Source organism: Chionomys nivalis, chromosome 10 (genome assembly GCF_950005125.1).
Source record: "Chionomys nivalis chromosome 10, mChiNiv1.1, whole genome shotgun sequence".
Lineage (NCBI taxonomy): Eukaryota > Metazoa > Chordata > Mammalia > Rodentia > Cricetidae > Chionomys > Chionomys nivalis.
This window is the reverse complement of record NC_080095.1, coordinates 19,649,237-19,793,415: the sequence shown is the minus strand read 5'-3', so window position 1 is coordinate 19,793,415 and position 144,179 is coordinate 19,649,237. Positions and strand designations below refer to the sequence as shown.

General features: G+C 49.5%; 1 protein-coding gene across 7 annotated transcripts; it reads right to left on the bottom strand.

Annotated features, from left to right (window-relative positions):
- Window positions 1-40,608: 40,608 nt before the first annotated feature.
- On the bottom strand, window positions 40,609-131,930 carry Bcl11b (BCL11 transcription factor B). 7 transcript variants are annotated; one of them, XM_057782760.1, is made up of 4 exons: window positions 130,967-131,930; window positions 117,716-118,081; window positions 93,599-93,814; window positions 40,609-47,257 (listed from the first exon to the last, which is right to left on the bottom strand). In XM_057782760.1, the coding sequence occupies exons 1-4, from the start codon at window positions 131,022-131,024 to the stop codon at window positions 45,246-45,248; spliced, it is 2,652 nt and encodes an 883-aa protein (XP_057638743.1). In that variant the 5' UTR covers window positions 131,025-131,930; the 3' UTR covers window positions 40,609-45,245. The 7 variants fall into 7 exon arrangements, with proteins under 7 accessions (XP_057638743.1, XP_057638744.1, XP_057638745.1 ...); XM_057782761.1 differs by having other exon boundaries at window positions 117,716-118,078; XM_057782762.1 differs by lacking the exon at window positions 130,967-131,930 and adding an exon at window positions 129,537-129,589 and having other exon boundaries at window positions 117,716-118,078.
- Window positions 131,931-144,179: the final 12,249 nt, after the last annotated feature.

The following is a 144,179-nucleotide window of genomic DNA, read 5'->3' as shown; positions in this document are numbered from 1 at the left end:
CACTATTTAAGCATTGCTAAATGGATATTTTTAAAGGCGGCCCAAATACAACTTTTGTTCTGGGACATCATTCCCTTTTCTCTCCACTGAAGCAAGAATTCCACGAAGGCCAGGTCTGGGTGATGTGAGTTTATCTTAAGACCCGAGTTTTCAGAGGAGAGAGGAAGTAGCCACCCTGGCAGCCAAGGTAGGAGCCCTGGAATTAGGAGACCACATCTCACTCTACTGATGGGAGATCCTGCCTCAGAAAGGGTCAGATCTGCCAAAGTCAGTGAGGTCAAATATGAACCCACCTCCTCACCTTCACTTGGTTCGTGGTGTGTCACCTGATACACAGAGCTGGTTGGATTCATTAAATTGCAGGCCTTTCATCCTGTCTCTGTCATTTTAAAATGTACCCTCCAGGAAGAGCTAATATGGGCTATCTAATGCTATCTCGACGCATCCTACACTTCCTGACTCCCCCCCCCCCGCTCCTTTCCAGAGGGTCATCTCATGGGTGCTTATGGATTCCTCCATCTGTCTCCTCTACACCTGTCTAGAGGGCATGTCACCTGTGCTGTGGGACTTCTCCATCTCTCTCCTCAGCAAAGCAATGCCTCTTATTCTGCTGACTGACAAGCCAGTCAACCAGCCTGTCAACTAGTTAATGAGTGGGTGAACTAGTTAGTTTGGTGGACTTGTTATTGGTAAATTGATTAATTGGTTAGTTTAGTAATTGACAGGTAAGTGGGTAAGTTAACTGGCTGATGAGTTAGCAAGCTGGTTGGTTAACTGGGCAGTTTTGATTGTTGATAGTTGGTTATTGTGTTGGTTAATTGGTTTCTTGAATATTGGCTTGTTGACTGGTCGGTTGTTCACTGGAAGGATGGTTAGTAACCTATCCAATAGATGGTTGTTTGGTTGATTGGTTGGTCATTCTATTGGCTAACTTGTTGATTATTATGTTGATTAATCACTTAGTTGGTTGGTTTGCTGGGCCACTGGTTGTTTTACGTGAAATCACCATGATTTAGCACAGTGTCACATCCATAACAGGTGTATGACAAACATTTAAGGGTCACTCCCATATCATTTCTCTCCTCGACTTTTCAGCACTTCAGTGCGCTGACCAGGGAACAAGAAACCTTGGCTCAGAGAAGGCTGATACTCATGCATAATGCCATATTCAGTAAGGGACCAGGCATTCCCTAGGCCCCTGTAGCTAATTTAGTGTTTTGTATCTATCCCTCTGGGCTTCCCATCCTGCTGTTCCATGAGTAACAGATGGCCGTGGTCAGGAGAAGGTGGCCCAGCCTCATGGCAGGGGCTATGCACTTCCTGAGCAGCTCTAAATTCAGGACCTTTGGTTCAAGCAGGATGGCTGCCTTCTGAGCTGTGGCTCTAGCCAATGTCCCCAAGACTCCCTTGTAAGGACTTCTGGCAGGTGTACAAACCATGAGCTCCCAAGGCAGGGGAAAAACAAACAGGACATAGAAAACCTGAGCGGGAGGCAGGCACCCTCCACATGACAGACAGAGCCTACTCCAGAGCTCAAACATGTAGACGATAGTCAGGGAGAATGGGGCCAGGAGAAACCTTGGGACTCTTCACGGAAAGTCCTAGCCCTGCCAAGAACTCTTTACCCACCAGGCTACAGTGCCCGATCCCTTCTAGAACCCTCTAGGGTACAGTTAGAGGGACAGAGTGCTATAATTCCCTGTAAAGACAAGATTCAGCCTAAACAGCCAGAGTTCAAATCCAACAAGTCAGGCCCAGTGCCAGGCATGGAACTAGGGAGTCCCTGGGCCCCTGGCACCACCCCCAGCCCACCCCAGCCAGCCAGCCAAGCTCCTGGAGACTGTCAGCAGGCTCTCGCCTCTGATGAATGAGAGGAAACCCTCCATGGCAATGTCAAGAAAAAACATGAGGGAAAATAGCATGTTTGTTCTCTATTACTAATTGTGCGGCCTTTGGGTTTTCTTAGTCTGTATTTTTGGTCCACTGGTTTTACATAAGCACATTACTCTCACACCGCTTTACAAATTCAGTTAGCAGGCCCTGTCTCCCCCATGGCCTCACACGCAGCCGCCATGCTGCACAGGGCAAGCGTTGCTGGAGGATCATCTGTTTCAAATGCACATGGGGCTATTAATTGATTAGTGCCCACCGTAAGGATCTCCCTATCACATTACCACATAGGCAAGTGCCCTCTGCCCTACCTTCTGTTTATATAAAGCCCAGCGATCTTCAAAAGGCCACTGGACACTGCCCTGCCCCTGCTCCAACTGCAAGGCAATGGCAGTGAGTGAGTGACCTCAGGAAGTGACTCCCTGCCTATCAAGGAGTTCACCGGCTTCATCAAGTTCTGGCCCATGTTTATCCAGTACCTGGTCAATGGCCTTAACTAAGTCCCTTAACACAAATGGCCTCTGGAGAAATATGCAGAAGTCCCTTCATAGCATCTTGCAGGAAAAATATCTAGAGAGGGCTTAGCACAGAACTGAGTGTTGTGTTATGTTTTATTAAGAACAAAGATTTATTTAGGTTGAGCATAGAGCAGACTCTCCCCATACTTCCCATTTGGGACCCTGTAAGGCCCTAATGGCCTTTGTTTGTGACCAGCTTAAGCGTTAGCATCCTTGCTTACAAAGGAAGAAACAGCAGACACAAAGGACTGAGCAACTGGCACCGATTTCACAGTTGGTGGGTGGAGGGCCAGGAGCACCAACCCGGGCAACTGCTGGTGGGGTACCTATCCTTTGCCACCGTTCTACAAGTCCAGAGAGACAAGCTGTATGTGGTTGGTGTCATTGCTACCTCGAAGGTGGCAGCTGACACAGAGGTCAGTCCTGCTTGGGCATTTTAACCTGACTTTGATGGAGGAGCTGGGTTCTCCCTCCTGGACAATAGAGGGTCCCCCGCCTCTGGCATATTGCCTTAATAATGCCATCAATACATGAGGAAGCCTGGAGTTTGCAAAATCAACCCCAAAGCATATTTTCTCAGTATGGAAACCATCAACAAAGACCTCCAAAGATTAGCTGCAGCCACTGAAGGACCCTGCCAAACCCAGCCACCCAGCTTTCTGGATGGACACAGTCTTGCACACGCTCAGGACGCTGCCAAACCCAGCCACCCAGCTTTCTGGACACAGGCATGCACACACTCGCTCACTGCCATGACTTGTCTCCCCACTGTCCCATCAGGACAGGAAACTAATCCTTCACCCCTTTCCCCCAAGCACGCAGGCCAGAAATTCCCAGGCTGCTCCAAGGAGGGGTAATTCGCTAACTCCAGCCTGTTCCAAGATCAACAGAAAGCTCGTACTGCCAGGCTCCTCCTAGATCCTGTGAAACATGATGCGTGTTTTCTCTTTCACACTATGCGTACTTGTGCATGTGTGTGCTTAAATCGTGTTTGTGAGTATGTGGTACATGTGTGTGAGTTGGGGTAGAATCCACTAAACCACATAGCCTCCCTCATGAAACAGCACTGCCGAGAAGCGGATACACTGAAGAGATGCTTTCTGGTTGAATTACCACCAAAACTTCCTTCCACCCCGTCTATCCCTAAAACCTACAGGCAGAAAAGTACTGAACCTTTCATGGCTGTTTTGTGCCAAAGAAATAGAGCCACAATGGAGAAGCCTGCAGGAGGCGAAGTTCTCAGTATGGTGATGAAGATGGTGTCTGAGTCCCAGATAAATGCATCTTGCATCCTCCTTGAGGTTCATTACGCTGAACTGCACATGGGACTGAGCTGTAGGCCCATGATGCCGAGTCCAGCCTGTTACGTGGGAGGACGCCAACGGGGAGAGGGGTAGCCGACCCGGAGCATCTTGTCCGTGTGACCCTTCTGAATAGAGACTACTGCATGGCACTCCGGAAAGTAGCCACTGCTCCTCCACAGTCCTAAGAGCTAGGCAGGCGAAAGGACAATCAGAACCGCAGCCACTAGTGTAATGGCCTACCTCACTCTGCACGTCGTGCCCATCCATCTCCGTCTCTCACCCACCACACGGCTCCCAGCCTGGGGCTAGCTGCTCCTTGCGGCCCGCTGCCCACCGCTGCCACTTGGGGAACCTGCGGTGTTTTATTTTTACCAGAACAGCTAGCTCCAAGTCTGAGGCCCCGGGTAGATGGTGTGGCTTTCCCTTCAGTGTGTGGTAAGGTGTGTGGAGGAGCATCGAGGAAAGCAGGGCTTTTCGTGTGGTGGCTGCTGTGCTGGGCCAGCTCTTCCGTCTGGGTTAAGTCTGGACAGAGGACTACCTGGAAAAGGGTGCCACTGTCCCCTTCTTTACAAAGGATCCTGTGCCTGAGTCTCCTGTTCTGTTTGGATTGAGCAGCTGCCAGCGCCCAGGCCATCCGAGGCCTGTTGAGACTAGAAGGCCCCTGTGCAGGCCCTGGAACTTCAGCTCCTTCTAGACCTGAGTTTGGCTGACAACCTCACTGAAAGGCCACAACATATATAAGTTGGGGTCCTTTGAAGGGACAGAAACCCCCTGAAGAGGATAGAGGCAGCTGAAGTGAGAAACGTGGGGCCTTCTGTGGGGTCTGACCCTGCCTCTGACCTCCGCGCTCAGCACATCTTTTCACCCTTTCCCTCTGACCCTGTGAAATCCCCTTGTTCTGCCACCACCCCCACTCGTGCCTCTCAGTGGTCAAGGCAGCCTTTAGCTTCAGGCTCTTCTGATCACTTCTAGTTTCCCATCCCTGTCCCTCCAGGCTCTCTTCCCCAGAGCAGCTGCCCTCAAGTGCCTTTCCTCATCTGACCACACAAGGGCTGGAGGGCATCAGCCTCAGCTTCAGAGTTGGGTTCCACTTACCCAGGCTCAGTCTGCCAGTGTTCACTGATCTCTGACCTCTGAGAGAAAGCTTCCCATGCTGAAAAATGTCTCAGCAGACTCTAAGGAGAACCACTGAAGTCATGCATGGGGCAGGGGGGAAGGAGTCCACAAGGTAGCATTCAGGGATCAAAAGCTGCCGTGACATGAATGTGGGACAGGCGTGAGGACACTCCTGGGCCCCACCTTGCTCTCCTCTCCCAGCTCAGCCTCCCGGCTCCCAGCTACCCAGATCTCCTTATCACAGGGCTTCCTGTACCAAACTGTCCCGGAATTGTTCTTAGTCCCTCTTCTCCAGAAACAGCTAGGCTGGAGCCCATTTGGCAGAAGGACGAGCTGGTAGACAGTTCTAGAAATAAAGCCTTTGCCGTGAATCAGAGAGACCCTTCTTGGCCTACTTGCCTAAAAATGGACAAAATTAAATAGCCACAATCTATGAAAGAGCAGGTGACACATGAGCTTCTGGGTTGCGGGTGGGTGAGAAGGAAACAAGGTTCTGAGCACTGCTATATGCTAAGAAGAGAGGGTGATGCTGGCAACAGAGGACACTGTAACAATAGCTAGGAAGGCATCACAGGAGTGTGGTGGCACATGCCTGGAATCCAGCACTCAGCAGGCTAAAGGAAGGAGGATCATCACACACACAAACACACACACACACACACACACATCTCAGTAGAACAAAATGAAAAAGACTCACACACACATCTCATTAGTAGAAAAAAAATGAAAAAGACTAAATAAAGATTTTTGGCTTAAATTGAAATGAACATTATAAGAAGGTCTTTGTAGGTGATCATATTTAATTTATATAGTACATGTAAATTTATATGTGACAGCATAGAGTTTATAAAAGTACATAGCTTATTCCATGAATCTATAAAAACATTTAAAGCATATATAAATTTATGAAAGAGAATATTGTAACAATAGGAACTGTCTAGATATGTCACTGGCTACCTTGGAAAGTCGCACACTCCCCATCATGGGAAGGGTCTGGGCAGAGGTTGCAGTCTACTGTGGGAGCTACTGTGAAGAGTAAAGCACACAACTATGTTCATAGCAGCTGTGTTTGTCATAGCCAGAACCTGGAAACAACCTACATGCCCCTCACTGAAGAATGGATAAGGAAAATGTGGTACATTTACACAGTGAAGTACTATACAGCAGAAAAAAATAATGAAATTTGCAGGCAAATGGATGGATCTAGAAAACATTATACTGAGGTAACTCAGACCCAGAAAGACAAATATCATATATACTCACTTACAAGAGGCTTTTAGACATAAAGCAAAGAAAACCAGCCTACAATTCACAATCCCAGAGAACCTAGATAATAATGAGGACCCTAAGAGAGACATACATGGATCTAATCTACATGGGAAGTAGAAAAAGACAAGATCTCCTGAGTAAATTGGGAGCATGTGAACCATGGGAGAGGGTTGAAGTGGAGGGGGGAGGAAGGGAAGGAGCAGAGAAAAATGTAGAGCTCAATAAAATCAGTTTTTAAAAAAAAAAGTTGTTTTTGTTTTTGTTTTTAAAAGAGTAGAGCACACATACCAGGGGTCTGGGGTCTCATACTCTATGGCTCCTATTGAGATGCACTGGGAGAGAGCCAGCTCAGGCTCCGCATTGTAGGATGGGTGGACAGAGGTCAGAGGCAATGTCAAGAGCAGCCAGTTTCCCTCTCCAGCTTTAATATGGGGCTATCAGGTGGTCAAGGGAACACAGCCAGAAAGTATGTGGTGCTCCATGGGGATACGAGAGGGCTGAGTGGGAGTGGGGCTTGGGGGATATGGCCCTGGCAAGAGGATGATGGGACAGCTCCGCTGCAGCCTCAGCATGTAGGGAAGATGCTGCAGACTTTGGGTTCTCCCTCTGTACCACCAAGCCCCGGAATCTGAACCAGAGAGACATGGCTTTAAATCCCAGCACTGAGCCCTCATAGCCAGAGTAGACACTTGGCCTGTTCTTACTTTCTCCTCTATAAAATGGACTTACATTAAGTGCCCGGTGATGTGGTTGACAGTGAGAGGAATTACCATCTACAGAGGGGCTAGCTCTGAGCCCTGCCCACTTGCCTGGGAAGGCCAGCAGGATTGTGCGAACTCTGTTGATACCTGGGTCCTAATGGCAAGCTGAGTCAGGAGACACTCTGACCCTAGGTCTGCTTCTGCCTGCCTCACAAGGTCCCTTTGCTTCTCCTCTGAGAAATGGGGTCTCAGATCCAAGACTGACCAAAGACTACCACGTTGGAATAAGCCCGTGACAAAGGAGACGTGCCGGGCATTGGGTCCACCCTAGGCATTGCAAGGACCTATGACAGACAGAGACTAAGGAAACAAACCTCTGCTCAGATGGCTGTTCCAGAACGCATTCTCCTTCATTTAGACAGCAATCCTGAGAGCCTGGAGCCCTGTACTTCTTCCCAAGATGGAGAAACAGAGGCCATGCACGCCACTCAGGTTATCAGACTGCCTAGTTGTTTTGGCTTCACCTTCACTTATTCTTCCTGGAAAGAGATAAATGAAATAATCATAACAAGGCCATGGTTCAGAGAGCCCTCCCCACACTATAGGACCCCCCCATCCTGGCGGCAGCCCTCCCCACACTATAGGATCCCCCCATCCTGGCGGCAGCCCTCCCCACACTATAGGACCCCCCCCATCCTGGTGGCAGCCCTCCCCACACTATGGGACCTCCCCATCCTGGTGGCAGCCCTCCCCACACTATAGGACCCCCCCATCCTGGTGGCAGCCCTCCCCACACTATAGGATCCCCCCATCCTGGTGGCAGCCCTCCCCACACTATAGGATCCCCCCATCCTGGTGGCAGCCCTCCCCACACTATAGGACCTCCCCCATCCTGGCGGCAGCCTTCCCCACACTATAGGACCCCCCCATCCTGGCGGCAGCCCTCTACACACTAGAGGACCCCTCCCGATCCCTATGGTCTTGTGTTTACATTGCCCCCTTCTTTCTGAGAATGGCAGAGGAAGACAGAGCCTGAAGCATTCATGACTCTCTCCCTTGCCCCAGTCAGAGCTGGAAACATCTGGAATGAACAAAAGGAAGGAGCCACAATCAGAAAGGACTGGGAAGCAGGGGCTGCAGGTTTGATGAGAGGGGGGCGGTCAGACATCCAAGGATGAAGTGGCCTTCTGTTTCTTCCCAAAGCGGTTTCATGTCTAAAAGTCTCTGCCTGGATTTTGATTGGACCAGCATTAGGTGTCCTTGGGAGAGGAAAGGAACTTGTGGCATTCCTGCCATAAGAGCATGTTCACATGGAGAACAAGGTGAGCTTCCAGCCGCGTCTGGCCATCACCATAGATGGCAGCTGAGCCGAAGACTCTTCTCCCCTGGGCGCGTTTTTCTGGTCTCCTAGGAAGCGGCTTCTCTCTAGGGAAAGCAGATCTCCCTGTCAGCACCGCAGCCTTCCAGCCGGCCCTCTGCCCTGTGTCTGCTGCAGGATTACGAGGCCCTGTTTCAGGAACGACAGTCTCCTCTCTGAGTGAAGACAGGAGAGCCAGGGCCAACGTCTTACAGAACAGGAAGGAAGCCGGGGTGGGGTGGGGGGTGGCAAGGGAGGTCCACAGTCAAAGTAGGACAGCAGTCCCCAGGAGGAGCCCAGCAAGATTCCACATGATCTCAACGCAGATGTCAGGCCTCCGACTCCCAACCGGAGCCAGGCTTCATGTCTACAAAACATCCTGCCTTCCAGGTGTCCTTCATGCTCCCTCCCAGGAGCCTCTCCTTGCTCCCGGGAGCCCACCTGACATGTATTCCATCCCTGACCATTCTGTTTTCCAAGGCCAATTGTTGCCCAGAACATTCACACCTGGGTACAGTTTACAGCGTGTCTGGTAGGTCTCCCAGTGTTGAACACGGCGTACTAGAACAGCAGAGGCCCTAAGCTACTCCTGGGCTGCTGTTCCTGGGGGAACATTTCAAAGAGCTACACAGAAAATGACGTGGCCCTGTTTGTACTCAGTGGGATCATGTTTCCAACCAGAATCCCCAACAAGAAATCAAAGAAAGGAATCCTTCTATCAAGGGGAGAGTTTAGACACTTCTGACAAGAGACTGCAGAAAGCAAGCCTCCACACTTAGGGGCTGGAGACCGCAGGGGTAAGAGACGGGGTAATGGCTGCACTCAGTCCTGTAGCCTCCATCTCCTTGTGCACAGGACAAAGCTATGAGGACTTGGGGACTTTGGGGCACAAAGCTAAGGTGTAGGTGGCACAGACCCAGGTTAGTGGTTCAAGTCACAGCAGCAGGCCCTGCCACGGCAGGGCTGGAGCAGTCTCCCTAAGATAGTAGGGTTGGCCATCCAGATTTTCTATCCACATGTATCTGGAGCCAGTAGAGCCTCCATAACCCTGGTGTGATTCACATCACAATGAGTAAGGCCAGATGGACAGGCCACCTAGAGAGGCCCAGCTGAGCAAGTATCTATGTTGATATTTAATCAATACCTTACCACATGCTCGTCCACAAGCCCCTGAGTGTGGCTGCTCACAGAACGCCCTCCCACAGGTTCAGAGGAGGAAGTTTGGGCCATGCTCCTTCTCATCTTCAAGATCTGCCCTCCCAGGCCCCATCCCTTTGGTCCACCCATAGTCAAAAGCAGCTTGGCCAAATGCCATCAAAGGATGCGTTCCACTGTGAGGGCTGAGGGACTCTGCGCTCTAGATTTCAGCCCTCAGTGGGGTTCACATACACCAGGGAGGTGCAGGGTCAGAGTGGACCGTGAAGATGAAGAGGTGCCCCTGTACCATCGGGCAGAGGTGAGGCCTAGGTTTCCAAAAATGCCTGTTCGTGGCACTTCCCCTCTGCCACCTGAGGCTTCGACTCCGGATTCCTCAGATCCACTTGCCAGCCCCTGTCTGCTCCTTCCCATACTGGGGCCTCCCTCTGCAGGGCCACAGCACAGTAGGGTCCCTTCCTCTTTGAAATAAGCAGTGCCTGGAAGATCAAGAGATGTCAGCGGGGCCAAAGGGAGCCTGGACATTTAGATCAAGGCCCTTAATCTTAACCTCATACCTGGGGGTAGGGGGTTGTTAAAGGGGACAAAGGGCCACTTCCCTCGAGAGCATAGATCAAACTCTCAAACTGTTATGCCCACTGACACAGACTATAGAGGTGAGAGTAAGAGGGGAGGGGTGGAAGCGCTTGCTCTTTCGTTCTTTCGTTAGCTGACCCATTGTAGAGTGCTGGGGGGGGGGGGGCTTGCTTGTACAAGGCTCGGGACAGTGTGTTGGGTATACAGTGGAAACTAAAACCTGTCCTGTGGTGTTTACAGTCTCCAGGGATGTGGGACTGTCAACTATTAGACAGGTAAACATAAGCCAGCCGTTCTGCCTGTTAGGGTGAGATGGCTAAAGGTCCCAGGCCCCAAATACGAACACATGACAGGATAAAGTCACGTCCAAGAACCCGAGGTGGCACTTCGGCATGTGACGTGCTGATAGTTTGGTGTCAAGAGGGGTGTGTGGTCTATGGGAAAGCTAATAACCCACGGAGCCTGGCTGAGTCATCCCACTGAGGACATGAAAAGGACTGCTCAGGGTAGCTGCCTCTGTGGCACAGGAACCTCCAACGCCTGGTATCTCCTGGAGGAGTTTGGAAGGGAACTCACCATAAACCAGAAACCCCCACTACCCTGGAGACCTGCTTCCTCCAGCCACCACAGGAAAGCTGGGAGCTCTTGGGTGGGCTTTCATCACCACAAGACCAGATACTCGGTGGCCCATGGGTAGCTGCCAAGATAAAGAGGCCCATTGTTGAGGGAGGATGGCTACCGTAGCCCCATCAAAGTCCCCTCCTTACCTGGGGGCTGACAGGAACATAGGAGCCAAGGGGCCAGGCTCTGCTTTTAGCCCCAGACATTGTTCTAGGACCATAGCACATAAGCCCACCTGTCAACGGTCCACAGGTGGGAAACTGTGAACCACAGATGAGTTCCTGTGGCTGCTTCCAGCGGAGAGAGCCAGGCCACAGCTTTGGGTTCAGAAGCCGCCACTCTCATCAGTCACCTGAGTCTGCACCCGCCGGAGCAACATTCCACCAGTTCCCTGCTCTTGGCATGAGAAAATGAGCATCGAATGACACACTGGCCCAGAGCAGAGCAGGACCATGTGCGGGGACCGGCTGAGCTCCAGAGATCAGCTCAAGCTGGTGGGTGGTCCAGCCAGCTGGGATCAGGCCCTCCCACCCAAGCAGCTCTCTGTCCCCTCTGCCACTGTGCCCAAGGCTATAAAGGTCTGAGCTCTCACTCACACAGCATGGCCGGCCCACTGCCTGGAATTCCACAGACATGGCTATATCCGGGCCTTGGAGGAGAGAGGCCACACACAGTCTGTCTGGGGAGCATCAGGGATGCCACAAAGGAACAGGGACAGGGCTGGACTTGACCTACATAGCAAGCAAAGAGAATGCACAGCAAAGACAACCGACAAAGATACTGCTCAGGGAAGGCTGGGGATGAACAGAACACAGACAGGGGCAGCATGATGAGGAAGCTAGAGTAGGAAGACAGAGCTAGACACAGAGGAGGTGTCCACGGCCATGCTGAATCAGGAAGGTGCCCCTACAGTCAGTGACGGGGCTCTGACCAGAGCTAAGACATGGCCATACTAGACTTTGCAAAGGAAAGCAAGGCGGCATGCAGCTGGCCCCCACAGCTCCCAGCCTGCCTGGCGCCAATCAATTCCCAAGCCCCTCCCCCTCAGGAAGCAGGCCTAGGCTAGCTTGGAACAATCCCAAATCAATAATACATCTTAATCAAATAGTAGCAAATCTTTAATTGAAACCAATCACGAAATTGCCTTCTCCTCCCTTCCCCAGAGCGTGCTTTTGATTAGGCAGACAGAAAGTGGCATAATTTCCCTCCCAGGGACTTGGGGTCCTACTCAGGCCCCCTTCTCTGCTCACAGCTGGGAAAGATAAGCTCCACGGGGGTGGGGAAATGGCGGTTGTGGGATCCCAGATAGGCCTGGGTCTGGGTCTGGGCGGTAAGTGTGGGTTTCCCTGTGTGGTCCCTGGAGTGTAGGAAACACTTGGGGACACCTCCTGTGATACCAGAGAAGATTCTAGATGCTACAAGATAGGCTATTTTTACCGGGCTACTAAGAGCTCTGCTTAGTAGAGTCTAAAGAATGGCAAGATTCATGGGTAGCTGAGGACTAAGGGCCAAGAGTAATTTGCCTACCAGTGGAGGCTAAGGACTCAGACACAGTGCCAGTTTTCAGTTCCTGTCTCTGGGCCACTGTCTAAATACAACCAGTACAGTCACCTGTCACATACATGCAGCTTTGAATACCTACTAGACCCCAATTTGTCACCAGGTGAGTAGGCTAGACCTCAGTCCACTGCTCTTAGCCAGAGCACGTTGAGACCACCCATGCCTCTAACCCTGGCTCTGCAAGGTGACCCACACCTACAGTCCTGAGCCCTATCTAGCTGTGTGCTGTGTTTGCACACCCAACCATGCCTTTGGTCCCCAGGAACTCGTGCCTGGCCTTGTGCCTCCCCACACCACACCACTCTGCCCTGTGTCCTGACCCCGACTCTTGCCTCTAACCATCAGAGGGGTTCACCCAGGCCTCTAGAGTAGTCAGTGATAGTTGTAAGCTGGTGCCGTGTGAATATCACACTCCCTTTCTGCCCACTCCTCCAGTTCCTTGGAGGATGTTCCAGCTCCATATGGTCCTGTAAGATAGTCAGATCCTGTCTTCCACCCATGGCAGCAGCCAATCTGTCAGTCAGAGTACCCCACCCTAGCCACAGCGGCTTGTCCAGAAATGGACAGAGGAGCCATACAAGAACAGAGGCTCCTGCTGAGCCTGAGACACCAGAACCATTTTACCTGCCAGATGAAGCCAAGTGGAAGTCAATAGGACTATGAGTTTCAAGACGCAATTGTTGTTCCCTAACACTGTTCAAGGCTCCGAATCCAGCTCGACTCGAAGGCTTCTGGGAAACAGTGAAATCCCTTTCAGTCCAGACCCATTTGAGTTTAACTCTGTCACTGTCATCAAACAATCCCTAACCAGCTTGCTGTGGGGGGCAGGGACTCTTAACCTGGTGTTGATGGAAATGTCACAAGATCTGTGAGCGTCCCAGTCAGTGCGGAAACATCTGGCTACAGATGGACAGGCATCACCACACAGACAAGGAAGTCCAGGGTCAGTGGGTCTTAACCCTGATACCCTCAAATTTCAAAGTCCCAGCAAAATGATCCCTGACCCTCTGGTGTCCCTTGAAACTTTTTAAATGACATTATTGGCTTCCACCACAGCAGCATTGGTCAGATAAAGCAGAGCATCCTAGTTTGCTGTCTGTTTTCTGTGATAAACATCACGATCAAACCCAGCCTGGGGGGTGTCCTGGCTAGTTTCATGTCAGCTTAACACAAGCTAAAGTCATCTGAGAAGAGAGCGCCTCAATTGAAATATATATATATATATATATATCTTCATAAGATTGGGCTATAGGCAGGCAAGTTCATAGGGCACTTTCTTAAGTTGTGATTGATGGAGGAGGGTTCAGCCTACTGTGGGTAGTGCCAGTCCTGGGCAGGCAATCCTGAGTACAGCGAGAAAGCAGGCTGGGCAAGCAATAAGGAGCAAGCCAGTAGCCAGCACCCCTCCATACCCTATGCATCAGTTCCTACCTCCAGGTTCCTACCCTGTTTGAGTTTCTGCTCTGACTGCCTTTGATGGTGAACTGTGATGTGGAAATACAAGCAGAATAAACCTTTTGCTCCCCTAGCGTTTCATCACAGTAATACCCACCCTAAGACAGGGAGGGAAGGGTTAATTTGGCTTACCCATCCCAGTTACAGTCCGTCATTGAGGAAAAAGCCATAGCAGGAACCTAGAGGCAGGAACTGAAGCTGAGGTCATGGAGAATTTATGTTTCTACCTCATTGCCTTACTCAACTACCTTTCTTATACAGCCCAGAACCTCCCAGGTTCTAACCTTCTATGCCACAGTGGACCAGGCTCTTCCACATCAATCATTTACCATGAAAATGTCCTACAGATGTGCCCGTAGGCCAATCTGATAGAGACAATTCCTCAGTTGAGGTTCCCTCCTCCTAGGTGTGCCACGCTGTCAAGAAAAGCTAACCAAGACACAAAGAGCTCTCCAGACACACTGAAGAATTAATAATTCGGCCCTGACAATTGTGTTCTAGAGGGTGGACATTAGAGGCAACTCTGGGCAGCAATGGTCAAGGTATTAGCTTTCATCACTGTTACAGAGTACTTGAGAAAAGCATTTAAGGGAGAAGGGATTCTTTTGGCTAAGGGTTTTGGAGACTTTGGTCATGGTTACTAGGTTCTATGGCTTGGTGGCATCTGGGCCCATGTTGTCAGAGCCCTCTGGACCAATAGTGTCTCAATTCTCAATGGCTAGGAATCAAGCATTCAATACATGAGCTTGCGCCAGGGGTGGAGTTGTGGAGTCACTTTCTATACCTATAACAATATTCAACAAAGTAGAACCTTTGTCTCTAATCTTGGGGCAAGGAAGCCACTCTGAAACTCCAGGTCCTGCCCTCAGAAATTAGTAGTCACTCCAGCTGCCGAGCCAGGAGGCCATTTTACTCTCATCTTACCGCATTCTCTTTCCAAATCCTATTCACTTTTTCCAAGAGGTCTATGCAGCCCTTGAACCCTGGGTCTGACCCAACCACCACAGACTAGCCTTAGGGATGCTATCTCCAGATCCAGCAGGGACATGGGTCTGAGACACACCTTCATGATCCCGGTCTTCTGTTGGACTGAAGCATGGCTGCCTTCCTTCACTCAGTGCTGCTGGGACCAGCACATAAAAGAAAGTGCTACAACCATGATGCAAACCTGAGTCTTGGTCTAGCAAGCCAAAGCTTTCCCTCAACTGTGCTGGGAAATGGTGTTTATTGAAGTAGAATTTTGTAGTGGGCTTTTGGGCAACGGTCTGGCTCTAGATTTTCTTGCTGAAGACAGTATAAACTGGGTGAGTGGTTGTTGGGGCCTGTGGACCCCCAGACCCTGAATTTCCTATAAACAATTTGTTTTACTCTGCTCTGAGCAGTCTGCAGCTGCTCTGAGCATGAGACCCTGATGACAGGGAAGTGGTTTCTGGTGGCCCTGCAGCTAAAAGATGCCAAGAGCTGGGACATGGCCAGAGCTCTATATAAGCTGACAATAAAAGGGGCATTCTTGATTCAAGAATGACCCATGTCTCTGTCTCTGTCTGTCTGTCTGTCTGTCTGTCTCTCTCTCTCTCTGTGTGTGTGTGTGTGTGTGTGTTTCAATCTCCAGCCCCTTGCCCGGCTCCCAAACCGTATCATAAGTGCATAGAACAGGTGGGGGGGGGGGGCTTTGCAAGTGGAGGCCCTCAGCAAGATCAGGAACTAGGAACACACTGAGAGATCGCCCTTAGGAATGGTGAGGGTGGATTGAAGATGGGTATATAGTCTATATGTGTTTTTCTTTCCCAGACTCTTGCCCGATAGCAATTTCAGGTGGTGAAGGCGCCACAGCGGGAGGCACCACTGAGATCGGGAGCTAGAGGTTCTCTGAGGGATGCCCTCCAGAAGGCTGGCCAGCAGGAAAGTAATAAAGAAGAGGCGGGAGAATGAATTGAAGGTCTCAAAAAGAATAGAAGAAAAAGAGTGAGTCTTTAAAAGAGACAGAGTGTAGACGGTCAGATTGAAAGGAGTAAGAAAAAATACTAAACCGCGAAGAGATGGGATATGTACGGAGAATCTGGATTATGTGTCTATGTGTTTTTTCACCCCCAGAGCCGCTCTGAGGCACGCCCTCCAGAAGGCTGGCCAACAGGAAGGTAATAAAAGTAATAAAGAGGAGGGGGAGGGTGAATTGGAGGCCTCGGGAAGATGGAATGTGCATATTGTTGTGTTTTCTTTTGGTTTTTTTGACTAGATATTATTGTTTTCTTTTTTTGACTGGAGAGAGACATTTGATTCTGGGGACTGCTAAGGATGTGTTGCTTTGGAGGGGAAGTTCTGCTTTGTTTCCACAGAAGATGAGAGCAGACTCCCTGAAGGTTGTGGTGAAAAACCCCAAAGATACTTCACCCAATAAACAGCAGGAAGTAGTTAAGAAAATGACACCCAAATTCCCTATTGGAGGTTGTGGGGCCGAGGGTGGGACGCCCTAGGAGGCGGTGGTGACAGGAGCATCAGCAACCAGGAGCATCAGCAACTGTGGCAACAAGTGCTGGATCTGAGGCAAGTCAGAGCCCTCAGACCCCGCTGGGCTAGACCCCGCGCTACCCGTCCGTGCCCCGCGGCCTGTGGAGAAGGCTGTGGTCTCTGGCTCTGAGCACCCAAAAGTTTGCAGCACAAGTGGTGGACTTTCCTGCGGCAGCCACGGAAGGTCCTCAAGCCAGCCTGCTTCCCCAGCTCCCAGCGGCAGTGGCGGGAGGTGCATCGCCCTGGCCCAGTTGGTGCCCTGCCTGGTGGAGCCACCCAGGCCGAGAGAGACTTCGGGATCACTACGGCTTGTAGTGGCCGCTGCCTTTGCGCCTCTTCTTCAGCAGCCAGAATTGCCATCAGAAGACGGCTGCTCTGACTATCTTGTAGCCGGCACCAGCATTTGATATCATTCATGTTGAAAGTAGAATGAGCATGTTCGCTAGGGCATTTTCCAACTTATTGCTAGCATATTTGTGCTGCACCCATGCCAGTCCAGAACTTTGGTCTAATTACATACAAAAGAGGGAGATGTTGGGGACTGAGGACCACAGACCCCGAATTTTCGTAAACAGCTTGTTATACTTGCAGCTGCTCTGAGCAAAACAACTTGTTTCCCTGTGTTTGCAGCTGCTCTGAGTATGAGACAGGGAAGCAGTTTCTGGTGGCTTGCAGCTGAAGGATCCTGAGAGCTAGGGCGTGGACATTGGACACGGAAGGCACTTTTTAAGCTGCCCTGGAGCACAATAAAGTTGGCATTCTTGGCATTCTTGTTTCAAGAATGATCCTTGTCACTGTTTTTGTGTGTATGTGTGTTTGCCAGGCTTGTGAACGAGCTGTCTCGTAGTGCAGGCACCGCACTACAGGCGTAGTACCGTAGTACACGTAGAACAGGCAGACAGTACAAGTGGTGGTTATTTCTCTCCTTGCTTTGGTAGCTGGGAAGCTTAGGGCCAGAGTTCTAGCAAGAATAAGTGAATATGTTGTCATTTCATGCAAGTCTTTTGTTTCTTTTGTCTTGTCTTCTTCCCCTGATGACCTCCCCCCATAGTCTTTCCTTTTACACTGCTTACGGAATTCCTTTAGAGTTCAAAGATGAGGAAAAATACCTAAACAGTGGCATGAAAACTTCACTGGAACTGGGATTAGAGGCCGCTTCTGGCCCCCACCCCCACTTCAGTGCCCTTCCCAGACCCCCACAGCCCTCCTTCAAAGGTGCTAAAAGTCATAGGGATCTTGGTTGGTTGGTTAGTTGGTTGGTTGGTTGGTTTGAAACAAGTCTCATTCTGTATCCCAGCCTGGTCTTGAAAACATGGCAATCCCCTTGCCTCAGCCTCCCGAGTGCTAAGATTACAGACAGGAACCAATGTTCCCAGATGCAAAGTACTTTAGAAAACGATCTCACCACCTTCATTTTCCCCAAGCTTTTTTGTTTGTTTGTTTGTTTTGTTTTGTTTTGTTTTGTTTTTTCGAGACAAGGTTTCTCTGTAGCTTTGGAGCCTGTCCTGGAACTCCCTTTGTAGACCAGGCTGGCCTCGAACTCACAGAGATCCGCCTGCCTCTGCCTCCCGAGTGCTGGGATTAAAGGCGTGCGCCACCACCGCCCGGCTTCCCAAGCTTTTTAAACCTCTACAAGTACCTGATTACCTGTTTTCCCAGCATGCAACGAACGTAAATGCTCCAGTCCCCACATAGCTTCCCAGCTCAACAGGAAGCAGCACTAGTGTGTGTGTGAGAGTGGAAAGGAGAAGATGGAGGGGACAACCTGCAGAAGTCACCGCTTCTGACCTATTTGTGTCCATTGTAAACAGCAGCACCTCCTACAAATACCCAACTGTTACGGAGGGCAGAAGCGGCCCTCAGGGCTGCTCTCTGTCACTTTACAAGGCGGTGATTAATTCCGTGCACAGGACTTGTCCGTTCTTTGGTACCCTGTGTATTTTTTTTTTTTTAATTTCAGTCTTCCTGGTCCTCCCTCCACAGCAGCTTGGGGGAGTGGGGTCACAGGCTCCTCTCCTCACACTGTCCCACCCATCCTTTAGGAAGCCATGCTGCCCTCCACTCCCTGATGTGTCTCACTTGAACCGTCCCCAGCAGAAAGGAAAATTCTTTCTCTGACACCCACAAGCACCAGAGAAGCACCAAGCGTAGAGGTCCAGCCCAGGGCAACCAAGATCAGACCCAACCTCAGAACTGGGTAGGAGCCTCCTCTGCAGCCTTCTCGCACCAGCACCGCTAGTGCTAAATGACCTGGAAATGACACCAATGTGTACCCAGAAAGCAAAAGTCCAGGGATATGTTCTATTTTTGTACTAACTGTTCGGATTCCCTACCAGAGTTTATTTAACACACACGTGCACGCACGCATGCATGCATGCACACACACATGCACACACGCACACATTTGATATTAAGTCTCCTGAGTGGGTGGAGCTAAAACGACTTCCCAGGGGAAACATTGTGTAAGGCTGTTACACAGAGGTGACATTCCCAGCAGGGGATGAACCTATGGAAGGACCTCCCTGACCCATGGGTTCCTGCATTGTCATCGGCTGCTCTCCTGCAGCCCCTGACTCCGTCATATTCCCTCAATCATAGTAACCAGACATACATAAACAGGGCCACTCACCACCCCTGCCGAGGCACCTCCCAAGTCTCCTGTTTCCTTACCCTGTTCACCCCCTCATTTTGAGCTTGTCTTCCGTGCCCTGATCTCTATCAAGCCTATAACCTTGGTTCATCTACCAGGCCTGGGAGAGAAGATTTTGGGTTTGTGACGGCTATCTCCAAGCGAGGTAGTGTGGCAGCACACTGACCTTTCCTTCAGTGCAACATACATCCTTCTCTGCTTTGGGGTTTGCTGCTGTTCATTTCTCCATCAAGACTGCAGATTTACAGGTGAAATGATGGCTGTCACTGTTGCCACCCGTCCGTCCATGGAGCCCACACAGCATATTAAAGCAGGCCAGCGGGCTGAGAGCATTGTCTTCATCCCGCTCATAAAGCTTCAAAATAAACAATTATACGGTGTGAGAACGTGCTTGTATCCCAACCCGGGGTCACCCGTCTTCTGAGCCTAACAGCAGGAATTAAGAGGTTTTCATGTCTCGTGTCGAATCCCGAAGAGCCCTATGGCCTCCAAGTGGGAATCTTCTCTAGTCATGGGTATACTTGAGACCCACTGTGGGGCCAGAGGTCACAGATGAGCCTCCTGGGCAGGGTGAGGATTCTGCACGTTTGTTCCGTGGCAGAAGGGTCGCAGGTGACTCCGTCCATTCAGCAAAGTGGGTGTGGCTACAGAAATAAAGGGGGAAGAACTTTGAAGTGATGGCTGGCTAGGCGGGAGAAGGCAAATTCTGGAGAGGCTAAAATCACCCGGGCTGTTGTAGACGGCTGCTTCTCTGAGATGTGTACCCATCCTGCTTTCCTAGAAATGTGCCAAGTTCGTTTTAGGAGTTCTTTTTGGTAACCGCCTTCAGGGAAGTCTATTCAGTGAAATTCACCGATTGCAAGCACACACAGTTAGGGAATTCAGTGGTGTGTTCTCAGCCCTGTAACCACCATTATTATATATACATATTATATATATACACATATACATATATAATATTCACCACAGAAAACATTTCCATCACCTCCAGTGCCCTTCTGAAGTCAGCCCCACCCCATCTATCGATCTGCTTTCCAGAGCTCGGCTTTGCCCTCACCAAAGTTCTAAATGAATCCAATAATGTCGTCAGGATCTTTCGTGTAACGTCGGTGAATTTGAGAGCCCTCCGTGCTCCTGCACGGGTAAAGGGTCCCTTGCATTTCACACCCACTAGTATTCCACCCTGTTTATACATTTAACCATGGCCGCCATGGCTGAACAGTTGGGATGTTCTCGGGACTGAGGTTCTGTTCTGTGTGGTTGGCTAATTTTGAATAAAATGTTTTGCTTTTACTACCCTTCAGCAAATGCTAAGGAGTGCTATTGCTGCTTCCTATGGTAAGGGTATGCTCTTAACTTCCTAAGACTCTGCCAAGCCATTTTCTAGAACTCTACCGTCCTGCATTGGCCGGCAATCCCTGGGCATCCCTGTTGCTTCCTGTCCTCCTCAGAACCTGTTACTGCCAGTCTTTCAGGCTCAGCAGTCAGCGGCTCGCGACTTCACTTCCTTTTTGCAGGTTGCCTTTTGCTAATGCCCCATGGTTGGGAGCATCCTTTCATCCATATATTTAACATCCATGGAACGTCTTCACTGTCCTGATTTTTCACACCTTTTACCTGGTCTTTATGTTATTGTCTTTTTATCGTTGAGTAGTCAGGGTTCTTTTTCATAGACTGCATCTCCCAGCTTGTGCCAGCCTTCCTAGTACAACAGTACCCAGGTTCGTAGATGAAGTCGGGCTTGCGGAGGCAAGGATGGTTAAGGTTGAGAAGCCACACTCTGGCCACACTGCATCTCCAAGGAGCTTGGCTACTGGGGGACGGTTTGTGAATTCTACCGGAATGATTCTCGGGGTCTGGAGTCGCAACAAACACGACATTGTAATCTCGGTTATGTTTTATGTATGGGGAGTATCGCTGCAGCCAGGGTGTGTTAACAAACAAAGATGATTGCATCTGAGCCACTCTCCCCTCCTGAAGTAATTAACACAAAGTAACGCACCAGTTGTGGGGTGCAACGAGGAGGCAGCCTTTTTTTTCCATAAGAAAATGTGATCCTCGGAACCCAGGCCAAAAGGGTGGGGGCAAGGGAAGTGGGGACACGTTTTATCTTCGGGTAAAGGTGCGTCATTAAAAGGCACTGGCATAAATTATCCTCCCTCTTTTTAAAAAAAATCCATACAACATTAAGAAAACTACAGAGTATAAAATGTCAGGGGCAGAGATGTGTGGATTTGCAGCTGTTAGCAGAGTGGGCCCGGGGTCCCTGCGTATCTCGAACAGCATAAATTAAAAATATTGACGGCAACCCAAATAGCATTTGCAATCAGCTCGATGTTGCAATGTGTTATACACACCATTTGCTTTTAAAAAAATTAAAATATGAATCAAACCTAGATGACAAAGAAGTTCAGCTTCTGGGGGAAAATCAAATATATCATCCAAAGGCCACAATTCATGGACAAATTGCTGTTAAAATTTATTACTTGTTTGCAAAATGTACTCTTGATCATTGGTAACTGCTAAATGCTTGGGCGCCCCTGACTAAATAAATAAATAAATATCACACTCTGCATTTGTTATGGGGAAAACGTATGAAAAATACCTGGAATGTCTCAGCCCAGGTGGAAGAGGCAGAAGAGAAGGGCTGTCAGGCTGGGTGAGGAAGAGGCAGGGGCACGGGGTAACTCAGGATGAATAAGAAGGAAATAACCGTGGGTAGGGCAGGCTCCTTCCTGCTCATTTGGATAATCCAAGCTATCCAGGTATGTGAAAGGTGCCAGAGTTCAAGCAGTGCCCTCACGTTAACTAGCAATGCTGTAAGGCCCCTGGGACAGTCTTGTAGACTCCGTGCGAGTCAGTGGAGTGTTCTGTCTGTCTGTCTGTCTAGACCTCATGATGGATCAGGTACTCACATTTGTTTGCTTACAGGTGGGGTTGCATACAATCTCCAAATTCCCACCCTAAGGTCATGCACACTCATCTCATCCCTAGCAGAGAACCACACATGGGGCAAGGCACTACTGTGTACACTGTGGTCTGCAGAGTACCACACGTGGGGGATGGTACTCTGGTGTGCACTGGGTCTGCAGAGGACCACACGTGGGGGATGGTACTCTGGTATGCACTGGGTCTACAGAGGACCACACGTGGGGGATGGTACTCTGCTGTGCACTGGGTCTGCAGAGGACCACACGTGGGGGATGGTACTCTGGTGTGCACTGTGGTCTGCACCCAATACTCCTCCAATCCTTTGCACCAGGCTGGTTATGGCATGGGCAATTGGTTTGTGGGCGTCTTCTAGTCAAAGGACTGGTTTGGGAATGTCCAACGAGACATGAGAAGAAGTTGTCTGGGAGCTTCTGAAGGTCTCCCTGACTTCTGAGAGGTTTGAGGGGATTCCAGCAATGGGTGCCCGACAGTCAATGTGGAGAGGGGTGGAGTGTGGAGGATTGAAAGTGAGCCAAGCGGAGCTGTGGGATGGGACTGGGGACACTGAGGCCAGTAGGCAGATACAGTCCCAAGATGAAACCCTTCACAGCATCCCTGAAAGGAAGGCAGGGCTGTGCCACTGCCTCCCGGTCAACCAGACGGAGACAGAAGTCACAGTCGTGTTCCCAGGCCTGGCTCATGAGATCACCTGCAGAATAGCATGCTATCTTCCTTCCACTGTGAATGACTCAAGGCAAAGGACTGTCAGTCAGTGCTATCCAAGAGCTTTCCATGACATCAGAAGCAGGCCATGTCTGAGCTGCCCATTGACACTCAGCAGCCATACTGTGGAGCGCTTGACAAACAGTGAGAGCAAATGAGGAGCTGAAGGTTTAACTGTATTGACTTTGAACTAATTTAATTGTAAACTGTTGCTAATGCCTTCCATATTGGACAAGGTAGAAGGAGCCACTGACCCACATAAAGGGCTGTCCCCTAACCACTGCGTAGCAAGAAACCTATACTGGGCCAAGCTGTAAGGATGTGAAGATTGCTTCATCAGCTGGCGGATGTGTCCTGACCTCTCTACACTCAGACTCACTGAATGCTTGCTATGTACAACAGGCTGTGCCCTTCACCCACTGTGTCTTATATAGCTGTCTCGATAGCCAGAGCAGGTAGTTGTCATTGGTGGAACACTTGTTTGTTCCTGGCTGCCCAGAACTGAAATAATCACACAGAAACCATATTATTTGCAATAGTGTTTGATCAACAGCTTAAGCATATTTCTGGCTAATCTGACTAATACAGATGACTATCTATTAACCTATATTTCTTAATTAAACATTACATTTTAAATAAGCTTGACAAACACAATACCTTAATCAAGATCAGAAATACATATATGCAGTATAACAAAATTGACCTTAAATTTGTATCAATAAACCAAGATCCATACCAATGCAAATCTCTGTAGCATATCCCACTTTAAATGTAAACAAACATTTATAAACAACATTTGGGAATTTGGGCATAGTTCTCTCCAAACTACTTACTGCTGCATATGAGGCAAAGCATTTTGGGGGTTGTTCATGAAGACCTTTCGGGGAGTCTTGGTCCACCAAACCACATTAGTCTGGAAGAAATCCACAGGTTCTCAACTTCTGTGGAAACAAAGAAGAACCTCTTTTCCAAAGCATCATATCCTTAGACCCAAATTTTAAAGACAAGATATCTTTAGAGTATATATGCTGGTTTAGTTTAACAGTCTGTGCAATGAAATGTCTCTCTGAACTTAGCTCATTCACAGTGAAAACAATTCAAAGAAAACACAATAATGTACATAATCCAGACTGTGTATTTTCCATCTTTATGAGGCTTATTTTTCTTTATTTCTTTAATCTATGACCATCTGTACCCTGTCTCTTTAAAGACTTTGTCTTATTTTTTTTTTAACATTTTACTTCTTTACCAACTTTCTATACTCTTTTTCTTCTCTCTCCCAAGTCTACATACATTTGTCCCACACAGTGACTCACTTAGATGTCTTTTCCATCTGAATTTGTCTTTATTGTGCATCTGTAATCCTTTTCTGACCAGGACTACTTCTTAAAATGCAAAGCACTTCTTAAAAACCTAAGCAGCAGTATTGCTAAGGCAAATATGGCCCTGCCTGCTTGCTCTGCCTAGTCCAACATGGCGGAAGTCCATTCACTGCCTCTGAGAAGACTGCTGAGTGGAAGCTACAATCATCACCTCAACTCTGATAACCAGGTGGCCCATGCTGCCACCAAGTAACTTTCAGCATGCTGCCCACAAAACCCATTTAAATGTTCGGCCTCCTAAAAAAGCCAGAGTTCATGCTGGCAGCATGACCCAAAAAGCTGCTGTTTCAAAACAGCACGGCTTATTTTTTTTTTCTAGTAACACTGAATCAGGAAGACCTCTCTTAAAGGAGTTGCAGCAGGCCACTATCCAGGGGAAAATTGTGGCTAAACTTTGTATTTTAGTGTCTAGAATTCCTTTGCAAGCCTTCTCAGGTTTTATGTGGATTTAGCAAGCACACATTGGAATACAATTTGATGAAGGAGAGCCACTTGTTTGCTCCCAGCAGCCCAGAACCAAAATAATCACACAGAAACCATATTATTTGCAATACTGTTTGGCCAATAGCTTAAGCATATTTCTGGCTAACTCATATCTTAAATTAACCCATCTCCATTAGTCCATGTATCGCCACAAGGCTGTGAATTACAGGGTAAAGTTCCAGTGTCCATCTCTGGCATGGCTACATGGCTTCTCTCTGACTCCACCATCTTTCTCCCAGCATTCAGTTTAGTTTTCCCCACCTATCTCTATTCTGCCTTGCACAGGCCCAAGACATTCCTTTATTAACCAATGGTATTTGCAGTATACAGAGGGGACCCCACATCAGGTAGGTCCTATGATTCATCACAATTTGCAGATTATTAAATCGAGGCATAGAATGGTCACAGAGATTGGTAAGGGCTTAATGGGATTCTGAGATGGGTCGTTCTGCCTCCATAACCCAAGCTCTTGAAGACATCCAGAGTAGAAGCAGTGGGCATCAACTCCCAGAGAGTTATTACTTGAGGTCATCTAGGAAGTGGGTCCCACAGTAAGGAGCCAGGCACCCAGCATAGACTCAGGGGTGTTGTGTGATGTTTTATTCTTTTGACTTTTTTAGTTTTGAGGGGCCCACTACCCAGATCCCCCCCAAAAAAATCAAACATGGAGGCTTATTCTTAGTTAAGAATACCTGGCCTTAGCTTGACTTGTTTCTTACCAGCTTTTCTTAAGTTATCCCTACGACTTTTTACCTCTGGCTTTTCCCTTTTCTTCTGTGTATCTTACTTTCACTTTTACTCCATGGCTGGCTGAGTGGTTGGGTGGCTGGGTGGCTGGGTGGCTGGGTCCTGATGTCCTCTTCCCCTTGCTCCTTATTGCTCCTCTTCTTCCTCATTTCTCCTTCTATTTATTCTCTCTGCCTGCCAGCCCTGCCTATTATTTCTCCTGCCTTGCTATTGGCTATTCAGCGCTTTATTAGACCGTCAGGTGTTTTAGCCAGGCAACGAATCACAGCTTCACAGAGTTAAATAAATGCAGCATAAACAAAAGTCACACACCTGAAAATAATATTCCCCAACACAGGGGCTCTAACTTCCCGTTGTTTCAACCCTGTGCTGTTTCACCACCAGAAGACCTGAGTGTCGAAGCTGCATTACCCCTCAGGCAGGTGTTCCTGCCACCAGGCACAGGAGAGCACCTCCTCACACACACACAGGCCCTCCAGAACCTGCTGTGCTAAAGGATGCAGGATGCTACATGAGGAAAAGGTCCCCTGATAGGGAGCACCTCACAGCCTGAGTGTGGGGGTCCAGGAGCTGGGGCAAAGGCAATATTAGACAACAGGAGCAGGAGTTGAGCAAAGCATTCCAGAGGATGGTGTCAGTGAGGGAAACCTTTGGGGCTCCAGGAATATCAGGGTTCACTAAGGAGTGGGAAATGCAGAAGAGTGGGATGGGGGCCACCATCACCTGGGTGGTTTATTTAGTGCACCATTATCTTCTAAAGTTGGTTTAAAGGCATGAACTCTTAAGCTTATTTCATTGTGCATGATGTCATCAGTCCTGCCCACTGACAGCTTGTCCCCTCGATGAATTTGAAGAGAAGGGACAAATCAAGAGGTGAGGGGACATGTCCAGATCACCCACAGGACAGGAAAAACAGAGCTGGGATTCTGTGATGGGCTGAGGATCCCAAGTTCCAAGTTTTATTCACCCAGAGCCTCCCATTCTCCCCAGTCTCTGCCTGGCTGTGAGCAAGAGTGAGGGGATCCATGCTAACCAGCTCATAGGCTAGGACAGGAAAGCCCTAAAGACTACTATATACCATGCTTCTTCCTCATGACCCTCAAAAATCCCCTGCCTCATAACCTTACAGGATTCATGTTTGAGGATACAATTACTTTACCTTGGGTGCTTACATTCCAAACATGGAAACCAGGAGTCTGCATTTACACACAGTTCACAGAAGATCCCTCTAGTTCAAGTGTGAGAGGTGCAATCTGTGTCCTGGTCTTGCACACTTAGGATACCTACAGGCTTTTCCCCAGTGGAAGCAGGGCATCCAGACAGGGGCATGACCTTTCCTGGGGTTCTAAAAATGACTGGGGCTGGGGTGGATGGAGGATCAGGCTGCTGCCAGGGAGAATCTCATGATGATGTACAAGAATCTGAAAATCAGGCAATCCAGAGGATGGAGGCAGAGAGGAACTGGAAGAGATGGGGCCAGAATGTCAAGAGAGGCCCAGAAAGAGCCAGGGAGACCAGCCAGAGCAGAGACTATGGAGTTCTCAATGAGGCATAACCAGGTTAAGTGGAGAAAAGAGCGAAGGGAAAGGGGGCAGGGAATATATGGGAGTCACTACACAGGTATATATGGGGCTGGAGGGGAGAGAGCAACAGACACCAAGGACACCAGCAGGTGTCCAGGGCCTCTGGTCCTCAACAGTAGACCAGACAGTGTGTGTGTGTGTGTCTGTGTCTGTGTGTGTGTCTGTGTGTGTCTGTGTGTCTGTGTGTGTGTGTCTGTGTGTGTGTCTGTGTGTCTGTGTGTGTGTGTGTGTCTGTGTGTGTGTGTGAAATGGGAAAAGAGGCTGCCTGGCGGGGGGATTTGGGGACTTTCTAGGGACTAACAAGAAAAGAAAAGCCAGTGGGGTGTTCAGGGGCACTTCCAATGTACCACTTGCCCTGTCTCCACTGGTCAGAGCCTCACAGGCATCTGTAGGTATCCTTGTTCTCACATTGTACATAGGGAAATAGGCAGAGAGATTCTGGCCCTCGGGCACTTAACTGGCAGACAAAAGATAAAGTTCCTACAAAAGTCAGGGTTGCTCACTTCTCTATCCCTTATTCTTGGTGCTGAAGTGATGGCTCTGTGGGTAGTAGCACTTGCTGCACAAGCGTGAAGACATGGATCCTAGCAACAGGAAACAGAAGTAGGCATGACCACACACGGGCATCTGGAACTCAGCGCTGTGGGGAGAGGAGACTGGAGGAGCATTGCTGGTCTCCAGCCTAGCTCCAGTGAGAGACCTTGCCTTGGGGGAATAAGGTGGATCATGACAGAGCATGACACCAACTCCTCTGCCTCTGTGAGCATGCATAGGCATGCACAGCCACATACATGTGTATGCCCGCACCACACGTACCTCACATCATACACACGCGAAACAAATAAATCCCAGTTCCGTCCCGGCAGATGTGTCTAACATTTGGTACTAATGTTCACACTTGAGAACCACATAATCACGTGGGGGAAAAAAAAAAACTTGCAAAAGGAAATCTCATAAAATTTTCAGTCAGTTTATGCTTTTGTGCTGAGCTGAATTCATGACTTTCCTCAGCCACATGTGTCCCAGGGACCACAGTTCGGACATGTCTGTTCTCACATTTCTCAGGTCTTCAGAGCACAAAGAACAATGCGTAGAGTTTGGAAGCCATGCCATTAGCAGTATCAGAGCTGTGACCCACTATAGCCACAGAGGGTTAGACATCAAACACAGCAGGAGCCTGGATGGGAGCAGACAGTGCGAACAGCATCCTGGATGGCTCTGTGGGGCACTGGGCATCGTCTCTTTATTTATTAATAGTTCTTTATAAGAGTGTCTTCAATATTCATGAGCTTGCAATAAAATTACATAAAGAACAATCTTATCAAAATGCTGCATCACAAAGACTATAGAAAGAGGAATGTTTTAAAACCCGAAATGAATACTTCTGATATTTTGATTGAACATTAAATTTAACATTGTGGTGGCAAGAAATGTAAACTGTAGTTAGTTGTGTGAATTTGAATACAAAATGAAACGTTAAGGTACTAAGGAAGTATTTAGTCCCTATTGCTAGGTTCTCCTGGTCCCTAATAGAGACTTACAGAGGAATAAAATATCTTCAATACTTACTATCCTGTTTTATTTATGTGTATGCATTTATAAAAATATAAATGCGTATCTGAGTGATACACACACACACACACATATATAACAATACATCTGTGCACATATATTCAATTCATGAACTTTAGAATCCATGAAAGTTAGAGAAATGAAAGTCAGATTGCTAAAAATTGACTCACAACTTAAGGGTTTCAGACCCAGAAAGGGACGTAGGGACATGAGTTTTAATGCCTGTGTGGCTATACATGTGGAACCCCAAGCACACAGCTCGGTTTTTTGGGAGTTTCCAGGAGAAATCACATTCATCAGGAGATAGATAAGAAAGTGTGTTGTCCACCTGCTCCCTATTTGGGAACTAAAGTTGGGAACCTTGTGCACATGGGGCCCACCCAGAAAGTCTCTGTGTTCCTTACTCTTTAGCTGCTGTGATGGAAGACTTGCCAAGAAGCAGCTTCAGGGCAAAGGGTTTACTTTTGGCTCCTATGAATACAGGCCACCAAGACTGAGAAGGCATGGTGGCAGGTCACATCACATTTGCACCCTAGAAGTGCCCCACTTCTAGCATGTTGGGCGCTGCAGACCCTCAGACCCTGAACTTTCTATGACCCCTTGCCTGCTGGAGTAAACAACTTGTTTTCCTATGCTTGCAGCTGCTCTGAGCATAAAACCCTCATGAGCTCCCCATAACAAGGAAGTGGTTTCTGGTGGGCTTGCAGTGAAAAATCCAGAGAGCTAAGGTGTGGCCACTAGTCAAGGAGAGCACTATATAAGCTGCCTTGGAACATAATAAAATTGGCATTCTTGCTTCAAGAGTGATCCACATCGCTGTTTGTTTTTTAATCCCCAGGCCCTTGCCTGACCATGGTTTCAGGTGGTGCAGGCACCACAGGTAGAGGCCCCACTAGAATTGGGAACTAGGGACACCTCTAAGGAACACCCTCCAGAAGGCTGGCCAGCAGGTAAGTAACAAAGAGAAGATGAGAGGGTGAATTGTAAGAATGGGGGTGGATTCTTCCAAGTTGACTCTCGTAAAGAAATTGCAGATACTACTGAAAAAACAGGGTAACCATGTTAAAAGAAAAAATGTACATAGGCTTGGGAAAGAGAAGAAAAAGAGTAAAAGAGTACAGAAGAATAAGCCATGTGAAGATGAAAAGTACACAGAAAGTCTGGATTATATATATTATTGTGTTTTCTTTAAATTTTTTGACAATGGAGGAGCTAAGTACAGAGAGACATTTCATTGTACAGGCTGCTAAACTAAACCAGCATAAAGATATCTCGACATCAGAATTTGGGTCTAAGGATATGTTCCTTTGGAAAATAGGTTCTTCTTTTGTTTCCACAGAAGATGATAACCTGTGGATTGCTTCCAAACTAATGTGGTTTGATGGACCAAGACCACCTGAAAGATCTCAGTGAAAATCCCCCAAAAACACTTTGCCCAACAAAAAGCAGGAAGTAGTTTGGAGAGAACTATGCCCAAAATTCCCTTAATAAGCGTATTCACCAGGGCATTTTGCAACTTAACTTACAGACTGCCCTTTTACAAGAGCAGTTAGATTTCCTAAGGGATTTGCATATAGTTACTTGCTACCCTTCCTTCCATCATATTTGTGGCACACCCAGGCCAGTCAATAACCTTAGTGCTACTGTCATTCATTTGACTCATATTCCTCCCACTTCCATAGATTCTCTAACTAAGGACATTCTTTATGGCCTAGGCTTGCTGAAGAGCTGGTCTGGGACTGTTGCCCTATTAACTCTTGTAGCTGGAGGATTTTTAGTGCTCTGCCTTTATAACAGGCGTCAGCAGCAACAGCAGCAGCACTTTAATGTTGCTGCTAAGCAGCTAATGCTTACCCAAGTAAGTGGGCTTCCTCCGAGCATAGTATGGGTCAATATGCTACAAGAAGACCAGTGAGCCAGAGATGGGTAAGACAGGAACCTGTCACAATCAACCTAAGACAGAGGCCATGCATGCTGAGGCAAGTGTTCTTGATGATGGCTAAGGTGTGGATTTGTGCTTCTGCAACAAAAGACAAGCCTGGTCTAATTATATAGAAAAGGGGGAGTTGTTGGGAACTGCAGACCCTCAAACCCTGAACTTTCTATGGCCCCTTGTATGCTGGAATACACAACTTGTTTTTCTATGCTTGCAGCTGCTCTGAGCATAAAACCCTCATGAGTTCCTGATAACAAGAAAGTGGTTTCTGGTGGGCTTTTAGTAGAAAATCCGAAGAGTTAGGGTGTGGCCACTAGTCAAGGAGAGCACTATATAAGCTGCCTTGGAACATAATATAATTAGGCCTTCTTGCTTCAAGAGTGACCCATATCACTGTGTGTTCTTTAATCCTCAGGCCCTTGCCTGACCACAATTCAAGGTGGTGCAGGTGCCACACTAGCAAAGTTCCACCACAAAGCCCTCCCTGAGGTAAGAACCAAATGTTCCAGCACAGGCACTCACTGAGAACATTACCCATTCAAATCACAGTGCTTCACTACCAGCTAAGGTCCCTAGGCAGCCCCACACATGACCATAAAAAGCACTGATGTTCCTAAGGTGGTTTTCATAGTTGGGACACAGCAGATGCACTGGGTAGGAAGCTGCAGGGATGAGTTCACAGAGAAGAGCTTACAAACCAAGGAGTCAGATGGATGAGAGTCCTCAGAAGACAAAATCCTCTGAGGGGATGTAGGTGATGGAATTCACCGAGCAAGACTATAGAACTTCTATGCTCCCTGCACAGCTAGCAACTTGGTAGAGAGCTCCAGCAAGATTCCTTCCTGTCCGCATAGTCAAAAGAAATGCTGGATGGTAAGAATTCTTCTGGAACGACCTGGTGGCAGCAGATAAAAACCCTAACACTGCAGTGAACCTTGTTTCAGATGCTGATATGGGCAGAGCAAAGATTACACAATCTGAATCCTCCTCAGATCCCTCAGATTGTCATTTCCCTATTGTACAAATGAGGAAACAGGCAAAACAAGGTTGCACAATTAGGTTCTGAGCCAACAGCCTGAAAGTCCAGGGCACAGCTATAAGCTAGGATAGCCGGTTCCCAGCATGGCTTTTGCTCCCAGCTTGCCTTTCGTGTTAGCAACCCCCACAAATTGTTGCTTGGCAGACAGAGACTCCTGAATGCCCCCCAAGCGAATCTAGTGAGAATGGTTTGTCAGCCTTTAACTATGAAGCCGCTTAGCTTCCTGAATCAGAGCAGGATCTGGACCTCCTTCCCTGTCATCTCCAGGCTTCTCCTGGGTCCATGGCTGGCTATTTACCCTGCTGCTTCTGTCCTACACTCCCACACTGCCTCAGTTTGCTTCTCTACTGCTGTGATAAATGCCCTGGCCAAAAACAACCTGGGGAGAAAGGGGTTTACAGCTTCCAGTCGATCATGAAGGGGAGCCAGGGTGGGAATCTGGAGGCAGGAAGTAAAGCAGAAGCTATGGAGAAATGCTGTTGACTAGCTTGATTCTCATGGCTCACTCAGCTGTATACTAGGGTTTTTATTGCTGTGAAGAGACACCATGACCACAGCAACTCTTAGAAATGAAACCATTTAATTGGGTGTCTTACAGTTTCAGAGGTTTGCCAGGTGGTAGTGGCACATACCTTTAACCACAGGACTGAGGAGGCAGAGGCAGGCAGATCTCTGTGAGTTGGAGGCTAATCTGGTCTACAAAGCGAGTTCCAGTAAAGTCATGGCTACATAGAGTGACCCTGTCTCAATAAGAAAAGAAAGAAAGAAAGAAAGAAAGAAAGAAAGAAAGAAAGAAAGAAAGAAAGAAAGAAAACAGTTACAGAGGTTACATCATGGTGGGACATGGTGGCATGCAGGCAGACAAGGTGCTAGAGAAGGGACCAAGATTCTACATCTTGTGGGCAACAGGAAGTGAACTGAGACCCTGGGTGGTATCTTGAGCATATATGAGACCTTAAAGCCCACTTCCACAGTGACATACCTCCTCCAACAAGGTCATATCTACTCCATCAAAGCCTCACCTCCTAATAGTGCCACCCCCTTTGGGAATCATTTTCTTTCAAACAACCATATTCTACTCCCTGGCCCCCAAAGGCTTATAGCCATATCATAATGCAAAAATGAATTCAACGTAACTTCAAAAGTCCTGTAGTCTATAACAGTCTCAAACTTATTTAAAAGTCTAAAGTTCAAAGTTTCTTCTGAGATTCAAGTATTCTCTTAACTGTAATCACCTGAAAAATCAAAATTAAAAAAAACCTATTACATACTTTCAACATATAACGGCACAGGGTATACATTACCATTCCAAAATGTAGGGAAGGAGCATGGTGAGGAAATATTGGACCAAAGCAAGACTGAAAACCAGCTAGGCAAGCTCCAAACTCTGCATCTCCATGAAGGATGTCAAAACACTCCTCAGATCTCCCACTCCTTTCAGCTTTGGAACTGCAGCACACTTCTTTCTCTTGGGCTGGTTCCACCCCCTGTTAGCATCTTCCCTCAACAAGTATCCCATGGCTCTGGCATCTCAAACATCTTGGGATCTCTAAGGTGATTCGGATTTCAGCGTCATTTCAGCTTCATGAAATGACCTCTCTAGGCCTCCATTCAGGAACATCCCCTGACACATGCCTAACCTCTGTGGTTTTTTCGTAATCACAGAGGCAAATTCCATAACCCCTTTCTTCTATCCTTTATTGTAAAGACAGACCACATGTCTGAAGCTGCCAAATTCAAATTCTGCTGTTTGCTGAGGCTGGAACATGGCTCCCTTGTTCTATTGCATCTTCACCAGCTTTCTGTTTTCCATGGTTTCCTTCACCCCCTAAGCTTGGCTGTCCTGGAACTTGCTCTATAAACCAAGATGGACTCAAACTCAGAGATCTGCCACCTTCTGGGTGCTGGGATTAAAGGTGTGCCCCACCACACCTGGCTCCAAGTTTTCCTTAATTCCTTTTCATAAGTTAGAAATTAAGCCCTGTAGGATTTTGTCCCAAGGTCACCACTCTCTTTGGTCCATTTCTTAATCTGCTTATCCCTTGAACACAGGACTAACATCCATTCCTCTTCCTGATGTTCCTTTTCTCCTCAGCTTGCTCCTTTTCATTATAAATCTTTATAAGCATGAATATTAGTAACCATATGACAGAGTCTATACTAGCATGCTTGGAGATTTACTCTGCCAAAGGAATTAATCCAAATCTCTTCAGTTTAGTCTCAGGCAGGCTCTTTGAACAAGGGCAAAAAGCAGCCACTATTTACACCAAAATATCACAAAAATAATCTCTAGGCAACATATGAAAATTATTCTTCTCTGAAATTTTTGATTCACAAACCTACAGTTCAGATCATTATCAACACCAATTGTCTTCTATGCTCCTACTAGTGTGTCCTATTAAGCAGCACTTAAATCTTTCCTAATCCCAAGTACCAAAGTCCAAGTTCTTCCCAACAAAAGCACATGGTTAGTCCTAACACAGCAATACCCAAGTCCCTGATACCAACTTCTCCCTCAGTTAGGGTTTCTATTGCTGTGAAAGAAAAAAAAAATCACAACCATGGCAACTCTTATAAAAGAAAATATTTAATGGGGTAGCTTACAGTTTCAGAGGTTTAGTTCATTGTCATCATGGCAAGACATGACGATGTGCAGGCAGACATAGTGCTGGAGCTGAGAGTCCTACATTGTGATCAGCAGGAAATAGGAAGTAGTCTGAAACACTGTGTGTGGCTTGAGCATATATGAGACCTCAAAGCCCACCTCCATAGTGACATACTTCCTCCAACAAGGTCACACCTACTCTGGCAAAGCCACACCTCCCAATAATTCCACACCCTTTTGGAGGCCATTTTCTTTCAAATCACCACAGCCTGCTTTCTTATAGAATCCTGTGGACTAGAGAGATGGCCCAGTGGTTAAGAACACCAATTACTCTTCCAGAGGACCTGGGTTCAATTCCCAACACCCACTTGGAAGCTCAAAACTGTTTGTAATTCCAGTTCCAGGGGATCCAACACCCATGGCAAAGCACCAATGCAAGATAGATAGATAGATAGATAGATAGATAGATAGATAGACAGACAGATGATAGATAGATATCTAGATAGATGGATAGATAGATAATAGCTGGATAGATAGATAGATGATAGACAGGTAGATAATAGACTGACAGACTGATAGATGATAGATAGATAGATAGATAGATAGATAGATAGATAGATAGATAGATAGTAGACTGACAGATAATAGACAGATAGATAGAAGATAGATAGATAGGTAGATAGATAGATAGATAATAGATAGATAGATAGACTGACAGACTGATAGATGATTGATAGATAGATAGATAGATAGATAGATAGACGATAGATAGACAGATAGATAATAGATAGATAGACTGACAGACTGATAGATGATAGATAGATAGATAGATAGATAGATAGATAGATAGACAGACAGACAGATGATAGATAGATAGATAGATAGATAATAGATAGATAATAGATAGATAGACTGACAGACTGATAGATAATAAATAGATAGATGATAGATAGAAGATAGATAGATAGATAGATAGATAGATAGATAGATAGATAGATAGATAGATAGAGATAGAACCACCAGCCCAGGGATGGTACCACACAGCATGGGCTGGGCCCTCCCACATCAACCATAAATCAACAAAATGCCTGACAGACTTGTCTACAAGCCAATAAGATGGAAGAATTTTCTCACTTGAGGATTCCCTTCCCAGGTAGCCCTAGTTGAGTCAAGTTAACAACAAAACAAAAACAAACCAAAAAATAAAAATAAATAAAAAACCCATGACCCAGAACACCTACCCAATCCAGTGGCAGATCCTAGAAGTTAGCCACCTATAACCAACGAGATCTTAAACTAGAAATTTTATCATCTTACCTCTTTTGATGTGAGTCCAAGACACCATCCTGTCCTCTCCCTCCTGAACAGCTTCAGTGAATAAATGCATGGCTAGATCTTTGGCTGGACTGCAGCTGCTTCAGGATAATTTTCTAGAAGAGAAGTCATTGCAGGGAGTAATGAGAAAAGATGAGATGGTTCCTACTGTGGCAGGTACAGGAGGGGGAAGCCATTTGCATACTGTCCATTGATGTGGGAGAAACTTCCTTAGGTGTCTCCTTCCCCCAACCATCTGTGCCCAATCTACATTCACACATTAAACTAGGAATCTTGCAATCATAGCACCCAAACATTCTCTAGTCTTTTATGTTTGTAAGATTTGTTTTGTCTTTACTTGTGTGCATTTATGTGTATCTGTATATGGGTATGTGCACATGTGAGTGCAGTGCCTTCAGAGGCCAGAAGAGGGTGTTGGAGGCCAAAGAGCTGGCACTGGAGGCAACTGTGAATCCCTCAACATGAGTTCTAGGAACTGAACTCAGTCCTCTGCAAGTACAGTGTGTGCTCTTAACCACTGAGTCCTCTCCCAGTCCCCTTTTCTAGCCTTTAAAAAATTAACATTATCCCACACACAGTTCCCATGTTATTACCAAAGTCTCTAGTCCCCTTCTTTCAGGTAGATGGAAATATTTCTTAATGAGAAAGCTCTTCTTCATTCATTTACTCTTTTGTTGCTAAGCAAGAAAACTGCTGTTAAAACTGCCAACATGCACATCATGAATAATGAGTATTCTCTCCTCATGCATAGTAAAGGGATGCTTCTGTTCCTTTTTTCTCTTTGGCTGCTGGGAAGCTTACCTTCCGTTTATGGTTTAAGTATACAGTTCTATTTTTGTGAGTGTGCACATTTATTTTATTTTCTAGTCTCTCAGGTCCTGGTGTTCTGTTGCTTATTTATGTCTTGTATATTTCTTACTGGTCTACTCAGACCCTTGTGAATCAAGGACAAGCACCAATTATTAGTAAAGTATTGAACACAATGCTGTGACCATCCAGGCACCTAGCTTTTACCTCTATCTGGGAATCACTAATAATTACACCTAGCATAGTTTTCAATTGCCATTACCAGATCAAATACTCAGATTTTCATTTAGGCTCTTGATCCACACTGTTGACTGCCTTGACGGGTTATTCTGTCTAGGGTCTGTAACCTGCCTGGCTGGTCAGTTATTCCAGGGTCATGGAGAGGTACCACCTGAAAGACATGGGCTGATAAGAGGAAGGAGGCTAGGCAAATTTGTCGAAGCCTCCATTTATTAGAGTCATTGTTACAGCTTATATAGCCCCTGGATGAGGAGCTTGGGGGGCTGGGGCATGGGATCTTGCCACGTGGTCCACGCCGGTCATGTAGGCCAAGAGGTTACGATCGGTCAGGTCACGATTCCTTGGTCAGGAAGTCACGAGTTGACACACCTAGTTCTCTAGATAGTTTGGAATGTGAGGCAGGTTCCACTAACAGATAGCTCTCTATTAACAGTTAATTTGGGTGTGGGATAGGCTTTGTTAATAAAACAATTCTCAATACAATTGGGAAGTAGAGCCCTCTGCAAAACTCAGGGCAATGATCCCTATAATAATTTTTTTTTTTTGCGGGGGGAACAAGCTCCTGACACCACACTAGCCCAGAGCCTTCCAGGGAGAAGAGGGACATATGGTCGGAACATAATACAGAAGATCAAACCAAACCCTCAACCACACTCCCAACACAGGCAAAGGCCAGGGGCGTGCTCATTGTGAGAGGTATTGGTGGGGCATGAGACTTCTTGACTACCTCTTGGCTTCCTAGGCTCACTTGGAACCCAGTCATTGGGCATCCTCCTCCATGCTGGAGGACATGGAGCAGACACATCCATGCTGCAATGACCTGGGACATGGTGTCCATGCTGCATAGGACAGGGAACAGACACATCCACACTGCCCAGAGCATGAAGCATGCATGTCCACACTACATAGGACATGGATAAACACTTGGCAGAATCTTGCTGATAGAGAAGAGACAGGTGAGTGGTGCTGTCCCTACCCCAGGTCTAATTTTTTGGATGAGATGCTAGCCACACCTTTGGAGACTGAAGTCTCTAGTGAACCAAAAAGTCTTCCTTGGACTGGTACAGGAGCTACACAACATCACTTGGGATTTGAACAGATAAATATCCCTCTACTTGTTCTAATCAGGGTTCCTAGGATCACAACTGTACTATGGCCTAAACCAGACATCTCCTATTTTACTGCTTTTTAATTATAAGAGGTTACAAAGATACGATTACCTTTTTATTGTGGTCTGAAAAATAAACCATAGTAAAGGGAGACATGAGCATGGGGGACAATTGCTCCAGCTTCCCATAAGCCCTATCAGTCAGCATGGCCTTCCTAGCTAAGATGTAGTCAGTGAATTCCACGGCAGGCTGCATTACCTGGCCTGGAAGTGTGGGCCACCAGGTGGGGACTCAAGAGAGTGAAAGGAATAAATGAGCAGGTAGGTGGACAGGTAGTTGGATGAGTGGATATATGGAGAACCTGCTCTGCCCGCTGAATAATTCCTGAAAGGCTAGAATTTTATTTACCGCTAACTTCCCTTACTATCTGACGTGGCACGGGTCTTTGATGTTTATAAAGTGAACAAACTTGTGGGTGGGGGGGATGAGATGTTTGAATGAGTGAATCCAGGGAGGTGGGTAGATGGATGGATGGATGGGTGATTCAGTTGCTGAGTGGGTAGTGGATGAATGTTTGGATGGATGGTTGTGAGGATGAATGCATGCATATGTGGATGTATTCAAGAATCAATGACTGGACAAGAGGTACTTTGGGGCTTTGGAGGTGGTTCCTATTCCTATTTTCACTAGGAATCTACTAAATGACTTCCAAGGATTCCAGTCAACTCCAGGATTCTGCTTCCCTATGAACTTGACTGTGTTCTTCCAGCCGCCATGAAGTTTCTCTCTCATCCTATCTGTGCAGTTTCTACCCTCTGCAGACGCACCTGCTCTCCCTCACTTGTCTTCCTGGGGAACCTTCAATCATCTTTGGAGGAGCAGCCCAATTTCCCCAGCTCCCCCGCCCCCTGGTTCATCTGCTTCTCCCTCTTTGTCACCACTTCATCTGTCGCCCACACTACCTAGTCCTAAAACCCTCCTTATCCTGCTTCTCTTCTTGAGAGCGAAAGACAAGCCAGCCGAAGTCCTCCTTGTGTTCCCACTTTTGACATCCAGCTCAGTCCTGGCTTTGGGAATTAAATTGGTTTCCAGGTTCAGCCTGCTTTGACGTCTTTTAAGCATCCTCGATGGTTTGCAATCAGAATCCGATGAAGCCGTTTTGAAGAATATTCAGGGCAGGCAATTAGTGGCTCAGGCTTCACCTGCACAGAGAGTCAGCGTTTTCATCTCCCCGGCTTGAAAGTTACATGAGATTCATTATGTATTTCCATCACATTAACATAAAAAGTCCCATTCATCTAGTTTTATCTCCAAAGAAGACAGGAAATTTTCTCATTTTAATTGCTGGACCTTGGAGCTCAGAATGGGGTGACTAGAGGTGCCCAGAAACTTCGCAGATGCCCAAACCACAACAGGATGGTTGGAAATTGCAGAGACCCCATGATTTATACCATGGAGGAAGCCTTCAAATCACAACCAGCGAGTAGGGTGTTCTGTTCTCAAGGCTTTCTCTCACTCCCAGTGTTTGGAGTCCAGGAAGCCCACATCACCCTTGGGGGCTTTCTGTCTGAAGGCAAAAATGATTCCTTCCTGTTGTCTTTGCTATACAGATAAAGAAACAGAGACCCTGTAAAGGGAAGGGATTGACCTGAGATCACAAAACCAGTTATCAAGGAAACTGGTAGAAAATGGATCAAACCCTCCCATTGCCCTACTCTGTTCTCAATTTGTCCGTGTAAGCTAGCTACTCGTGAGCATTAGTTAACTTACTCATCGGAGGAATTTATGTGACTCAGCCTGATCATTTGTTTCCATGGCTCAAAGAAGAGGGTGTCTGTCCAAAAAGAGCTCACTCCATGAGTTATTGGAAGACGCTGGAGAATTTCAGTTTGGCTATTCACAGAGGTCTCTGGGCAGGAAACACCAAGGCTCAGAAACCTGTTTCTAAGCCAATTGGGGGAAAGGCTATGGAAAAGGAAAACTTCTTCTCTGGAAATTCTTGTCCCTTAAGCTCTAGACCCAGTTCCCCAACCCTAGTCACTCTCCATGCCTTGTCCAATGCAACAGTTCAAACTGTTCTTCTTGTCCAGTCAGGTGACAGGTTCTTGGGAGGATGCTGACTTGCGTGGGGTGAAGACAGGATGGGGAGAAGCACAGCACCCCTGTTCTCCTGACATCTCCGCAGGTGGAACCCCCAGCGCACCTGGGCGACAAGGCCCATCTATTTCCCTTCATTGCTCCCTCCCAGTGAATGCTCAGCTCATGACAGCCTGAGGGCTTGCAGGGTGATTTCAGGTGAAAGTCCCTTGTCCCTTTGAGATCAGGAAACTTGAGAACAGGTCAGGAACCCAGAGGACCCTTCTTTCTTCCCATGTAGCTCAGGTGTGCTCTGGTCCTTGCTTGTGGAGAAAACCCTCTGTTCACCCACGTAGTCGTACCTAGAACTCTGCCTTCCTCCATGCGGCTGCTCTGGGCTCAACCTGGGAGAGCCAAGTTAAGGGGTCGTTTGCTGTGCAAGGCTTGACTTTGGTGAACCCCAAAGAGAGTTTCTTTCACTATACTAACAACTAACCTAAGAGAAGAGAAGGGAGACATCCTGTGAGACAGTCAGAGAGGCTGTCTGGCCCAGAACCCTCATTCTGCACTTGGAAAGCCAAAAGTATCTGCACAGAAGTGCAGGCAGGAGTCCTGTACTCTGGTGTCCAGCTCCTGAGCGCACCTGCCTGCCTGCCTGCCTGCCTGCCTGCCTGCCTGCCTGCCTGCCTGCCCTCCTTCTCTCCTTCCTCTCCTCTTCCCTCCCCCTTTCTCTTTATTTCTCTCTCACACATGATCTTGCTATGCAACCCAAACTAGCCTGGAGCTCATTATTGGAAGCCAGGTTGGTCTCAAACTTGAGACCCTGCTGCTGCTTCCAGAATGTTGAGCTTACAAAACCCCACCATAATTAAAAGTTTCCGGTCAAAACAAATACAAGTTATTTCATGTAGTTCGACCTGGAATTGAACCGAGCTCAAAAGTCTTCAGGTGACCGGAAGTTCTCCGAAGAAGCTGCATCTACTAACCCCACCACAGGGTCCTTGGCCGTGACCGAATAGAGCTCGTGGCACGGACAGTCCATCAAGATCAAAATTATCTTTGGCCGTCCTAAACTACGCTTCATAACCACTCCCGTTTTCTGTTTTGGTTTGTTCCTTGTTTTGTTTTAGATAAGGCCTAATTGTGCACACATAGTATAGTATATAGCCAGGGCTTATTTAGAACCTGGTTTCCAAACCTCACCGCTTCGCAAACTCCTCCTGGCCACGGGCTTTAGGTGTGGGTCAGGAGGGAAATGGAGAAAGACCTTCAATCCCCTCCTTAGAAATCAGCTGACCACTCCCCACCTTTAAAAGACACAGAAAAGGACAAGTTTGGAGATCAAGTTAAATGTCCCAATTTATTTTCATAACTTGAAACCAGAACAAACTTGGTTTTGAACAAGCGTACAAATGAAATGGCAGACACATGCTGAACTCAACATTGTGACATTAAGGGAAAAAAAGAGGTCCAAAATCTTGTACAGAGAAGAAAAGGAACAATCAATATTTTACTAAGCCGTATTGAAATGACCTCCTGTCATCTCAACATTTTATCCATAATTAAAAAAAACAAGTGCCTGTTTTTAAAACAGAGCACAAATACCAAGCAATAATAAATAGCTCCAAACTTGTTGTAAGAGACAAACCCTCTAGGCAAACAACAAAAGCTCATACGATAAGTAATAGAAAAGGTAATAAAAATATTTCGCCTCACCAGTACAAAAGCAAACAGCTGAAATCAATGTGCCTTTGCTATGCAGGGCTGATACAGAGAGCACCAAAATCACGGATTCACCTGCGTTCAACAAAACCTCGGACGGAAGGGTCAGGTGGAAGGCTGTTCACCTCGGGGTTCACATTTTGCTTAAAGTAAGCCAGTCTCCTCTCCCCTTCCTCTCCCAGGATGACCCTCCAGTGGCAAGTGGCAGGTTCGAATTGGGGGCAACTTTGGGTAAAGTTGTGGCAGTGTGGAACCCAACCTGAGGTCAGTTGGCTCACCCATGCTACAGCCCTTTGACTGGGTCACCTGCTCCGGGGAGGTGGGTGGGTTGGTTTTTCTCTTTGATAAGAGAAGCAAAATTCTCTTCTCTCTGCACTCGGCAGAGACAGACAATCCTTGTGCTTTAGGATGGCTTAGTCCTGGCATTCTGGTGAGCTGGTGAGCGCTGGCTAGCTTTTATGAGCACAGGAGAACCACAGAGGCTCCCAGGCAGCTAACATGGCAGCGTAGGGGCAGGAAGGCAGGAGGACTGGGCCTTGGGGCAAGCACACGGGACACTGAGACCTAGGCGTGGCATCCCACTCAACCCCCATCCTTGAGCTGTGCAAAGGTAAGTCAAATGGGAAACAGTGAGACAGACTTTGCATTCGAGGGACCTGCCTGGAAAGATGCACGGCCATGCTTTCATAACCTGGAATGATGGTTTCTTACATTCCCTGAAATTAAAAAAAAAAAAAAAAATGGCTTCCTGATATAGATATTTGTGAGAAGTGTATTATTCCCTCATCCAATAAACAACTGCTACTTGGCTTTAGAAAAAGGGGGAGATTGATGGGGAGGGGACAAAGAGGGGGAGGAAGATTAAAGATGAAATGAACAGACTAGAGGACTGGCGGAGACTGGAGGAGGGTGGAGAGGGAGCGCAGAAGAGGAGAATGATGGAAAGGCACAGAATTCCTTCATCCCAGGCCCTCACCATTCTGAAACCGATGGAATTGCAGAGCAAAGCAGCGAAGCCAAGAAGGAAAGCGAGCGAGCGGACACTCTCTGTGGAACAGAAGGACCTGCATTCGAGGTCCTCCTCGGTCCCTCCTGCAGCAGTCTCAGTGGCAGAGGCTCCCCTGAGCCCAGCTGCTCCTTCCAGAAGCTTTGCTTCATCCAGGTCTGCTCAAGGGCAAAGGCAGCTGTGGATTCTCCCTCTGCTCTTGAGGGTGGTCAGGGGGCGGAGGGGGCAGCCACAGTAGCCACAGCAGCGTAGGGAGGTGACCTGGCTCTCTTGTCCCTACCCCTGCCACCCTTCCATCTGCTTGTGGCCGCACCAAGGAGGCCTGAAGCAAAGTTCGAGCATTCAGATCCCGAAGCCAATTCGGACAGAATATATACAACTAAAATGACTCATGAACCAAAGATTTGACTCTTTCCTTTTGTGTCTTTTTTTTTTCCTTGGAGGTTGTCAAACAACCCTTTTTTTCTCCTGTACAAGAGGACTTAACAAGACAAATGTGGGTGAGGTTTTTTTTGTTTGTTTTGTTTTGCAATATTTTATCCTGCCAAATTAAAAAAATATATTATGGCAGCCTTTTGTTTTTGGTTTTTTTTTTCTTTTTATTTCCAAATTCACTAACAAAAAGGTACATTAAATCCCTTTAAAAGGACAAGCTTACAGTTAAAAAATTACAAGCTCCGGTAAAAATACAGCGAGCGCCTACATCATATGAACCGACCGATAAATCCATTCCAGAGGGGGGAGAGAAAAATAAGCACAGGTCAGAAATGGGATTTGTTTTCTGCAAAGCAGTAACAATATTAAGCACTTTTTTTTCTACATACTTTTTCTACACGGTGTAGCAATCCCCTTTTAATCCCCAAATACAAGTTTCTATACATTTTTTTTTCGAAATAAAAATTCAACACCCAAGGCAGAAAAAAATGTCCTAAAACTCCGACTTTACAGTTACCGTGACGACAGATTTCATAGACCCACCATTTAAAACTTACTGCAACGGTTTCAAGGAAAAGAAAAAGGACTTTTTTTTTTTTCTCATTTTGTAAAATGCCCAGGCATTCTCGATTATTACAAATACTGGTCCACTTTGACAGTAATCAAGAAATTTCAATATATATAATGTATACTAAAACCCCGTCACCAAAAGAAAACAATATACACGTAGCCATTGTGGCTTTTTCTGTATAACCTATTAAGCAAACTTTGAAAATAAAATAAAAAAAAGATCGCTCCAACACACATACACACGATTTCTTTTACCCTTGTATGTATCCAATACTGTAAACGTGTTTTTAAGACAGAGTGCACTAAATTTAAATTTAGGAAAAAAAATTAGCCATTGTTCCTGAATTGTTGTTTGTTTTTCATTCAACGATATCGGCTTGTGTCACTTGAGTTTTAATTCAGCAGTAAATCACCTCCACTCCACATCTAAGCAGCGTTGTCCCAAAAACAAAAGGGGCTGAAAACAATTCTGCAAATGGATGCCCAGGGCTGTGCTGGGGTTATTTCTTCATTTGATTGGGTCTTATGGCATTTTCACGTCCTCTATCTTCAACCGGGAATTTTTTTTTAATTTAAAGTAAATGTGGCTTTGTTTCTAAAGAATGTACTTTTCTTGTTTGCTTTTTAAAAGTCTTTTCATCTCAAAAAAAAAAGAGTTTTGCATTTGTCTCAAGAGACTCAAATAGGAAGATCAGTTTTCAAGGCACGCGCATCAAATTGAATGGCAGTAGAGAAACTGTCCAATAAATTATTTAATTTTGTTCTTTATAGTGCCAGTATTGTGAATGCCACGCTTAGCAATACTGACACTCAATCTCAGCTGTCCCTTACAGTTTAACCCACCTCTGGGCCAAAGACAAGAATATGCTGCAATTTCTTGTTTAGAAGCCATTTAATTTAAATGCAAACAAAAGCTTTAAAGTGCGGGTCAACAGAATTCAAACATCAAATCCGAACAAGTCCAATGTATAGGATGTCCCAACTAATTGGAGGAAGGAAAAAACAAAAATCAAAAATGGGAGCAGCGTGGGGCACCTTGGATGGTACTCCTCCCAGCTCCTCCAGCAAGAAACCAACGGGCAAGATTCCCCTGCCCAACAGTGCTGCCAGCACTAGCCAAGGGACCCTGGAGGTAACTCCCTAGGTCATCATCAGGGCCAGTACTCTGCTTGGGACACAGCCAATTACCAACCACTGTAGCAATGGACATCTGGGATTTAGCTGTAGGCTGGGGAGTGAAAGAGCGAGAAGCCTAAAAGAACATTGTTAAGTCGCTTCCTGCCACCGCAGGCCACCACTGTCTACCCAGTAGGTACCCTCAGCCCATTTTATACAGCCAAATCTACAGCAAAGGGCAGAGATACACTAAGTTCCCCCAGAAAAGGACAGTATCTCCTGGTAACACACAATTGCAGGAGGCTGAGGCTGTTCCTAGAGCCACCTGGGAAAGTTTCTCGGGGTCCCGAGTGCGGGAGAAGCTCGCTTGCCACACGCCCCTCCCTCTAAGTTTTCCTTCCTAACATGAAAGTTGAATGGCACACAGAGAAGATCTCTGCAACTCAGGAGGACATCAGTGCTAAGTCTCCAATCGGATGCTAAAACAAAGTGCTACAATGTTAAAGATTGTAATCGCTGTACATCCACCTCCTAGAAAAAAAAGTTTTTGAAAGTCACCCCCTCCCCGGAAAAAAAAAAAACCCACATGCCACTTTTTTTTTCTTAATTTCAGGACAAAAGTAAATGATGAAAAGGCAAACAACTTTAAAAGTCATTTAAGTGTTGGCTTCTTGACAAGAAATTACACATGCTTAGCTTAAATTTCAAAAAAGCAGCACCCCCCCACACACACACAAATTATAATTTAAAAGATAGCTTCCCTCTACGTCACTTGCGAGTCATTGCTCAAACTACTACTGGTTTATTAAAAAATGAAGGGATGGATACCCAACAAAATCTTTTAAAGGAATTTAAACAGAAATAATAATAATAATAAGTACCTGCACATACATGCCAAAAAATTACAAAACCCAATAAATACAGAAATTATTGCACAGTTAAAAGGCTCCACAAATTTTTTTTTTTTAATTTTTACTGCCTTAATCAACCCTCAGGTTTCCATAGGACTTCGCAGACACAGGTTAGGTTGGACTGCCGCCTCCCTGGGCCCCGGGGACACAGAGGCCAGTCCGGTCACGGGTCCCATTGGCGATGATTGGCAATGGTCACGCTGTACAGACGCACGCGGTGCCCCCCTGCACACGCGCTTAGCTCCTCTCGGCCTGCTCGATTTTGACATCATTAGTCAGCAAGTGTTCACCATGCCACTTTTTCATGTGTTTCTCCAGGGTGCTGTAGACGCTGAAGGGCATCTGGCAGATGTCGCAGCGGTACACCTCCTTGCCGATCTGCCCATGCGTCTTCATGTGGCGCGTGAGCTTGCTGCTCTGCGCACACGCGTAGTTGCACAGCTCGCACTTGTAAGGCCGCTCTCCGGTGTGGCTCCTCCTGTGCACCGTCAGGTTGCTACAGTTCTTGAAGACCTTGCCGCAGTACTCGCACGTGTCGCTGCGGCGGCCCTCCTTGGAGCTCGGCCGCCCAGGACCCGGGCCACCCAGGTGAGGCGTGCTGCCCCCGCTCGCTGTGCCGCTGCGCCCCGATAGCCCACCATCCAGCAGGTCCCCCGGAGGCGTGGAGAAGCGCAGGCTACCGTTCTCCGATGAGTGCTCGGACGACGTGGCGAAAGGTGACTGGCGCGCGTCCGTGAAGCCCAGGAACGGGTCCTTCATGAAATGGCGTGAAGCGGCGTAGCCCACGAGCCACTGTGAGTACACGTTCTCGGATGGGATGAGCGCAGCGGGCGGTAGCTCCAGGTCCTTCTCCACCTTGATGCGCTTGGCTGCGTGCAGCGCAGGGCCACCAAGCCCAGGGCTGGGCAATGGTGCAGGCTTGCGTGGGAAGAGAGCAGGAAAGGGCTCTGCGCCTGGTGCAAAGGCCCCACCACGCCCGTTCACCGCACCCGGTGCACCTGCGTCCCCGCAGCCACCAGCACCCGTATCACCCGCATCACCTGCACGCTTTAGAAAGGCGCCACGCTTCTCCCCATACTGTGGCAGAGCACCCAGCCCCGCATCCTCCATCACCTTGCCCAGTGCCAGCGCTTTCTCATCCGCCAGCGCCGCGGCTGCGGCACCTGCACCTGCCACGCCAGGCACGCCGCCCCCGTTTTCACGGCCACGACCCAGCTCTGAGTCCATGCTGAAGCTAGACTCAGGTCGGCTCTCATTCTCCAGCAGCAGTTCCTCTTCTTCCTCCTCTTCGTCCTCGTCATCCTCAGGCTCGGGGCCCAGTGATGGGTCACTCTCGTGGTGACGGAAGTCGCCATCGGCCGCTTTGAGGTCGCCAGGCAGCTCGCTGGTGCCTGGCTCTGGGGAGCTGGCAGCCGACAGTCCGTCGTCAGAGCGGCCGGCCAGAGAACCCGCCTTGTGCATGTGCGTCTTCATGTGGCGCTTGAGCTTGCTCGCCTGCGAGCACGCGTGGTCGCACAGCTGGCACTTGTAGGGCTTCTCGCCCGTGTGGCTGCGCCGGTGCACGATGAGATTGCTCTGGAATTTGAAGGTCTTGCCGCAGAACTCACACGACTTGCTCTTGGCGGGAGGCTGTGGCGGCGGCGTGCCCGCAGGCATGGGTGGCAGCGGTGGCGTGCTGAGAAACGGGGACTTGGGGCTGGGCTGGAAAGGGTTCAGCAGCCGGTGCATAGGGTTGCCACGGCCTGGGGACACAGGTGGCGGCGTGGAGCTGTTGCCAGCCAGTTCTCGCAGCCGCCGCGAGAAGTCCATGGCGGGAGAGTCTATGGCCATGGGGTTCAGGCGCATGACTCGGTCGAAGGCACTGGGGTGCTGGGCCACGAGCCCCATCTCCTCTGCACTGAGGCGGTGTGGGTCCAGGTGATGGCGTGGCGGTGGGCTGAAGAGCGGCGGTGTACCTGGCAGGCGGCCCTCGCCGAAGCCGGGGTGGTCCCGCAGAATGGGGCCAGTCATGCGCAGCAGGTTGAAGGGGTTGCTGTCCCCAAGAAAATTCATGAGTGGAGACTGCGCTACGGCCTCCGGTCCGAGCGGAGGCGGGATGGTGAGCCTGGGCGTGAGCGAGCTGCTGGCCGGCCCGGGCTCCAGGTAGATGCGGAAGCCGTGCGTGTTCTGCGCATGCTGCAGCAGAAACCAGGCGCTGTTGAAGGGCTGCTTGCATGTTGTGCAAATGTAGCTGGAAGGCTCATCTTTACCTGGGGAAACACAAAGGAGAAAAGCAGAGCGTGAGCAGCTTCCGGGAAGCTGGGGTACCCACAAGGTGGACAGGCCTCACTGCCTCGGCCTACACCACTGAAGAGAAGATCTATGGGCAGACCCAGGGAAGCCTTGGAGTCATTCGTGCAGCAGAGGGGTAGACAGGCCTCACTATGACCACCCAGATGGCAGGAATCAATGGGATCTATGAGAAGGCCCTGGGGCTCCAGGGGATCACTTTTGCAGCCTAGGAGTGGACAGGCCTCACTGCGTCTACCCAGACAGCAAGGGACAACCGGATCTATGAGCAGGCCCCAGGTCACCAGGGAGTGGTTTGCATTCAATAGGCCTGGCTTTGCTCCCCTTAAAAGTGTTCATATTTTCATCATTTTGGGGACCAGAGGGGAAGGAATGACAATGGTTACATTATGTAAAAGCCAGCCAAAGCAATAAAGCTCACCCCTGCACCATCTAGACAAGGATTTCCGACTCTGTCACTGTTGACATGTAGACCCCACCTTCATAATTCATTGCTGGGCGAAAAGGAGGTAGAAGGCCTCACAGAGTAAATGCCAATATCCCCACCCTCCACTGATGCGCACAGGAAAGTATACACGTCATCAAAAGTCTCCCGTGGGATACAAACTCCACCTTATCCTTCCCTTGGGGACTACTGACTCCATTGCTTTGCAAACTTAATTTTTTTAAACAGAAATTGCTTTGAAGCTAGCTCTGTGGTAGAATCTATGGATGAGGCCTTACATTCAATTCCCAGCGCTGCTAGAGACAGACATCCAGATAGTGCTATGATACCTTGCCTACATTTGAGATTTTAGCCACAGGAAATTTCTGTGTCATGGGCCAGTATCTGTGCAGGAAATACTGTCCAATCGAAACCCAGATATGTGAAGCAAGACTAACGCAGTTCAGAAGTCTGCTGTTCTGTGAAAGCCACCCTTACCTATGGCCTCACACACACACACACACACACACACAGTGTGGAAATCAGCTCCACAGTCCCTGAGGAGGGCAGAAGGTGGGGGATGGGGCTCTAGCCTGAAAGAGTGGTTTGATGTCTTCCGCCAGAAGACAAAGGAATGAGAGGAGGTCGCCAAATGTGACAGGAGTCAGGACGGACAGCCACACGTGTTGATTTGTTACAACCGGCTCGAGTGACACCAGTAACAAATGCTAGTGGACACTAGTGGCCCCGAGCCAAAATACCACGCACATGTCAGTTACCAGGACAGTCATAAGATGGAGGCTGGACCTTTCGTCTGCAGTGGTTGACCTCATGTGAGGCTGCATTCTGCATGCCAGAACCTTCCTAATGCTTTAGATGAGTAAGACAGGTGTGGACAGGTCTGTCTGCCTTCATCGGATGCAGCGGCTCAGAGGGGGTAAGAATAGGCCTCTCATTCCAGACCTGGCACAAAGCATGGCAACCTCAGTCTCGAAAAGCCCCTCTCCTCTGTTTAAACTTGCCTGTATCAAAAAGACACCAAGTCAAGAGTTTCAAACTCCCGAGCAAAGCCAAACATGAACAATTACCACGCCCCGCAGCAGACAGCGCCGTGGGAATGGACCTGACAAGCCCCCATCTTTGCTTACCCCAGCCTACCCAGGGACTTCTATAACCCTGGGTAGAAAACACTTCCACTTCCACGAGCTAATTACATTTCCTAGTTGGCTGTATCCCTTGCTGGGTATTTACATTCTGAAGTCTGTCTCAGTCTCGGTTTCCAATGTGTGCCTAAGTCAGGCTTCCACGGCCCACAGAAAAGTACTATGCCATCGTGGGGCAGGACTGAGATTCCCTCGGACCGTGGCATCATCAGGCCCAGAGCAAGCAGCACTGGAATCAGAGACATGCTTTTGCAAGGCAGGGATTATCCCACAATCCCCTGATAGTGTATCTGTGGGCTTGGCGTGGTTGGAAGTAAAGCAGAGAGAAAGAGGGGAATAAAAGAATCCTAAAGTCCAGCCTCATTCTGCTGTATATGTGTATTCCTGTGTGCAGAGAAGTATGCATGTGCACATACATGTTTGTGGAGGCTAGAGGACAGCTTCGGGTGTCATTCCTTACCAAGTACCATCTTCGCGTTTTTGAGACAGGGTCTCTCCTGGGGACCTGGGTCTCACAGACTAGGCTAGGCCGGCTGGCCAGTGTGCCCCAGAGATCCTCTTCTGCCCAACCCCCCAGCACTGAGAATATGACTGATTCCACCCCTTGTTTTGTATGTGTATCTAGGGATTGGACTTCAGTCCTCATACCTGCGTGGCACGCCTTTGCAGAAAGCCACCTCTCCAGGCCTCACCCCAGTTTTGTAAGCTGCCGCAGGAGCACTGGGGATGCAACGCGATGGTAGAGCGCTGGCCTAGCAGACACAAGCTCCTACGGACAATCCCCAGCCCCAGCCCCTCCGGCCAAAGTAGCAGGAAAACAAAAAACCAATCAGGGAAAGCAGAGGCTATTGCCCTCTCCAGGTGTCCCAGCCTGTGTAGATGGGTCTGTAATCCACACAGGACCCCAAAAGGGAGTCTTCCGTCTTAACCGACTGTCACAAGGCCTGGGCAGCCAAGATGCTCACGATCAGGGCCTTCCTTCAACTAACAGAGGAGCAGTGCCTCCCAAAGTCCCCATGCTCAGCTTATTAGCTAATATGCTTCAGGGACAGGATGCCCTGCCTCAGACAGCTCACATGGAGCTGGCCAGAAGACAGGTTAGACTCCTTCTCACACCGTGTGTGTGTGTGTGTGTGTGTGTGTGTGTGTTTCATAAGAAGGTAAATACAAGCCCCTTTCCGACACTTTGGAGCTACTAACACAAATGAAATACCACGTCCTAGGAGGTCACAGTTGTTTCTGTAGCCTTCTCTGGGCCCCAGCCACTCTAAGTAATGGATTTATGGCACATGGCTGCTGAGGTCTGGGGTGTTCTAAGCTGGGCCCCATTGCTTCTCAGTGTCTCCATTTCCTCAAGTAGCTGTGAAGCACTTCCTGCCTCTTTATCTGGTGGCCACACATTTTCTAGATTGTTCTAAGGATACCAGTCAAGCAATAGGCTAGCCAACAAATACAGAAGCCCAAAGCCGATTAGGTGGCCAAAATAACTGATCACATGCCCGCATGTTCCAAAACTCAGACACTTCTTGAAGGTATGTAGGGGTGGATGCCGCCTCTATAGTTCACTGTGAGGAGAAAGAGGGCTGCTTGCTTGTCAAGTCAGATCTTGGGGCCATTTGTCACCCCAGGGTAAGAGTTATCTTTATCGGAACCCCTAAATGTCACTCCATAGAACTCCAAGATTCGCTGTAGGCAGCAGCCTCCCCAGTACCTGAAAGAGGAAAAAAAGTCTCCCAGCATTTGAAGGCCCTCCCTAGACAACTCTCTTTCCAGCCACCCCCTTCTTTTTTTAAAATAAAAATGTTCATTTCCATATGATGACCTCATGACTCTAGCCTAGAAATAGCCCTGAGCACAAGGCTGCTCACTGTTAGAACAGAACCATGTCAGAGAGGCTTTGATGAGCCACTTGGAACATCTCTCTCTTTGAGAACTGAGTAAGTATGTTCCAGACGCAGCGCACGCACGGACAGCTGGCTTTTAGACATGACAGGAGAGCCTTAGACAGCAGGCTGTCTCTGACTCAGGGCTGGCCTCGGCTCATCCCCAACTTTCCCTCACCGTCCCCTCCTCTCAAACTCACAGCCACCTGCCCACAGGTATTCTGGATGTCATGCAGTAGGAGGTGGCTGCTTTGTTAAGGAACTGGACAGGGTCCCCTGGCCTCACCCGGCTGCTGCGGCTGCTGCTAAAGATCCCAAGCGCTGGGCCCAGATTACTTCAGAAGCACCGGTCCTGGCCTACAGACCTAGAAATGCCAGCCTCATTTGCCTTACTAAACCACACAGAGCAACACAAAATCCAGGGCCCCGCCATGTCTGTCCTTGCTTCCTCCTTCCTTATTTCCATAGATCTGGACAGCACACATGACGCCTTCTTTGTTCTTGCAGCGACCAAGAGGCTTGTCTTATCATTTTCAAATGCAGACTCTTACCCCAGAACTGGGCTGACCAGAAGCCCCCACACTCGGGAGCATCACTGAACGCGTGTGCTTTGCTCCCTAACAGGTCTACCAAACAAATGATGTCACTTCTTTGAGTCTTGATTCCCAGGTACTAAAACAGAAAAAATACACCTGCCTCCTGGGGCGGTGGGGGGGGGGGGGGGACGACGGTGAGGTCCTTCCTGCCTCTGTAAACTGTGCATTGCTCTATAGATGTGGCAGTAGGCATTATACATTTTGGGTTTCGTCACCCATCCTTGTATGTGGTTATGGGTGTTTCAGGGACGCCTTTTGGTTTAACTGTTGGTAATAAGGCTTGGATGGACTGCAATGCAGCTTGACTTAAAAATAGCAACTCCAGAGAGAAGTCATGTACAGATGTCGGGGGGTATTTCTGTCCACGCAGGAGAACTGGCCCCAGGCCTCCTGGACCCCTCAGTAGGCCACAGCAACCGCACGGCAATTTGGCATTTCCACTGCCTCAGCTCAGGCCATCCCGCCTCCGAGGGAAGCTAGATGAGGATCATAAGCATGCTAGATCACAAGGAGACACAGTTTAAAGAATCGAAGTCACAGGCAGGAAGTGGCAGGGCCACACCCTCACCATCTTCCCAAGCCCTGTACAGGACCCTCGTGGCCTCCGTGCATAACCTGCCAATCACAGGGTCTGTCACCCCTTCTGTCCGTGTAGAGGTCAGTTTCACAATAACAGTGCTGTCTCAGGGAGGGACACTGATTGTCCCTGGACGGCCGCCGTTAGGCCTGCGTTCACCCTAAGCTGGGCGAGAGGAGCCATTTTTCAGAGTCAGAGAGCCTACTGGGAGCACGTGCTACTGGGGGCCTAGTGAAGGGACCACACGGCACTGAAATAGCTGAACGTGGGGTGTGAAGTTTACCCCTGGATGCCTCTCAATGATCGTCCTCATCCAGTCCCAAGCAGAAGGCCAGTTTAGCCTCATCACCTAACAACAACAACTGTTAAGAGTGCTGTCTGCACAGCTTTACAATGGCAGTAAGTACAACCATTATTCAGGTGACATGTAGGCCCCATGTTTATTTAAAAACTGCCTCCCAGCTGGGTGGTGATAGCACACACCTTTAATCCCAGCACTCAGGAAGCAAGAGGCAGGAAGATCTCTGTGAGTTCAAGGCCATCCTGGTCTACAGAGTGAGTTCCAGGACTGGTTCCATAGCTACTGAGAAACCCCGTCTAGAGGTGTACTCTGACGGTAGCACGCTGGCCTAGCATGCATGAAGCACACCCTGCCGGTTGCCAAGTCACTCAATCAGCCCTCAGTCCTGGGAGGTGGAAATTAGTATGGAGAAATGACAAGGGAGCCACGGACGGTAGGAAATGTCTAACATGAGCCAGGGATGAGCTAAGAACACCAGGGGCCTCACGCAACCCTCTCCCAGCTCAGAAAGCACAACCTGCCATCAGTGCTGTTTCACAGATGACGAAACTGAGGACTGGAAGAGATAAAGGGATCTGCCTGATGTGCCACAGCGGGCAAGTGGCAGGGAGATACTGTCCTGATAAAAGCTGCTCGAGAGAGAAGTGTCCAGAGCTCGGGAGCCTAGGGTGGGGATAGGGCCCCTATGTCTTCCATCCCAGCTTATGTGCAAATAAAAAAAATCAAGATATGTTGCTTTGGGATATAATTATGGTAAATACGTTCAGCTGATTGGCTCCGGAGAACGGAGCAGATCCACAAGAGACCCACAAGCAGGGTGTAACGGCATGGTAGATGTAACTGTGGCTGTGGGGGTGGGGTACGATCGTTGACACTTTGTGATGACCTCAATTGAACAGACAGATCCATCTGTTGGAATCCTCTTTGGCCTGTGCTTCAGACAGCCTTGGGCAAACACAGGGAGCCTGGGCCTCTCTGCTGCCTGTGGATCCCTGTGCACAAGACCTCGAGCACTGGGAACCGGACAGGGCAGGGCTGAAAACAGTCAAGCACAGACCTCTCACTCAACGACAGGATGCCCTGCATGTGCTTGGTACTCCTCCCGCAGCTAAGCTAGATACACGCAGCTCTCAGTCCAGGGGAGCTGGAGGTTACCTTGTAACTATTTTCTGGAAAGTAGGAGTGATGGAAGTGGGGAGATGGCTCAGTCGGGAAAGCGATCGCCTCTAACAAAATATCCAGGCTCAATGAGGCATATTAGGAATCCCAGTGTGGGGAAGCAGAGTCCATTCACCAGTTAGCCTACCCAGGTCGGCAGTTTCTAGGTTTGTCAAGAAAGTTTGAGAAGTAGATAATATTTGAGGTTGTCCTCTGGCCTCTAACACATATGCACCTATATACATGAGCATGCACACGTGCGCGTGCGCGCGCGCGCACACACACACACACACACACAACAGGGTTGTATGAGTGGTGCTGGGGGAAGTTTCAGGGTACTAACAGAAGATCCACGGGTTTGACTGCATTGGGGGGCTATAGAATCTGCATTGCACTGGCTTCTGTCCTACACTCCCATAATAACTGCACACTGTGACCACGTACAGAAGAAAACAGCAGCAATGCAGGCACGTGACTGGCCTTGGACTATCTATGTAGACTCCATCTTGTGGCTGGATTCCAAGTTGAGTGCTGGGACTTCAACCCCCACAGTGGTGACCATCATAAGTGTGATTTAGCGTCTGCACCCTGTGGCCCTGCAGTTCGCTGCAGCCTGGGACATTTCCTTAGTCTGTGCAAACAGAGCTCTTTCAGATTTGAGTGCAGTCAAGTGGATGGACATCAATCAGGGAGGTTCGGGGTTCTCATTAGGAAAGGGGAAGCCTTGCTGGGGTTGTTTATTGTAGTCAACCGTCAGGACAGGGTCCTCTACCCTGTACTTCCTGGGTACAGTACACAGCAGGTGACTCAGGAGACACCGAAAAGGCACAGCCTACACCAACCACCATATTCTGTGTGTTTTCCCAAGGTATGTGTGACAGAAAGTGTCACCACCAGGTTTCACGGAGTACCTGTCTTCTGTTCCCAACTGTGCTTCCTCACAGTCAGGCCCACTTCATGCTGGTCACCATGTTGGATCAACATTCTCTGACCTCAGCCTTGCTGTCTCGGAATCACACAAAGAAGAAGAGTTTTGACCAAAACTCCTTAGGAAAAAGAAATCAAATCCCATCACAGGTCAATGGGCCCTACAGTCTCACAGCTTGTTAACTGGAAAGCTGGAATTCGCACTCAGATCTGTCTGAGCTGGGTTTGCTCCGGGTCTTTATTCAGTGCCAACTCTACTGTCACCGGTCCTGAAGGGGGCCTGGACCACTCAATGTAGTCATTTCACCTATGCCAGGGAACACCAGACAACTGGGCAGGCAGGCAGGGAAGCCAAATAGTGAGGGTTCAGGTGCAGAAAGGGGCCAAGAAGAAAGAGGTGTGCCATTGAGAGAATCTTGCTCTCTCCCCCTGCATGGAACCGGTGCAGCAGAGATGACCATGTGGCTTCATCTACCAGGTGTTAACACACCCTGGGAGAAAAAGCTCTGTACTTACCACTCCAACCACAGTGGCAAACCAACTGCCACACGGCCGACTCAACAGCCAAGTCTTACTGGAAATGTGACTCTCGCTCCCCTCCCTTCCAGGAGGCCACAGGCTGGGGTATGGGCATAGTGGCCAGTGAAGCCTCAGACCCAGAAGACGTCAGGCTGAGCTGAAGCTGTTAAAGGACTTCAGAGACACTGAGGGAGGATGCAGAGAGATTCGGGGTGGGATTGGAGGTGATAACCAAGCCAAACCCGAGAGGACCAAAGGTGCTGAGGTGAGGGAGATGGGCCTGCAAGGTAGACTTTGTGAGGACAGGCAGCTGTGATCGAGGACACAACTCTGCCTGCTGGAGAATGAGAGGGAAGTGGGAGATGCCACAGCCACCCCACAGAATCCAGAAGTTTTACATTCCAGAGCCATGGACGCAGGGCTGGCCCCACCCACCCACTCAGCCTCCCAAAACCACTAAATACCAAATGTGAAGAATTCGTCTGTTCCCAGGAGTTCCATATCCAAGGTGGCACTATGTCTGGAAACCCAGAAACTGTACCTATGTTCCCAGCACCCTTTAACCTTGTGTTGGCCACTCCCTCTTGCTCTCTCTGCACCCCGCAGAAGTATGAAGGTGAGCCAGGATCCCTGAGCATCCGGACATGGGCTGCTTCCATGGAGACACAGTCCAACAAGACCTTGGTGCTTATGGGATTCCCAGCAGGCGTTCAAGCCACTGGTCCCTAATAAAGACTGAGTCCTGCAGCTTGGGAGCCCCAGGGAACACCCTGTGAGGACACCCTAATGTTGACTTCAGACAAGAGAGGAAGGACAGGCTGGCAGAGGAAAATAGGAACACGGAGATGGTAGCTTTGATATAAAGAGAGGAAATACGGGAGGTGAAATTCGAGAAAGGTTTGGAGCCCATCTGAAAAGAGACTGAAAATGTGTGGAAGCAAAGAAAAAAAGAAACTTAGCCAGATATAGAGTAAACTCCAACTTCTAAAAATCTCAGTGAAAACAGTCAGTGTAAAAAAAAATAATAATTTTTTTCAAGCCCATATGCAAGGCTTTTACAAGTCAAGAACTGTCTTCTTGTCTAGCAAAACCTCACTATAGCAAAGAAGGCCGGTGAAGCTCTTGGACAGTTTCCGACTGGATGCCCCTCTACCTTCCCGATTGTGAAGGCGACAATAGAAACGCAAGGTGGAGCCAATCTCCGAAGACCTCTAATGTAGGAGGGGGCTCTCTATCCGTCTCTCAAACAGGTAGATTATTCCAGAAAACCTTTCATTTGACAGCTGAGGACCCGGAATCCACACCTTCAGGACCAGCGTGGTCTAAGCTAGGCAGAGCAGAACATCAGTTGCAGGCACCATGCAGCCCTACGTCCCCAAACAGTCTATACCTCAACCGTTCAATTTTGTGGTCAGACCAGGTGTGCAATGTCAGGCTCAGGGAAACAGCCACCCAGCTCCAAAACAAAGAGAGATCTCTGATGAAGAGGCACATCCGACCGAGGAGGGCGAAAACACTGGTGTTTGTCACAGACATGAAGACTGCAGAGGACAGGATGCACAAGGCACAGGACGCAGATCCCTTGAAATCTGCATGTTGTAGGCGTCTCTGAACCACGCCAACACTCCTTCAGTGGGACTGTCTCTAAGTGTGTGTGCTCTTGTGTGGGCAAGTGCACATGTGTCGGGAGGAGGTGGCCGAAGTGTGTGTGTGGAGGCCACCTAGGATGCTACTCCTCTGGAGCCATCCATCTTGCATCTGCTAGGTTTTGTTTTGCGACGGGGCCTCTCACTGGCCTGCAGTTTATTCAACAGGCTGGACTAGCTGGTTAGAGAGTTCCAGGCCTGTTTTGGCCTCCCCAGCCCTGAGACCACAGGTTCATGGCACCATGTTTGACTTCGCTTTCTAAAACATAGGTTCTAGGGATCGAAGGCAGGTCCTCAGGCTTGCAAGCAAGAGTTTCACCAACTGTGCTACCCTCAGCCCCCTCCTGTGAGATCCAAGGTGCTGATGGGCAAATTCATCTGAGCAGTGTGCCATCCCGTGCCACCCCCACCCAGGGAGGGTCTTTCAAGAGCTCTGGAGCAGGAGTTGCTTAGAGAATGTGCCAGAAACTGGTAAACCATACTTATCACTTTAATGGCCAAAAGGCAATGAATTCAGGAAACAAACAGAAAAGGCAGGGAGCCACTGCAGGTGTGGGGGGCACCCACGTGTGCACCCCGTACTTCCTCACGGCGGCTGGACCTCGTCCAGTGGATGTCCTTCCCTCCTAGGTGACCTAGGAGCTCATGTGTCATGGCTTCCTTCCCAGGAAACTCTCCATCCTTCCTCCCTTTCCTTACATCCACAAAAATTTCCACTTTCCACCCCAAGAAGTATGACCAGGGCAGTAAATCTCATTTTAATGGAGTGTACGTTTAGCTCTGAGGAGATAATTGACGTTATGGAGAGCCTCAACGCCGAGTTATATAGGTTAGCTAATGCAGAGGGGACTCATTACCGACACACTACAAACAAGTCGTAATATATGTATATTGTTCTGAGTGGTGTTATAGCGAAAGTGTTCCGGTCCGCGGGGATTGATAAAGCACAAGAAAACAGCAGATCCGCACTTGTAAATTTGTCTCATTTGTCTCTGAAGTTAAAGGTTATTCCCTTGTTCTGAATTTGTAATAAAAACATGCTAGCCCAGGGTTTGTGGAGAATGTTTGAATATTTAAATTGTGTATAATGATAGGCAATTATAGGGTAAAAACTGGACCTTATGAATGGGGGGAGTGCCATGTGCATCAGAGTGCTTACCCCGATGACTCTTTTATCTTTCATGCATTTCCTAAGCATCACCACCCCCACTCCCACCCCACCCCCGCTCCTCCCCCAAGGGTTGAGGTACACACCACATTCCACAGCCACTAAGCAGGGAACAGCTAGAGTTGGGTTAGCCTGGGTAGGTGCCCCCCTTTCTCCATTTTGTTTCCTTCGGTATGCAGCGTGTCTCTCTAACCCCAGATGGAAGCTGAGGCAAAAGGCTCTTCCTCAGAGCTGGTGTCAGAGCTGCTGTGTGGCTGAGGAGAAGGCAGCCTGGGTGCAAGAAGGGGCCCAACACGGGACATGTATGAATTCCCTCTGGCCCCCTTCCTCCATGTTCCCATCCCCCCAGGAGAGGTTAGCAGAGAACCCCAGCTGTGCCCACAGCCCGGGGCGGGGACAGTGGTGGCATTGTGGCTCTTCGCTGCGGGCCCAGGTGCCCACCTGATCCCAGCCGCCAGTCTACCCAGGTTAACCAACTACACTGCAAGAGTAACTCCAGCCAGCTTGTCACCAAGCACAAAAGTCATCAGCCAGTGACTGCTCTTTTCTGCACCACAATTAAGACGAATCAATACGACGTGCCACAAATGGTATTTTACTCTCAATAAGAACTGGAGCTGAGTTTATTCAGAATATTTTAGCGCTTCCCCGGGGGATTTTGGGCCGACGCAGATGGCAAATAAAGTACTCAGCCTAAGGCTACAGCACATTATGGTAATTCTGATGTCAGATGTACTTTAATATACAGCTCTATTTAATCACCCTATTATTTCACATTTCCATATGAAAAACCTGCGGCTCTGCTGCACAGCTTTCCCTCCGCCACCATGCCAAGCTTCCTCCAGCCCTCTGCCGGCAGCCGGGCTGTGGTCATCCTCACCAGGCACGGCCCTCCAGCACCGGAGTTTCCGGGTGCCCAGATGAACGATTAGAAAATCAGAGGACTCGGATGCAGGCCAACATCGCCACCGTGGAAGACAGAAGTTAAGCACACATTCACACAGAAAACCGAGGAATCTGGGGTGACACCATACACACACACACACACACACGGTGACACACACACGGTGACACACACATGGACACGGACAAGGAAAGACATGAACGTCAAACAGTGGTTACGCTATGCTTACAACATACCCGTCACATACTGACAGCCCTAGCATCGTGACCGCATGGCCTAGCATCCCGGTCCAGCCACACACACCCTGTGACCCACACCAGCTGGACCAACTGGTCCTTTCAGCAGCTTGCCCACCACTCTAGGATAGAAAGAAGAATGCACAGGCAGCCAGGAGAGCTGGCCCAGTGACAAAGACGGTGGAGATTAGAAGAAGTAGGGCTGGGGAAGCACAGCCCAGAACTGTAAGGTCTGGGGCCAGAAGGTCCCTGGACCTGGATGCTGTATCCGAGAACAGGAAACCATGAAGCTCAGATCCCAGGATTGGAGGGGTCCTGCGAATTCCACATGTCTGCAGAGCCTCAAGGCTGGCTGCCTGGCCAGCTGGCTGAGAGCTGTCAGAGGAAGCCAGAGTTTTGGCTGGGCCCAGGAAATCACTCTTGTGTAGCCACACGGCTTTCCAAAGAAGCTGGGCACAAAACCCATTGACCACCCAATTCTAGATTTCTTGAAGATGAGTCTACTGAGAGGCAGTGACACCTGACACCTGGTTCTATAGAACCTCACAATGATAAGTTAATTTAAAGCCATAGAACACGATTATCGGAAATGGTTACAGCACAGGTCATTAGAGTAGGCATTTGCCTGGGAGCAGGCTGAGTCCTAAGAAGGGGGGGGGGGCAGAGGAGGTGAAGGACCTCCAAGGAAGGAGGGAAGTGGGGAGGGAGGAGAGTGGGGAAGGAGCAGGGAAATAAGGAAAGATGGCAAAACCAAGCAAGTCCCAGAGAACATTCCAGAATCACCAGAAAATTCCTAAAAAGACTCCACTCACCAAGACAACTGTCAGAGCCAGATGCTGGCTCATAACTGTAATCCCAGCACTTGGGAGGCAGGGGAGCTACTCTGAGTTAAAGACCAGCTTGGGGCCGGGCAGTGGTGGCGCACGCCTTTAATCCCAGCACTCGGGAGGCAGAGACAGGCGGATCTCTGTGAGTTTGAGGCCAGCCTGGTCTACAAGAGCTAGTTCCAGGACAGGAACCAAAAGCTACAGAGAAACCCTGTCTCAAAAAACCAAAAAAAAAAAAAAAAAAAAAAAAAGACCAGCTTGGGCTACATAGTAAGTACAAGGGTAGCCTGGGTTAAAGGGACTTTGTCTAAAATTAATTAATTAATTAATTAATTAATTAATTAAAAAAAATAAAAATCTCCCAGCATTGTCTTGGAGCTCAGAATGGGGAAGACTGCAGAGAAAACCAGCTTGATTACTTGAAGTTTCAGGTGTCTGGCCTACCTGACCACACGAGTTCTTTGGGTGGTGTCTGGGACAGCCAGCTAGCCACCTGGGACCCCTGCTGCCTACATGGGACACATCAAAGCATCCCTTAAATCCCAGCCAATCATGTAGCATTAAAACGTGCTTTGGGGTAAAATTTGACAGTGGAATTCAATCTCCATTTCTAAGGCCTTAGATTCCTTCCTGTTGTTATTTTGCAACATAAAAAAAAATGAATCTTCACATTCCTGGGCCATTTTCTAGCCTTGGAAAACAGGCTGCACTACTGGTTCTCAATTTCACCCCTCTAGGGGCCCTTGTCTGGAGACATTTTGATTGTCACGTCTAGAAGGAATGGAGGGAAGCTTCTGGCATCTCTTGGGCAAAGGCCTGGAAGGCCATGATGATGCACAAGCCATTCCTCCTACACACGCAGTGTGCCCCAACCCCAACTGTCCAGCCCAGGGGTGGAAGTAGTCCTGGTCTGGACTCTTCACCCCACCTGCTGCCCATCTACCAGAAAAGACTTCAGGAAAAAAGTGAGAGTAGGGGTGAAGCGGAGAGAGGAGGCAAGGAGATCTTAGAAGGGACAGCAAGCGGAAGACAGGGTGAAAGAGATCATCATCTCTCTTTGGTTGACAAATCTCACAGATGATGGCAGCCTTGAAGCCCCCATGCCTTGGAAAGGGGGTGGTAATTTGAAAAGTAAAAGCAGGCAGAGACCCTGTCCCGCAGCCTGCCACCAAGCATCCAGAGCTCAGCGGCCACCGGGGCAGGGCAGGGCAGCAAAGGCTGTCCTAGATTTGGCAGCTCAGCTGCGAGCCTTGCAGCGGCTGCTGCATGAGACGAAAACCCAAATACACTTCCTGAAGTCGAAGAGATAAAAATATAGTTTCTGCTGCGTAGACCACTCTCGCATTTCTGTGTTACATATGGGGAGATGGGGGATGACCACGCAAGCATAAGTGATTTAAAAAAAAAAAAAATGATCTAGAGAGATTACATAAAAAGCACAATTAAGGGACGCTCACCATCGTGGGGCCTTCCAGAGTGTGCCGCTTCTGGGCTATTTTTAGAACAATCACTGAAGTGATTCTTCTTAGTTGTAAAAACACTCCAAATCAGAAAGTCAATTCTTCCTCTATTTGCAGAAGTGAGCTGGCTCCTCTGGACGGAGCGCGCGTGTTTTGCTTGGCGCCTGTTCATAAGACTGTCTTGGCAGCGTTTCCTTGGAGCGCGCACGGTGAACCTGGCTCGCACACACAGTAGCACTTTCATTTGAAGCGTCCCAGCCACGCTTCCCTAATAACAGCCTGGGAACTGCAAAACGCCCGTGAGCCCAGCCCTTCAAATGGGGAACAGAGCAGGGCTCTGGGGCCGGCTCACCACAACAGGGATTTAGGCTCAGGCCTTCAGTCCAGAAACAAGGCTCCCATTAAAAGCAGAAAACAAAACAATGCCAGTAAACTACTTTCTGGCAACAGCCACATGCTAACTCTCATCTCCCTACACACACGCACACGCACACACACATACACACACACACACACACACACACAGGCCCACCCTTGCTGGCTCCTTCCAGCATCCCACTACCCGGACGGATGCCAGTGTTTCCAATCACACGGGGCGGACAGGCCTGGCTCTCCAGCCTTCTTGCTTTAGCTACATTTGAATGAGTAAGCTCTAGTCTCCTTAACCTGTGGCTAATACCTTTACTGAAGATGTAGAAAAGATGCCAGAAAAGGCATGTAAGGGGGTTACGTCTGGTCAGTGCTCTGCAGACACAGTCCCTAAAAGACTACAAAAGAGTAAATGAGTAAGTGATTGTAAGTGAATGAATGAGTGACTAAGTGGATAAGGAATGTGTGAGCAAATTAGTGACTGACTGGGTGGATGATTAAGTGGCGAGGAAATGAATGAATGAATGAGTGAATGAATGAATGAATGCAAACCAACAAGACAAGGCTACAAGGTCCCATCTCACAACTACTTGTGAGCAGATTCCTCTCCATCACTGATCTGGTCGTGCCACTTGGCCCTGCAACTGGGAGCTGCCATTCAAAGGAGAACTCGCAGGTACAATTTCCAGTTCCGCAGCATCAAGAAATGTAGCTATTTGGGCCTCTCGGAACTGGCTCGTCACTACCGGCTCTGTTTCACACATTCCCCTTTCTTTCTTTCTCTGTGTTGTTTACAAAGGTTTCATTATGTTTTCAACTAATCAGAAAGGCCCCGCTAATACACAATTAACATGTGATTATAAAAAAAATTAAAATAGCTTCCAGAAGAAGGAAACGTAATTAAGTAGAGAATGCTTTTCAATAAGAGCTTGCTTTAACCCATTGTCAGAACACAGTCTCCGTTCGTCCACAATGCCTGGAACAGATGCCAAGGGCAGAATGTTAAAAGCAAGTGAAAAAAAAAAAAGAAAAAAAAAAGGACATTATTCTGGGGGAATAATAACCACCACTTGGCACAGTGCGCCAGGGAACTCAGATTCCGGCAGCAGAGGGGCAACCTCCCCCAATCCACTTAAACGCTGCAAAAATACCTCCCTTCCACAGATGTAAAGTGAATGACTATGGCCAAGCCCAGGACAATAGGAACAAGTGTCCAAGGTGTAAGGACAACAGGGCACACACAAGTCTTCAGAGCCCACTGCAAGCAGAAGTTCTAGTCCCTGGGAGAAGGGTGTAGTTGAGGCATCCCATGCTCACGCTGGTGACTATTTTCTCTTTAAATAATCTGGGTTCGAGTTCCAGAAAGGCTCTGTCTCTCAAGCCAGGATGGATTTGAACAGACTGTTCCTGAAGTCGGTGGGCAAATCATTTCACCCCCTTTCCCTTCATCAGCAGAAATATTTCTTGGTGGTCCCAGATTCATGGGTCCTGAGGCAGGTTGATGGAGCTTCAGACCAGGCTGATGAAGCTTCAGACCAGGCTGATGGAGCTTCAGACCAGGTTGATGGAGCTTCAGACCAGGCTGATGGAGCTTCAGACCAGGTTGATGGAGCTTCAGACCAGGCTGATGGAGCTTCAGATCAGGTTGATGGAGCTTCATGCATTGGAATGCAGGATGGTTTCTGCCCATCAACATGGCTCCAAAAGCAAACTGGAAATCTGAATCTGACAGTTCTCAAAAAGATGGGGGTCTTGTGAAAGTTGAGTAATGCCTGACCCATGATGCATCTGGGGCTCATGGTGGTTCTCCCAAACATGGTAGAAAAGAAGGATGCTCAGGGACCTGTCTTCCTCCTATGGAGGCTCAGCCTAGGGCTAGATCCAGGCTTGTCCCTCTAGCTCCTCCGTACTGGTTTGGAGGTACAGAATGGTTACAGTCTCACCAGGAAGAGGCCCGGGTGTGGTCAGCATACCATCGCCCTATGTCTGCACTCTGAGCCTCTCAGAACCCCAGCTCATGTGACCTATATGCTCAGGCAAAGAATTTAACACTACAGTTAAGTGAATGGGCAAGGCACCTAACTTTTCTCAGTCTGTCCCTGGTTGTGAGATTCCCTGTCTATAAAAGAGCCTTGGAAGAAAAAAAAAGAGAGAGATTCAAAGGGTTTCTGGGAGGGCTAGTCCCAAGGGAAGGAAAGGAGGCAGCCAGGTCCAGGCCTGGAGCATGCACTCAAGAGCCAGCCTTTAATCAAGGGGCATACTGCCTTCCGCAGCAACAGCCCAAGGAGGAAGCTAATAGCCAGACATGAGGAAGGGCATCTCATCATGTTCACATGGCAATCCCATCTTACCATGGCTCCAAAGGGGTGCAGCAGAGCCAGGGCACAAGAGTACAGCGTATTTTCCCACAAAGCCCCATTGACAGAAGAAGGACATCTGGAAGGATAGTGCCCCACGCCTTCCCACTCTAGCTGGCCTTGGCTCAGAGCCTCTGATGTCCAAGTCTGAGATCCCAGGCTACTGCCCCACTGAGGTGAAGGAAGGACCTATGTCTCCTGAAGGTGATGCTCTCTGAAGTGTGCTGAGGGAGCCAGCCTGTGCTCCCTGACCTACACTTCCGAGTACTGTCCAACAAACCCACCCCAGGTACCCACCGTGGTCAACTCTGACCCACAGTGACTCCCAACACTCCCCTGGCTTCCTCTGTGGTACATTCCATCATACTTCCGTCTCCCACAATGGACTAGAACTCAAGGACAAATGCATTCCTGGCATCCTAACCTGGTTCCACTCTATCCCAGGACACTTCTCTGGGCTTGATACCCTCAACAATAGCCTGTCCTCCTGAGGCTTGCTGAGCAGTCCGGAATGCCTTTAGCAATCCCAAGTGAGATTCAGCCACTCTGGATTACTGTCTGAGAATCCAGAGCCCCAAGACATAAAGCAATCTTCCAGAGGCCACACAGTTCACTCCCGTCCCAGGACTTCCGGCATTGAAGCATGTGAAACATGACATGAATACCATCCCTTTATCTGCACCCCAAGGAGACTCTCATGGGCAGGAGATTGCCCTGCTCACCCCACAATCCCATCACCACACCGTACATAGTAGGTACTCAAGCAATTCCTGCTGGACTCATCTGAGATGCTCTCCTACCCACCACCCAGAAGAGCCTGTTAAAATTCTGCAGTCAGCACCCGCCCCATGCATCCATACCAGGCAGCAAGAACTGACAATTCTTCCTAGATAAATATCTGGAAAGAAGTCGAGAAACAATTAAAACTAGAAGCTAATAAATGATGAAGAAGCCCAGGAGCCAAGTCCTGGCCCACTTCCCAGTCTTCATTCATGCATCAAAAAAGCCCCAGCGGTCTGAGGCTTTGAGAGGGCAGCTGGGCAGTGGGGCTGTCCGGTATAATAGAAATGGGATGTGATATGATCGAAGGTACTCATTGATTCCCACAGCAGACACTATCTCCCAGGGCCCCCCATCGCCTGCCACATCTCCCCAGCCAAGTCCCCCTCTCTCTGGGAACACGTGATAGATGATCTTGTAACCAGGCAACCAGGGGGACAAAAGGTTCCCAAGTTCCTCTACACGACCGAGCAAGCATGGCTGTGCTCTTTGCATGATGGCTACTGGCGGCGAATATCTCTTCTGGGTCTTAAAAAGCAGGGCAGGGACAACATTTAAACACCTCAACCTCCCTGTCAGCACCAGGCGGGCTGACCCATTCTGCAAGGGGCAGCTCCTTGTCCTCTCCAAACAGTGAGCTCCCAAAGAGCTGGCAGACACAGGCCCAGGACACTGTCTTTCCAAAACAGCTCTCGCTCTGCAGCAGCCCCTCCCTTTCCTGGCCATGCTGGGCCCCAGCAGTGACAAGAGGCCAGCACCCATCCTCAACATGGCTGGAAGGATGACACCTAGTCATAGTGTATGTGTGCCCGGTAAGAAGGCAGGCTCTGAAGAGGGAAGAGGTCTGGAGGGGGTCTTACAAGTAAATGGAATTCTCTGGAGTCGTGGTGTGCAACCTCAGAAACCATGACACATCTCAGAGCAGGGGAGACATCGCAGAAGCCCAATACCCTCTGCTGACTTTGGTACCTCAGCTCACCTGCTGGGTGTTTCTAGGGGGTGTTCAGGTTCCTACCTTCACAGAAGAGAGTTCACTATACTAACCATGGTGCTACAGAGGCTCAAGCTGGAAGTTGGAGAAAGAAAACGAACTTACTATGTGCTGGGACCTTCACTCAATTTTTTTTCCTGCCCTTGGGAATTTACTCTTACACATGGCAATTCACCTATCGCTTTGTTTTTGTTCATGGCTGGAAGAACCAAGACCCGAAACCAGAGCCAGGAGCCGTGGGCCTGCTCTTTTGCCTCCCTGGTCCTTGAGTCCATGGGTACACAACCCAGCCTCTGCTCGTGGCCACCTAATTTAGAGCACATTCTAGATGAAAAGCTGGTGACACAGAGTCAGAAGCAAGGAGCAGGTATGTGGGAAGAAAAAGAGTCCCTGAGCAGAGGGCACACAGCATCAGGGACCCGGCAAGTACCATGCGCCACCCTGGAGGCTAGAGACCCAGTGGCCCCTCCTGCCAATCAGCAGAAGCTACTATGCAAAGCAGGGTCCCACGCTTTGAATTCGCGGCAGAAATGTCATTTTCTCTCTCTCTCTCTCTAATATCCATAGTTCACCTAATAAAGAAAATGAGAGAAGATGAGAAATTGAAAATTGGAAAGAGAATAATTTTTTCTTTATGTGACAAGACTCTAGCCCCTCTGGGTGTCAGGAGGTGTCGAGGGGCATTCAAGAAGGAAATGAAGACCTTGCTGGCGGGTGGGGGCGGAGGATCACCTGTAAAGCTAGTGAACCTCTTCTGATAACATGGCAAGGCCCAGCCGCTCTGGCTGCCACCCAGCCACATGCACAGAATAGGATTATTACTACATCTATCTGAGTGCCAGTGGCCAAACCCAGAGGCTGGGGAAAAGTTCCAGTGGAGGAGACTCGGAAGCCATCCTTTCATTTACCAGCAGCACGAAGGAACCCATCCTTAGAGAGCCATCTCTCATATATCCCTGCCCTGGGATACAGGGCTCTGAGGGACCCTGGGCTCCTGCCTCCCCGTTTGGAGCCCCCAGTGGGGTATGGAAATAACATCAATAAACAGAAGGCATTCTCCCCCCCCCCCGCCCCCAGGACCCAGGGGTGTGGAGCGGTGTTGGGAATCAATCAATCACAGTCCGCTGACACTTAGCATCCTCAGCGCGTCCCCATTACATCTAAGGGCGGAATGGTTTTCTGGGAAGAGAAAAGCAGAGCTAATGAAACCACAGGCTTGGCACAGGCTGCTGGCACAGGGTGCCCAGCCAGAAACTTTCTTTTCCCATCAGCAGAAGTTTCTAAAACTTTGGGGGTTGAGGTCACTGAGTTTTCTGCTTTTCAAAGGTCAAGTTCGTCTCGAAGGAACGTGAAAGATACAGACCGGTATACGGGAGAGAACGCAGACGCCAGCATATGTTCCGTTAGACTCAGGGGCGGCCATTAGCTCCCGTGTCAGAGCTACACCAGCTACAACCTCACGTGGCAGAATCTGAATTTATTCTTGTCCCTCTTGGCATTTCCCCCAGACCTGGAAATGCCTGTGGTGTTGCCATTTTTAATTGCTGTGTAATGTTCCTTCCTGTGTCTGCATCCACTGTTCTCTTCTTATGGGAATCTACGGCCTTCCAGTTTCCCACTATCACAAGGATGGCACGGGAGTCTTCACGGTGTCCTTGGAGGAGCATCCCAAAGACGATGGCACTGAGTGCTCTTATCACTCGCTTCCAGCTCCTGTGTACCGCTCCGGACACCCACCCTCCGGCCCCAAGGACACTGGCTTCCCCTAGCAGGGATCAGTACATCAGGAAAATTTTCCCCTATGCCATGAATTCCCATAGAGAAACATTGTTCATCTAAGGCCGGGAGGAGGTGGCCTCTCGTTGTTCCTGCCAGGCATACCGCCGTCTCCCAGGGTGCACCCCAGAAGCATGCTAGCCCCAGTGACACCTCACTCCGGCTCCCAAGTCACAAAACAATGCTTTGTCCACAAACAATCATGCTTTGAAAAACAAACAGAAAGAGCGTGGCTGGTACTTTCCCAATACTTTCACTTCCTGGAAATGTGAGATAATGAATAAAAATGTTCATTACTGAATTATTCACTTTTCCTCCCCGACTCACATCCTGGTAATTACCGTGACCAGCCTAATAAAAACTGCTACAAACCGAGGGTCAACTGGCAGTTAGAAGTGTTCATTTTCATTTCAATGTATTCATCTCTGGCTCCTAATGGCCTCATTTTCTCCCATGCTCCTTAATAAATACCACTGAATTACAGGTTAAATAGCTAAATTAAATTATTGCAATTATAGCGTGCAGAGCCCTGAATCCGGGTTTACCTTTCCTAGTTCAATTAGAGGCGAAGTTTCAGCAGCCGCAGAATCCTGATTGCTGTCAATAATCTCAATGCTGAGAGTCTCACCCAGATATTTGGTGGGGTTTTATTCTCCCTTCTCATGTCTAAGGGGCTGATTGGAGCACTCTCCAATGCAACCAAATCACACAATCAAAAGTGGTTTTTGGAAATCGACCACAAGACATAATTGGTTCTTTTCTACTGAAAAGAGAGAAGACTTAGCAGGGTTCTGGCTAGATGAACCGTGTGTGTGTGTGTGTGTGTGTCTGTGTGTGTGTGTGTGTGTGTGTGTATGTACACAAGTCCCATTTTCTGAAGGAGAAAGTCCATTTCAACACATACAGACAGACCCTCTCTTTCTAATGCCACCAGCCCAGAGCAATTTTCCTGGTCCACACTAAAGAACTTCTTCATTATTTAAATATATTCTTTGAATGCTTGTTGCTTTTACTTCTCCACAGGATTAATTATCCAGCATCCCCTATAAGACAGAGTATCTTAATAATACAGAGTGCCTGAGAAGGAAGAAGGGAAAAAAAAAAAAAAAACCTGCCAGTTCTGTTTCCCCAAACTGCAAGCTATGACCGTCTATTTCTTGTGTAACAGCTCCCCCTGACTTCTCCATCCCTCGGCTTCGAAGGCAACGAATTCTACCACGGACAGGGACTCTTGTCTTTTTTAAACAACAACACTATGAACACAAAGCACAAGTGGGTGGCAAAACCCCAAGAGCCACCAACAAGGGTATATAGAGATCCAGATGTAGGAGTCTCCAGCAGAAGAGTCCTCAGTCCAGGCACTGAAGGCCTGGTATGGTCAGGGCTAAAGAGACAGCAGATTCCCTGGCCACCAGAGGAGGGGACCCAGTGGAAGAAGCCCATGCCCGCCCCCCCCCCCGACACACACACTGCTAAGTGCCAAGAACCAGGACCCACTACCCAAGCCAAGGGGCATGAGCAGTATCACGAACCTAAGCATGTGAACAGCTATGGAAGTCTTCATGTTTCATGTTTGCCCAAGGTCTCAGCCTGTACCACCACCAAGCAGAAGAGGACACCTCCACTTGAGGTCCAGGAGAGCCAAGGCAAGGAGATGGTGCCCAACCGTCCATGTGTTTAGAGTCACAGCCACAGTCCCTGATCCCTACAGATCTGCTCTAAGACCTAAGCTGCAGTCCCCTCCATACCCCCAGGACCATATGTCCCTGGCTCAGGGCAAGAGGTTGGTACAGTTGCTGCTGGCCTACCACAGAGCAGGGCAGAAGCTGTCAGTGAGCCTGGAGCGACCAGGTGACCTCGAGGCTGGGGCCTCCCAGACTGGCACAGAACATACCGGCTCAACAAATACTGGTGAAGCACTGGCTGCAGAAGGCATGGCTCCCGGGTCTGTCCTGGATCACACAGGACTACATGGGACCACAGGCTCAGTCACCCCCAGAAGGCAGGGAGAAGGCAGAACACAGTAGCAAGGCAAGACTAAAGGGCACATGCTACCGCAGGTTCCCAAAGGGTAAGGCAAGTGGCCAGGGGTCTATGCCAATATGTCTATAGCGAAAGCAACTCTGGTCAGAGATTTCTACCCTAAAGCAAGAGCTGGGCTATCACTGAAGAAGATGAGGAGATCACACCAGCTAAAGAGTTGTTACATACCAGGCACAATACAAACACTGTTGGAAATGGGGAGGAAAGCATGAAAACATGTCACACACACAGAGACACACAGATACACACACACACACACACACCATGTGCACTCACATCTAGATTCAATCATGGCAACAAGCTGGGGAATGTACCAGCACCACCGCTATTATCCGTCTCTTGGTCCATCTGAGATGGTTCCTTCCCATTTAGAGATGAAGAACCTCTAGGGCTCAGAGAGGTGAAGTGCCGAACCTAGGATCACACAGCAGTACATCACTGAGTTCTTACAAAACAGGTTGTTCTCTGGGAAATGAGCAACCCATCCTTACGACAGAGCAGTGGTCCTCAGCCTTCCTAGTGATATGACCCTTTAATACAATTCCTCATGCTGTGGTGACTCCACAACCATAGAATATTTCATTGCTACTTCATAACTGTAATTTTGCTACAGCCATGAGCTGTAATGTAAATATCTGTTTTCTAATGGTTTTCGGTGAGTCCTGTGAAAGGATCATTCAAGCCCCAAAAGGACTGAGCCCCACAAGTTGAGAGACACCACCCTAGAGCAATGTGTTTGCCTTAAGATGCTGCCAGAGGCCAAGTGAACCTTCCCTCTGCATTCCATCCTAGGCACCCTAAGGATGAGCATCCCTGGCTGATGACAGGTCTCAGGAGTCCCTCCTCCCTTGAACCCTGTGCTCTGGGTCTCCTCCAGCTGCTTTGCAGGGTATGAGATGTCCCTGCGAATGTGGGCTCTGGCACAGCACACAGTTCACTGCTGTTGGTAGCCACACCAAGGTCTCCAGGCAGATGACAGGGAGAAGTAGCAACCTCAACCACACCAGAGCCCCTTGCTTGGCCTTGCCTATTGGATCCTTTCCTCATTCCTAGACAATGCCTGACATCGAAGTACAGCAAGATGAGCTCATTCTGGCTCAATGTCAAAGGAAGACAGTCTGCCGTGGTCGAAAAGCATGGTGACAATGCATTCACGGTCAGGAAGCAGAGACGGACGTGGTTCCCAGCTCCCTTGCCGGGTTTTATTCACTCCAGAAGCCCAGCCCATAGGATAGTGCTGCTGCACTCTAGGTAGGCCTTCCTTCCTCACTCAGCCCTCTCTGAAGGCACTGTGGGGCACACCCAGAGATGTCGCCCCTAGGTGATTAAAGACATGGTCAGGCTTACAGGTGTAAACCTTCACACTTGGCAACTCCTTTGACCAAAGAGGAAACTCAAGGGGGGTGGGGGGTCATATTATAATTTTTTTCCTCTGCAGTAAACTTGTCTAAGACTGAGGGATGGTGACCTCTCCCTGCCGACCACCTGCTGGAGTTTCCATCAGAGAAGGGGACGACTGGTAATTTGAATATCTTCCCAAGGCATACCCAAAAGTAGAGAAAAAGACAGCCCAGGCCTGCAGAGGGAAGACCCCAGTGCAAGCTCCCTTCTAGAAGGGAACCTAAGAAGATGCCAGGGGCTCACGAGACAGGAGGGCAAGGGCTAGTCTCTTCTAGACACACACAGCTCAAGAGGCCTGTGGAGAAGAGGTTATCTCTTAGCTGCTGGAACCCAAATCCAACAATACTTATGGGTACAGAGTGACTGAACCTCCCCAATGTAGCATAACTCAAGGTTTAAGACAATGAGATAGGTCTATAGCTGGGTAGAACAAGCCCGCGTCTCTCAGAGCTTTGGCCTAGCTCTCGTCAGGGAGAAGGTAGACCAGAAGTCCTTACAGCACCACCAAGACAGCACCTCCCACTCAAGTGCTCTGGGGAAGGGGCAGCGGCTAAGAGACTATTTCCATGCAGGGCCAGCTCCTGCCCTATCATCTCTACCCTCAGTGGCCAATACCATCCCTGGCTGGCAGAATAAACAGCAGCCTTCTGAAGCCCCTACCGTGCCAGGGCCAGTACAAGGCCGACTTCAGCCATGCAAGATCTCAATGAATCTTCTGGAATGAACCCTGGGAAGAGGATACTGGGGTTGGAGATGGGAAAGAGCTTCCCACAGCGACCACGCCACTCTCACGGCAGGCTCTGTTCTTGTCTTCTGAGACCTTAGAGGGACCGCAAAATGCAGAAAGGGCACCAGCTCAGCCAGAATAGAGAAGCTTCTAGGATGAGATATCCCCGGATAATAAAGACCTTTCTAGCAGCTGATAATGTCGGTCTAGGACAAGAGATTGCAGAATCCATGTCTTTCCTTTTTTAAAGCTTGGTGGGTGAAGTTAATGGGACAGAGTCTACACACTGGAACCCTAAGGGCCAAGGCAAGGAAGAGGGTTTCTTTGCCAGCCCATTGATGGGACAAGCATTTCCTGAGTACCTACTCTGTGCTGGGCTCCGGGGGATCCAGTGGAAGACCCTGCCACAGCAGTTCACTCCCATTGTGTCCCTGCATAAATAGTGGGCCAAGTGCATCTTTGGGTCGGGGTGGGAGAGACATTAGGAAAAGGACTCCTCCCCGCTTCACCCAAGGCACCTATAGGAAGGGATAGAAAGCTGTGGGGCAAGGAAAGAAGCAGGCTCAGCATGTCAAGTCCCTGGGCCAGTATCTCAACTGATGAGCCTCACCAGGCTTTGAGCAGTACCCAGAAAGCCTTACTGCCTCCCACCCTTAACCTCTACAGATGGAAAGCCTTCCTTCCTTCCTTCCTTCCTTCCTTCCTTCCTTCCTTCCTTCCTTCCTTTCCTTCCTTCCTAGGGACTCCCAGACACTGCTCAGTCCCAAAGAATGGATACTCTTAGACTTGCCTGATTAGGGACCTACCTGCCTTAGAATGTAAGAGGTTGCCTCTTGTTGCCTCTCGTACCATGACTCAGGGTTTCAGCCAAGGGAGCAGAGTCCTAGACCCAGACAACAGTTGTCCAAGGTGGATAGCCATTCCCAGGGGGTCTCAAATGAAGGGAGATGGGAGGGAGGCCAGAAAACTTGAGACCACCACCACCACCCCCATTAGCTAGACACATCTGAGCTCATCATGTCTGCAGAAGCCAACAGCTATGAGTGAGGTGAGCTAGCCAGAGGGAGGACGCAAGAAGGGGACCTCAGAACTTCACCCCTTCACACTGAATGCACACTCCCAAGCCAGTGCTCCTGTGACACAGTGACCGGCCAGCATCCGCCACCAGCTGCCTCCTCAACTGCCAGGACTAGTGCCAGAATGTGACGAGAAATGTGCCACACATAGGCAGAGACCAACGAGGAAAGAAACACTCTAGACAGAACTGAGGCTCTTCATTCTTGGGTCCCCAATGATGGCCAGGAAGGACTGTCAGTATGCCATGTACAAAATACCAAAGCCATATGGAAAAGTCCTGAACCTTGCCACTTACAGCCACATAAAGCAATCACAGTTTCCTGGTACACAGCCTACATAAAGCCCACTGTGTGTCATCAGTGGGATACAGCCCGTAGCACCGCCCTCATCAAGGGCAGATCTGCTAGGCCCCAGATCATCTGCCCATGGTCACATGACTTCTCCAGGCAGATAACATTCTGGCTACTTCCCAGTTACACCTCTCAGGGTAGGGACAGAGCAGGTCTCAGGTGATCTGGAAAGTCCCTAAGGATCTTGCTGGTGGCCAAGGGAACCCTGAAGCTAGTCATGATCGTGTTTTAATCCTGGGCTATTCTTCAAAGCAGGGTGTCTAGTGGATCTGAACTGGTAACAATCAACCTCCGAGGACACCCCGACTGAGTTGTCCTCACTCTGGGGATCCCCATGTTCTAGCAGGCACATACACCCTAAGACCCTCAGGTGGCATGGGACCAAGGGTACTTAGTTATGAACGTGGCCCAAACCAAACACAGAATTCTGAACTTAAAATAGTAAGAGATTTTTGCGGGACATGGTGGTTCACGCCTTTAATCACAGCACTTGGGAGCCAGAGGCAGACAGATCTCTGAGTTTGAGGCCAACCTGGTCTACATAGTGAGTTCCAGAACAGCAAGGGCTACATAGTGAGATCCTGTAGAGAGAGAAAGGGAGAGAGAGAGAGAGAGAGAGAGAGAGAGAGAGAGAGAGAGAGAGAGAAATATTTTTACGAGTACGATTTTTCTTATAACTCAATTTTGCAACTCCCAGAAAAGCTCTTTGCCCATGGGAATTTCATTTTGCAATGGCAAGACGTTGAACAGGTCTGTACATTCAGAGACATCCCGTGCTCCACCCAATGGCTACACTTCTTGCCCACTTCCGGCGTCAGTCAAGTGCAGCTGACAGCCAGGCTGGCTATCACAGCACCTAGGGAGAGGGAGCAGTGGCATGAAGGTTCTCCTGCTTGTCTGTCTTGTCCTGGGGAGGCTCCAGGAGCCTCAAGGCTCCCTGGGATGAGCTTCCTGTCCTGAGGAGGAATGACGTCAGCTCCACTGACGTACGTCTCCCTGCCAGCACGGGAGGGCAGAAAGCGGAGTATGTGAACTGAGCGGGAACACGGAGCCAGAAACTTCCCACCCCACAGTCGGCCTCCGCCGAAGCAAAGGAAGCAGCAGCCCTCATGTCTCCTCCCAGAGCAGCTCAGGTCCCCGCTACCAGAGCACATCCCAGATACTACTGACAAATGCCGTGGCGGCCCCATGGAGAAGGTCCTGGGGGAAGGTAGTGAAGGTCTTCTAAAACTCACCGGAGAGGATAGGACACAGGGAAGGGACACCAAGGGGCTCACCTAATGATGCTCAGGACCAGCTACCTAATTGACCACGAGATCCACTCTCTGGGACAGCCATGGAAGAAGGGGCCAGGGTGCAGGACAAGACAGCAAAGCCTTCCACTTCAGAATGAGTCTCAACTGCTGTCAAGATAGACACGTATGTGTGTCTGTGTGTGTCTGTGTGTGCAAGCGCATATGTGTCTGTGTGTATATGCATGTGTGTGTGTGCGTGTGCGCATGTGGGTGTGTGTGCACGCGCGCGTGTGAACACCCTAGTCATCTACCACAACCATGGTCATTATTCTTTACACAGGATCCACAGAGCACAGGCTGCGGACAGGCTGCATGCTTTTGTGGTTTACTGAGGTCATGCCGTGCCCAGGCTGGAGTCTGGAGGCTCTTAACTACAGTCAGGAGTTGAGCAGTCTGGCCCGCAGAGCCTGAAACACACACTATCTGGATCTTTGACAGAGGCCCTTCTTTCCTTATCTAAAAAACCTTCAGATGAAACCTCCAGTGCTTAAGGCTGATGCAAAAATCTTGCTCTACACAGCTCATCATTGCCAGTCATGTTTCCCCGTTTTTTTCACGGTTGTCAATAAGAGTCTGTATTCTACTGCAGGGCAGGCTATGGAGACACAACCTTTCCATCCCTTGATGGTGTGATTTCCACTCCAGTCGTGTGTGTGTGTGTGTGTGTGTGTGTGTGTGAGAGAGAGAGAGAGAGAGGTGTGTAAAAGAGAGAGAGGTGTGTGTGTGTATGTGTGAAAGAGAGAGGTGTGTGTGTGTGAGAGAGAGGTGTGTGTGTGTGTGTGGTGAGAGGTGTGTGTGCGCGTGTGTGCCTGAGTGTGTGTGTGTGTGTGTGCGCGCGCTTCTTCCTCAAACATTCAATTTTATGGTTGGAGATGCCTCTCACTGAAGCACAGTAACTCAACTAGGTTGGCTGGTCTGCAAATTCCAGTGACCGTCTTATCCAAAGAGGCTGAAGGCTTGACCCTAAGCTCCAGTCAAATCAGGACTGTTTCCCACAGACCAGCAGGTAAACCTCAGTCCTTTGGTGAGCCAGGCACAATGTTGATGTAGGGACAGGGATCAGGATCCCTGGTCCTCAGTCAGGGTCGGTTTAGAAGAGGATCTCACAGACAGCCACATACATACACTGCAGCTGGACTGCAGCCAGGACAGACACACGGACTGGAGCCCTCAAAAGGACAATGGTGTTCCATGTAGTGCTGAGACATAAGGGTGGCAGTGAGAAGCTCTGACCAGCCCTGTCAGAGGAGGCATTGGCTGGCAAAGCTGGCCCGAGAGAGTAGGGCTGGTACCATAGAGTGCGTCTCTCTGAGGGGGGTGTTTACCTTCTGAGTCTCAGTTTACCCATCTCTAAGACAGTAGCCATCACTTCTGCAGGACCCAAAGAGGAGAAGAAGAAAAGAAACAACTGAACCACGGGTGGAAGCAGGAGGCTCCCGCCGCTCTCTGAGCTCACATTCCTAGTGGACCCTAAGACTCCTTGTTAACACACAGCCTCTGCTGACATCAGCAGAGAATTCTTGGGTGACTGGAGAACAGGCCATGGCCCTGGGGTGGAAACCCACAGAGACCACAGAGACCATGTGACAGAACAAGTCACAGACAGGGCTAGGGCAGGATGAGGATAGGCCCTACCCTGGATGTAATTCCAACAGAGCACCCAGGGAACACGTGGGACCCCAAGGGAGGAGCAAGCGTTTTGCCAGATCACCATCCCAGCAAGATGCCTGGGCGCCTAGCCTCAGTGAGCCAGTGCCTACTTTCCAAGCAGCCAAGAGTCACCTGGAGGGACCCTGGCATTGCTAGCACTGGTGAGATGAGAACCCTGGGGTGGTCCTGGCTGATCCGCCATGCTTCTGCCTCCAAGTCTGGATCCCCAGGTCAAAGCCTCCCTTCTCTGAGCTCTAAAGTCAAAAGCAAGAAACTGCAATCTATGTAAGCCTGGGGGGTCTGACTTGAACACACACCAGCTCTCACCAGGGAAGCTATTGTCTAATGTGTCCCTCCCTCCATTCAGGAAAGCCCTGTTAAAGCAAAAGTGAGGCTTCAACTCCTGGCCAGGATGACCAATTATCATTACCTGCCTGCCTGTCCTCTTGAGCTATCCAGGTCATAGAAGGTGGTGATCACCTAGTAATGTCTGCCATGGTGCAGGAGGAAGCCACTCAGACACAAATGTTGTTTGCATACCTAGCTCGAATGCATCCTCAGCATCCTTTCAGGAGAAATAAAAAGATGAGACCAGAACTAAAAAGAAAAGGCGGGGGGGGGGGGGGGGAAGAGACGCTGTTGAGCTGTTCCAAAAGAATGCCTGAAACCACTGAAGAAGGGCTGACTAGCTACCCAGATCCCTGGGCTCTAAGGGCCCAGTGCAAGCATACAGCTTTCTTAGCCATCTTGTCGGCAAAGATCTTACTGCCCACATCTTCCCTGGAGAGAAACCATTTCAAGATCTCATTGTCCATCCAGTCACCTTCGAGTACCTTGCCTAGCTTTGTCTAGGTCTAAGAGGCTCCCAGATGAGTCAGAGCAGCTCACACGAGGATGGAGAAGCCTACTGCCCAAAGTCAGCCATGACACGGATTCTCCCTGCTCTGGTTTGGACAAAGTCTGATAAAACTGAGCGGCAACTTAGGGAGTGCCTCACCCTGGCTGGACGGAGAGGAGGGCAGGCCTGCCCACACGAGCACAAGGATGTCACTGACGAAAGGGTTTCCAAACCTCGACAAGCCCAGGGTCCCAAGGTGGGGCCCAGCCTTCCCATCATCCCTCAGTGTAGAGGTTGCTGCAGACTCATCAGAATATTATAAACAAAACATCTTCATCCCACATATATGGATATTTACCACACAAGGTTAATCCTGGCTTCCTGGAATGTACCATGTATCAGCCTTACCCTGAGCCCTGCACACACACATGGACTGGCATAACCATTACCTTCTTTGAGCAGAGAAGGAAACTGAGGCTGGAAAATGAAGGTGAAGAGTCACCCAGCTGATAAAGCAGCAAGGTCGGGTCAAGGCCCACCTTGCTCCAGTACTACACCCCACCTCAGGCGGCACCGTGACAGCATCAAGAGGTATGGACACCCACCCTGAGCCAGCATCCACTGAACTCCACTGAACCAGAGCAGAGTTGTGCACTTGGGTGCTGTTTCTATATCCCACTTCTTTCTGATGCTGTGTATTTATGGCTCTGGACCCCCTCTTGAAGGACCACAGCAGGTCCTTGGAGAGGAGCAGAGACATTCCTCATATGGTACGTATTGCGCAGAATACATATAAAGACATGTAAACACATAGACAGCCTACACTTGCATCTGAATGCACATTAGCACACTCTGTGCATGTGTGTACAAGCACAAATAAACATACGTGCATACTCGCATGTGTGCACGTGAGCACATACATGCATCTATACTGTGTGCATGCTTGCTTGTATGTGTACATACATAAAAGCAGCATATCTCTGCATGTTCACATGTTCACATGTTGCAGGTTTATATATGAACTACTAGTGTACCCACACGCTTACACACACCCCTCCTGGACACTCAGGTTTACTGTTCTTCTTTCCAGAGCCCACACATGATCCTGGCTTGCTGGTCCATTTCCCACTCTGCGCTCACATCGAACTTGTCCCCTCCCACCAAAGCGCCCTGCAGCTGGGCCTTCCATCCTAGATCTTTGTTTATTTTATGGAAAGTTTAATGAGTAAACGAACTGCCTTTCCAGACTGTGTTTCTCATCACTTTCTTGGGCTTTTTCTTCTAACTCGTGAAAAAGAGGAAACTTCAGCTTAATACAAGTAAATGAAGTTGAAGCCCTGCCCACCCCCGCTCCCCACATCCCAAAGAGAAGTGTTATTCCAAACTCGGAAACCACACTCTGTATCCCATTCCAAACCCAAAGCCTTTGCCATGGCAGTCCCGGCCTTCCACTCGCTCATCCTCCCCACCACCACCCCCATCTGCCCAAGATGCCAGAACCTCCTCCTAGCCAAGGGTTCACGTGAGCAGCAGGTGAGCTGCAGCAACTCTCGGAATGAAGAGAAATGGAAGCCAAATGCTCCCCTCCAAGCTACAAAACTCAAAGGCTGCACCCAAAGCTGCAGAGACACAATTCGGGTCCAGTTGACAGCTGGCCCAGGGGCCAGTATTTTACGACAAGCTGTCCTCGTTCTAGGACAGTGAAGCAGGCAGCCAACACCATAGCAAACAGGTTCCTGACTGCGTCTGACCGGGGGTGTCTGTCACAATGGGCTTCTGCTTTGACCTGGGCTCAAGAAGGCCCCAGAGACAATCTACTGCAGCAAGACATCAGCAAGACATACGGGTTCCCCAGACAAATGGAACAGATCACAACTGGCAGTAACGGGGACTCACAAGGAAGGGGTAGAGGGGACACCAACCTAGTGCCAGGATCAGTAGAAACTTCACTACCACAATCTGTAGCAATAGGTGAGCCTGGACCTGAGAGGTCACAGTAAAAGAAACGCACAGTTCAGAAACGTTGACATCATGGCCACAATAGTCTCCACTATCTGGGTTCACCCCCACCTGAGCAAATAAGCCCTTGGGGGAGCAGATCCCCCTAGTTCTGAGACAGAGCTGGACTCCCATCTCCTTAGAATTCACGTGAGCAGCCAGACATGGAACCTTATCAACCAGACATTAATCATCTGCGGCAATTAGATACCCAAGACCACGCGCAGGGAATCTGATGAGCCCAGAACAGAGGAAGCCTGGAGCACTACACAGAACCCCTGGGTAAGTAACAGTGAAAGAGACGAAGGCACCGCATAGCCACAGCAGAGAGCTAGGCTACCAAGCGTGGATTACCCAGCAGTGAGGTGTAATTGCAAGGATGAGCGTGAATGTGATGCTTCCCTTCCAAAACAATTCGAGGAACGTCAAAACTATTCTCCTCTGGGCTGGTGTGACTCATGTTTTTAATAGAAGAACTTAATTTATTCAGGAGGAATTTGGGCTCAGAAAAACATTGTCTAAGAAACACTCATTTTATACCCCGGACAACAGGAAGTGTCAGCACCGCCCTGAAAGTAAAAATAAAGATCCTGAGCCAGTCTCCCAGACCTTGCCATGAGCCACGGGGTGTGTCCCCCAAACACGGAAACTAAGGGCAGTGAAATTCAAAGAGAACGTGGAGAGTTAAGTCAGACAGGTCCTAGCTCAGCCCAGTGGCCCCAGGCAAGTCCTGTGGCCTCTCGGGGACACATCAGGACGATACCTGTGGAAGAAACTTGGCAGTGATGCACAGGGGCGCCTGGACCACTCCCCAGAGGGGCAGCCTACATGACCAAGTACATAGGCACCCAGCTAAGGTGGATCTTTTTCCTGATCTCCAAGGACAGGATGGCACAGCTCCCCACATCTACCGAAGAAAGACAAGCTGCACACTGTGGCCATCTGGAATTGTTCTGTCTAGAAGGGCAGGGTGAACAGGAACAGCACCCACAGAGAGACTGAGCCCAGGAGACTGGCCCAGCCTACTCTGATTCTTAGATTCCAAAGATAGCATAGGGAACCTCGGATCACGGATCACCATAGATTAGTTGCCTCTTCGGCAAAGGCGATGCAACGGCCTGCCCCGTATGTTCCCAGCTGGTATCTGCAGAGACCCCAGAATGCACAAAATCCTAGCCTACCTCTGCCAGGACTCCAGCAAGTGACAAGGTTTCCACAAAATCTGAAACTAGGGTGTGTGGGCTACAAGCTTCCCATAGCCTCTGTACCTGGCAGGATACTGTGGCATTTTCTGTCCCTTTTCCTTCCCAGTGGACATTCTTATTCATATAGGCCCAGCAGGTCCTAGTTGGTACTACCTGTCATCCTGAAGGAGAGGAGGGATCACAGGAGCTGAGGCACCCACCTCCATGTGTAAGAGGACTCAGCAGGGGAGTTTCCTTTTTGATGGTGCTGGAATGAAGGATGCTATCAGATGTTGGTGTCAAACGTGCTGGGACTGAGTGTTACTGACCAAGGTCTCTCTCTGTCCCTGTCCCTCAGTCTCCTCCCCGCCCCCACCCTGCAATTAAGAACAGATATGCAAATGTCCCTCCCCAAATCTTCCCCAGCCCTGCCCCAGCCAAGGGAGAGGCACTAATTTATAAGTTGCAGATAATGTCACCGACCATTCATCCAAATGTGTCACTAACATCCCATTAGACTGTAATTATTTTTTAATTAAAACTAAGAAAACTGGCATGCCTGAGCCGACTTTATGCATCTGTTATGGGTTAAAATAGCTTTTAAAAAATGTTTCAGAGACCACAGTCTATTGTGGCCGCGGCCTCTGCCAAAGAAAACGCAAGCTTGCTTATTTTCTCCATGGGGCGCAACAGTGCCTGTGTGTGCCGGCACAGAATCGGCTGGCCGTGAAAAGAATTCTAAATAAAACACAAACATGGAATTTGGCAAGGCCACAGAAGCAAGCTTAAGACTAATTCCAGCATGCGGACGACGCTCACATAGTAAGTCTGGCTCCAGCATAAATGAAACCAGGCACTGTAAAATACCGCGGCAAGTCGGAGCCTCAGCTTAAAGAGACAGGACGCTGACTGCAGGTATCCGCGCTTAGAGAGCCAGCTCGCGTTGCCTCCATAAATCCATAGGCTATTAGCTGTCCGCATCCAGCCAATCCCTTCTTAAAGAGATGCGTGTTAGGAGAGAAAGGAAGGGTAGATCAAGGAATGAAAACCATCACTTTGCACTTGACTTTCCGGGCTGAGATTCTGGGGGTGGGGGACTGTGCTCTTTATCTCAATTAGAGCAGAAAGGCCCTGAGACCTCAGACACACAGACCCAAAATGGAAGAGAGGCAGCACGAAAAGCGTAGGTGGAAGATAAGATGCCCAGAAAGGACGGACAGGGCTGGAAGTCAGAGCTGGCTGGAGCCGCACCAGAGGAATATCTCCACCCAGGAAACGGCTGCTGTGACGGTAATTACAGTTATAACAACAATAAAACCTAACAGTGACACCAGACCAGCTGCTGCTTGAGGCAGTGAGCGTATCACAGCCGGGGAAGACGCAACAGGAACATTTCTGAAGTTACCACGCCTCAGTTTCCCCATCTGCAAAGTGGGCGTGATAACAAAGCCTTCCTCACAGAGCAGGGCGGGAAGTGCTGAAGAGAAGCTAGTGGTAAGCGTGGGTCCTGTTGTCACGGCCGACCGGACTCAGTTGGCAGCATTCCCACCTTTCAGATGAGGACAGAGGCTCGCTCACCCACCCACAGTCACAACTTGAACTCAACATCCACTCCCAAGCCTTTGGTCTCCCTGCACACATTCATGGGCGGCTACACTCTGGACTGGCCACCAGGTCTTGGCGTAGGTACGGTGATCTCCCCAGCAGGTACTGGGAAGAGAATCTGTCTTCAGAGACACACTCACACCAAGGTCGCAGCAGGTTGCAATGCTAAGCCATGTCAGCATGCACCACAACCCAGGAGGAACACGCCTGTACCAGAGACACACCAGACAGCTGGTGCTGTCGTGACAGCGTACACTACATTCACATACAGAATCACAATACACCTACAAACAGCAATATAAACACACATTGGTATGCACACACGGATACAAACACAGACACAGCGACACACCTACCTATGGGCACAGGTATATGCATGCACACACACACACATACACACAGGGCTCTTTATTACAGAGACTACGCCAGGCCCAACAACCCTGGCAGAGGCAATGGGAAAATGGAGTGATGACATGAGGCAATGTTTGGCTCCCAACAAGAAGACTTAGAGTCCTTTCCCTCAGGCCCCAGTTATCCCTGCAGGTCTGCTAAGATAGCAGACTAGGCTGGTCCTACCACTAGCCCCCACCCACCTTCCCAACCCAGAGCTGAGCCAGCTGTCAACTGGCCAATGCGAAAGCTACCTGTCCAGGTGTGACCAGGACGTCCCCGGCTGCATCACCCATAGAAGCCACAGACTGACTCTCAAGAACTTCCAGCAAACACACTCAGGAAGGTAGGGCTGAGGACAGGGCTCCTTAACGTCAGCCCCTGCTCCCCCAGAGGTTGTCACCCAGCATGGTGACATCACTACATTCTGGTGGGCTCTGAGATCTTCTTCCTGAGATGATGCCTGGTGTCCTAGAAGACATGGGCTAAAAATACTCCTGGCTTCTCAGAGCTGGTTTGCAAAAATAATTATGTTTTCTTAAAAAAAAAATAGTTTATAGGCAAATGTGTGTCCAGCTATTTTTAGCTTCTATTCAACTCAGTTAATTTTTTCCTCATAATCATTACAGGCTTTTTGAACCCCCAACTCCAAATACATTCACACTCTCTCTATACTCTCGACTTGACATGGGTTGGACTGGTGAGGACAGATGTGGCCACAGAGCTTGTTGTGGAGCCTGAGGAGAACTGGCCAGAGGTCCTAGGCAGCTGAGAAACATGACATTCCTGTGGCCATCTTCTCAGGGACCCACTCTGGAGTCTAGCAGTGGAATATCACAGTGTCTAGAACTGCCCCAGCAGACCTCAGCATCTCCCCAAAGGAACCAAAGTGGGGTTCCTGGCCTGGAGAAACCTACAGTCCAACAACAAGGGGAATGCGGGGGGGGGTTGGCTAGTGAGACCCCAAATATTCTACACGCCCGTGACTAAATCAGTGCAAGCCATGTGTGACCTTATTTAGAAAAGGATCTCTGTGGATAAAATTAAGGATTGTGATATGAGACCACCCTGGTGAGTCTACATGAACTCTTAGTCCATTGTCTAAAAGAGGATGTGGCACATTGCTGAGGGAATCACGTGGCTACAAAGGCAGGGATTAAGGTGATGGGACCAGACACCAAGGGACTCCTGGAGTTACTTGAAGGTGGATGGAGCAAGGAAGGACCCTCAGCCACAGCCTCTAAAGGAAGCCAACGCCTCGGCTTTGCATCTGTTACTTCCTCAACACCCAGCTTGTGTTCACTTACCACAGACAGGCATGGGACACTCACAAAGGGCATGGGAGAGAAGGCACAGCCCTGAGCAATCATCTATACAGAAGTATCATAACTACTGTGCCAGTCTACAAGGGACCCAAAGCCACTCACTAGACGCCCTTCCTCCAGTCGCGGGAGTGAGGCCGGCAAAAGGATCCTCTGTGAGACAGAGAAATCCCCGAGGCTCAGAGAGGGCACTGTGTTTCCCTTCTTAACATGGAACTTCTTTTCTGTCACCCAATCTGCCTAGGTTTCCTCCCCAAATCTTCATACTAGGTGAATGTTTAGCTGACTGCTTAAAACCAGCTAACTGAGAAGACAAAGTTGTTGAGGGGAGTTAAGGAGCTGAGACCCTCACAAAATATTAAATCAAGTAACTCAAAGCAATGCTAAGCCCGAGTCAGTGGGGCCTGGCTTCACATCACACCCAAGGTGCACTGACTATGAACCTTCAGTCGGTTCCCATCTCTCTGAAGAACATCTTCCTTAGCTCTAACACCCAACAACTGGAGCCTTGTGTAACATGAGCAAGGACACAGAATGGGACAGCCTCTGTAGAAAAGTTGAGCAACCGCCTTCAAACTAAACGCAGGGTCATCTATGATCCAACTATACCACTTCTAGGTACACACCCAAAAGAACTTAAACAGATGTGTACGCCCAGGGTCACAATGGTAGTGTTGACACCAGGCTGTGGAAGCTGTTCAGTGCCCACTAATGGATGGATGCAAGAGCAAATGTAATCCAAGGGACTAGGACACAGTCCTGAATGGAAAGACATGATGACCCCTGCTACCCGATGAGCCAAGGAACGTAGACACTTCATCCCACCCATACAAAGGCCCTGGAGCTGTGGCATTCATACAAACAGGAAGTAGGACAGTGGCTGCCGGGAGCTAGGAGAGGAGAAATGGAGTCATTGTTCGAGGGGAGACTGAATTCTGTTGGAGATGAGACAGTTCCAGAGGGCTGGAGAGATGGCTCAGTGGTTAAGAGCATTGCCTGCTCTTCCAAAGGTCCTGAGTTCAATTCCCAGCAACCACATGGTGGCTCACAACCATCTGTAATAAGGTCTGGTGCCCTCTTCTGGCCTTCGGCATACACACAGATAGACCATTGTATAATAAATAAATATTTAAAAAAAAAAAAAAAGAGAGAGAGAGAGAGTTCCAGAGATGGAAGGAGGTGACCGGCACATAACTGCAATATACTCAGAATAACTAGAGTGCATACTTAAAAAACGGCAAATAAATAAATAAAGGGATTAGGGTTGCAGCTGAATGGTGGCGCACGCCCCAGCAAGCTCAGGGCTCTAGATGTAGCCATCAGCACCGGCAGTGATAGCCACCTACCGGAATTGTAAGTCTTACAGATAGTTATTAACAATAAAAAAATATTTCAGGTGGGATAGGAGCACCACAAGAGGCAGGCGGATCTCTGAGTTTGAGGCCAGCCTGGTCTACAGACCGAGTTCCAGGACTACACAGAGAAACCCTGTCTCAGGGGGAAAAAGAAACTTCATGGCCCTGCCTTCGAACTACTGTGACCTGCAATCCACCAGGGGCTGAGACTGCCACTCAGTCGATACCGTGCTTGTCTAGCGTGCACAAGACCCTGAGTCTGATCTCCAGGACCACAGGAACTGGGCGTGGTTGCACAGACCTGCAATGCTAGCCCTGAGAGAGAGGCAGCAGGTTCAAGGCTGACCTAGGCTACCTGAGACCCTCTCTCAAACACAGAATTAAACAAAAGCCTGGGGCATGCACAGCATGGGCCACCAATCCTTGGCTTCTCTTATGATTAAACACAGAATAAATGAGATGGCTAATAAAAACACAAGGAGATTCAGAGTATCAGAACCAAGTCTAAATGTAACTAAGGCCAGGTTAACCTCAGTTAGAGTCACAGACACACACTCCCACCCAGCAGAGCAGGCCTCACCCATCACCCAGTCGCCACCTTATTAAGAAAGGCAATAATTAATGTCCAGTTTTATGAACTGATCCCATCTGCCTGTTTCTGCAGATAGTCACTTCGGTTTTGCATTAACCTCCTTGGAGAGGACCCGAGCCCTCCGACCCCTTCTACAGAAACCACAAAATATAGACGATCTTATTATCCAGGGCCCATAGGAGCTCTGTGATTCATGTGCCTCCCCCTACTTGTACCCGCCAGGTAGAAGCTGCAAGAAGGGCAGCAGTACCTGGACTCAGGAAACACCGTCCGATACCAATCATGCTCCATCTCAGATGCCGGAGTCTTCCGCACTTGTGCATTCCGGGAGAAGCCAACCCCCAAGGAGAGTCTGGATTCAAAACACAGAAGGCCCTAGCCAAGGATCTCATGTGCACTGGGATTGTGAAGACCTGCTGACCGCCACTTGGAGGGACCACTGTTAGATATAAATCCCCAAGGGAGAAAGAGAAGTCAAGGGTACTGCCTCCACCACCTGTGACTACGTACCGAGGTAATGTGCCACCTCCTGGTATTAAATAATGATGTCCAGAGAGGGGACCATAGAACTGGTCAGGGCATGGATCCTCTAAGGTCTAATGGGGACTGGGAAACCTCAGACTTCCCATGGCTTCTTCCCACCGCTGGATTAAACTGGTCAGTCTCAATTGTGCTTGGATAAACTGCATTTCATGGTTTCAACTACTGGGACTTATAGTAAGATACCTGCAGCAGACAGCCTTCCCCTTCTGCCCCTGCCAAAGACTGGGAAAACGGGAGTCATTTTATTCACCTTCGCAAGCTCAGGGGCTGAGTTCAGTCCCCAGCAATAGAAGAGGGAGAAAACAAAAATAAAGTCAAAATCGTAATTCTTATGTATACTTATAATTTTTAAAAAAAAAAAAAAATCCCATGATCACGTCCCTGTACCACTGCAGCATTCAATGTGTTCTCCCATCCCATGCCACAACAGCAAACTCGGCTTCTCCCTGAGTGTGGGGCCTGACTACAGAGTAGGAAGGAAGCAAGCAATCCTCCGCAGACTCCTTGACTATGGACCTGCCCTGCATCTTCTCACCTTGTTGGGGCCCCTGAATATCCAGCAACGTCCTATGCACCTGCATACAGACTCTGCCACAATCTCAGGACAAGCAGATAGCACAAAGATGGCCAGTGGCAGGCCGGATTCCCACCCAGACACCAGAAACCCAGTCTTAGGATAATTTGCCAAACTAGTCTTGTGTGGGGCTACCTCTCTTCGTTATGTCATACATGAAGGCCCAAGTCAAAGTGACCACTGTCCAAGCAGGTTGAAAGGCAGCCTTTCCCACCTCCTACTCAGGCATCTCCAGCACATTCTGGTCCTCACACACCCCAGGGTTCCATTTCTAGGTGTGGTCAGTAAAACAAAGAACCCAGGGGATGCTCTCGGGGATAATGTCCGAGCATCGGTTGGTTTCTCACCAGCACGCTCCGTGTATGTCAGGCAGGTCCAGCTCCTGCAGCCCAGGAGTGGGGAGGTGACGGGCAGAAGCACATCTTCAAGGTCAAGCAGAGCTCGGGCTACCCTTCTGCGGGTTTGGGGCTGTGTGATCTCAAAAGGGTAACCTGTGCTCCCTAAGCGGAGCACACTCAGACAAGATGTCAGGCAAGAGCCAGAGCTGGTGCATCCTGGGTTTTGTAGATAACAGCAGCAAGTCCTAAGAGCATTGAGAGCGATGGCCCTTGCTCCCCCTTTCATTCATGCTAAGAAGCTGGCAGGTGAGGAGAGGCACAGAGCGGGCAGACTGGCCATCACAGGGCCTCTGTACCCAAGGTCATCCAGCCTGATAGCTCAAGCCGTGGCAACACCCTGGCAGAAGTTTCTCAGCGCCCTCCCAAAGAGAGTATTTTTGCCCCATTTGACAAATGAGGAAACTGATGCTCAGAGAAGGAAAGTGGGCAATCCTAGGGTCGTGCATTCATATCCATTAGCACAGAGACTGGGACCAAGGATGTCCCAGGTCTGAAGCTTCCTTTGTTAGTACATGTGAATCATGTCAGCGTAATTCAAACAAGAGTCTATGCTGCAGTTCCCAGAGACTGGACAGCATCCATAGAGGCACGGAGGTCTCAAAAGAGGGACATGCACAGGAGAGGCAAAGAAAAAAGGAAAAACTCATCGGAGTCCCAGGACCACATACATGGCTCAGTGTTGTCACAATGCTACCTGCTGCCAAGTCCAGTGCACAGGGCATCAAGCCTGGTGGTGCCGTGGAAATTGGTTTGTAATCATCACTGACAGATGTCCTTCACTAGTTCTCAGTGTGAACTCAAGGGGTCTCAGAACGCAGGCTGGGCATGTGGCACCATCAGAAGAATGCTTGCCTCGCCCACATGAAGCCCTGGGTTCAGTCCTTAGCACGGTACAAAACAAGGCACGGTAGTATAGACCTGAAATCCCAGTACTGCCAGTTAAGACTGGAGATCTGAAGTTCAAGGTCAAGGCAGAGCCCGAGAGACATAAATCCATTCTTCATGCCAGCCATGCATGTCTTACAGTGTCTTCCTCACCGCCTGGCGCACTTTCCTCACCTAGATGACGAGATGTCCAATCAGGACCACTGATCCTGGTTCACTAGGGTTGATTTGAACCTCAGGTCACGCATAGCAAACTCCTCTCTGGATGGGATTCCCTCCACGTGGAGGGTGGTACCCAGCCTCTCCCGCCACTGTCAAATCCCCTTCAGAGGAGCCTGTGGCTGCCTAGCGCTGAGGTCTGTGATGTCCACAGCCAGTGCTGGGTCTTCGTATCCACTAACTGCTTGGAAGTGCTGCATCCAGCGCTGCATTAAAAATTAATTACACATGCTATTTTATTGCCAGTCCATAATGTAATGAGCACCAGCTGTGCTAAACAGCCAAACTCCTTTTTAAGACAGCTATAAAAAAAAAAAAGGAAGAAAGAAAGAAAAAGAAACTGCTCTTCCAAATGCCTCTCCTGTCAGAGCAGAAAAAACAGCAACATCTTGTACAGATCTGAACAGAATTCTTTGATTGAGCTTTGCCTTCCGAAGGGCCAGCAGAGGGTGACAAGGTGTCTGCAGAGAGTGCAGTAGCGTTTGTGTGGCTGGGATGACCCCTTTCATCGGAGGGCAGTCGCCCCCGTGAGTCCTGCCCTGATGGGCCAGCTGCAGCCCCTTCCTGACCCCACCGCCCAGAGTGCTGAAAGGTGCGATTTGCTGGTTACATGGACAGTGGCCTTTTTTTTTTTTTTTTTTTTTTTTTTTTTTGAGTCCACTAAATACTTGTCAAGTTCGGCTACCTCTGCCAACAAGAACACAAGCATCCCGAACACCCAGTAGCCTTGCAGCTCTCTATGGCCACTGCTGGAATGCTTCCAGTCAGGGGGATAGTGTGCAGGTCTCGGGCAGGCCCTGGAAGACAGCAGTTACAGTGGGCCATCCCACGATGACCCAGACACGAGAGTCGATCTTAGAACCTAGCCCCCAGGAACTGGCAGCCATGCTGTAAATGTCAGTCATAGGGCAAAACCACCAATGTCTCTGTTGTATAGGCATCGTGCAGGGATAAATGACTGAATTTTTTGTTTTTTTGAGACAGAGCCTCACATGGGGCAGGATACTCTATAAACTTGATGTGTAGGTGAGGATAACCCTGAACTTTTAATCCTCCTGCTTTCATTTCCCAAGTGTGAGAATAATGTGCTAGCCCCACATGCCTGCTTTACACAATGTGGGGCGAGGGATTGAACCCAGAGCTTCACGCCTGCTAGGGAAGCACTCCACCACCTGAACTACATCCCCAGAAGGGCTCTCTAAATTTTTAATAACTCCACCGAACCAGCCATTGACAAAGGGACCCGGAGAGCTCAGAAAGTGTCCCGCCCCCCCAAAAACATTACACCGCAATTGAGCTCACAAGCGTGCTCTCACTTCTCCCCAAAGGTCATCACACACCTGCCTCACACTCAGTCCCTACTACACCCTCGTGGCCCTCCACCTTTGTTCCCCACGGAGGCTTGAATGCCACCCTCCTACCCCTGCCGCCCAGCACCCAGCACACCACACCCACCAGGCAGCGAAACCCAAGGAGAACTGCCAACCTCTGTCCTCTGGGAGAGTGGCTGCCCTGTGAGCCCCTGCTGCTAATCAAACCCAGTCCAGGAAGAAACTCCAGCTCCATCTTCGTTTTGGTACGAAATGTGCAGCGGGCAGACCATATCATTAACATAAAACTTCCCGAAATAAGGCCGCTTTCCAGGCAGACTGTATTAATCGCATCAAGCCTCCACAGCTAGGGTGGTCTGATCCCAGGCATCCCATTGGAGGGCTCCGGTTATAAAAAAAAAAAAAAACAGAAAACGAACACTGGGATATAATTGAAGGAGGAGAAAACGATAGATTCTACTGTTAAACCCTACTATTTACTTACAGGTATTCTTTTATCTTTATTGTCCCTTTAACCCATGCCAAGAAACCCCAGACTAGTTAAATAACACAGCAAGCACAATTTCAGTAGAAAAGTAAATTGAATTTAACTTTACAAGATTGCCCTGTGATTTCAGCATATACTAATGACTACAACTGACTCCCTCTATTAAATCCAAACACTTCCACTTCCCTGAGCCTGGATGCTGTGTGTTCTTGCGTGAGATCTTGAACTTCGCCAAGCACATGCATTAATCACTCTGGCTGATGACCATTTACAGCTTCTAAATATGCAATGAAGTTCCTCGGTTCCTGTCCCACCTCCTAACGCCGGTGCACGATGAAGCTAGCCAAGAGACAAAATGCTTTTAAGCATGGAAACCAGGGATGCGGTTTAAAGGAAGCTCTCGCCCAGTGCCAGATACGTTACGCCATCAGGTTGCAGAAACCCCTTCTGCTAGCATATGAATCATATCGTCTGCGGGGCTTGTTACATGCCGAGTGCTGTTCTGAGTATCTGCCCTAAATGACCTCACAAGTCCTCCAAACAACTGTAGAGCAAGTCCTATTCTTACGCCCATTTCACAGACAAGAGACTGGAGGAGCAGAGAGGACAGAGAATGACTTGGGTGCGGCCACATGGCTAGCTACATACTTCACCCACTGAGGCAGCCTGATACGTTCTGAAGGCCAGTTTTTGATCTTGATGTCTCAGAGTAAGGAAGAATTGAGGACAAGATGGAGTCCAGTGAGTTTCAGCTGTCATTTGAGTGTCCTCAGATTCTGCCTTGAGACCCTAGCCAGGCCCAGACCCACAAAGGCCCAACTCGTTCTAGTCCACAGATCCACGCACGTATGCAAGGAACCTTGCTTTTCAATAGTACATTCATATATATGTGAGGGGATTAGTTCTGGGTTTTTGTTTTTAACAGGAAAGGGAGATGAGGCTTAAAGAGGGACAATGACATGTTCAAGGCCTCTCTGCTCCTTGGATGGCAAGGGACAGGCCAGTTGGCTGTGGCTCTTGACTGCACAGCCACCTTGATAAATCCGAAACGATCTTTCAGCTGCCAAGAGCATCTTGACTCAAGGCCACAGAGGATCTCTGTGGAATTCACAAAATAATGAACCTCTGTGTCCCTTCTTCCAGCTAGAAGCATCTGAGGGAAGCGTGGGTGAGGGATCCCAGCAGGACCTGGGTGTATCTGGGTAGCTTTCTCTCCTATGAAATCACACCCTTCTATTAAAAAAAAAAAAAAAAAAAAAAAAAAAAAAAAAAAAAAAAAAACAAAGTGTGTTCATGGGCATGCAATTAACCTGTGCGAAGCTCAGGCCTCCTGAGTTAATTTGAAGAGATAGGTTCAAAGCGCCCTGATCAGAAAAGGGACAGAGCGCACTGAGTAGTGCCGTGTTCAGAGGCCCCTCCCTTCTCGAGAGTTCCTGGCGATTTTATGCCTCCTCTGCATCCACTAATTAAACAGGCACTAAAAACACTTCAGCAAACAGCCCAGTGCCAGAAACAGAACCAAAGGGACAAAACCCACTGGAAGAGGACACTTGAACGTGTTCAAATTGACCAGAAAATACAGCACAGAGGTACGGAGCCTGATGCAGGCTAAGTTAACAAGGCAGAACAACGGCTAAGAACAGTGCTGGATATGGGGCAAAGAATGGGAAGAAAAACAGCAGGTCCCTTAGGAGCCAGCTCCTCTAGTGAGGCCCCAAGGCTCACCCTCGCTGCTCCTCCCCTCCCCAGAAGTGGAATCACCACACAAGGGCAGGACGGTTCAGAGCCCTGAAGTTCATGGTGGCCACTGTACCACAGATGAAGCAGCCGTTTCCTCTCTGCGTTCCTCCCTCCCTTCCCATTGGCCTCAGGATAGATCTCCATGCCCGTACTGTGAGCTGAAGGTAGGCAAGAGACCCACATACTTGACTCTGCCTGCATCTGCACATGGCCTACTAAGGACCTTTTATGAACTAAGGCATGAGCAAATCGGAGCTGAGATCTTGGGGTTCTAAAGCTCACCTACAAAGTGGGAAAGGAAAACCTTGGCACAGTCACATATGCCTCATACATGACAGACTGACACACTAAGAGAACAAGTAGTGAGGACAGATTGACAGCAGACTCCCCTGGCTGCCAAGGCCCTACAGACCTTATCTGTCCTCCACTGGGCCTAAGCAGAGGTCATGTGGCTAAATGAGCTAACCCCAAGACTAAGCCCCATTCTTGAATAGGGCTCAGTCATGGCCTCCCAGTCTTTGTCCCTCCACTCATTTGTAAAACAGGGACAGGAATGGTTTCTGCTCGCACTTGACACAAAGGTACCAGGAGAGCCGGGTCAAATCAAAGGCAGCTCAGGCATCCACTCCGGCAGTTCCTAAGGAGGGCCAGCCCAGCAGAGGGTTACACACACCCCAGAGGCACCCCAAGACAAAGAGATCATGTTTCTACATGCAGAACCTGACCAAGTCCAGCCATAAACACTCAGGCTGAAAGTGCAGCCCCCTAAGTGGGTGCGGGGCTGCAAGGCTATAACACGTATTACAAGGATCTAGGGAGCAGGGCAGCTGCCCAGACCAGCAGGCACCCCAAGCTTGGTGAGCAGGGTCTCCCACAGATTCCCAAAACAGATCTTCCAAGCCACATGAAGCTTCAGTCACCTTGGGGAACAGGCTGGCCAGGAAGGGAGTCTTGTAAGTTGTTTTGGTCTCTGCTGTATGCACTCAAGACATAAGCCCAGGAAGGAACCAGAACTCCTGGTCCTGATGTCAGATCCAATGACATAACCACCTGTCAAGGCAGGAGTATGGGGCGGAGGGGAGGGGAGGGAGGTACTGAAGGCTGCCAACCACCCCACTGACAGGGAGACCAGGGAGGTCTTACCCCTGAGCAGGGGCTACTTGTGACCTTGTGCAAAACCCAATCTCCAACAAGAGAGGTCCCTGAGACGGGGTCAAAGAAAAGCAAAGCCTCCCCAATCAGAATACTTTTCTTTCATAGCTCGACTCAAGAGAAAGCCTGCAACGTGCCTGGCAACGAAGCAGGGACAAATTGAATGTGTACCAGTGCTGCAGCCACCCCTCTCCCTTCCTGGCCCTGGCCACGGAAACCAGGCCACAGCTGCTCGCCACGTGAGTCTGTGTCAGCATCCTGGCTCCCGAAGCCACAGTGTGTTGCAAACCAGGCCCCACCATGAGGCTGCAAGGAGGGCCTTCTCCCCTCGATCTCGTGGGGACCCCAGGCCACAGAAGTCTGCGTTTGTGGGGAGACAGAGCAGGCCCTGCCACAACCTGGCTGTGGGTCCCCTTTGTGTGACCAGCAGCTTCAATGACCTCCAACAGCAGCAGAGGGAACTGGAGCAGTCTAGGGGCTGCCCAGAGCTACCAACCTTCACAGTCTCCGCCCCAGACTCCACAGTGTTTCACTGCTACCCGTGGCCACAGCTTTTTTAAAAGGCTCCTCTTTGGGATGACTTTTTTTTTTCCCTTCCCTCTAAGTTAATGGGCAACACATTGTCCCAAAGAGAAAGTCAGCATTTTGAACAGCTCCAGCACAATACACAGACAAGCCAGGATTCCTCTCCTACCCTTGTCTGGGGTGGGTGGCAGAGCGGCAGGGGCAAGGGGTAGAAGAAAACTTCAGATGTTACGTGTTATCCAATTAAACTTGACTAAACAGCCCAAAGAGATGAAACTTGGAAGTTGGGCAGTGCGTTCCGGGAGTGAGTCTCAGAATTTGGGGGTGGGAGGAATGCGTGAAAGCGATGGCCCCCTGACACCCTAGGAACTGTCTCGAGTTTACAATTCAGTTGACATCCTTTGCCACTTCCTCTGTCATCCCCCCCAAAAAAAAGCTTTCTGAGAAAGGGAGGGGAGGTGCATCTCCCCTGGGACCCCACCTTGGGCCACCAGCTCTGCCCGGGGCACAGCCCGCCATCCCAGGAGCCCGCCTCCCCCACCGCAGCGGCTCTGTTACCTGACAACTGACACTGGCATCCAAAGGGAGCCTCCATCTGACCCTCACCCTGAGTCCCGTCGCCCGAGACAGGGCGTGCGCCACAGCAAGGCAGCGGGAAGCAGGGTGGGAGAGCGCCCAGGGCACGCAGAGGTGAAGTAATCACGGATGTGGGAGGGTGGGAAGAGGAGGCAGCTATGGGGGCCATCGGTGGCAGCTGGGCAGGCCTGCACGGCCCTGGAGAAAAAACAATAGAAAAGACCGGTCAGTTGGGCCCTGGACTGTACAAGAGGCTTAGGGCATAGAGGGGGCTCGGGTCACAGGGCTACAGCACAGCCTCCAAGAGGGTTTGGCCTCAAGGACACCAGCCTTTTAGGGATGGCAACTGGAGTACGGGCAAGGGACAAGGGATCAGGGTGCACAGTAGAGGGACTACACCTATAGCTGCCAGATAGTTTCTGAGGGACCCTATCTTTCGGGGCCTAGTGCAGGGTGTTAGGGCACAGAAGGCCCGTAAGGGCAGTACTCCCAGTTAAGATTCCCCACGTGGGGTCTTCCGGAACAAACTAGAACAGGCTTCAATTGAGGATTTGTTCTCTCAAAAGATGAACAACCTCTTTTTGTACACGGTAGGAAGCTGTACTGTATCAGGATAGGTTCTTTGGACAGGCCCAAGTCACCTCAAGGCTGCTTCCAAGGCTCTGAACCCTGATGACTTCCTGCCTAGCTCATCACCTGAGGCCTCTCTCCAGGCCCTGACAAGCAGCACCCAGGCCCCAGCAGCTCACGAGAGGCCTGACCTCCTCCTCCTCCTCCCTCTACCACAAGAAGACCTAGCACGGCCCAGACCCCTCTGAATGTCTTCACCACAGCTCAGGAGTTTCCCCACTCCCTCACGTGACAGCCAGTGACAGCAATGAATAGGGGGGCTAGGGAGCTGCTGCCTCGCCCCCACCCAGTCCCACAGTGAGTCTCCAATGCCAGCAAGGCCTGCGTTTGATTTGGCCGTTTATCTTACATGGTTAAGAGACCACCAGGGCAAAACATTTGTGTGAAGCCCTTGCCAAAACCACAAGTGAAGAAGCCCAAATTCCCTGGGTAAATAATCTAGCCGAGAAGCATCAGGGAGACAAGAAAACATCAACAAGATGATGGGCAGCTAAGCGTCATCAGCCCTGCAGGGGAGGCCAAAGCCTCATCTCCTGGCACCTGCAGATCTGCGCAGGTGGGCATCTGCCTACCCCACTGCCACCACGGGGAACTCCCTCCTCCCAGGAGAGCCACAATACCATGCACGCCCAGTAGAAGCCGGAACCCTGTCAATCTTCTCCAATCCAGTTCTCTAACATACCCCTGAGCAAAAGAATGAAGGATACCCACTGCACAGACCCAAACAGATGCCACAGCTGCAGAAAACAGCAAGCCTGAGCAGTTGCAGGTCTCCTCAAAACCACACTGCCAGCGTGTAATATAGGCTAAAGGTACTCAGGGCATTTGAGGAGCGTCCCCAGCTCAGAGCTCACCGCTGCCCAGCCAAGAGGTCAGAGCCGGCATTGACACTGTTGGACCCCACTGAGGTAGAGATATACTCATACAAGGACCAGGATGTTTCTGGGCTGGTACAGCCCTTGGAGGGTATGGTCAATAAGCCCAGTAATGGTTCCTATACCAAACATAGCAGAAAGTCACACCACCATTTTCTTATGGGACTCAAGTCAAGACGATCTGAGGCTGTATCATCTAGCTCTCCCAGAAGGCCAGTGCTTGCCTCAAAGCCCATTGCATCAGACACTGTACTTCACCCTGTCCACCTATGGCCTTGAATTCCTGCGTGGGTCCTCCTTTTAGACCCTGGAGAGCCCAGGATCATCAGAAGTCATCATCACAAGGTGAATTTGCACTAAGTATAAGACAGCCACCATGCTTGACAGGGAGTGTCACCTCCCACTCCACAGGGGGAAACTGAGGCTCGAGAGGAAGGACGTGATTGCGACAATGACTCCAAAGCTTGACTATGCTCGTTCCACCTCTGTGGTTGCAGCTAAGGTAGAATGATCAGGGTACCTTGCATCCTGAAGCCAAGGGCCACACGGGGTGGAGGAAGACCAAGCACCCTGGGCCTCACTCAACATACCCATGAGTCAAAACAAGAAGACTTCCGGGTTCTTCACACGGCCACAACTCAGCAAGCACCATGAGTCACGGCTGAGATGCCAAAAGGGACTCCTCTGAGTTTACTCTGATGGGAAGAATGGCCAAGGAGCAGAAAGGAAATCTCATGCTGCCACAGCCTGGAAGGATGTCATTGGAGCTGCACCAGAGTCTGTCAAGGTGAAGTCACACACCTATATCAAGTGGTGACACTCTGGCTAGACAGGTGGCCACAGGGCCTCATCAGGCATGACGACCTCGTTGAAGTCTACCTGCTCCAAGGGCAGGAGGGTGTGGGGCTGATAGAGCAGCCTCTGCCTCCACAGGAAGTCCCCTCAAGACACAGCTTACCTCAGGACTCTGCACACAGAGGCGGCTCTGAAATCCAGCTCCTACCATAGCTGAATGAGGAGCCACCATCCCATAATTCTCTGATGAGCTCCTGGGCAGGCAAATCCATGGAGACTGAGGGTCCATGGGTTACGGGTCTCTTGTGGAGGGGAGGGGGTGATAAGTAAACAGTGGTGATGGTTGTAAAACATTGCACATAAACCCAAAGCCACCAATGGGACAAATGAAAGTAAGTCTCACAATATGTGAATCTTCATCTAAAAGAAAATTAACCGTGAGAACCACGTCTCTGTGCCTGTCCCTGCTCACTTTCCAGTCTCGGCCTTCCCCTGAGAGGGACGTGAGCCTTGGATCCGGGACACAGCTCCTGAGACCTGCTAACAGACTGTGACCTGACACACACGCACACAGAGGATGTCAGCCTGGGCAGGGGGCGGGGAGGGAGGGCAAAGGGGGGTGGTGCGGGGCAGGGGGGACTGTGCAGGGGGATAAACAGTAACAGAGGCAAAGGCAGAAAGACTGACGGGGTTTAGAGAGAGACAGACAGACAAATGAGCTCACATTCCTCCTCCGTCATCTCCTAGCATGTGACCTAAGGTGGCCACTTTTTCTGTCTTTATGTTTTTAAACACAGCCACCACTATCCTCATTGATCTCCAGGCATGGAACTTCCTGACTCTCCCTCTGCATCCTTCTCACAGCGTCCTGCTGGCTCCAGCGGGCGAGCACCCTAGAAGCCTCCACAGGACACCTTTTTTTTTTTTCCCAATCTTTCTGGGCTGGAGTTTGATGTTTCTTAGTACACATGAGGTTTTGGGTTCCGTTCCCTGCACTTCCAAAATAATGAATAAAAGATGTAGGCCTGTGAGATGGTTCAGCAGATTAGGGTTTACCCCCAGAACCCACATAGAGCTGGAATGGAGATCTAACCCACAGAACTGTCCTCCGAGCTTCACACGTGTGTCCACACAGCACACATACCCACACACATTCATCATGTACACTCAGGCACAGTAATAATATGCACACTACAATTTTTAATTTTCTTGTAAAAGTCACTTTCTCTTGCAGGTTAAGCCAGTCCAAACAGACCCTTGTGCACCGAGGGATGTACAGGCGGAGGGATGCAGCCGCTGTCTCAGATTCTAGGGCACGAGAAGCTTAATAATGAAACCCTAGCTGGCTCAAATCTTTATCATAAAAGTACGTTTTAATTAGGAATAAAGAAATAAAAAATTGATTCTTATATTATGCCATGGCCTCAAGTCTTCCTATGGAGTAGGGATATATTTACTGGCCCTCTCAAACACGTGGAAAGGAGGCTCCAAAGACAAGGTTAGATAGTCTTCTTGGTATCTACGCCACCTACGAAGGGATATCCAAAAAAGTCTCCCCAAAAGGCCTTTGGCATGTTTGTTAAAAACCCAAACAGGGGCCAAGATCGCTGTTAAGGCCTTTCTGGGAGTGAAGAACTCGGAGGGGGCCTAAAGCCCACCTCTAGCAAGCAGTCCCTGCAGGAGCTGGGCTCCATGCCCTGCACATGCGCACTAACCAGCGAAACGCCCACCGCCAGGAGCCTGTAGATACAAAAAAAAAAAAATGTCTGGAACCGCCCAGTCCGGGTTGAGGGAAACCAAATCTTCCCAAAGCAGCCTTCCTGGTACAGAATCCTCAGGACGACACTAGGCAACCGGGAGGTGGCAGAATCCATGCTCCTAGCCCGAGAGGTGGCCTGGCACACGCCGTACAGAGGTCTATCTTTCTCCCTACTGGTGCCTTTCAACGGATACATTTTTTTAAAGGCGAGAACTCCTACTGATAGTGCAGAAATGAGTCAGAGATCAAAGAAGGAGACAGACAGCCATGCCAGCGCGTGTGAGCGAGGGACTCTGGCAAGGGAACCTGACAGTCCCCGCGCCCCTTCCCCCGCCCCCCCCTCGTACCAAGACATTAATTCTCACAAGTCGGAGAAAATTACTATGCATGAATGCAAAAAGCATGATCAGGAGTAATTAACATGGCTTCATATGCAAATTTTATTAATGCAGAAGTACAAAGTCATTATGCAAATGAAACTTACGTCAACTCTCTTGACAAATATTCATCTCTGAGGCTCAAGTTTCTCTTATTTATTTATTTATTTAATTCTATCTCTCCCCCACTTTCCTGTTTTGGGGTGGGTTATTTTGTTGTTGTTGTTGTTGTTGTTGTTGTTGTTGTTAGCTTTTTGTTTTTGGGGGGGACTGAGTTGGACCAGGAGGACTGGGGAGGAAGATATGCGGTCTAGTGTCCAGGGAGGAGCCAGCAAGCTACAAGGGCTGTTTGACAAGTTTGTTCAGTTGTTTTCAACCAGAGAAATTTATTCTTGCATTGTTGATTTTTTTTTTAATTTGTTGGCAGGTATAAGACAGCTCATAGGAGAAGGGAAATTTAAAAAAAAAAAAAAAAAAAAAAAAGCTATGGGCAGCAGGCAGCCAATCAAAACGCCAGAGCCAGTAATGAGGGCGATTGATGGCTGTTTGGCTTTTACTGCAGGGTAATGAACTAGAATCCAGTCTGAGGAGGGGGGGAGAATATGAATATTCATGAGACTGTGCTCCTGCGTTTGATGATTAAAGAAATTTTTAATATTCAAATAAGCGCTTGCCAAGTGATTAACAAAGAACAAGCACGCAGAAATATGGAAATGGGAGCCGGGGAAGATTCGAGAGGCGAACATACTGTGCGGGAGAGGCAGCCCCAAATTTCATAAACAAGATAGGCAGATAACCCAATTCGCACGCAGGCAAATAAAAACATTTGTTTCTGATCACTTAAATATTTTGCCAGCTACTTTGTCTTAAGGATGATAAAAATGCTGTGTATTAAGAGGGTAGAGAAAAATAACGTAACCAAACGCATTGCTCATATTTAAGAATCATTATCCTGACTCTAGCCCGCCTCCTCCCAGTCTGACAGGAAATTAGATTCTTTTTCCGGTTTAGTAGAGAGAGAGAGAAGATGGAGGTGAAGCCAGATTACACTTGAAAAGCCAGAGCCTGCTCAGAGCATGAGCTGTGGTGGTCCAGGGCCTAGACAGTCACAGGCTGGGCTAGTCCAGAGACCCACGGATTGGGGGGACCCTGGAGCCCACAGTCTGGACATCTCGGAGTCTCCGCTCCCTGGCCCTGGTCTAAACACAGAGAGTGGGAAAGCCAGGTGCCATGGAGAAGAACTTCAAAAACCATCTCCCCTCGCTGGTTGCTGAGGCTAAACTCATACTGTAACGGCTCCACCATGGGGCCAGAAGGAAGCACATAATAACGGTATTAGCTGGTAAAATGATCCTGCGGTTAAAAGTCATCTGATTAGCAGCTAATGCCATCCATTCTGGCAATTTCCTATTTCAGAGGGGTGGAGTGGCACCTTAATGGAGACGGGTCTGGTAACCCAACAGACAAGGCCTGGGCCTGCCATTGCCAGTCTCTCTCCCTCTCATTTTTGGGCGCAGAGGCAGTAACTGAGATGGAAAAAATAGAAATGAGTCTAAGGAAACCTCTCCGTCACTCACTGTCACAGCTATGCAGGTCTGGGGAGCAAGGCTCAACAAGTAAAATCTTTTGTCCTTTCATCATAAGAAATAAATTGTAGTGATAAAACAAAGCAGAAAAGACGAGGCAGAAGGCCGGGCCGGGCCTCCATAACAGAGCAAGAAAGAAGTCAGTGAGAGGGTGTCTGGGCTCACTGCCCACAGCAAATGACTGACCTCCACGAGGAGCGTGAGGGATCCCCAACTCCCACCTCTCACTCCCAGCTCCTCAGTCTGGGTCGGAGGCCCCTCTTGCTCAGCAGTGTGTAACGGGCATCCCATCCTTGGTCTCCAGTCCCTGGCTGACAGGGACATCGGGTGCATGTGTCCTTTGCAACCAGCGTATAAAATGGGGTCTCACCAGGAAATGGGGTCACACAGCTGTGTTTACTGAGTTCCTTCCAGACCTTCACATGAGAGACATAATTCAAACCCACCCCTGCCCTTCTTTGGGCTGCCTTCTCAAGGGTCGGTGGCCTTGTAGGTGGCTGGAGGGGACGAAGCACTGGATGAGGGGAAAGGGCCTGTCTCACTTCTCCATCAACCACCTGCTTATGACTGAACTAAGAGAAGGCCCGCTGTGGGTACCCACGGCAGGGAAGAGAATGGCTGGCCACAGCCTGAAGGAACTGGGGAAACTGCTCATGACTGAGCCTAAACCTACTGTTACTGCCTTTTCCTGAAATGACCACCCAGGGACACCACTCACAGCCAGTGTGCACAGCTAGACAGCTTTCCTACACCCAGCGTGAAAAGGCTCAGTTACCCTAAGAGAAAACAGCACATCTTTTGGATCCTGAGCCAGGCTGCCTTCCTCCAAGCTCCTCCCTCATCTGGCATCCCTGCGTCTGCCAAACAGCATCACTGTTTTCGTTCCCTGACAGCCATTCCAAGGAAGGGTTAAGAGAGGCACACCAAAACCTGCTCCTGCCAGCCTCGGAAAAGGGACCACCATCGCAGGCAGCTGCGTCCAGCAATCAGAAGCAGGTACATAGTGGTACCGCTTCCCACGGTCCAGAAACACTTTTCTCAACGGCTGCCAATCCTAGCTTCCTCCAGATATGGGGCTGCTGAAATCCTCTGTACCCATAGCCAAAACAGGTGAGGCTACACCACTTGTTCCAGAATCTTCCAACAGCTTCCCCCAAAGGCTCCAGAGGCAGAGGAGAGGATAGTATGGGTGCCACCAAGGTATCAAGATGACCCTGAAGCATCTACCCACGGTAAGGTGGAGGAGATGGCAAGTCATTTGGACCTCACCGTTGCAGCCCCAGATGGACACCTGCTGGGAAACGTGAAGCCTGGAGTTCTCAGAAGTGCTGGAATGCAGGCCAGCCACAATCAGCTGCTGACAAAGCCCAAGTCTGGTGGCTTTAGCAACAGCAAACAGGGTGCTCAACCGTGATCCTGGCAGGCACGAGCCCACCAAACTAGGGTCCAGGATTCTGGGAATGACATGGCCTAGGGACACCAGAGGAGGAGGCCATGTGTTTGACTAGCTAGAAAAATGTATGTAAGCGCATCTCTGACACCCAGAAAGAGGCTAGAGAAGTAAGCACGCACCATGAGCACATGCGCGCGCGCGCGCACACACACACACACACACACACACATCTGTTTCAGGAACATAGACAGGTTAAGCCATCTGCCTACCTGGAGTCTACAGGGGCCAGAACAAAGCTGGAACTAAAAGATCCTCTAAATCTAACCCTAAGAAATAGCCAAGGCCTTGCAGAGGAAATCCCTTTTCCCCGGCGTAGGCCTTTTAGCCAAAAGTTAGGGAGCTGCATCGGCCCTTATCGGACTCTGCCCTCCAGTACAAGTCAGTCAATACTTGAGAAATTTTGTCTTGGTTTGCCCCCAGAACAAACGGTTTACTGCATGTGTCCATGGGAATCACAGTCCAAGGTGCTACTGCCCACACATGGAAGTCAACAGCTGAATACATTGTTTGCATTCCAAGACTGAAAAATTTGAGACCTAGGGGTCAGGACTCTTCGGTACTTTAGCAGATAAAACTTAGGGCCAGACTCCAAGGGCAAGCTGTCACAAATCCCTCCCGTTTCCTTTTATTTACAGCTCCAGAGTGGGGGAACGGGGGGGAGGCATACTGAAAACAAGTCACATTACAAGGGAAATGTCGCAGGAAATGAATTGTCAGGTTCGGGGCCTCCTGGGCGTTTTAAACTAAGGACTCCTTTATCCTCTCCGACAGCATCCACTGGGCCTGACACCAACAACGTAAAAACATTGAACTTGACCCTTGTCCAAAATCTGATCCTGCAGAAACATCGTTCCGGTCAGCAGGTACCAGGAGCTCCCACCCGGGATTCCACTTGAGCCCCCGTGGGGGAAACTCAAAAGAATAAACAGAAGCAAGACAGAAGTCTGAAGTGTGAGAATCCCGGCGATCAGGGGAAGAAAACAGCACAGATGAAAAGAACGAAAAGAAAACGCAGTTCCAACACAGGGGTTAGTGCAGCGACTGCAGCTCGGGGCGTGGAGCGCACAGTGAAGGCGCACACACGTGGAGCAGCCAGGGGAGGCAGATCTGCACAGCTGCCCTTCTGCAGACAGCACCGTGAAACTCCACCAAGACAGAAGCAAACTGACAGCCTCCGGCTCAGCAGGGATACAAGTAAACTTGGTAAGAAGAAAGTTCAAGAAAATCAGATATAAAAAGAGGAGCCCTGCTAGTCCTTAAATGCATGTTTTGTTTTTATTGCATGCGCCAGTTAGAAGCAAGTGATCGCTCCTCTTCTGATTTTTTAACAAATCCAGCTCTCCTCAGATTCATTTGATGACTACGTCCCTCCCTTTGATCTCTTTGTACCTTTTTCGAATGGACATAGAATAGCAGGGTTGAACGCTGTGCCTCACGTAAGGACAGGATCTTTCTGTCTCTTTATGTTTCGAAGCTAAGTCTGAAATGTCACTGACTAAAGAACTGAGCAGACCTGTAATTACCTTCAACCAAGTAGTCTCTTTACCTCGGTTTTCAGTATGTAGATGGCATTTAACATACATATTGTGAGCCTGCTTTTCAGTCTGGTAGCATTTGTTCACAAAAAAAAAAAAAAAAGAGAGAGAGAGAGAGAAAGGAAAAAAAAAATCACCCATTTCCTTTTAAGGGGACCAAGGAGGACCAAGCACTGACAGTCACCTTCCTACTTTCTTTCCCAATGATATCCATTTGCATCTCCTAACATACCGGAGGTGATGTGGGGTATGTGCACAACAAAATATGTAAAAACTAACACTTGGTGGGATTAATTTAATAAAGATGGTTATCACGTTAACATCGGCAACTCTAATGCTTACAGGTCAATCAAGCAGGCTCACAGCAGCAGCCATACCAGAGGTCTACATTCAACAAAGGCTTAGATACCACTATTTAATGTAATTAAAGATGCCAGCAGCACAGTCCTGAATGGAAACATCTCTACTACAGAGTATTCCCATTAGAAATTGTGGAAAAATCATAGCACGCCTACTTTGATTTTTATCATAATGTTTTTTGCTGGACCATGGATAGAATTTGGAAGGGAATCCTTCAGAGAACGCAGGTCTCAACTTCCTCCAGGAGCAATGTGTTCACCTACCACTCACTTGTTTTTGAAATCGTTTCTTTAATTTTTTTTCTTTTTAATCTGAAAGCCTGCACTTGGCTGTAATTACCCAGGAAGTCCTCTGCCTGACAGAGAGGATCCAACACGAACGTGACTTTTTCAGGTGCCCCTAAAACATCCTGAGTGAAACATGGAGGAGGGAAGGCCTGGGTAGCTCATGCTGTACAGAAACAATGACAGTCTCAGTCCAGCCCCAAAAGCTCCCACCCTGGCCCAGGGTGAGATTCCTAACTGGTACTTCAGAGGAAGACAGAAGCAAGTATCATGCAGGAGGCCTCTAGAACTGAACAGACCCAAAAACCGAACAGAAGGAAAGAAAAAAAATGAAATAAAATCACTGCACCATATCTCCAAATCTGAGAAAATGAAGTCTTGGGACTGAGAAGGAGGAGCTCGCCTCAGTTCTCAGGGCCCAGAACAGCCTCTGCACCTCCTACGGCCGCCTGCCGCCCTGGGAGAAGCCACCAGCAACAAAAACTCCAGACATTTCAGCTCTAACCTTGCTTGCAATAAGCCCTGAGCAAAGGCAGCCAGGAAGCTTTTTTTTCCCCTCTCCTTCTCTGCTTGCATTTTTAATATTCCTTATTCTACACCCTAATTTCTTTGGGGGGGGGATCAGTGTCACTAAAAAAACGTCACTCTGTTTTGCAAAATCCAGCAGCTTCCTTGGCAGCAGAAAAGACTGGCTGGCATTATCCCCTCATTTGACAAAACTACTATTTCTGGGCATGTACTCAAAAACAGGTAGGAAGCAAACGCTGAGAAATAAGGAAGTGGAAACAGCCAACAGCTTTTTCACTACCGAGAACGCCAAGCGTAAACATGATTTATTTAGCTGTGTGTAACACGCCTGTCCTCCACTCAGCTCCAAGCCCACTTGAGTTTAAGGGAAGGGTGGGTAGGAGGAACAGGAAGGGAAAGCTGGGAAGACAAGAAGGAGAGAAGAGGTCACAGCTCCCCAGGGAGGCTCCTGAGCTGAGCGGTTCCGGTTGGAGTTTGAGGAGAGCAAGAATATTCTCCCCCAAAATATATGCACGTGTCAAAAGAAGGCAGCCCTAATCTGTGGGTTAATTAAGTAACTGCCACTAACAAAAAAAAAAATGCAAGAGCCTGTCCGTGCGAACAGAATATGCACGGGCTTCTATGATCTCTGCTGCTCCCTAGCTTTTCCACGCACCATTTGGGCTCCATAGAATTTTGGGATTCCAGGTTCAGCCGAGAGAGAGCGCGGGGAACCTCGGTACCTCCCTTGCCCGTCTTTGCATGCCCACATGTAACTCACTCAGGTCTGTATTCAATTACGGAATGCCACACACCTGGCTCAGAGCCTACACTACAACACAGCCCCCATCTATCTGCAGTCCCCACCCCTCTCCAGCTCAGAAGCTGGAACAAGGGCTTTGCCTAAGTCCCCAGAGGGAAGAGGAGAGTGCACACACCCACCCTGTCCCAAACCCAAGCTGGTGAACACTGGAGACACGCAGCAAGGTCGGTATGCCTAAGGAGCAGGAGGAGCCTGGAGGCTTTGGGTCCAGTAAGAGGTTATTATTAATACTCCATTTCAGGTCACCCAGCATTTGCAGAGGGAAAAGAAACCAAACCTCTCTGAGTACAAAATTACAACAAAAAAAGGTGAAATGTTGGCCCCCACAGGCCACTGGAGGTCTGAATCTCCCTAGTGAAGACCATTTCATAGCCCACCAGCTGTGTACTCGATGGGCACAGATGCCCATTTCGGTGAGCTTTGGTAGGAAGGTAGGGAAAGGAAAAGGAGAATTTCCTCACCGGGCTGGCCAGAGTTCCTTCTTCACCTGCATTGAGCAAGACTCTGCACTTAAAGGCAACCTGCTGTATGCTTCCCAGTCTAGATCCCATTCCCCACACACCCACCCTCCTACCCACCCCCAATTTGCTCCCTACCCTTCTGAGGCCAGAAGCTAGTATCAGGATAGGAAAGGGCTTTTTCTGGGGTGTTCAGGTCAAGGGCAACAGTGACACCACTAGGCATTAAGATCATGGATCACATGGTATTCCCCAAAAGTAAGAAGCTGGAGGTGGGGGCTGCAGAGAAGGGCCTCTAATGTGAATGGGGATGGGTGAGGGATGTTTTCTAGCGGTATATGCCACAGCCTCTCCTGGAAGCCCCCAAACGCTTCCTCACTCGCATTAAAGACAACACCCTCTATATACAAGCAGCTGTTGGATGCCTTTCCTCTTTGCAAATTAGTCACCCCGCCCCCAGGGCCCAAACAATAACAGTCTCGCGGGTATGGTGTCTACGAAATCAGCCATAGCTTTGCTCACCACTGGCTTACGTATGCTCCTGTGTAGATGGGAACTGTTAAGTAAAAATAATACGTCCCCATTCTACAGACACAGGCACCGGTTGAGGGGCTGGCTGGCCCTAGGTTCTTGGAGGACAGGACAGGCTGTGGGGCCAAGGGTGAACCCAGAGCTTAAGCCCTGGAGTGGCACCTGACACTCCAACCGCCACAAATATTTATCAAACGCCTAAGAGGGGTGCAGGTGCCCCCGAGGGAAGAAACGCTGTAGGAAATCCAAAAAAAAAAAAGTGGCTGTTTCTCCAAGCAGCAGAAGGGAAAGCGCAGGGCAGTGGTGCTGCTGCAGGCTTCCTCCGCCCCTTCAGCTACCGACCCGATGGTTGAACTGCCACAGAATCCAGCTGACAGAGGGCTCCGTTTCCAAGCACACCTCCCACACACTGCTCCAGAACAAAGCCAAGCAAAGCCACCTGTGCCCTGAGGACACAGCCCAGGGCTCAGAGCCACATAGTCAGGCAGCCCTCTGTCACTCTGACACCCAGGCATGAAAGATCTATACACCCTTCCCCCAAGGGATTGGGCGGGGGCGGGGGGGGGGCGGGGTGTCAGGCCCCAGAGGAAAACCCTCCACTATGTAGCCTTAGCTCAAATCTAGAGAGGGAAAAAAAATCATGCATAATTTTTAAAATCACTTTCAAGCTGTCAAAGTAAAAGAAAAAACACAAGTGAAGACCTGGGCTACTTCTTAGGGTGGTTGTAACCGTTAATCCAGCCAACCCCTGGGCACTGGTCCCACAAGCAAAACACGAACAGGACCCATCCTCTCTCATACCTAGCCTCCAAACACACTAAAATGTTCATCTCTTTTGACTACAGATTTGGGATGTGTATACACACACATACACACACACACACAGACACAGTATTTCATCTTTCATTGTGTAAAAGAACCCAGGTACGTAAATATTAATCAAACACAGAACCTGCCTTTTCGTCGCAGCCCATTCTGAGGACAGGGTTGTGATCTTTACCCGTATTTACAATATCCAAAGGCAGTTTCTATCTTGTTGGAACTGACATAAACGGACGTCTGAGAAATCCAAGAGCAAGTTCAGGCAGAGAGAAACCCTCCTTGTCCAGGACGGGCAGGTTTCCGTTCCTGGGAACAACTTGCTGCTCCCCAAGGCCTTTCAACAAATAAATTGACAAGTACTTCAGATGCCACCAGAAAAGCCAGTTGCTCGAAGCTCAAATTAGCTAAACCTGTGGGGGGTTTTCCTTTTTTTTCTTTTGAAGAGCAACTATTTCTCAAAATGCTAGGAAGGGATTGTTGACACAGGACCCAGAGAGGTCAGAAGCGCAGTCTGCCCTGTCAAGCCCAAACCATAAGCACACATGGACACACATTTTTAAAATCACCTTGCCTACTGTTCTACCGCATTTAATCTGTCTAGCTCACACCAATTTCTGAATGGTGAGTGGAGAGCTGGGTCCAGTCCTAGACTGGAAAAGCTGTCCCAGTGAAGGCAAATGCTTCATCTTCCACAGGCAAGCAACATTCGTTTTTATTTCAGGAGTACCAGCTCCAGAAGAATGTTGGCGGGTTTTCTTATCAGCTTATTGATTGAGCCCGGCGTGATGACACACACCTTTAATTTCAGCACTAGAGAGGCGGGAGCAAGAGTTCGAGGCCAGCCTGGTCTACAGAGTGAGTTCCAAGACAGCCAGGGTAGTTACTCAGAGAAACCCTGTCTCAAAAAAAACAAAAAACAAAACAAAACAAAAACGAACAAAAGTTATATGATACCGAAATTCACCACTGATTGTAAGGGCCTCTTGGAGAGCTCCAACAATGAGGTCGATTTTTAAGACACAGCATGAGTGCCGGAATTCTAGCAAGGTGATAATTTGCATACAAATCTCTCTAGAGGTACAGAAAGAGGAAGAGGCAGAGTGGAGGTTGAGGAGGGATCTTACTCCAATCCCAGGAATCCCTTGCTTTCGTGCTTCTGCCTCACTCCACTGGAGGGTTCCATTCCCACACAATGGGGAAAACTTTTGTCCCGAGTGTTTCAAAGTCACAACCCCAACACCCCCCTTTCCCTCTCTGGGGCAGGCCTAGCTGCCCTGCAGGAACTCAAGCATACAGAAGGGATCTCAAGACCCTTGCCTTCCGGTCTCACCTGGATCTTTAGGCCAAGGTGAACTTAAGATCCCTTCTGCGCAATAGCGGGAAAGGAGACAGGGTCCCTGAGCGGTCCCAGGACCCTAAGCAAAAGTCACACGGGCTGGGAGGTCTGCCCCTTGCCATGGCGGCTTCGGGGAAGGGCCACTGGCCGCTTCCAAAGGGTTCTGAAATGCAATTCCCCAGGCCAGGGGTCACTCGATTCGGCGCACACACTCAGGGCAGAAAGGGGGCGAGCAGTGGGGGTGGGGCGTCCCGTGCACAAAGGGCTCCAAAGCGGGGCGGCCTCCCGCCGTTGACCTTGGGTCTCCGCCTCCATCCCTCTCTTACAGCCGGGGAAAGGGGTTGGCTTGGAGCCAGGAGCGTGCTTGCTGGACTGCGGCTGAGCTGGAGGTGGGGGAGGGCTCCAAGGTGCGGGGGTGGAGGTGGGGGGTCGAGGGAAAGGGGTACATAAAACAAAAGAATAGAATCTAGGGTTTCAGCTCGCTTCGCGGAAACCCGGACTTCAACTCCTGCAGGAGCCGGCCCTGGCGGCTGCGACTCGGTGCGCGGTGCCCGAAACCCAAGAGAAAAGTTGCACGAATCCTCCCCATGGAGTGGCCTTTCGGCTCACCCAGCCCCCATCCCTTTCTCCGACCCCGGCCAAAGCAGGCGGAGAAGAAAGGGGAGCGCCTGCCCCACGAGGCCAGACACCGACAGGGTCAGCTGCGCCTCCGCCCGCCCTGCGCCCCGCGCGGGCAGCTGGTCTATTAAGCCCCCGAATTATGCATGGACCTGGCGCCCCTCGGCCTCCAGCCCAGGGCGCAATCAACGTGCACGGCGGCGGGGAGGGCGGGCAGGAGTGGCCCGAGGAGGACCGGCCTGCCCCAAGGCCCAGGAGTGGTGAGGTGGAGGCCCCCAGTAGACCCGGGCGGGTCACCCGTGGCCAGAGAGGCCCGGGTGCAGTCACCGAGCGCATAGTGTCCATACCACACCGCGCACCCGGCCAAAACATTGTGCGGCCGGCTCTGGGAAAGCCATTGTGCTCTCCTGCTGGGTGAATTGGTGTCAATGGACCCAAATTTCAGAGTGACCTTCAAGGAGACAGGGTCTGAGGTGCACACCACGTGGACAAGACCGGGGGAGCGCAGTTCCAGTACCCCCACTCTCAGGAGCCAAGGAGTGGGCCTGAGGCCGTTTGGGGGAGGGGCTGCTGGCCGAGAGGCGGGAAAGGATTCTTTCAAGTAGCACCGTCCGGGGGGCCTGGAAAATTGCTTTAGTGGTACCTTGAGCCAAGAGCCTGAGAAGAGATTCAGTGATGTCTACCCCCACCCTCCGATCCCCATCACAGGCCTCAAAACACCCTGAAACCTTACAGACCACCACCACAACCACGGGCCACTTTCCAGACCACTGTCCTGCGATGTGCAGACCCCGACCCGAAATGCGGACCTCCTTTGCGGCTCTGAGAGACTCTGTTTACGAAAATGACTTTTTTCCCATTTTCTCCCAAGCAAAGGCCAGGTTGGAAAAATTACATGCCTTTGTTGCCCCTTCCCAGCGAATAAAGTCGCCTGGTTTTCAGGGAAAGTTTTACAAGCCAGTGATGCAGAGAAGACCGCACTGTTTAGGTCTCTTAATTGGCTAGCTTTGAACTAAGGTGGGGGTGGGGGCAGACCCAGCTCGGGCTCCAAGAAAGAACTTAGTTCTGGTTTAGGATCCCACAACGGTTTGCCAGCCATTTGCTGGAGGTGGAAAAGGGTCAAGGGAGGATCGGCCTGTTTGTCTTTAAGGAAAAAGAATGCAGACCCTTGCTTTCCCCCTAAACCTAGAACAGTCCCTGCCCCTCATCCTCAGGAGCCCGTTCCTAATTGGCCTGCCTTAGAAAAGCTGAAAGGGGACCAATCAGACAAGTTCAAGGTTTGTTCTTGCTGGATGCTAACTGGGATTCGTTTGTGCCTTCATTGGGGGCATGAACCAGGCACTGGGGCTGCAGCCATTTTACAAGACTCTGCATTTAGCCGCTGATTCCTATATGGGCGGTTGGCCTGCCCCTTTAAGGCTGGGTCCACACTGTCGACCTAAAAGTCTTGGAAAACTTCCCTCTGGCTCTAGCCTATGAGAGACAGCTTTAGGTGTGGCAGTTTTGGACTGGGGGGGGGGGGGGATGGTTGCCCTGCCTTGGGAGGTACATCTGAACAGCCTGTCTCCCGTCTACACCGGGAGTGGGGTCTTTCACCCCAGGAATGAGGTCTAGGTATGCTGTATGGGAAGCCACAGACAGATGACATCTGGACCTGTGCTTTCCCTCTCAGCACCCTCCTCCCCGGAACTCTGTTTGCCGCCGCCCCCCCCATCAATGGTTTTCATTTTCAATAGAGCAAATTCTTCAGGGAAACTAACTCCCCAAACCCCATATGTAAATGAGTCAAATCCGGATGGTTGGGTAGGAGGGGCTTAGATGAGAAGCTGAGAGGCCTAACAACCTTCTCATGTTTTAGCTTAGAAGACAGGGGAAACAGAGAGGGAAAGGACCGATTCAAGGTCACACAGCAAGAATATACCTTCCAGGTCTCAGACCCCTGCCCCTTAGCCTGACTCTTTCTCCCTGGACCCAGGAAGCCATCCTCCAGCTGCTGGTTACCATCCTATAGCTGGGGCAGCACAGTCAACAATGAACACATAACCACAGATAAGCACAGGACAGGTAGGGGCATTGTCCTCTCAGAAAGGCCTCCAGTACACAGTACCCACTGCCCAGCTAGGAGCAGAAAGTCTGTGCCTACCACAGTAAAAACTGGGTCCCACAGAAGGATGGCCCGGTGAAGACCCCTTCGGGGCAGGCGGCAGGAGTCAGGTTCCGGTGAACCACCCACAGACTTAGACACTGCCCTGCCTATGACTCAGTTGCCTCTCCTACAAAACGAAAGTAGCAGCTGACTTACAGCTTTCAGAGGGTGGAGAGCGCAGATGGAACCAAGAATCAAATATGACCGCATCTCTGCTTCTTTGCCCTTCTGTAAAGTGGGGTTTGGGTTAACACCTACCGTGCAAGGTTAAAAGATTAAGCGGAGGGTTAATCTTCACAAGGCCTTGGAAACAGTGCCACATAGCACATACTAAGCTCCAAGAAGCATGCATTAAATTGAAAATCTAACAATGAAAACCTCAACCTCCAGTGAAAAGACAACCCCAGGGGGACAGGAGTGAAGACCAGGCTGTCTTCTGTGCACATGAGACAAACACCACCAGCAGCAACAAACCTCGTCCAAAACACACACATACACACACGCACATACAAAATAAAAGAAACTCAATTGCTAACTACTGTCAAACCAAAAACAATAACAGACTGACTGTGGCTAAATTCTCCCTCAGAGCCAGGTTTCTTTCTTTCCCTGTTCCCTCTCCTCCTTTCTCAACTGCAAGAATGGGCCAATATGTCATCCAGCAAATAAAAACATACACCTAACAGGAGGTGGGGAGAAAACCCTTCTAGCTGACCAATGCTTTTTAAATCCATTAAGATTTTGGACTACAGCTCAGAACTGAAGTCGTGTCTGTCACTAGCACTGCTCTGGTTTATACAGCGAGGGAGCCTCTGTCCCCTGCCATGCAGAAGTTCACCCCAATTACAGGTAAAGTGGGACCCTCTGGGAGAGATGAACGGCCCCAAGACTCAGGGTTGGGCGGTGATGGTTAATGCTAGTGATACACTTTCCAGGGCTCTGCCAGACCCCTGCCCCTCAGCCTGACTCTTTCTCCCTGGACCCAGGAAGCCACCTGCTGGCTACCATCCTGCAGCTGGGGCAGCACTATCAACAGTGGACACGTAACCACAGATAGGCACAGGACAAGTAGGGCCACTGTCCTCCAGTCAGTGCCCGTCCTGACTCGGGATCATGAGCGCTAACTTCACACAAGCCACCAGGTCTGTGGTGACATTGCCAGCTCCAGCTCTTCCATGTCATCTCTGAGGCCAGCCTTCCTCTGAGTGACCCCCTGTAACCACAGCTCCTGGTCGAGGGGCTGAGTGTACAGCCATACCATACAACATCAAGTAAAAATCACAGTAAGCAGCCTGTCCTGGAAAGCAATAGACCATCGAGTTGTTCAGGGGCTGAGACTCCCAGAAATGAATAGCTAATACTTCCTCAAACCCACAATTCCACAAAATAAAACAAATGGTTCGTATTTGTGGGTTACAAACAACTGCAACAAGGAATATAAAATAAAACAAATAATTTTCACAAGTGAGAAAAAAAATTTCAACGCAGGCCCATGGAAATTTACATCTTAGAGCTTGCTCAGCTGCCACCCGTCTCTCCAAAGCCTTCACATGCAAGGGTCAGGTTTTGGGGGCCTGAGGTTCCTGGCTGCATCCAGACTCCAGCATGGGCTTCCAAACTCAGGTCAGATGGGGGAATAGAGGTGTTTGGTGCCTGCTACCTCCAGATCTTCTGGGCAATTCACAGAATTCCTCTCCTTAAAACCAATGTCAGCTAGCCAGGTTAAGCAGGTCTCGCTCTCCTTTGCTAGGTGACTATGGGCAATTTCCTTAACTTCTCCAAGAACCTTCCAAACCCGAATTCGATATAGGATTATAAGTATCTATTTGGAGGCTTAAAACTTAAGTGAGAAATCTGAGGAAACCCTCCAGGACAACGACAAGAAGAATCCAGCGGCGTCTGCCTCTATCTGGACCTCTCGGCGGGCCACCCTGAGCCCTGAGGTCAGTCCGCTAGCCAGTGTTCTCTCAGGGCTATGGTTCCTCAGGCAGAACACGGACCTGTTCCTCACTACAGACGGGACTAATAATTAGTTGTCACGACTTAGAAATAAAAGGAGATAATCCATACCACAATATACATGGATTTAACTAATCTTAATTTTGAGGGAAAATAGCAGCTCCCAATAGATCAAATGCAAAGGTTCTGAGACGCCCCGCAAGTGGGGTTATCTCCAGCTTCCAGCACAAGCCACTTAGTCACTTTCTCTCACATCCAGGGTAACGTTTCCGTTTTCACACTGAATTTTCTATATAGCCTGCAGCGACTATTCTCAGAGCAGCATGGAAACCATGGGGCTCACCAGGACCCCTTTTCTCCAGCAGTGGGCTTCTGAAACCATAAACCAAACCCCTGTCTGTCCAAGGACTCTCCAAGCTCATCCTGGGCCCAGCCAGCACAGCACAGACACCATGGTGACAGCCACCTGTCACCTCCAGGCTAGGGACCTACCGCCTCCCACCATTACTATCCTATAGCCTGCATTTCAGAAATCTGACATTTGGGGTTTGGGAGTGTTAGGGCTCAAACCTGGGACAAACAAATAACCGCGATGCCTAGTAACATCAAAGTAGAATCAGATCGCCAGGTGCTCCCAGCATTCCTCAGTTCTACCTGTAACAGGTAGGAACTGGCTGTCATACCTCCACCTTACACCCTAAACTATTCCTGCCCAGGGACTTGGCTGGGCTTCCCCTTCCCCCAGTTTCTCTGGCCCCTAAATAACTCAGGCATTTTGGCTATGCCCGTCTCTTGGCCAGTTCCTTAGCCTAAGCACCCGACTAAATGGCATCTCTCTTGCTTTCCTTCCCGCGTGCTTCAGCTCAGCCTGGCCATGTTTACTCTGGACTTTTCCAGATGCTGCTGTCCCTGCCTGCTTTCTCCCTTATATCTGTAATTTTAAATTAATTAATTAATTAATTAATTAATTTTAAAAAAAGACCTCAACGCCTTAGGAACAGTCATGTCCTTCTTTTGTTTCCTTTTTTAATTCAGGGAAAGAAAAAGATGGTGGCAGCAGATTCCTCCCCATTGGACCGACCCCTTTTTGAGTATGGACAGGGTGATAACATGAAGAACCAAATTTCCTTTGAAGGCCATCTTAGGAGAAAGCAGAGGGCCAGATTCAGCTCCAGCGAAAGCGGGTTTCCCCTGGCTGCCAAGCTGGGCCCACTCTTTCCTCTGCTGGCCTGTCTACCTCCAGCTTGACCAAACCTATGTGGTATATCCCAGGTCTCCTTCCATTAAGTCCTCTTCATGATGCGGAAGAAGAAGCAAGTGATACTGGAAAAGTAGAGGGTTCTCCATCAGACCCACGGCAGTAAACGCCTTTGGGTTCAGTCCGGGGGACACCAAGGTCCCCAACCCCTTCTCAGGATGAGGCACTGTGCCAGACATCACAACATGGCGTTGGTGTGATAAAAGATAGAAGGGTGGGCTTGAACCCTTGCCCATCTCACCCTGCCATTGTTCCTGATGTGTGAGTCTCAGAACCCAGTGGAAACTTCCACAGTTCTCACTGAGCCTTTCCTAAAACACCCAAAATTGTGTGTGGTTGGGAAGCAGAGAGCCATGATAGAAAACCTCGGGTGGGGGGAGCACATACGTGCATTCACATGTACATTGGGGAGAGCACACATGTGCACTCACATGTACACTGTATTTGTGCACTCCCTGTACCAGCTACCCACACACAGGCCTGAGTCATCATTAGCACAGAGAAGAAAAATTGAGCCTCTGAAGGGCTGGAGGGCTGGGAGCAGGGTGGCCTCACGTCCTGTTCTTTCCTACACAGCTTCAGACCCCAAATAACTGAAATCCTATCTCTCTGTCCCTGCCCTAGACAACCCCTCAGCAAACCCTGTGTCTCCTCACCCCCCCACCCAGGTCAGCCTGGGTGCATGGACCTAGTACCTGAGTGGAGTATCCCTGCTACAGGCAGAGAGAGGCCACAGGGAGGCATCACTAGCTGCACCCAGGACCTCCACGGGTGGGTGTTACCATCAACACCCCTTGCACTCTTGACTCAGACCTCAGCCAAAGGCTTTACTTCAGCCAATCACCACTGTCCCTAGGTGGGCCTTGACAGCCACCAGGAACTTCCTCTACCACAGCCGGTGAGCAACGGTGAGCATCATCGAGGAGGCCAGCGTCAAGGTCAGGGCTGCTATCCCCTCACACAATCCTCTTGAGAAGAGCGGTAGGTGTTCAATGAATGAATGAATGAATGAATGAATAGTGCCCTCCGGGAGCTGGGCTTTATAAATTCCTCTCTGTACCTTCCTAATCCTCTATCATTTAAAACAACGAAAAGATCACAGACTGTTTACAGCCATCTCCAGAATGATATTGCCAAAGAAAGAGTAGGGACAGAGATTCACACCTGGGTTGGATAACTAGTCAGATCTCAGCTCAATTCTCACCCTGGGGACACAGTGAAGGACAGGAAAAAATCTCAACACCTCCATCCATCTCTGGGGCCCTGCTTCTAGAAGTTTCTGGCAGAAAGGAAAGGCTATGGGAAACAAGTAAAGGCTCCAGAACGTGACTCTCACTGCCGCGCCATCAAGGAGCCAGCCACCCCAGCCAGACAGAAGCAGAGTCCCGAGGATCAACAACCACCTGCCCACCAGCTACCGGCAGGGACCAGCAAGGCCAGTGAAGACAGCCACAGGGCATGGGGCAGCTGGGAAGTGCCCCTGAAGCCATAGCCAGGAGGCAGGAGCAGGGGGCCCCCTGAGGCCAGTGTGCCAGCAGCCTGGACAGCAGCTGTAAGGATTTCCGGAAGCCTGGATATAGAAGAGTCCACGATTCCTGGCTCCCCTCTTAAAATATAAAGACTCAATTATCTTTGAGCAGCTTGTTTCACACACGAATTGACACATTTATTTTACAATAAATAACTAAAAGTTATCTGTGTTTCCTTTACTGTTAATCTACACAGAGAAATAATAAACAGGCCTTGTCTACCAAGCTGCAAGGACTGCACAGTCCTCAGAATTCAATTAAGCTAAAATAATTAATGCTCTCACCATATTAAATTACTTTATACATTTGAGCCACTGATGTTTTATTCTTTAATCTTTCCTTTCTATTAAATGAAGAGAAAAAAAAGAAGGAAAGAAAGAAAAGAAAAGTTGGTACCCAAGTAGGGAGGGGCCAGGAGACCCAGGCGTGGAAAGGAAGGGTGGATTGGGTCGCAAGAATAAAATGGTCAGTTGCAGCTGACACAGCAGGCAGAGTGCTGTGTGCCTTTGATTAGAATAATATTTGAAATGCTTTGAACAAACGTATCTCTTTAGGCTGCTATGGGCTTATTCTTCCTATGGAAGAAATCCATTCCCCACCTTGCTTCACTTTCCATGCCACTGAACAGAAGGGCTGAGGACATCTCCCGTCACACATAAATAAAAATATGATGGGTCACTAACAGTATGGGGGATGCAGGGTATCAGGGGAGCTGGAGGATAAGGACGAAGCTGTCGGGAGATGAACCACTTTTTGAAAAATCACATTTAGTTGCTTTCTTAAGCAAACCGCCCCACGATGATCCACAGACTCTCCTTGGGAAAGACTTCAACATAAAATGAGGATTTGGAGGCTGGGCTCAGCAGATGAAAGTAAATAAGGGCCAGGCACCCCTCAATGGCTGCTGTACGCTGTGGACACCAGGTGTCCCCCCACTTTTGAAACCCACCCCAAGTGGTATGTCTGACAACGTCAAGGGACCAGACGCCCTTCTTGCCTTAATGGTGATGCGTCATGCTGGCCGTGTTTTTGTGCCTGGTTATGCTGGCATTGTCTTCATACCTGATTCCCACTAAGACACCCACCAGAAAGCAAAGTCTAGGCCAAGATCGTCCACAGGCTCGCCTGCTCCCCACTGCCCAGCCTGTGCCTTCAGACATTTGCAGACTGTGCAGTTCCTTCCAACAAACAGGTGACAAACTGGGGCCCAACGACATGCAACTGACATGTGTTAGAGGTGGGCTGGCCGTGACGATGACTGCTTCTAATGTGAGGCCCTGGCCTATGCTGTGTGTCACCTCCTCAGAACACGCAGTGCCCTAGTGTCCTTGGGGTTCATGACCCAAACACCAGAGGGACTGTCTTTATGTTTCTGCGTCTGGCTACCTACTTGCAGGAGGCCAAGTCAGAAGGAAACTCTGAGAGCGAATTCCGTTGGCCAAGCACCTGTGGAGCCCCTTCTTTCTCCATTCCCATACCAGGCCTGCTGGGATTATTCATTCCCTATTGACAGAAGAGGTAACTGAGGTTCAAAGGCGTGAAGCAGCCCAAAGTCTAAGGCAGAACTTGAACCCTCATCTGCACAAACCCTAAAGCCTGTCTTGCTGTCTCTTTGGGGAAACACAAATCTCTCATACTCCCCAGAAGCAAGACCTTTGGTTTACACAACACACGGAGGCTCCCTGGGAGACTCTAGCACGCCACAGTATGGCCAAGAAGGAAAGACGTACAGCAAAGTCACCAAGTGGGTACATCCCACTGAAAGACACCACTGGTACCTGGTCTTCAGGGCGAAAAAACAGCTATCTAGGTAGAACCAAATAGCTAGCCAAAAAAGAATGTCTGTTCTCCCCTAAGGAAGGGATCAGAGTTCAGAAAGGTTCCCACAAACAGAGAGCCGGGCAAAACAGGAAACAGGCTTATGGGTCAGATGGTCTACCTACCTCCTCTTTTCACAGCTAGGGAAACTGAGTCCCAAGAAAGGAGAGGAGACAAATGTCACATGTAAGTACTGCCACACTCAGAACCTTCTGAGCCCTTACAGCAACTGACAGACACCAGGAAGGTCTCCTGAACTCCATCTTAGAGATGAGAAAAACACTGTTTCCGGGTTGGGAATAACAGAGTCCAAACCAAGCCTGGCTTCAAAGCCAGGGACTGAGCCAATATTAACAACAAAGAGAGGGCTAAGACAACCTCCAAATTTCCATCTTGCACTCCAGGCCACGTCTGGATTAAGCTCCAGATAAGGGTTCCCTCACCAAAAGCAAAGTACCCAACATGCAGCAGTCGGGCCTCCCTCAGCTGTCTTCCCCAGAGGGCCACAGCCCCAGATAGTGTGACCCAGAGGCCATCTTGAAAGGCTCTGGGTCTCCCTAAGAATCAAAGCTCCAAGGTCAGGGGGCAGGACCAGCCGAGGAGGCGGTTTCAGCAGCCACCAGGCGAGCAAATGTCATACCTGCAATGTTCTCCTGCTTGGGACAGATGCCTTTCGTGGGTGACAGGAGGTGGTCATCTTCATCAGGGGTGACCTGGATCCCGATCTCCACTGGCTCCGACACTCTCCTGAGCTCAGAGCGAGAGGAGGGTGGAGGACTGCCCTTGTCCAGGCCCTTGTCGTAGCAGGCCCCCAGGCCCCCACACTGTTTCTTCTTGTGCTCTATAAACACCAGGATGTCCCCCAGAGGGAAGTTCATCTGACACTGGCCACAGGTGAGTAGGTCAGGGTCGGGGCCACCCACCATCAGCCCCAGGCTGCTAGGTTCCTCTATCTCCAGACCCTCGTCTTCCTCGAGGATGGCAGCCTCCACATGGTCAGCCTCTGCTGGAGACAGAAAGGAGACAGGGGAGGGGCAGAGAAGACAAAGATGGGCTTAGGTGATCACAGGCACCAGCTCCCTCCACCCCTTCCCACACTAAGAAGCAGGCCTCTTTGCTGCCAGTTTCTGTGGCTCCCCAAATTCTCCCGGAATTGGAGTCCACCATTCCATCCCATCATAGCCCTGAGGTCATCACAGCAGCACTGATTCTCGGCTCCCTGGAGCACACCTTGCCAATTTCTCCCAACACGCACACCCCGACTGCCAGCAGCATGGGCTGGAGGCGGCGAGGCTCTCACACTTCAGGGTATCTGAGCATCACTCGGGAGAGCGAGCTTCTCACTCCAGATCAATGACTCTGGAAGCCAAACATCGGCATTCTTTAAGCTGCCCCCCCGCCCCCCCCCCCCGTTAATTCCAATGGGTGACAAGGCTGAGAAGCAAGGCAGTAACACTGGGCCCCAACCCCTCTCTCCATCTGGAGCCGGGCTCTCTCCCCACCAGCTTTCATTCATGTTCTTAGCCTCCCCATTCATGAGCTTCCTACTCGCATTCTTCCACCTGAGTCCTGGCCAGACACCAAACTGGAAAACAGAAACCCAGAAACCCAGACAGGCGTTAAAGAGCCAGTCCTGCCCAGAGAAAGAAGCACCCGTGCTCAGAGGGAAGAGTCAGATTCCAGAATGTGAAAGGGAACGCCGGCTTCCTCACATGCTGGGCTCCTGCTCAGACCTCCACACTCTCAAAAACTCTCAGGGCTCATCAGCTCACACCGTCCTTTCCTTTCCTATTGGTCAGTTTTCTTTTCATTCCAAGACAGGGAGAAAAGAAGGGGGGAAAAGCCTCTTCGGACTCCAAAATCATTGCTTGGCAGATGTCAAGCTGCATTTTCCATGGGTCTGTAGCAGTCAGAGCACTTCCTTTTGCTGTTTGCATTATTATTTTGGAAGGGGCACAGACCTAAATATTTTGAAGCTAATAAACGCTTCAAGAATCAGCCACTCCCTCAAGGGACCCTTGGAAAGCCATACAGCAAAGTGGCATAATAAATCAAAGGCAGTAGACGGGAGGTTCCGTGTTCCCCTTGGGGTCTGGGCGACCCTGGCTGGAATTCTTCCCTGTCAGCTGGGAAGAAGGCACAAGTAGCCAGGTCTTCACGGGATCTGGGAACAGCCACAGGTCTGACACCGAGGAGGAAGGTAAATCGTAAGCTATATGGCAATTAGAAAAGGGGAATGATTGGCACAGCGGAGCTGGAGGGGTGAAGAGGAGGAAGAGGCATTCCATGACAGTGAGGTTATTAATGGGCCAGAGCCAGAGAGTGTAAACCTGAAGGGAAACAGTCTGTGGCATCTCCAATACTACATGGAAGTCGCTGTTTGTGTTTTCTGAGCATAAGCTTGCTCGGGGCCTGTGTGAGTCCATGTGCAAAACTGACTGCAGCGTCTGAGGCCGGTGACGTAGAATGTGCCCCTGGAGCCACGCGTGATACAGGGAGAGAGGAGCAGGTACCGCCAACGGAAATCACACCTTGAGTCTCTGCCCGTGGTCACCAGGAGGCACGCAGGCCCTCTGTGAATTAAATGTTGACAGGCACCCGAAAACATGGCAGTTCAGAAACACCCCGCAGATGTGTAAATCCTAAATCTGTTGTTGCACCTTAACAATAACAACAACAACAACAAAAAATAATAGGTAAAGGGGCAATCCTCGCCACACTGCCCAGAAACCATTAATTATACTTGAAAAAGAAATCGGAGTTTTCTTAAAAGGGAGCTCGAAGACAATGCTACGTAATTAATTTACCGATTTATCTTATGAAAAGCTGCCTTGCCATGGTTAAAATGTAATCACAACCTTCAAGCTAAAGGTTCGAGGGAAAGACTGGGTTCCTGTAAATCGTTTGTCGGGACGTAAAAGGTAATTATTCGTTGCCTCCTTTCCCTTTAATAATCTAACATTGAGCAATACTGTTTATATTGAAAAGCTTGTACCTTTAATTACCAATTACATATACATAATTTCAGAGCCAAACGAGAGGGCTGTGCGAACAGCCCTTTAGAAATATAAGGCTGGGTTGTGCCCGTCTGCAGAAAGGAAACACTAATAAATGGGAGAAGAAGGCTGTCAAAGTATTATTTGGTCCAAAAAAAAGGGGGGGGAGCACAAAGGAAATGAGCTGAAAAGAAAAGAAAAAAAGGAGGGCAAAATAAAACTGAGAATCCAAACGAAGCAGGTGAGGTGTATCTGTGGTGTGGTTTTTCAATGCTCACCTTGAGCCGGCCTGGCAGTGCACCTGGTCCTTACAGCCTTTGATAAAAACAATAAACCCACATCCCCGACCCAATGTTGTGCTCCACAGACCTTTAATTGAGTCTACCATCAATAATAACAATAATAATAATAATAATAATAATAGTTTTTCCAGCCATGCCCACCCACCCAGACAATTCTCTAGAGTTTGAGTTATGCCTTCTCTGCAAGGAAGGTTCAAGTCACAAAATTTCAATGTGATTCTCTAATTCCAAAGAAACACAGGCTTATATAAAAATTAGTAAATGTCATATATGTCTGCACAATATTCCTTCCCTGTTCACATTTTCTTTGACCAAGACGCCAAACCAGCATCGTCTTTTGTAATATCTAGGTGTAGGTCTGTCCATCTGTGTTCAGTCTGTCTTCTCACTTCCCTCATACAGCGAGGCCCATGAGCCCCAGTCATTGGTGTAGTGCCCCCAATTCTGTCTACTAAGCTGTAGTTCTGAATTCTGTGTGTGTGCCCCCTCACAGGCAGCCAGCCAACCTGGAGCACCAGAGCCCTACAGACAGGCTAGGTTGTGCCGGCACAGGCTCAGCTCAGATCTCAGGCCTTGCCTTTAAAACTGGGACCCAACCCACTGCGGGGACTCAAGGAGTTGGGAGGAGAAGGAACCAGGAAAAAAAATAAAAACTACCTCCCCTCCCACTTCCAGTGTTAAAAGTAAAACTCCTGAAGGTGACGGCATGCTCGCCCTGTGAACGCCAAGGAGTGGGGGTTCCTCTCCCCACCTCCAGTCTATGGGAGTGGGTCTCTGAACTGGGGCCTGTGGCTAGTGATTCTTTCCTGGGGAAGGTGGCAAGATCACCCCCCAGCATTCAGGCAGCAGAGTCCCACTGAACCCCAACTTCTGGGTGAACCAGGCAGCTGGTTGGGCCTGAAAGCTCAGGCAGAGGCTCTGAGAGACACCCCAAAGGCTGTGGTTTCATTTCCGCTGGCAGGCGGATATGGGCTGGGCATGTTTTGTGTGTGTGTATGTGTGTGTGTGTGTGTGTGTCCCTTCTAAGAACTGTATCAATAACAGAGGAAAGAAAAGGGAAAAGAACCTCTTGGCCAAGTCCTGAGAAAAGGGAGGCTGTCCCTCTGGGAACCCTTCTTGGCAGCCCTGCACTGAAGGCGGAGGTCTGGCCCAGACACTTGCTTATCCCAGCCTCCACTTCCATAGGCAGAGAGTCCCACTTGCTACAGGAGAGGAGACAGACCGGCCTTCCAGCCCCAGACTCAACAAACCAGCCCCTCCCTCAGTCTCATCCCACAAACTCAGGCCTTAACAAGCGAGGCACAGGTAAAACATTTCTCTGAAAAGATACGCGCTTCCCTGAAAAACTCTGAGTGTCAGGCGGCCTGCAAAATATTACTGCTCTCCATACACCACGAGCCGAATAAGAACAGCGGTTGCTAAAATTTTGACTCATTAAAGAGGAAAATGAATGGACGGATGCAGCCAGCAACTTGCTTGAATATGATACCACAGGATTGGAGAGAGTTCTGAAATATTAAATCTAAAGCACGTGAACAAATATATATTTACACACACGGGCGTGGGGGGAGCTAGATTTTCTTTTACAACAAAACCACATTTTATTTACAAGGCTGGGCCTTCTCCCAGCTGGTAAACGCATTTAGAGGCAATGAAATCAGGCTTCACAAATAATAATGGGCATCATTATTAAGTGGAAGGGGAAACCCTTGATCCTAAGGCAAACTTCCCATGTCTCAGCCCCACTGGGAAGGAATCTGGGACAGAAGACAGAAATGGAGAGGAGCTGTTCACACTGGCCCAGTCAGGCAGCCATCAAACCTCTAGTGGGGTTCAGAAGGCCTCCCCTGGCCTGGGAGTCCTCTGTGTGCACACAGATCCCAGGGCTCTGCCTGTCCTGGTCCATCAACAACCGCCCTACACCTGCCCTTCAGGGAATTCCAGCCAGAAAATCAGCTACCTGCTGTGCCTAGGCCATGGGGTGTGTGCACTGCTATACACACACACACACACACTATTGTGTACATGAGCTCATGTTCCCCCTTGCTTCTGTTCAACTCCAAGTCTCTATCCTTAATGGCTAACCCACAGTCTGCACGGTTTCAATAAGGTAGGTGGAGACAGTAAGGAAGGATGGGGAGAGGGGGCTGGCTGTTAAAACAGTGTGCCGCCAACGTCACAGCCCACAGCCGCCATCACAATGCATATGTATGTTTACAAGAAACGTTCAGCATCCAGCAAGTTCTGCCTCCTCCGACTGGAGACTTTATGCCTGCTTCCCAGGAAGCCAGAGTCTCAGGCAGCTGGCCTGTGCCTACCAACAGTTTGCAGAAGGCTCTCCTCACACTCGGCCGGGTGGACACTCTGGAGAGGCCGAGACACCAAGAGGCGCACACAGCAACAGGAAGCCCCACCTACACTCGCACCCGGCAGAGCCCAACACTTTCTGAACTCCCATCAATTTTTAATTTATTGGATCACGGGGAAAATAACAACCCCAGGGAGGGGAAGGAGGGGGCTGGGTGGGAGAAAGCAGGAATCAATTCTTGGGGGAGAAAATGATCTATGACTCGATGACACAAGACACAACCAGAGGTTTTATGGAGTTCTGCAACCGAGGGAATATTGATGTGCCCAGAGAGGGTGCGATGGAAGTGAGCGGATGCACACACTGGGAGGAAAGCCCACGCTGGGTCACAAAGGGTTAGGTCCCCAACAGTGTTCTGGCAGGTCCCAACTACCAGGATCCAAAGCAGGAATTACACATCAATCCCACTCCCTCTGCCCTGACCACTGTCCCTCAGTGGGTTTAGAAGTGCAGCGGGTCCCAAGTGTCAGATCCCAGCATCTCCCCAAGACTCTCCAAGAACCACCTCCCCAGAAGGACAGGGCCATGGCACACATCGGCTGCCCTCCCTACCCCAGCCGCTTGGTTCATGCCAGCCACAGCACACAACTCAAAATGAAATTTGAAAATTTCACCATTTCTTTTCTTTTGCCTTTTCTTTTTCTTTCTTTTTTCTTTCTTTCTTTTTTTTTTTGTTGTTGTTGTTTTGTTTTTCAAGACAGGGTTTCTCTGTATTGTCCTGACTATCTTAGAACTAGCTCCATAGACCTGGCTGACCTCAACTCAGAGATCCGCCTGCCTCTGCCTCCGTGCTAGGATTAAAGACATGCACCACCACACCTGGCCTGAATTTTCATCATTTCTGACAAGTGGTATAAAGACAGACAGAAATCCGTTGTCACAGAATGTGAGGACGGAGTGGGTTTCTCCTACTAGGAAACTGACCGGGATTAGGGCTGATATGACCACCTAGGGGGACAATGGAGCCTAGACTGCATTCCAGGAAGGTAGGGAGTTTCTGATCCATGAAGACATCTTGGCTACAGGGAGAACCTCACTTATACAGCCTTGTTCGACAGACTCTAGGTAGGGAAATTACACGGTGAGGGCCCTCCATCTGTGCAGACTGTCCTCTACCAGCCTGGCCTGGGGGAAAGGTGGGTAGATTAAGATTAGCCCCTAAACATGTCCTAAACTACTCCTCGGGCTTAGTCCTCATCCTCTCTCTCACTGCGCACGGCTCTCCAGAACCCCAAAATCAGAGTTCAGGAGGCTGGATCCCCTCAAAACTAAGAACAGACTAAAAAAAAAAATAATACTCAGACATTCTCATAGACCCTCATCATACCAAAAAGTCCAAATGAAAAGCTAAGCCCATGACAAGTGAGAATGAATTGACATACACTTTGATAAATAAAACAGCTGCCTATAAAAAAGAGGAAGAAAAAAATCTATCAACGACAGAACAGCTTCTAAACACATTTGCCCATGAAACTGCAAGTGCCTTCGATCTTCAAGCCACAGCGGGGCTAGGAATGATTTGATATAAGACTGTTCTCTGCAGCCAAATGAGAGCATTTGTTTTGTTGAATATTTGGGTTTTCAAAGACACAGGGGGAAGATGTCCATGGGTACAATGCACGTAAGACTGTCTCCAGGGGATCCAGATCCTCGGAGGGTATGAGAAGCCCACAAGGGCAGCAGTTTCTTCCCGTGTCTCCTCTCCAAGGTAGAAATTTAAATATGGCTCCGACCCCATCGTCTTCAGTCGCTAGCAATGCCTCCATCTGAGGCACTTGCTAATCGTGGTAATATCGGCTCTCAGCTTTCTTCAGTCTCTCGGCATGCTGTTCTAGAAGGCCCCTTGGAGCGGTTCGCAAATGTATTTGTATTTTAGCAGTTCAGTGAAACAAGGTCGTAAAAAGTTACAGCAAAACAGAATTTTTTTAACCCTCTTTTTACTTTGAAGTTACTTAATTTTGTGTGGTCTGGCATCTCATTGCAGTCAACAGCTTGAGCCGGCTAATTCCACACCCAAGCAAATTATCAGCTTCCACAGAGAAAGAGAGGGGGGAAAGAAAAGAATGAAATTCTAGAATTTCAGTGGTGACACAAAAGACTTGCATGTGTCAAAAACGCCAGCACGAGTCCCCGGAACACAACACTGCTCACCATCTAGTGCGCTCGTTCTGCCAGTAAACAAGAGATCGCTATGCCCACCTCTCACCAGCTCCTGAGGAGAACACAAGATGTATGTCCCCCTGACAGCCTGCTCCCAGCAATCTTTAGGCACATCCTGGGAAAGAAAGCTAAGCTTTCAAAAGAGGCAGTCCACAAACCAGAGACACGGGGAACGGAATGTGAACAGATCTCACAGGCCGGTATCTTAGCTTCAATTCGGGAAAGCAGATTTATGAGGTCGGAGAACTGACAGAGAGGACAGAGCACTCAAGACCCCCCAGGCAGGATCATACGAGTCAACGGGGTGCTGAGACAGGACAAAGCCATGATCGGAACAGCTGTATGATTCGGGACCACCATCCCCAGACTTCTTCTGTCTCCTCCCGACTAAGCAGAAAACAAGTATGCCTAAGGCTAATGAAGTCTTCAGGGCAGGATGCTCAGCCGGCATCAATACCTTGGCCATTCAGTGCAGGGTACAGTCCCCCAAAAAGAGTTTATTTTCACCTATCCTCCCCAGATGTGACATCAGCATTAACCTAGGGACAAAATCCTTGGAGAGTTTAGGCTAAAAAGAATGCCAACCAGGCAGCCAAAAAGTCCTGTCTTCATTAAAGAGAGAGCTTCTCACAACCACCACCTACCCCATTGTCCAATATGTGTGTATGTGTGTGTGTGTGTGTGTGTGTGTGTGTATTCCCATGAATTGAAAGTCTGTGTTGGTGTGTAGTCACCGCTCAAGGAGGTCCTCAACTTCCAGGGCAAACGATTGGAGGGTTCTTATAAACTGGATTAAAAAAAAAAAAAAAAAAAAAAACAGTTTTCTGCAGGCCAAAAGCCACTGCCCAGACCCCAAACTGAAAGGTACTGCATTCTTCAATTCAGAGCTACCCTCTGTGCTGGCCTCCACAGTGTGCTTACAACTGGCCGGGTTCAAACATTAAATGAAGTAGAGAAATCATCAGATAAATGGCTGGCCCTCTTCCTCCAGCTGATGACAGCGAAGGCTTTTGTCTGACCTAATTTATTTCTCTTTCAGGTTAGAATAAAAGCATTTTCCTGTGTCAGGGCAAGCTCTTCAGCTCACCCACTGAACTCATGCATAGGACTCCAGCTCACTGTGCTGTCTGCAGATTTCTTGAACTCTAAAGCAAAGACATTATAGATCTAGTCATCCCACCACCAACACGGTACATATATTCCCCAGTCCTAAATCACACATTTGGGGAGCAATGCAGCCGCATGATACGCCATCCACGAAGGGAACTGTCTGGGGTGAAAGGCTGCTGCTGGCCCTGGCAAGCACACACTCCTTGCACACAAGATTGCCCACATGATTTGAGCTATGTTATGTCTTTAGGGAAAGAGCTGGTTCCCCCTCAGTTCTGTGGGCTCACTATGGGATGGAAGGCGCTGAGAGGGCTATGGATCGGACCTGAAAGGACTGCCATACATCAAGCTGTCTTGGGTTCAGGACTTCCTTAAGCAGCAATTCACAGTGATATGTGCCCCCCCCCCCCAGGTAACATGCACCAAGATGGACCACCCCTAAAATGGTATTCACTGTTCCCGGACTCCCCAAATGGATTCTGAATACCTTACCAACAAAGCAAAATGTTCAGAACATCAAGACCATGGACAAATCAGGGGACACATGCTCATTCAGGAACAGCAATTTTAATTGTTTAAAAAGAAAAGGAAATTGAAGGAAAAGAAAATACCTCCCCACCTGCCAGGTAAGGGCTTACAAATCGATGGCGATGGCTTGAAAATAGATTTCTCAAACTTATATTCTCATTTTATCCTGCACGAATCTCTGCTGGAAAATCAATATTACAACTTCACGCTTAAGACATTTTGCAGCGACACAAACTGCAGCCGCTGCTGCTGCCGGCCGATGCTGCTGATGGACACGGGTTCCCAGGAATAGCGGAGCCGCCACCACCATCACACGGGCACCGAGCGCCCCCTAGCTGACGAGAGGCGCTAGGCGAGGCTTGAAGCATCAGGGTTGCCGTTAACCAAAGCCAATTCCACCGAAAGTTTACTTTGTGAAGTATTTTATCACAACAAGCAACAAAGAGTCCACGGCAATGAGATAGGAGGTGCAAAATGGATACACAAAGCTTAGGAGGACCGGTCAGCAGTTAGAGTCTGATTAGGTGCTGGAAACCTGCCGGCTGGCTGCTGTAGGAAACCAGAGTCTGTAACTAGACTGTTTTACATGCATCTATTTCACCTGAGACATAGTTCCAATTACTGTCAAACATGCCGAAAGTCGCCCTTTCTTCCGGCCAAGGAAGACCTGCTGAGACCTTCGGTGGTAAGGTACAAAGTGCATCTAGTCATCTAACCCTGACCCTCCCAAGTCTCAGTTCCTCAGGAGCAACCATATTTACCCCAGGACTAAAGAATCAACTCACTTTTCTGTTATGAAGGATCCTGAAGACCGGACAAAATTTGCCAAAGCCCAGGCTCCAAACAATAAACATGCATATATACAAAAATCTTCAAATAAGAGGGGGGGTGATACCCTTTTAAAATATTGGGGTTGTTAGAATATGCATATGGCTGCTTTCTCTCCGGTGTGAATTACAGATGAATAAAATCAACCTGGCATAACACCTTCGACAAACACATTTTTATTCTCCCATGGAATCCAAGCTGCTGACATATCACACTTCTAATGACACGGGGTTCCCTTCTGTGCAAAAGGCAGACAAACTTCATTGCCCCTACCTGACTACCGAAAAGACGAAAATAAAAGAGGCCCAAGTCCTATGAAATTTACCAGGGACACAATTGAGTAAGATAAGTGGGCCATTATAGATATACTGCACTCTAGGGTTCAGGTCATTGTGAACGCAGCCACCTTTAAAACATGCAACAATCACAAACCCTATTTGCAGAGACTGGTATGAAATTAATACAGCTAGCCTAACTTCTGCAGCTAATTTTGGGTATCTGGTTGTGCAAAATCATGAAGGCATACAAAAATTACTAGTCTTCCTTGGAAACCTGTTGGTGGGTTATTGAAAAGTTGGCTTAATTAGGGTTCTATAATTGACCACTCCACTTTATCTCCCTTATTTCTTCAGAAAGCCTTGAGCTTCCCCACCGACTGTAGAGTACATTTCCTTCTGCCTGACCCTGCCTGGCGGCATGGCCCTTCCCTCTGCCTGGTAGGAGAGGTTACCTCTCCTACCCCCCTTCTACCCTTGTCCCCTTGTTTTTTGTGTTTGTTTTTATTAATGGCTGTCTGTATCTGTCCTCTTGTTTGAAAAGCCGAATCCATCTGGGTCGAACCTTCTGAAACCAGAAGGTCAGGTTTTCCTCTCCAGCTGTCTGCCACTCTTAGCTTCTCCGCTCCCCTTCTTACCTGCCCTGCCTTTAAAATCTAACTAACTTCATTACGGGGTCCTCCTCCTACCCCCACACCCAACACACCAAGATCATGGATGCTATTTTTGTGTTTTCCTGGTTTCCTTGGCCATCGGTGATTCTAAGTTGCTTCACCCCCAAAGAACCTTAAGCTGTTGCCCCATAGGCCCAAGGCTGTCACCCAACTGAAAAACGATACGCCACATTTTAGATGGTTTCCTTCACATCTGAAATCTCACATGTGAGCGCCTGAAGGGGCTGTGACAACACCTGCTTCCCTGGCCAGGGCTTCAGAGCCCTTGCAAGCAGGGCTCCTGCATCCTACAGTTTGTCACTAGTCGCATTCCCCGGGCCACGGTGGATCTCCTGCATCCCTGTCTTACCACCTCCGGGGTGACAGAGCACAGAAAGGAAAGCCAGATGCTTTGGGATAAGCAGCGTTTTCTGAGCACTAGTTGGACCACTCTTCTCGCTTAAACCCCTTAAACAATGCCCTGGCTCCCAGGGCCCCCGGAAGGCAGGTAGAATTGCTTAGCAGCCTAGTCTCCTGGCCCTCTCCTTCCCAACACTCTTTGCCTTCTCTGCTTCTGCTACAGCGTCAGCTGCCTTTTCCCAGCTGCTCTGAGCAAGGGTGACACAGTGAACCAATGCAGATTGGAAGGATGTCACACCGAGCACCCCTCACCCCCAGGCCCAGCTGCCATCCATCTTTCTGGCCCGAGCTTGCTCAGGATGTCCCAGGGATGCCCAGAGAGGGACAGCAAACCTACTTGTCTTTTCCAGAATACTCAACAGCAAATGCTCCAGTGCCAGGCTACCAGCTTCTCCCCCTTCCCATCGACTCTCTCCCCTCCCCAAAAACAATCTTTACAATGATATACAGGGGTTCCCAGGGGCAAACCGCCTCCTGGACAAATTAAGCTCTGGGAGTATGGATATTTTAACAACTACCTCACCTAAAGGTAGGAAGGAGTGGTGAAATAACCCGTGGCTGTAGCTTACTAAAGAAGGAAATAAATGTCAAGTGGTCAAATGCCTCTTGATGAGACCAGGCTCAATTCTGATTGCAAAACATTTTGTTTTAAATACAACCAGCAAGTCTCCTTTGACATTACAACATTGAAAAAATAAAGGCGACTCCTCTTCCCTCCTCCCTTAAAAGGCATCCCTCTCCCAAGAACCTCTCTTTAATATATATATATATATATATATACCCCCCAAACAATAATAATAAATGCACAAATTCTTACTAACGTGTCTGCGGTAACAAAGGAGAGATGGGAACAGCAATAGCTCCGAGCAGATGGCTCCTGTGCTGGGTTGGAGGGGAGGGGAGAGCCCCTTTATATATTTATTTATTTATTTAAATTCTTTAAAATATAACATAAATATTCGGCTCTCGACCGCAGGGCAGCCAGTCCTAGGCGGCAGCCGTCGCTCACAGCCTTCTACAGCTCCAGCGCGGGGAGCCCGGCCCCGGCGCAGCGAGGTGAGCGAAGGATTGCAAGATTACAACCTGCCTGAGGTCTCGATGGCACCCAGAGGAAATTTTATTTCTATTGCAATAAAAAAATAATAATAAATAAAAAGCAACCGCGACCAAAAGAACGCGGGGAAAGGCTCGAGCAGGCTGTGGCGGCTGGGGCCGGCCCGGAGCTCTCCAAGCCGACCTCGCTGGAACCTGCGCGGGGACCCGGCGGGCTCCGGGAGAACTGCGTACCTGCGCGGCTCGCGCCGGCGTTTTCTTTTCTAAATGAACCCAGCTGGGGCGTTGGAAGCTGCTGCGTGTCTGCCCTGCTGCCTGACTTCGCGAGCCCCGCCACTTGCTTGAAATCCGGCGGATTTGCACCGCGACCTGCCTTGTTTATTTAGATGGGGAAGATGAAAGATATTGAGATAGAGAGATGGATAAGAGGTCGATAGGTATTTTTCTCCCCTTCCTTTTTTTTTCTCTTCATTTTTACTGTTATAAGCGCATCCCTCTTTTCCCACTCCTGACAATCTTTTTTTTTTAATTCGTGGCAGGGATTTTTTTCCACCAACCCAAATCCTCCCCCCACACCTTTTTTTTTTCCTTTTAGAGTTGGGGGGGAAGACAAGACCGTCCCAGGAGACGGAGGTGGGGAAATGGGGAGGGGGTGCTCCAGCCCAGCAAACAGCTGCGCAGCTGGATTCTTTTGCAAATAGCGAGAGGAGGGGAGGGGACGGCGGCTTCGGAATCCTAGCACCAGCGCGGCCGGCGCCCGGCCTGGCGGGGCGCAGAAACCCGGCACCGGGAGCCCGCAGCCACCCCCTTGCCCTGCGGGTCCCCGACTCCGGGGCGCACTTGGGGCTTGGTCAGCCCGCTCCTCCGAGCGCAGACCCACGCGCTCGCCAACTTTTCCCGGCTCCCCCTCCCCCTCCGCTCCTCGGCTCCCTCCCCCTCCTCTCCAAACCCTGCCACCAGCGCCGCCGCCGCCACACACGCCGTTTGGAGGGCCGAGCGTCCAGCCGGGCTCGGCGCGCATAGCCGCCTGCAAACCCGCGCGTCCCCTCCTCGACCCGGAGCCCGCAGCGGCTACCCCAGGCTGCAGAGAAACTTTCCCAGGGCCCCGCGCCCAGTCGCTGCGTCCGATTTGATGTCCCCAGCCCCGGGCGCCCGAAGCCCCGGCCGCCGGCCCCTCAAGCGCGCCGCAAACACTTACGCGTGATGAGTTCCCTCTGGGACAAGTGCTGCGGGTTGCCCTGTTTGCGGCGGGACATTGCCCCGGCATCTATTCTGGCATCGCCCGGAGAGCTGCACAGATGCGGGTCGGGGAGGGGGTCCGAGCCGCCGCCGCCGCCGCGCCTCCTCCTCTGCCCGGGTTGGTGCCTCTGCCCTTCCTCGCTTCCTCCTCCTCCTCCTCTTCTTCTTCTTCGTCTTTATTTTGCTCTTTCTTCTGGGCTGTGTTTTTGTTTTTGTTTTTGAAAAAAAGAAAAAGCCAGGAAGATGGTTTGGTCTAAAATAGAAAAGGCAAAAATAAATGATAAAACTGCTGTTGCTCGCCGCGGACTGGCTGGTTTCTTTAAAAATATATTCTTTTGGAGGAAAAATATCTCTCACACTTCTTCAAAGTGCTTGGCCTCTTAGACTTGTAAATGTCTTCTTGAAGTTACGCCGGGTTTTGCACCGGCCTCTGACACTTTTCTTTCGGGGTCTGGTAGGTGGAACGCGCACTTCCACCCAAGGGGAGGGGGGAGAAAAATGCAAACAAATTTCAAAAAAGAAGAAGAAAACAAGCAAAGAAAACTTGGGGACTTGTCTCGTACCCCCTCACCCCGCCCCCTCAAAAGCCCAAAAGCAATGAAAAACTGCCTTGGTTCGGCTCTTTCTGGGTTTTCTGCGCGCTGCCTGCTTTTTTCTTTCTCGGAGGCTGACCCCTCCGAGGCTTTGGGGGACTCCGGGAGCGGCTCCTTCCCGGGTCACCTGGCAGGCTGGCGCCGGCCGGAGGGGCTGCAGTCCCCGCGCGCGCTCCCCAGCACTGCCCGGCTCCGCGGGCCCAGGGGGAGCGGGGCTGCGGGGCGGCTCGCCCAGTGCGCCCGGGTCGGTGCGGGCGTGGACGGGAGCTATAGATTGCAACGTGAAGATGGCGGAGTCCGGGTTCTCCGGGAGCTCTCGGTCTCTCTGTGGCTGGGGCTGCCTCTGTACAATGGGATAAAATTCAAGTTCAAGTGCGGACGTGACGTTTAATCTGCTCTAGAGACAAAAAGACCCAGAGAGTCGGAGCACTGGGGGCGACTAGCGGTGGCTTTTTAACATTGTACCCTGTAAGAGAACAAGAAAGCACACACCGAGACACGCGCGCGCGCACTCACACACACTCGCCAGTGCGCACACCCGCAACCCAGACCGGCCACACGTGCAAACTGCTGTTTTTGTGAGCTGGTCTTATCCCCCCCAAGCACCGGCTGCGCGAAAGCGGGAGGGGGGGGAGCAAATAAAATAAAACCTTTGCCCCCCCACTCTTCCTCCCTCAGGAGCAGGACCCCCTGAGAAAGGGGGCGGGGTGCTGTGTGAATGACTGAGGTACACTGAGTCCAAGCGAGTCCAAATCCACCCACTCAGGAAGAGGGGATGGAAATGAAGGGGGGTGTGAATGTACTGGGGAAATATATACCGTTGCTTCACTTCCGTGGAAAAGTAGTTACAGTAGGCTTTTCTTGGGGGAGGGGGCACGTTTTGTAGAAACTTCCCAAAAAGTGTCTTCATATAAACCGTGGGGATTTGGTCTTAGAGAACTAAATAAAAGATACTAAGAGGGCACAGTGGGGGGCCCATTTTGTTTGGCTCTCATTCCAGAAGGGATCTTCGCCTTTCCGGGCCCCATTAACTTCTAGGGGTCAAGCAATGCCCCGCCCCCACACACTAGTCTCCTTGGGAAGCACGCGCTAGAGGGGCAGGGGCACTCCACGTGGGAGAAGACTCCGACACAGAGATCCAGAAGTGGGCGTGGCCAGCTCTCTGCAGGAGGGTGTCTCGGCGAGGCGCCCCCCAATTCCCTCCTTGAAATCTCTGCAACCTGGAAGTCGCCCCCCCTCCTCCACCGCCCAGGATCGGACTTGAAATTGCTTGTCCGACCGGGAAGGACAGAGCCGCCTTGTCAGCCGTTTGATCTCTAGCCGGCGAGGACAAGGGGAGTTGTGGGGGCCTGCCCGTGGCCCGGGGACAAGGCCAGGCTGCAGTCCCCGAATGCACCGCCCCCTCCCGGCGCTCTCCTCCAGGAGACCAGCTGGATCTACTGGATAACCTGGCCTCCCGCGGTCGGCGCGCCAGGCGGCTGGACCCCTCTCCCTTCCCCGGCGGCCAGGGCGGGTCGGGGCCTGGTTGGGGCTGGGCTTTGCAGTGAGCCTTGGCTGCACCGGCCTCACCCCGCCCCAGGCCCGGCGCCCCAGCTTCAGCCCAGGGATCGGCGAGGCTGAAGGCCTCCAGGCGAGCCGCCTCTCCCGGGGCCTGTTCTCAGGGGGCACCTGGGCTTTTGTTCATCCTGAAAGCCATGGGTGGGGCCATGACACCAACGAAGCTGTGCTAGGAGCAAGGACAGAAGGATCTCTCTTCCCTTCCCACTTCACCCAAAATAAGCACTGTACAATGTGCCCTAGCTTGCAGCTTCCAGCACCGTGGGCTGCAGGGTCTACGGACGGACGCGAGGATGAGCCAAGAAGATGTTGAATGGGGGCGGGTTTGCACCTCCTTCTGCAGGCCGCATGCAGCTGCCCACCACACACACATGCACCCCTCCACGTGGTCAAAAGTCTGGAAGCGTCTCCTCTCAACCCATCCCGCCCCACCGGAAAAAAAAAAAAATATTTCCAGGAAAGTGGCCAGAGTAGGAAAAAAAAAAGTAGCCCACACCCACCTTTTAATAAACCTCCCAAGAAATTAATAAACTGGCCTTACTCGCACACCCCCGCTTCAATTTGAAAGATCAATTAGCCTTCTGTTTCGTGGGCCCGCAGATGGGAAGGCAGGCCAGAGAGGGTTAGGATTTTGCCCAAAGACACACAGCACATCAGGGGCAGGTCTGGACTTGAAAACTGCGGCATGCCAGCTGCAGCCTGCCACCTTGGGCGCGAAATTCAAACACGTGGCCCTCACCTTCTGGAGGAGGAGATGGCTACAAGGAAGCAGGACCGGGTCAGAGGCCCAGGACGAGGGAGGAGGAGGAGCTCGCTTAGGAAACAGGGAGCTTAGGGGCCCCCGGAGTCAGCTGCCTACTCGAGCACGGATGGGGACCTGGAAAGGGGCAGCGGGAAGCGGCTGCGCAGCTGGGACTGACCCTGAGCACGTCCTCCGGGACTGCGCGCTACCCCGACGGCGGGAAGGCGCGCGCACTGGTGGCCGGGTGCAGGACCCGAGCTGTCGCCGCGGCCGCGCGCTCCACCTCGCGGCTGCCGGCAAGAGGCCTCCCTGCCCGGGCCTGCGCCTCCTCCTCTCCCTGGAGGCGGCCGGGCGCAGGCAGCAAGCGATCCCAGCTGCCACTCCAGTCTCCTCCTTTTCCCTCTGCCCGTCTGGCACGGCATCATTTGCGCTGAAAGCTGTTAATGTCTGGTCTCACAGCTCCCCCTTTAGTCTTACTGCGCTCCGTGTCTCGCGTTCCCAGCCAGATCAATAGCTGCCTCTCTGCCGACCTTGACCTCTTGCTCGACCCCACCCTGCTTAGGCTACTGGCTCCAGGGTACCGACTCTGGCTCTCCCTGTGCTTGTTAGATCAGAGGATCGGACCCGGCCTTTACTCAGGACCCGGGGTCAGGCAGGTGTATCCAAAACTCCCTCAGACCGATCTACCCATCTACGAAGCCTTGTTTAGAATAAAGGCCACTGCTCCGACTCCCCAAAACACGCACAAGCACACACAAAGAGTGCAAGTGACTAACCAAAAGAGGGAAGGTACAAACGTGGACCTGAACCCCTTGACTATAACCTTAGGCCTACTGTGTGCTCTGCCCTTGAGACAGAACTCAATCAGTTAGAAACAAATGAGAGAAAAAGAATATACATAGAAATGTCACAACGCTTTTTAAAGTCCCAAATATTTCCCTGCTGTTTCTTCCTTGGCTTCACACCCCATTCCCAAAGCGACTCCCCAACAGCCTCCATCCCTTTAAGGATAGGGGATTCATTCTCAACAGAGGAATCTTCAGAAATTAAAATTCATTTTGCCGAATCAAAGTGCATTTTTATTAACTTGTGTAGGGTTCTAACTCTCTGTGTGTGCTTTGTGTAATGTGCCACACAGTGGGGGCCGGCTGATTGGACCAGCCCCCATTACAACCCCCCCCCCAAAAAAAGACTTTTTGCTTAAAATTCCTTGAAGGATTCTCAATCCTTAGGCACAGACTGGGGCCTGTGGAAGAGTCTGCAATGTTGTCTTTGCCTTCTGAGCTGTTACATTTCATCTTATGTCTTTACGAAAATTTGGAAAGACCTAGAAGTGTCAGTGGAAACGGGAAGTCCTGGAGTCCTTGCAGGAAGAAACTGACATTTCATTTGTTTTTGCTATTTTCTCCTTCCCAGGGATCCTCCCTCTGAAATGTAGACAGATAACTTTGGAGCTGTCTGAGGACCCAACAACACAGCTTACCAAATTACTTTGGGTTTCATTTCTGGTGCTTTAAAAAAAAAATAAAAAAAAAATCCATGCAAAGAGAAGGCGAATCTTCTCATTTTTCACAAGTGTGGGGCAAACTCCGATGTAAGCTATGCCTGCTGCTGCTTTCTGTTCTCCCAGGCTCTAAACCTTAGCGACTGTGAAGACTGGGAAAATTCAATGAACGCTCTGATGAGAGAGTACCCACGCCTTCTTTTTGAGAAGAACCAGCAGCGGAAACCCTAAGCAAAAGCGGAAACCCTAAGCAAGCCTGATACATATTAGGAAGGCTCCCAAGATGGCCTTGATGTCTTTCCTCGTGATTTAGAATCTTTTTTAAATTAATTTATCGGGTACAAGATGTGCATGTGGTTTGTAGAACTGGTTCTCCCCTCCTTCCTTTATGTGGGGTCCTCAGGGATCCAAGTCAGGTCCTCAGGCTTCTCTGCAAACACCTGTGCAGGCTGAACCATCTCTCCAGTGCAGGTTTTGACCGTTCAGAGATCAAACCCAGATTCATGGGTGGCAAGAGAGGCCATGTTAGCCTTCCTCCACACACATGTCCTTCCTGCATGCAGGGAAGACTTTGTTGGATCACAGTGGGTTTAGGCCTTAGCACCTAAAGGCTAAACAGAACCCTAAAACTTGCCTCTGAGCCTTCTTCTGTTTTTTCAATGTGTCTAGTTTAAGATCCAGGCTTTGGTTAAGATAGAAGTCACCACATCTTCTTTTCTTTTCTATTTCTTTCTTTTTTTTTTTCAACTAAGACTTGGGCTTGGTACACAGGAGATTTTCAACAATTGTTCAACTGCTTGAAACAGGCTTAAATGGGCATGGGTTGGGGTGAAACTATATAACAGAGGCATGCCTGACTGCTTTCCTTAAGTCTGCAGCCCAGAAGTCTTAAGTCGGTTTCACTGCTCCTGATTCATGGTTTATTTTCCTTTAAAAAACATTTTAATTAAAAAAAAAAAAAAAAAAAAAAAACAAGACAGAAAAACCTCGCCCAGCTCCAAGCTCCCTGTAGGAGAAAAAGCCTCACACCCACATTGAACGTTTCTAACTCTGCCCCTGTCATCAGAAGTGATATTGAATGGCTCAGTACGAGGGGATCTGGAACTATTTCTACAGCTTTCTCACCTCGTTTGGAATTTTCTTGCCTTGCTAATTTTAATTCTTTAGTTGAGTCATCAATTCAATTTGGGTAGGGAAGCCTCCCTATTGGGAGCGACTCAGAAGCCTGTACCCTCACCTCTCTGGCCAACCGAGGTCAGAGGGCTGGGTACTTACATCTCCATGTGTGTAGCACGCAAAGGATCTCTCTGCCGAGTTCCTTGGTCTCAGTATGTCTGGTGTGACTTAGCATGCAGAAGGGAGCCGTTGCCCTGAAGATTTCCATTTCAGACACACACATGGCGCCCACCCCAGAGCCTGAGTTCAGTGGTCTGGTGACCAAGCAACCTGCTCTATTTAGGGCAGAGGCAAGGGTGTGAGGAGGTTCAGAAGAGTGAAAATGGTTCCTTTGGGGGAAACACCAGGATTCAGAAAGGAATTTTCAGTTCCGACTCTGGCTGTCAGGCTGTAGCAGAGAACTGGGGTGACAAGGAGGTGCCTGGTGATGGGGAGGGGGGAGATGGAGGCAGTGTAAGGATCACCTTCCCAACAAGGGTTTGATGAGGCTGTGAGGATTAATTAGTTTGTATCCTTAAGCAGTATGAAAAGGAGGAAGTTTCTGGAAATGTTAAGCTTGAGTTGTAGACAAGTTTGATTCAATTGAGAGCTGCCCCCACCCCCAAGGCCCAGGATGTGAAAACTCCTATCTGTTCTGTAATGCACCACAAAGGAAGTGAGGGGGAAGGAGGGCTTCGAGAAGAAAGGAGAAACATGAGTCAGGCTAGCATCCCTCCCAAAAGACGCAAGGCGCAGCTAATGAGAACTCTGCAAGGGGGCGCTTATCAAAAAAAAAAAAAAAAAAAGAAAAGAAAAGCCAGCCAACACCTTGCTTCAGCGACGCCTTCCAGAGCTGGGAAAGCAAAAGGAGAGCTCATCTGTCGTTCCGTCGTTTCAGAAGCAGCCACAGGCATGCTTTCGAGTGAATTCAACAAGGATAGCTTGCACCCTAGAAATATGTCGTCGTTTTCCCACTGTTGAGGAGGGAAAGGTTGGCACTGCAGACCTGCTAACAAGCCATGCTGGACAGCACGGGTCCTGGGGGCGGGGGGGGGGAGGCAGCATCTCTATGGTGTGTAGAAGTTTTCAGATGTTCCATATTCAAGCGGTAGAGGCAGGAGGATCAGGTGTTCAAGGTCATCCTCAGGCTCATAGCAAGTTCAAGACCAGCCTGGACTGCCTGAAACTGTATCAAAAAGAAAAAAGAAAGAAAGGGAGGGAGGAAGGAAGGAAGGGAAAAGGAAAGAGGAAAAGAAAAAAGAGAAAAAGAAAGGAAGGAAGAAGAAAAAAGAAAGTAAATATAATATAAAATAAAGCAAAACGTACATTGGTTTGAAGATGCATTTTGGGTACCATTTACAAGGCAGACAATTTACCACAACAAAAGACGATGAATTCCACCCAAGGGAGAACTAAGACGCTAAGTTGCCGTACATTCTGATATTAGTTTAATCTGGGTCTTTAAAAAAAATGATTTCACTGTGTTCTTAAGCCTTCGGGATCTTTGAAACAACAATGGCTTCTAAAATATAGATGTGGTGATAATATTCCCTATCTAAACTTGCAACAAAGCCCCCACCTTGTGCTTGCTTTCTCCCACAAGTCTCTCAGGGAGCACTAACAAGAGCAGAGGAGCCCATTTCCGGCCTGTGTCCAGCTCACCCTGAGGATCTAGAGTCTAAACAGGGCAGATTTATGGTCCACTGTTAAAATCTGCATTCAGACCCCAGATGCAGACGGTGGCCTCGTCAGCTGCTGGGATTCGGCACAGGCTTCTGCAGCTTCGTTATTTCTTTCTGCTTAACAGGGACAATTAGAGAACAGAAGAGTGGGGACTCCTGTTTAGGGACTGGTTCGGTATTGTACCCAGACCACACATTCCGGCTGGGAAGGAAGACAGTAATGGATAAAGCATTAGTGGATTTAACACTGTGCGCCGTGCTTGGGGGATCGAATTGTCAATGTTTCTGGCAAGAACTCACACTCCAATTGAAATCTATCACACACCTTAATTAGCTCCGGGTACCTAAATGCACCCAACCCAGAGGCAAGTTGGAAAGCAGAGGAAGAGGGCAGGAGCTGGCAAAGAGGCAATGCGGAACCTGCCTCTCGGGGTTTAGGGCCCCCCGTGTTCAGAATGGAGTGCGCACCAGCCACGAGGCTAAGCGGACAAACATGACTCACCACCCGGCCCCAGAGAACACAGAGAAAGAACGCTGATGGAAGGCGTTTGGCTGGCTCGACCCTCGTTGACTAAAGAGATGAGAAGAGGCCATGGTGACACAAAGCTGTCGCTGACAGTAACTGGAGCCTTTTTTTTTTTTTCTGAGCCAACCATCCCACCTGGACCTCGGCACAAATTATTGTTTTCAATTACCACCTGTGTATTCCTTCCCATGCAACTTATTGATGTAAAATTACTGCTACAGCGGTATAAATAAGTTATGCCGCAGTTGTAAAATGGAAGAAATTTTGTTGTAGCAATTATGTTCAGCAAGATGACAAAATAAATTTCCAGAGCTGTGCCTGCAGTAACCTGGGGAATTTAAACCTCATAATTTCCATTCATTTCAGATAATTTGGAGTAATTTCTATATGTAATAACTTTGTAATGAAAAACAGCAGTACTGAAGTGATTTCACTCTGTTTTCTTCTCCTATGGTATACATGGCACAAAATAAATGATAAAAATAATATTTCCTTTTTATATGTGTGTGTGTTGAGTAATTCCTTCAGTAAAAATCATAAACTAATACCCAGACTAAATCTCTGTCCACAAAATGAAAAATAAATTGAGTTAAAGAGTGAGAGAGAATGGTAGGCTTTGGATGTTTTATTGTGACTTTATTGAGTTGTCTGAATCTCAGGCTCTTCCTGATCTCTGAAGGTTACTGTTCCCAAGCAAGAGCTGCAGAGAGGCAAGACCCCTCGGCTGTCATAGGGAACCTGCAGGGAGACCCTCCGCAAGACTGAAAGACCTCTCCCAGGTGACCACTTCTCAGCCCAAGCATGTTCCAATAGTCTCTCTCCTGCTTTGGGGAGCAGGCTCAGAGGAATGACTGACTCCCACCACAGTCCTTTTTTTTAAAAAAAGTTAGATTTACTTATTTCTTATTTGTGCATATGGAATGCGTGCATGTGTGTTTGTATACCATGTATGTAGCTGGCGCCTGCAGAGGTCAGAAAATGGCATCAGGTCCCCTAGGACTGGAGTTATGGGTGGTTGTGAGCCCCATCTGGGTGCTGGGAACAGAATCTGAGTCCTCTTCAAGAGAAGCAAACAGCCTTAACCACCAAGCCATCTCTTTAGCGCCTGCGCCAAGTCTCTAACAGCAATGTTCCCTGACACTAGGAAGGACCTGTTAGGTTGGACAGTGGCCTAGTAGGTTCTGACATATTTCCTCTTTTAATTAAAGACTTGGCAAGGTGGCGTTGTGTTCCCCCACCGCTCTGGTGCCCTGCCAGACCTCTGCCAGTGACACATGCGGCTGATGTGCACAGCCTCTGAACGCCACACGTTATTCATCAGAAGCTCCCACTGAGCTGTTCGAGGGTGACAGGAATTACAGCATCTGCATTAGCTCCAGGCTCCGTGCAATTAGCCTCCGCCACCACCATGGCGTCCATCAAGAGCTTCTACTAAGTGAAAAATGGAGGCTAGGTCTAAAGTTGGACTTCAGAACTGATGGGCAGACCTGTAGGCAGGCTTCTCCTACCAGCCCCGAGGGCTCCCTACTGCCTGGGATGAGAGATACTTCCTAGCCTGCAAACCCTGCCCTCCCCCGAGGCTTCCAGGAGGCAGACAGACAGGCACGAACTAGGAAAGGGTACCCACTTGCTGAGCAGTGTAGGGGATACATGATTGTCTCTGAGCTAGGTTCTCCTTGACACACAGCCTCAGCACACCTGCGAACCGGCAGTCCCGGTCTCTGCCACACAGCAGCCCCATTCTAGGCACCCTGCGACTTCTCCTTGGACACACTTTAAGAAGCACTCTGTGACTGAGATGGCAATTCTATTTACTGGCTAATACCCAGGATTCTAGTTCAAAGAAACCTAAACTCAATACATCACTCCAGTGACATCAAACAAAAGACAATGACAGCTGTCTAGATTGGAGACATTCCAGCCCCCGAAATGTACTTGTGGCTGTGTGTCCCTCTTACCGAGTTCACCACGGCAATCCTCTCCAGGCTTCCTGAGTCACAGAGAGACTATCTAAATATGTGTGTCAAGGGTTTGTCTTAGCTCATTCTGGAAAGAAAGACACAATCCCCATTAGACAGAGGATGCTAAAGCTAGAACTACAATCCCCCAGGCCTGTCTCCGCAAAATCATAGCCCCAACCTCCACCCAGCCAATTCCGACCATCCTCCAAGCAAGAACTGGGTACCAGAGACATCACCAGACCTAGGACTAGAATAGGGGTACCAAAAAGTCTGCAGTGGATCAGGACATGAAGGAGAGAAAGGAAAAGTTCAAAGGTAAACCAGTTCTGGGGCCCGGAGAGATGGCTCAGAGGTTAAGAGCACTGACTGCTCTTCCAGAGGACCTGGGTTCAATTCCCAGCACCCACATGGCAGCTCACAACGGTCTGCAACTCTAGTTCCAGAGGATCTGACGCCCTCACACAGATATACATGAAGGCAAAACACCAATTAATGTAAAATGAAATTAAATAAATTAAAAAAAAAACAGTTCTGAACTGAGCAAGGATACCTGCTTGAGGAAAAAGACTGGGCAGGCTTATGGGTACTAAAGTCAAGGCCATGGCCAGAAGAACAAACCACAGGAAGTAGTGAGGGATGGAAGATGCAAGTACCTAAGGCACTGTCTCAGACAGAACAAACCAAGGAAAGAAATGGACTCAGAGTCCATGGGACCCAGCAGAAGATTCTGATGGTGAACTTTCAGTCAGGAAATCTCCTGCCGTTGGAATAGAGTTTGGAAGCAAGCAACGTCCTTTTGCCCCTTAGGGTTTGTCCTTCCTGGAAAGATGACATGCAGGGTGGACACCAACACAGCGCCTACATTCTCACAGACCTGAGTTCGAGTCCATGTTGCATCTGCCATAAACTAGGTGCCTTGGGGGCAAACAGCTGGCCTTCTAAGTACCCCAGGTTCTCCCGTGTTAGGCCCCAGCCTCAGTCAGGAGTTCCTCAGGTAACCACACAGAAAGCCCTAGTACAGGACACAGCACAGTATAGGCATTAAACACATTACGGATAATTCGATGGAGGTCAATGCCCAATGGTCAGTTGTACAGGAACTCACATTCAGCTCAATCCATGGCACACACCTCAACATTGTCATTCAAAATGCGAAATTTCCCCAGATCCTGTGAACACCTTCAGCTAGCGTTGATAAAGCAGCTTGCCATGGTCCGTCTGGGTTACTGTAGCAAAATACCCGGAGCTGGCAATTGACACAGAATTGAAATACACTTCTCACGGCTCTGGAGGGTAAAAGTCGAAGGTCAAAGGTCAGCGAGGATTCCCACGATGGTGCTGTGTCTGTCAGAGAAAACCAATACTACATTGCATATGGTAGAAGGCAAAGAGAAGGGTACCCCAGTCCCTTTTAAAGGTGCTAACCATTTATGATGAGGGCGCTCCCTTGGTTCAACCCCCTCCTACCTCTTAATGTCACATAATAAGGAAGAAGAATCAATATGAATTTTGAAGGATGCATGTATAAGCCATCCACATCTGCTCAGTACTATAGACCAGGCTGAAGTTCAAGGGTACGCAGAGGAAAAATGACTCAAGTAAGTATCTCCAGCTGCCTAACCCGGCTGAGCTTCTTAAAGCAGACTGTTCAGGCTCCGCCCACTCGCCTCCGTCTGTGACTGACACATTCTGGTGTATCAAAGTTTGAGCTATCTAGGTCTTAACATAAAAGACCAAATACATCTGCAGAATGGGAAAACCATACCCGTGGACAGTGGCAAGAAAGAATGTCTCAGCGGCTAGCGGGTGTCCTCTCGGACGTGAGGAGGGCTGGCCACCATTCTACCTTTTGTCTTGGTCACGGAGTTTGCAAAGGGCTGCACTTGTGATTTTTATGATCCAAACCCCAAAATTAAAAATTTAAATTTTACAGCAGCTGAACCATTTGGTTCAGAGAGGGAAGACACATACAGAGAGAGAGAGAGAGAGAGAGAGAGAGAGAGAGAGAGAGAGAGAGAGAGAAGGAGACAACTATGACTATTGGGAGAGACTAGACAGAGATTTGGAAATGACAACCACCATTTCGTTAGGATTATGGGATTAAAGGGGCTTTTGAAACAACTTTATCATCCAAGCCACCTGCCGTGGTACTGAAGTCTTAAATCTTGATGTTTTCTTTCTTTCTTTCTCTTTCTTTCTTCCTTTCTTCCTTTCTTTCTTTCTTTCCTTCTTTCTTTCTTTCTTAGACAAGATCTTTCTATATAGCCTGGATTGGCCTCAAATTTTCAATCCTCCTGCCTCAGCCTCCCTAGTGTTGGAGTCACAGACATGTGCCCCATGTCCAGGCTCCACCATACATTACTGCAGCCTTGTGCAACAGTTCTTCATCCAGAATCAGGCAAGGGTGACTGTTCTGTGAAACAAGGGAATGTGACCTTGAGCTCCATCCTGGTGCAGAGGGGACTGCAGGACTTGGCTGGATGGGACCTAGCGTAAGAAACAGCCCCCTTCCTCTCCTTGCCTTCTACACAGGGCCCTTCACCACCAAGTTGGCTGGTTTGAATGCGCTCCTGGGGACAGTGACAGAGTCTGGTGGCCTTGCCCTCTTTCTGCACACAAAGCAGCCTGGCTGGGCTCGCTGCCGGGCGAGCTCAGGGTACAGACATGCAGACACTCAAAGTGAGGAATGTCCTCCCGGGCCTCCTCCTCCTTCCCACCTTCTGTCATCCGGGGAGATAATTCATTTATGCAGTGCTCACAGAAGACTGACATTTTTAACTTTTTTAGCAGAATAAATTTATAAGGTAAATTAGGGGGTGGGAGCCCGAGTGTCCTAGGCAGATTCAAACTGGTAATTACAGAGGCCCTAATTATGCATTCTCTACAGAGCCTTCTGGAATGGGGACGGCTACAGGGTGGCTCCTGTTCTTCCTGCAGAGGACAGTCCCCCTGAATCTCCTGGAAGCTTTGCACCAAACCTTCGAGAAGCCTTTGCTTCCATCTCTGAGCTTTCTCCGGAGGCCCTCACAGCCTCAACTTCCACAAGACGGCAGAGCAAATTCTCACCTTCTTCAGAGGACCCTGAGGCCCTTCTCCACCCCAATGCCACCAAGAGCCAGGAGCCCAGATGCCCTTAGACCCTGGGTCTCAACTTAATAAAACAAAAGGCACAATGGCAAGCAGGAAATCTGAGATCTTTCTCTGTCCCGTCTCCCAGAGGCCCATCCTTGTTCACCAACACGTCTGCAGGACCCAGAACACTGTGGAGACAGGATCTATGCTGTCGTCTTCTCTGTCCCATCAGAACTTGGCTTGGCCTCAGTAAGCCAATGAACAAGCAGACATGGAGGAAGGGAGAGAGAGGGAGGGAGGGAGGGAGGGAGGGAGGGAGGGAGGGAGGGAGGGAGGGAGGGAGGGAGGGAGGGATGGCAGGAGGTAAGGAGGAAGGGGTG

Bases quoted from the DNA above. Each gene is read 5' to 3' on its own strand.
- Bcl11b (XM_057782760.1), bottom strand. From the start codon at position 131,024: ATGTCCCGCCGCAAACAGGGCAACCCGCAGCACTTGTCCCAGAGGGAA. The intron at 118,082-130,966 runs GTAAGTGTTTGC...TTCTGTCTCCAG, and splicing joins CCAGAGGGAACTCATCACGC to CAGAGGCTGACCATGTGGAG. The intron at 93,815-117,715 runs GTATGACATTTG...TTTTTTCTCCAG, and splicing joins CAAGCAGGAGAACATTGCAG to GGCCGTGCAGGCCTGCCCAG.